This window comes from Adiantum capillus-veneris, chromosome 23 (assembly GCF_014529385.1).
Source record: "Adiantum capillus-veneris isolate H3 chromosome 23, ASM1452938v2, whole genome shotgun sequence".
Taxonomy (NCBI): Eukaryota; Viridiplantae; Streptophyta; class Polypodiopsida; order Polypodiales; family Pteridaceae; genus Adiantum; species Adiantum capillus-veneris.
Window position 1 is genome coordinate 100,826,304 of NC_140953.1, and position 144,179 is coordinate 100,970,482.

A 144,179-nucleotide genomic window follows, 5' to 3' on the forward strand; every position below is an offset into this window, starting at 1 on the left:
ATGCAATTTGTGGAATAGCATTCACCTTCTCCCCATAAGAATACCCATAATACATCCAAACTCTTCCTCTCTCAAGCACTCATCAAAAAATCATACGCACAAGACTTGCCTCTCAAACACACAAGAGAATCACTTACATCAAACTAACACACTTTGCATAGAGAGCTCATCTCCATCTATGCAATGCCGTGACACAAATAAAATCATCATGAGAGGTAGCCACATGCATATGTAATGAAGCAAAAGAGAGTTGAAGTGAGAAATTTCTTTTGACTAATTGAATAAGTGTGGAGAAACAAACCAATGGTAAATTGAGAATAGAACACTTACTTGATTTCTCGCACACCTTTTAAGGGGAGGACAGACGCTGGCTAACCATCACGAATTGCGACACTTGAAAGTTTTGAAGATGATTTCATGATCACTAACATAACCATAAGAGAGATCATGATGTATTTACAAGTTATTGAGGTGCTACAAATGATTTATTGGGTTGATGGAGTAAGAGATTGTAGAATGGAAAGAGTGGAGAATAGAGTTGCACTTCCTCCAAAGAGAAGGGTTAGGAGGGAGGATGTGAAAGAGGGAGAGTTGGGGTTTTCTCTACTATTGATCAAGAAACAACATGAAGTTGAAAATATAGGTGTGTGTCCTTGAGTCTCTCCAAGGGGGGCTATTTATAGTTGCGTAGGAGTGGGATTATGCTACACTTAATTAGAGTAAGTGATTAGACCTAATTAAGTGTCCTTTGACCACTCATTGAATATTGGACATAAAAGGGACTATTTATTCACCAAAAATATCATTTTAGACCGTGAAGGCTCCATAGGGGTGCATAATGTAGGTGGGCCCCACCATGAGGCCCTACGGGTGGCTCCTGCGGGGTATCTCAACTTGTCTGTCTTGGCATTTAGAAAGCATCTTTAGGTTGGTCCCATCACATGCAAGTGACATTGAACACTCATTGCTCTTCTAGAAGATGAGTAGGGGAAAAATAAGATTTCACCCTCTTGATTTACTTGATTTACAGTTCCCTTTTGCTGCGAATCTGACAGATTTACACTATTTTGACCATAACATTTTACCTGTAGCTCGGAATGACATGCTTCAAAAGGCAAAATTGACCTTCTCAACATGTTTGATATGAATTTGGACTATTCTTCATGCCCATGCACCAAGGAATTCGGTTTGGAAGGTCCACACTAAGCTAGGGAACCTTTTGCTTCCAAGTCTTCTTGTATGGGCCCTTTGCTTGTATGCATCCAAGGGGAATCATGCTTTTTCAAAAGGCTATGATGCTTAAACAAATAGAGGAGGGCCCAATATTACTTTCTTGTGAAAAGAATATACAATTGGAGTCTTTTTGAAAGGAGAGAAACTATATGTATATTCTTAAGAGATATTGGGCCACCTATGTAGGGGGCATAGAAGACTTGTAGAGAGGGACCATAATCTTTGGTAAAGACAAGTGGAGAGTTGATTTCCATGGGAATTTATCTATATGGGGTGGAAGATGGATATATTATTTTTCTACTACTAATTCACAAGAGGTAAGAAAGTTTGGGGGTATATAGTTGGTTATTGTATGCTTATTCTATTTACAAAGAAAAAAAGAAAAGGGTGGTATATAAATATATGACTAAGGTGACATTTTTGGGAAGAGTATAATGTATGTGTCGCCACAAAGGTTAAACGAAGAGGGGGAATTTACTCTCGATAACTTAATAGCGTAGAAAAATATATACACATATGAGGAAGAGGACGTTGAGTAGGCTAACAAATGTTGCAAAAAGATGGTTACCATTTTATGCCACTTATATTAGCCCTCCCCCAAGCCTAGAGATATTCATATCTTTAGGAGGACGGTGTTGCTTTTTTTTCTTCTTTTTTTTTGCCATTTTTCCTTTTCCACTTTTTTTTTTTCAATAGGAGGAGTGTCATGCACTCTTTTACTCCATTAGACCTGCTTTTCATTACCTCAATCCCATAAATCGGAGATGGGAGGGTTGCCTTGGGTATGTTCAGATTCCAAGGCTGGTTCTTCTTTGCACATCAAAGCTTTAAAAATAGGTGGATCATTTGCCAAGCCGAAGGGAGCCATGTCAATTTGGAGCTTAGACGATGTAGGCAGATGACTGCCTATCAACGGATTGATACGTTGAAAGTAGGGCTTTAATCTCCATCCATTGACTCTGGTCTTGTGGAGTTTTCCTGATAAATCTGCTAATCTGTAACTACCATTCCCAAACTTTGTTTTTATCATGAAAGGTCCCTCCCATCTTTGCAAAAACTTTTTGTCAAGTCGAGTATCAAGTCGGTTATCATAGAGAAGAACCAACATACCTTCCTTCAATCCTTTCCCCTTGAGCTTCTTGTTGATTTTATCCCTTTGGCTTGTCACTTTGGTGATGTAGGGATCAATGGACTCTTCTCTATCTAGCTCAAGTCGTTGGAGATCTAAGATCCTTTCATGTAGAACCTCTTTTGGTTTTTTTGCCACTCTTGCAAGAACGCGCAAGCTTGAGAGCTCTACCTCAATGGGGAGAAGTGCTTCCTGTCCATAACCTAGATGAAAAGGGGTGAATTGGGTAGATACCTTGAAAGATGTCCTATACGCCCAAAGAGCAGCCGTCAAATGGCGATCCCAATCATTAGGCCGGTCCACAACCTGCTTAGAAATGATCTTACATATCATTCCATTCACTTTTTCCACCAATCCATTGCATTGAGGATAGTAGGGTGTGGAATGCAGGTGTTTCACTTTTAACCTCGTCAAGAGATCATTCAGAAGGTCAGCCCTAAAACCCGAGCCTCGATCTGATAAGATTTCTAGGGGTGTTCCAAACCTACTACAAATATGATCAAAAATAAACTTTGATACCTCTTCAGCTGTGATTCGGGTTGTGCTTGTTGCTTCCGCCCATCGTGTCATGTAGTCAACACCCATGATGATGAAAACCTTCCCTGTAGAAGTACGAGGTAGGGGACCTATTGCATCCACACCCCACTTTTCAAAAGGGCCATAAGATATTATTGGGACTCGAGGCTCATATGTTAGTCGTCTATCCCCAGCAATTTGGCACGGCTTACATGCCTTACACCAATATTGGACATCACGATGTAAGATCGGCCAAATAAACCCTGCTTGTAAAATCTTCCTACTTGTAATATCTTGAGAAAAGTGACCACCACAGACATCATCATGACATGAAAGAAGAATTTTCTCTATCTCTTGCACACCTGGTACTCTCCTCAAGACCAAATCTTTCCCTTTGTGATATAAATTATCCCCGATCAACTGGTAAGGTGTGGCCTTCTTAACTAGTCTATGTCTTTGCACCTTGTCTAAGTGTTTGGGACACTCACCTGCTTGTAGAAAGAAGATAATCTCTTTTAGCTCCTCTTGACCTTGATATTTGGGTGCATATAGTTTCACACCTCCTACCGCCATTTGAATCTTTTCATTTGTGAGTAATTCTGCTTCCTTGTTATGAGTTCTCACAATGTGTTGTACCTGTGTTGCTTTAAAACCCTTCATCAAAGCTCTTACACTACTAAGCCACTCAAACAATGTATGATTCTTGCACCTCCAAGTCCCTTGGATTTGCCTGACCACTAGCAAAGAATCACCTTTTATAATAAGTCTTTGTATGCCTAATTCTTTGCATTCTTCTAACCCAAGGGTTAGAGCAGCATACTCAGCCTCATTGTTAGAGTGAACACTGGGTAGAGTGATACCTTTTCTAACCATTACCTCCTTTTGTGGGTTCAAAATGATGATTCCCCCTGCTGCTTTGTCTTGTTGGCGTTGATAAGCTCCGTCAAAGCATAAAGTGTGGGCATTATCAATCTCCTTTACTTTGAACTGTTTTGAGCCTTCCTCTCTTTGTAGTCGTGATCCTTCCCTTTCTCTCACTTTGTAGGTGAGAATGTCTGCAAGTCCTGCTCTTGTGCTATCTTCTACAAGGAAAGTGTATTCAAATTCTTGGAGTTCAAGCACCCACTTTGCTATTTTAGATGAGAGGCTCATGTGTTGTACTACATATGGTAGATTGTGCTCTAAGGTGAGAAAAACAAATGGCACAGGGAGAAGATACGATCGAAACTTCCTTACCGCAAACAAGATTGCAAAGACCACTTTCTCCATTTCAGTGTATCCCTTCTCGGCCGGAGTCATCACCTTGCTTGCAAAATAGATCGGCCTCATGTATGATGTTTTAGGATCTTTTTGCATCAAAACAACACCAATTGCTTCGAAACCTACACTTTGAGTGACATAGTAGGTCTCCTTTGGATCTGGTGGCATTAGGATTGGGAGAGAGCTAAGAATGCCCTTCACTTCCTCAAAACATTTTGCATGTTCCCTCCCCCATTCAAATGTAGATTGGCTTGCCAACCTATGCAAAGGGGCGATGGCTTCTGCTAGGAGATGGATGAAGCGAGACATGTACCTCACTTTGTGGTTGAAGGTCATTAGCTCCTTAGTTGTTGTTGGAGGAGATAATGACAAAAGGGCCTCTACTTTAGAGGGATCCACTTGAATTCCTTGTGAAGAAACCACATGGCCTAGCAAAACCACCTGAGATTCACCGATATGACACTTCTCTGGGTTGAGTTGTCCCCCAAATTGATGGAGCCTCTTAAGCCCCTCTTCAACCTTTTGGCAATGAAGTGATCTACAACTATAAATACAGAAATCATCCATAAAGACTCTTATAGATTTTCCAAAGAATGGCTGAAATACAAATATTGTGAATCTCATGAAGGTGCTAGGAGCATTGGTGAGCCCAAAAGGCATTACTCTGAATGCAAAACATCCCCACGGTGTGATGAAGGTGGTTTTTGGTTGGTCCTCTTCTGCTATTCTAATTTGAAAATATCTTGAATACCCATCACACACAGTGTAGCATTCGTGACCTGCTACTTCATTCAAAATTTAATCTTGGAAAGGGAGAGGGAAGTGGTCCCTCTTTGTCGCAGCGTTGAGGGGTTTGTAATCCACGCAGACCCTCCACTTACCATTCTTCTTGGGAGTGACTACAATAGGTGATACCCATTCGGAGTTGGATAGTGGATAGATGAAGCCAGCCTTCAAGAGTCGATTCACTTCTTGTAGGAGAGCCTTTTGTTGCACAGATCCTAGTTGCCTTAACTTTTGAGCCACAGGTTTGGTCCCTGGTTTCAATTCAATTCGATGCTCTATTACATCTACACCTCTTATTTGTGAGTAGTCAGTGATAAAAAAATTGGGATACCTCCTTAACATATTGATGTAGGACCTCTTCTCCTCACAAGTAAGATCTTTTGCAAGCATCTTCTCAAATCCTTCTTCAAGGTGGTGGCATCTTTCATCCCCTCGTGTGTGATTGTCTGTTGGCTTTTCTTCTACTGGAACATCTTGAGTGTTGGCGTTGAATACAATTCCCATTACCTCCAAAGAAGACTCCTCTTCACTGGTTGATGCACTGGTTGATGCTTCCTCATCACTTGAGTAAGGACTCTCCTCCTCGCTCTCTTCATCTGCCGTGGTTTCATAGTTGATATCTAGTTGCTTTCCTTCTCGCCAATCATACACCACCGGTTGACCCTTCTTAAGAATCAAACGACCACTTCCCCATTTTTTATCTGCATTCACAGCAATGAGCGAAGGCCTCCCTAGGATGATGGGATAGCCCTCCCCCTTAGCTGGCATGACATACATATCCACTCGTGCATCTATGTTACATACAGAGACTTTTACATTTTCAATGATCCCCAAACACTTCACACTTGAGTTGTTGGCTAGCCTAGCTTGACAATTAGAGGACTTTGTAATTTCAAGCCCTAACCTGTTCATTGATTTTTCCGTGATCACACACATTTGAGCTCCACCATCAACATATACATTAGACACCTTTTTACCCCTTATGTAAGCATCCACAATGGGTTCCACATCTTTTTGTAGCTTTGAGGCCACAACCTTAATGGAAAGATTTGCTTTCTTTTTTGGAATTCTTGTACTTACCAACTTTGGCCATTGCCTTCTTACTTTGGCTGATAGGTGTAGAAGTTGAGGCCATGAAATGTTTGGCTTTTGGGTTTGTAAATCCTCCAGGATGTTGTAGGGCTCTAGCTCCTTTCCCAATGGGAAGTCGTTGATACCAATTTCCCTTCGCCTTGATCTTTTCTTCCTTCTACTTTCAGCTTCTTCCATCTTTGACTTCTTCTTCTTGTCCCTTCTGGCTGAATTTGTTCCTTCACTTCTCATGTCTTCATCCTTATCATGTGCTCTTGTGTGTTTTTCTGCCGGCATAACATCAAAGTTTAGAGTATGCTCATCTATTATCTCTTCTAGCTTGATGATGTTGACTCCTCTTTCTTCCTCCTCATGTGGGACGGGAGGTATATTTGTTGGTGGTGGTGGTCGACGAAGGATTTGTGGGCCTTGAGCTAGTTCTTGCTGCACAGTGAGAGGAGGCGGTCTCAGGGGATATATGTCTCCCGGAAGTCGCCTTGGATGTGGACAATTGTACATGCCATGGCCCATTTCATTGCAATTCCAACATCGCAACTCTTGAGCTTGTCTTCGTTGATTGCGATTCCCTTCTCTTGGTTGTCGTTGTTGAGGTAGGCCTTGTACTAGATTCAGAGTGAGGTTCTCAAGCTGTTGAGTTAGCCTTTGTAAAACCTCTTGTTGAGAGTTAACTCCTATTTGTGAAGATTGTGCAAGAGGGGCCCTAATTGGTGCTTCCATGGTTTGTGAAGACTCCCTCTCACTCACTTCATTCAAACCCCTTGCTCTATGTGCTTGGAAGTGTAGTTTTCTAAACTTGATGATGGCTACCTCACGTGCTTCTTCGAAGGTGGATGGGAATTTTAGCTCTACTTTAGCCTTTAAAAGTGGATACAAGCCAACCATGGATCTCTCTTTTTTTAGAAAGTTAGGTGCACCACCATGATTTTCTAATGTAGCCTCCCACCTACCCCATAGATTAACAAAGGTTGCTTCATAAGAGGGATAGTCTTCAAGTGATACCTGCTTATGTCCAATAAGACATTTCCATAGTCCTTCAGAAGTATCACCTTGCCCGAACTTGGAGAGGAAGCTTGCTCGCAGTCTCTCCCAATTGGACTTGATTTGGGGTTGCAAGGTCTCATACCATGCTTTAGCTTCTGCTTTTAGAACCAACGGGAAGGCTCGTAGCTTTATTTCCTCTTCATCTCTCCCGGATATGAGATGTGCCATCTCCAAGTTGTCAAGAAACTCTTGCGCATCTTCCCCACTTCTTGCATAGAACGTGGGAAAAGAACTTGACATTTTGTTTAGACTTTTTGAAATCTTTTTTTTTAAAAGAAACTTTTCTCTTACGGGCCGCACAAGATTATTGACACTATAAATCTGATTACATTAAAATGAAGATGTACACATCCATTGTTAATTCGTACTTTATCATAGGTAGAATAAATGGATTAATTGAAGCATTGATTTCATTGAAGCGAGTGGATCCAAATATCCTCCTTATGATAGATTGAAACCTAAACTTAGTTGCAATAATTATATGAATGGATTGTCGAGCAATAGGCCTAAAAAGTTCATTGTTTTGATCGTGATTCATGTGCTACTCCTCGTTGTTGGTTTGAAGACCTCGTTCCTTCATATGGCCCTTGAGCACCCCTTCACCACTCCTTGTTCCTGCCTTTAAAACAAAATGAAAACGTGAACATTAAAAGAAGTTTCATAATTGATGATTGGAAGTATAATTGGATTGGGTGATGCCAGTATTTCTCTAAGTCTTTCTGCACCAAACATAAAAACAATGCGTTGCTGGAAAAAGACTTTTCTATCTATGTGAACATTTACTCTAATGTGTTGTGCAAAATGAAATGGATAGATGGGAACTCCATTGTTCATCACTAAAAAATTTGAAGGTAACTTGGAAATATGTTCCTCAGTGGGGGCACCACTTTATGAGGGCGAGCTTTTTGAAATGGGGCCTCTAAACCCAAACCAATGGGCCTACCCTCACAAAATGTTCGTAAAGAGGTACGCACACTACTTGGGGCACCACCTTCTTTTGGGAGTGGAGAAGGAAACCAATCAAAATAACACTTGCACTCACCCACTCAAGCAACACACTTTGAAAACCCCCTTACTCTATATACACTTTGGACACTTGAACACCATCAACGATTATGCAACCCAATGCCGTGCATCAAAATGAAATATGCAATTTGTGGAATAGCATTCACCTTCTCCCCATAAGAATACCCATAATACATCCAAACTCTTCCTCTCTCAAGCACTCATCAAAAAATCATGCGCACAAGACTTGCCTCTCAAACACACAAGAGAATCACTTACATCAAACTAACACACTTTGCATAGAGAGCTCATCTCCATCTATGCAATGCCGTGACACAAATAAAATCACCATGAGAGGTAGCCACATGCATATGTAATGAAGCAAAAGAGAGTTGGAGTGAGAAATTTCTTTTGACCAATTGAATAAGTGTGGAGAAACAAACCAATGGTAAATTGAGAATAGAACACTTACTTGATTTCTCGCACACCTTTTAAGGGGAGGACAGACACTGGCTAACCATCACGAATTGCGACACTTGGAAGTTTTGAAGATGATTTCATGATCATTAACATAACCATGAGAGAGATCATGATGTATTTACAAGTTATTGAGGTGCTACAAATGATTTATTGGGTTGATGGAGTAAGAGATTGTAGAATGGAAAGAGTGGAGAATAGAGTTGCACTTCCTCCAAAGAGAAGGGTTAGGAGGGAGGATGTGAAAGAGGGAGAGTTGGGGTTTTCTCTACTATTGATCAAGAAACAACATGAAGTTGAAAATATAGGTGTGTGTCCTTGAGTCTCTCCAAGGGGGGCTATTTATAGTTGCGTAGGAGTGGGATTATGCTACACTTAATTAGAGTAAGTGATTAGACCTAATTAAGTGTCCTTTGACCACTCATTGAATATTGGACATAAAAGGGACTATTTATTCACCAAAAATATCATTTTAGACCGTGAAGGCTCCATAGGGGTGCATAATGTAGGTGGGCCCCACCATGAGGCCCTACGGGTGGCTCCTGCGGGGTATCTCAACTTGTCTGTCTTGGCATTTAGAAAGCATCTTTAGGTTGGTCCCATCACATGCAAGTGACCTTGAACACTCATTGCTCTTCTACAAGATGATTAGGGGAAAAATAAGATTTCACCCTCTTGATTTACTTGATTTACAGTTCCCTTTTGCTGCGAATCTGACAGATTTACACTATTTTGACCATAACATTTTACCTGTAGCTCGGAATGACATGCTTCAAAAGGCAAAATTGACCTTCTCAACATGTTTAATATGAATTTGTACTATTCTTCACGCCCATGCACCAAGGAATTCGGTTTGGAAGGTCCACACTAGGCTAGGGAACCTTTTGCTTCCAAGTCTTCTTGTATGGGCCCTTTGCTTGTATGCATCCAAGGGGAATCATGCTTTTTCAAAAGGCTATGATGCTTAAACAAATAGAGGAGGGCCCAATATTATTTGCTTGTGAAAAGAATATACAATTGGAGTCTTTTTGAAAGGAGAGAAACTATATGTATATTCTTAAGAGATATTGGGCCACCTATGTAGGGGGCATAGAAGACTTGTAGAGAGGGACCATAATCTTTGGTAAAGACAAGTGGAGAGTTGATTTCCATGGGAATTTATCTATATGGGGTGGAAGATGGATATATTATTTTTCTACTACTAATTCACAAGAGGTAAGAAAGTTTGGGGGTATATAGTTGGTTATTGTATGCTTATTCTATTTACAAAGAAAAAAAGAAAAGGGTGGTATATAAATATATGACTAAGGTGACATTTTTGGGAAGAGTATAATGTATGTGTTGCCACAAAGGTTAAACTAAGAGGGGGAATTTACTCTCGATAACTTAATAGCGTAGAAAAATATATACACATATGAGGAAGAGGACGTTGAGTAGGCTGACAAATGTTGCAAAATGATGGTTACCATTTTATGCCACTCAGCATATAAAGACTGACAGCCAGATTTTACAGCAGAAAGCATAGCTGGAGACTGCCAAGTAATCCACTTAGCTCTAACAACACCTTTTGCTAGTCCATTTTGTGATAATAACAGATAAAGGGGATCAACCCTTCCAAAGGAAAATTTGTACAGGAAAAAACTTGCATGTTCTTCCTAATCAATATTGAATGTTACTAACAGAGAACCATCATTGACAAGGAATTGTAGAGTCTAAAGTTTTGTACAGATAGCCAGCAACAAAGTCCGGCAAGTCCAGACCAATCTAAAGTGCAAGCAATCAACCAATTGAAGAACTGAAATAGTCAAAGTAAGACACAACAGAGTGGACACAAAAGGTAAAAGGTTTGGATTTGTAGTGGTGTATTGACGGATTGATGTATTTGAGATCAGGAAGAAACCTTCAAAGGAACAAAAATACACCAGGAGATCATGTCAGCATCGTGTCTACGGAAGAGAGTGTGACCCAATCAAGGGTAGATCCACTAGCATCAATTATAGAGGACAGAAGTGGGATCGACACCTCTTCTAAGCAATCCTTTTATCTCATGGTGGACAGAAACACGATGATGAACCAGACAATCCAAGGAGAGGGAGGGAGCACCTCTAGAAACCCTCCTTGGACATTAAGGTTTACAACCTTTTACTTAGAAGGACCAAATACCCATGGGGCTTTGATCTATGCTGATGAAAGGGGACAAAAAAACATATGTATTGAGGAAAAACCAATAGAAGGAGTGGATGCCCTTTTGGCATACGATGATGGGGATAGATTTTGTGATGAGGAGGGAACACATTGCCTTATAGTTAAGGATCCGGAGAACTACAACAAGTATGGGGATAATGTGGTAAAAGGGAAGATGATTTTTGAAATCACCGAACTACCTCCTTTAATAGACATTCCTAATGCCACCCTAGTGTTTGACAAGAAGGTGACTAAAGTTGCGACTAGTCATGGAGCAGTAGGAATCTACGAATACCTGAATGGAAGAGTCAAGACATATTTTTGATGCCTAGCACCATTTACCTTTGAGCTAGGCATAGAAAAGACTCTGTACTTGTTCTCTTATGAATCAGGTGAAGGAAGCCTCATAATATATGTTGACAAATATGGACGTGAGTATAGGCCAATAAAAAAGGCAGCGGTAGCGAGATTGATAGTAGCCACTAGGGTAATCCCAACAAAACTCGCTACCACTCAAGGACTATACCCTACCCCCAGTAGATCTACTAATCCTTCAAAGAAATGAAGGATGAGATCAGAATCTCAGCCAGGCAAGCTGGAACGGTAGAAATACCAGCCTTTCCTTCATATATCAACACAAATCTAGAAACGCTACAATCATGGTTGTTGCAACCTACGATGACGTGAGAACAAGAGTTCTATAGAGGCAAAGCCCCTATTACAAATAGTTCATATGTAACTCCTATAGTCTCACCTATGCCCACGTACTCTTATTCTTATCCCAATGAAAGCAAGGGACCAACCACGATCCCAATCACAGCAGGATTTCCCTATCATGAGAAAATCAAGACAGAAACAGGGTTTGTAAGGGAACCACCAGTGGAAAGGTCATACGGGGGAATTGGGATGGGGGACATAGTTGATGGAAGGTTGAGGCATGAACCAGACCCTTCTGTTAGGAGAGAGGGACATGGAGATTCTACGGTTCGACTGGTAGAACAAAGACGTGTAAGACCATCTCAAGTCCAAAAATGGGTACGTAAGAGGTATTCAGGAGAAGGAGATCCTAGAGATCATGTGGCAACATTTTTGCGAGTGATCCGAGCACAGGAGGTTAGAGACTTTGATACACAATTTTCCGGATTTGGACTCACCTTAGAGGAAGACGTTGCCACATGGTTTGACTCTGTGGAAAGACAAGATTTTGGGACAATTCAAGAAGTCTTTGACGAGTTCGTGGAAGAATTCTCTCAAAGAGGGATAGCTCACAATGCTGTCTCTCAAATCCACAAGTTTAAACAGAAAGATGGAGAATCTGTTAGGAAGGCAGCCTTACGACTGAAATGATACGTGAAGTTATGTCCAATGGAAGAACTACCTACTCAATCTAGACTGATGTTGATATTTATCCAAGGATTGAGAAATGCAGATCTTCAAAAAGATTTTCATATGAAGAAAAGCCCTACTCTAAATGAGTTAACCAAAGAGGCTTTGTTACTTGTAGATAACTGAGAGGTCTACAGAGTTGGAGATCTAAGGGACAAAGATGATGATTCATCATCTCTCAACAAAGTGGATCAAAAATTGGTAGAATTGTACAACAAAATGAACCAGGAATAAACCAAGAGCGACTGATAGAGGAGGTGCTAAAGAGGATGAGCCCATTTGCCAAGCCACAGGCTAAACCTTTAAAGTGGTGCGCCATCGAAGAAAAATGGACAAATCATGTTACTGAGGAATGCTACTACAACAAAGGGTATGTGAAAGAATGATAGTATGTTTCCCAACCACAAGTAGCACCACCTCAAGCGCCACATGTACCTATATATACTACGGGAAATTTGCCAAGACCAGCTGGGGTTGAAATACCATAGCCAGTTTTAGGGCACCAACCACCACTCCTAGGAACCAGACCGATAGGGTGAGATACACGCCTGTTGTGGAAGAAACTGAGTAACAAGCCTTAGTGCCTGCCCGTGTTTATTATGAAGAAATGGTTGAAACAATGGCCGACCCAGCATACTACCCACCAGAAGAGCAGAGAACACCGGAACCATGGAGTATGATGGGCAACGTTGGACCACCAACCGCGGCACAGGCTGCAGGAGAGAGTAGATATAGTTTGGACGAAAGAACATTGTTGTTCATAGCCAATGGGGGATTTAATGGACCTAGACCAGCTTACCAACAGAGGGGTGCCCAAGGAGCTCCACGACAACCACAGGGACCTTGCTATAAATGTGGGGGTGACCATCTTATGAAGGATTGTCCTCATTCGGAAATTGTACGAGTGAATACGTATTGTCCAGATTGCAGTATCACTCATTTGATTGCCGATTGCCCAAAAAATCCAAATAAAACAGTGAAAGCAACCATAAACCTTTTAGCGGCTATCCCTTCAAGCAATGGTTCCGAGAATGAAACAATTATACCAATATAGGTCATCACAGGAGCTCAGGCTCAAAAAGAAACAGATGAACTTGGAAATGAAGAAACAGGAGGTAAAACACCTGGCAGCAAACAAAAAAGTCAACGAAACACGTGGAAAGATAGAAAAGCACGAGTAGAAGTTAGGAAATAACGAGAACAAAATGTCATAACAGAAGAGTTACAACGGACCAAAGACAGGTTAGAAAAACTTGAAACAAGAGCACTTCAAAAGCCAGAAACACCAACAGAGATTGAGATTGAGAAGAAATCGAAATCCAACCATGCGGGATTAGGCGGATCAATACTAGTGGAAAAGGCCCTTTACCATTGGCCCCGTGTCGAGATAGACCAGAAAGCACATGTCTATATTCTAACCCTTGTTCCCGTCTATTCTCCCACATTAAATGATCATTTTAATACTAGAAAAATGATTTGGGTTGGTTAGTTATTATATTTTATGACATAACCTCTCTCTTGAAATCATAGTCGTCCTCGACTATGAGGTAGAAGAGATAAATCCTTAGTCATTAGTCAATTTTTCTTAGTGGGTAGAGGATCCCTTTTTACCCTACGACATCTTTCCAAGATGGATGACTAATCCATTTGGTGCTTGGGAGACATAGTTTCCGCAAGCATGTCTACTCTTTAGTCCATTTCATTCTCCCAAAGTAGAGTGACAAGTTCTACTTGGTGTTTGAGAGACGTCGTTATCACAAACATGATTCTAAGCATGCATATTATTGAAATTTGTGCACAATAAAAAGAGAGAACTAGTCTTATAAGACAAAAACATTGGTCATTTAAAAGAAATTTGTACATTTGCTTACTCTAATGTAGCATTGTAAGCATTGACAAGGTTCATACTATCCTTAAGATGTATTCGTTGCATCCATCTAGCATCTTCAAAAGGATAACTTTTTAACTTAATAAGATACTGTCAAATAATCTTACCATGTCATAGTACCTTGTCTTCATGCCGAAGGATGGGTTTGGGTTGTAGCACCTCTTCTTGGTCTTCAACTTTGGGAGGGTCTTCAATAATTGGTTCACTTGGTGGCTCTCCTTTGTAGGACTTAAGTAGGCTCACATGAAAAGCATTGTGTATGAGCCAATGGTTGGGAAACTTGAGTTGATAAGCCATCTCATTGATATGCTTCAAGATTTTGAAAGGACCATAGTATCTTTTTGCTAGCTTAGCATAATACTTTTGATGGCCCGTAGGATTTTTGCCCGTCGTTTGTCTCAATCAAACTTTAGGAAACTTAAGTAAGACCCAATCATTTTCTTTGAACATTAAGGCCCTTCTGTGCTTGTTGGCAGCAGCTTTTTGCCTTTGTTGGGAGATGGATATAGCCTCCTTAATATTTTGACATTCTTGTAGGTCACGGCTATACTCGTCAGCAACGAAGATCTTCCCATGTATGTTGAGTAGAAATGGTCTTTTAGGTCTTCTCTCAATGATTTCAAAAGATGCTTTTCCCATAGAAATATGTACAGTATTATTGTAGGCATACTCTACAAGAGGTAAGTACTTTTTCCATTGTGAGCGTTGATCTACTTCGGTAACATAAGTCTTTAGTAGATCAAGTATCGTAAGATTGGCTATCTCACTTTGGCCATGTGATAGGGCGAAGAGAATAATCAATTTTGTTCCTAGATTTTTAAAGAGACCTTTCCAAAAATTACTGGTCATTCTAGGATCTCTATTTGACACGATGGATGTTGGCAATCCATGGTGTTTGAAAATCTGTGATATGAAGAGATTTGCCATTTCGTGTGCCTTAATAGTCTTTTTGACAAAGAATGAAGTGTGCTTGCTTGCTAAACCTGTCGACTATTGTCCATATTCCCCTATTCCCATGGATAGACTTGGGTAATCCAAAGATAAAATCCATGGATATACTCTCCCGTGGTGAATTTGGGATAAGCAATGTCTGGAGCAAACCAGGTTGCTTCCCTCTATCATACTTGGTCCTTTGGCATATCACACATTTTGAAACATACTCTTGTATGTCCACTTTCATGGTAGGCCAATAGAAATACGTCTCGCAGAGAGTAGGTTGTATGCTTCTATGCCCCGCGTAGGGAGGAGCATGAGATGCATACATGACTTTTGTAGACATGTAGTAGTGTTAGTGTGTATACGCGCTTCACCAGGGGCACTTTTCTCCCACTGGGTTTTTACCCTGGACATCTGGTGTGAAAGGACACCTTATCTCTTAGGGTCTCATATAAGCTTTGTAGCTATGAGTTTGTATATACTCTATTATTCTAATACAGAGAGATAGACTACAGAGATCTCGTACGCAAGCTCTGTGTCTTCTCCTTCTCCATCTTCTTCCTACTCTGAGTTCCTATCTTCCTTCTGTTTCCTGTTTCATCATCTTCAACAATTGGTATCAGAGCAAGGTGATTTCCAGAGCCTCTACTTGCGTTTTCACGTCCGCGCGCGCAATCGCAGTTTTCAGGCAGTTTTCGAAAAATTTGCTCGGGGGGGCATCCTCGACGTTCCGGGAGTATTCTCAGCAGGTGACCTGCGGTTTTACCCCCCTTTTGAAGCCGTTCGAGCCCTCATAATTTTGTTCTGAGCAACGTAGCATAAGTTACTTTTCGGAGGCGTTTAGATCAAGAGGGTGTGCTTTTTGACAGATTTTCTTCAGGTAAACAGTTCTTTTGGGAAGCAGCTTGTCTTAGCTTTGTGCTGAGATTTTGTGTAGAGTTTTGCTTGGATTGGAGAGGAGATTTGTGAATCTCTTGGAGGTTCTTTTGCTCTCTTGTGTGCATCCACAGTATGGCTCAATCTATGGAGAAAGAGATTTTTGGTGCGTTTACATCCGAAGACAAATTGGATGGTACCAACTATTCTCTTTGGTCTTTTATGGCCAAAAATGTTTTGGTTTGTAAAGGATTGTGGGATTATGTATCTGGAGATGAAGTTCGTCTAGGTAGCATTGCACCTGCCACGCCTGGTCGTGGTGCAGCTGTTGGTGCAGGACCCTCACAAGTCACTCCAGAGCAAAAGAGATGGGATACTAAAGATGCACAAGCTATGGCTGTGATTGCCTTAACCATAAAGAGGACAATCACACCACATATAAGATCTTGCAGAACTTCTGAGGATGCTTGGAACACTCTGCAAGCTATGTTTGGAGGAAGAAACGCTGCCAGAATAGAGTTTTTGAAGGAACAACTTGACAAAATACAGATGGACGAAGGTGACGATATCGTCGAGCATCTTACCAAAATCGGGGATCTTAAAGAGCAATTGCTTAGCATTGATGAAGTGATTCCAGAGAAGGACTTGGTTTCCAAAACACTCAATTCACTACCACCATCTTATTTGACTTTTCAGACTTCTTTGACTCTGTCTTTGCGAGCTAATCCTGAGCCTCTTCATTTTGAAGAGTTAGTGGCTTTGCTATTGTAGGAGGATCAATCACGTAAGAACAAGTCTTTACAGGTGGATGGTATGGATCATGCTCTTGTTGTACATAACAAAAACAAGGTAAAGAGTGTGCTCATCACTCCAAGTATGGTGCAGGACAGTCTTCAGAGAAGTCTAAAGGTGATTCCGACAAGTCCAAGAAGAAAGGTAAATGTCACTACTGCAAGAAACCTGGTCACTACATTAGTGAGTGTAAAAAGCAAATTGCTAAAGACAAGAAGAAAGAGTCAAGTTTGGTTCTTTCAGCTTCTGGTGATTCTTCTACAGCTAAAGAAGAGTCTGCAAACTTTGTGCAGGATTCTTATGCTTTCTTAGTATGTTCAGATTTTTCTGCTTACAGTGTTGACGAGACACAAATGATTTGGTACTTTGATAGTGGTGCATCCATGCATATTACTTCAAGGAAGGATTTGTTTTTTTCATTGGATGCAGCTCCAGCAGGAAAGAAGGTGACATGTGCAAATAATGCTTCTTATCCAATCAAAGGCGTTGGTAAGATTTTAATTACCATTTCAGATGGTTCAGATTTATGCTTGCCAGATGTCTTATATGTTCCAAGGATCAAGAAGAATTTGTTGTCTGTATCCTCTGTTGCAAAAAATGGTCTTCGGGTCATTTTGAGGATGACAGATGTGTTGTACAAGATCGAGAGAATGGTTATTCTCTTATCACTATAGGTACGCTGGAAAATGGACTATTTGTGCTAGATCGTTATGAAAAGCAGATTCAGGTATGTATTGCAGAAACAAAGACTCAGGCCATGCAGGATGCTGAGTTGTGGCATGCTAGATTTGGGCATGTTAGTTATGGCAGTTTGATGACTTTACAACGTCATAATATGGTGCATGATTTATCTTTAATGGAGATGCCACCAAGACATGTATGTGAAGGTTGCGTTCTTGGAAAGATGCACAGATTTGCATTTTCGCAGGATGGTTCAGTTAGAGGGACACGAAAGTTGCAGCTTGTACACAGTGATGTATGTGGTCCTATGAGGACGCCATCTTTGGGAAACAGCCTTTATTTTGTGACCTTCATTGATGACTTTTCCAGGTTTTGTTGGGTGTATCCACTCAAAGAAAAGTCAGATGTGTTTGCAATTTTTCAACATTATGTCGCCATGGTTGAAAATGAAACAAGTTGCAAAGTACAGACTCTTCGTACCGATCGAGGAGGTGAATTCATGTCAAGTGCATTTAAGGATTTTTTGGAAAAGAAAGGCATTAAACACCAATGCACTATGCCATACACACCACAACAGAATGGTGTTGCAGAAAGGAAGAACGGGTCGTTAATGGAGACGGCTAGATGTATGCTCAAGGCTAAGAGTTTGCCTCATAAGCTATGGATGGAGGCAGTTGCTTGTGCAGCACATGTTTTGAACAGGTGTCCTACTCGTGCCTTGAAGACCATTACTCCATATGAAGCTTGGTATGACAGAAAACCTTCAGTCAGTTATCTTCGTGTTTTTGGTTGTCTTGCTTATGCCCACATCTCTCAGCAGTTACGCGGGAAGCTTGATGATAAGGCAATCAAATGTATATTTGTGGGGTACATTAGTGGAAGTAAAGGTTATAGACTTTACAATCCTGCTACAAACAAGATTTTTGAAAGTCGTGATGTAATTTTTGCAGAAACTACTGCTCAACCTATGGTTGCTTTTGATGTACCTCATATGCAGACACATGATGTATTTGAAGGTTTGCTTCCTTCTTTTGTGGAGAATCAAGAATCACAACAGGTTGATAATCTTGATCAATCTTTTGATCAGCATGTGACACCTCATGATGTAGAGGAAATTGTGTGTGAAGAGCAAGAAGTTCTCAGGGAAGAAAGAACCTTGCCTAAATGGGTTCAAAAAACTTTGCAGGATAGCAAGTTGGATGCACCGTTGCCGCGAAAAAAACGTGCTGGTACTACTTTTGGCAGAGAGCAAGTAGATTTGGCTTGCTTTAGCACTCTTTGTGATGCAGATGAGCCTGATTCATTTGAACAAGATTTAGAGTGTGTTCAGTGGAAAGATGCTATGCAGCAAAAAATTGATTCTATTCATAAGAATCATACATGGGATCTAGTGGACTTGCCTACAGGTAAAAAGCCTATTAGTACAAAGTGGGTTTTTAAGGTAAAAAGGAAACAAGATGGTACTGTTGACAGGTACAAAGCAAGGCTTGTGGCAAAAGGCTATGCGCAACAGAAAGGCATAGATTATGATGAAACCTTTGCTCCTACTTCTCGTGCGTCCACAGTTAGATCACTAGTTGCAATTGCTGCTCATCATGCTTTTTTGAATGGTGATTTGCAAGAAGAAGTTTATGTAAGTCAACCAAGTGGTTTTGTTGTAAAAGGTCAAGAGCAAAAGGTATGTAGATTGCGTAAAGCTTTGTATGGTCTCAAACAGGCTCCAAGAGCATGGTATGAGAAGATACATACTTATTTGATTGGCCAGGGATTTCAGAATAGTCCAACAGAAAGTACTTTGTATGTCAAAAAGAGAGATGGAGTTCTCATTATGCTAACACTTTATGTGGATGATATGCTTCTTACAGGCAATACTGCAGATGAAATTGAAGCGTTTAAAGATGCTTTGAGAAAAACCTTTGAGATGTCTGATCTTGGTTTGCTACATTATTACTTGGGTATTCAGTTTGTGCAATCAGAGGATGGCATATACATGTTGCAGGCAAAATATTTGCTTTGGCCAAGTTTGGTATGCAAAATTGTAAACCAATCTCTACACCCATAGAAACTGGATCAAAGTTGAGCATGCTTGATGCTAGAGAACCTTTTGATGTACATACTTATGCAGTAGCGGTTGGTTGCTTGATATATTTGGCAGGCAACACTCGTCGAGACATTCAATTTGGGGTTTCACAAGCAAGCAGATTTATGCACAGCCCAGGTATGCATCATTGGCAGGCTGTGAAGCGCATACTTCGTTACCTTTCAGGTACCCCTAATCTTTCCATGTTCTTTCCAAGGGGGGATATGTATGGAAAGCACAGTTCTATGCAGCTTCTTGGTTACAGCGATTCAGATTGGGCTGGTGATTTTGACACACGACATTCCACAAGTGGGAATTGTTTTTTCTTGGGAAATGCATGTATATCTTGGCTAAGCAAGAAGCAACCCACAGTGGCTACATCAACTTGTGAAGCTGAGTACAGGGCAGCTTTCACGGCAACAGTTGATTGTGTATGGATACGCAGGTTATTGGCAGATCTTTGTGAGTGTCAACAGGCACCCACTACCATTTTCACTGACACTCAGAGTGCTATGGCAGTTGCAAGGAATCCAGTATTTCATGCAAGAACAAAGAACATAGAGGTTCACTACCACTATGTCAGGGAAAGGCTACATGCAGGGGAGATCACACTAACTTACTGTCCTACACAGGATAACATTGCAGATCTATTTACGAAGGCGTTATCACGAGAAAAGTTTGAAGCTTTCCGAAAATCTTTGGGCTTAATCTCATACACATGATGATATGCTACCTTGTACGGATTCACACTATCACTACAGGGGGGATTTGTAGACATGTAGTAGTGTTAGTGTGTATACGCGCTTCACCAGGGGCACTTTTCTCCCACTGGGTTTTTCCCCCTGGACACCTGGTGTGAAAGGACACCTTATCTCTTAGGGTCTCATATAAGCTTTGTAGCTCTGAGTTTGTATATACTCTATTATTCTAATACAGAGAGATAGACTACAGAGATCTCGTACGCAAGCTCTGTGTCTTCTCCTTCTCCATCTTCTTCCTACTCTGAGTTGCTATCTTCCTTCTGTTTCCTGTTTCATCATCTTCAACAACTTTCTCACGAACGGAGTGGGTCACACATAGCCTATTTCCGTGGAGAAGATAACCATCCTGCAAGGTGAATGGTTCCCCTTTCTTCTCCAAAGCAAGGGCTAACATTATATCTCTAAAGTCAGGGTCAGTAGCATCCTCATCTATCGTAGAAGATAGATCATTGTGAGTTGCTATAGACACCGCATTAACTTTTGGTCGTCGTGAAAGTGCATCGGCCACTTGATTGTGCTTACCAGCAATGTGAGCAATATGGAAATTAAATTGCGATAGAAAATTTTCCCACCTCATTTGTTTGTCGGAAAGCTTGGTCTATGTCATGAAGTACTTGAGACTTTGGTGGTCAGTTCGTAGAATAAATGGAGTCCCCAATAAATAGTGCTTCCATGTGTCTAGGACATGTAGAACAGCTAATAGATCTCTCTTATAAATGCCTAAGACACGCTCATCGATATTGAGCCTTTGGCTCTCATATGCTATGGAATGCTCTTCTCGAAGCAAGACTGCTCCAAGGCAATCACCACAAGCATCACATTGGACCTCAAATGTCTTTGAGAGATCCGTAAGCATGAGGACTGGTTGGGAGGCAAGCTTCTCTTTGAGCTTGTCAAAAGCATTTTACTCCTTAGTAGGACATAAATACTTAACGTTCTTCTTTGTTAAGTCATGTAATGGTCCTGCTATTTGAGAGAATTTTGCTATGAAGCGTCTATAGTATGCACACATACCAATAAAGCTTCTTAGCTCATGTAGATTCCTTGGATTAGGCCATGATTTTATTATCTCTAACTTCGATGGATCCATCCGAATACCATCTTGAGAGATAATATGACCTAAGTATTGAATCTCTTGGAGGAAAATTTCGCTTTTCTTTTGGTTGAGAAAAAGCTTGTTCTCCCTCAATGCTTGAAAAATCACTTGGAGATGTTGCTCATGTTCCTCCAAAGACTTGGAGTAGATGATGATTTTATCAAAGAACACTCCAATGAATTTGTGGTAGGATCTAAAGATTTTCTCCATTCAACAATTGAACGTGGCTGGTGCATTAGTCAAGCCAAAAGGCATGACTAGATATTCATAAAGGCCAAACGTTGTACAAAACGCGGTCTTTAGGAAATCTTCATCCACTATCCTTATTTGATGATAGCCACTTTTAAGGTCAATCCTATTGAAGTAGTAGAGCCTGGTAGCTTATCAAACAAATCTTCTACCCACCGAGGCATGGGGAAGTTGTTTTTGATAGTGATATGGTTTAGTGCTCGATAGTCCACACACATACGGTATGTACCATCTTTCTTTTGCACTAAAAGGACTAGAGAACAAAATGGAGAGGAGCTAGGCCTCACCATCCCTTTGTCTACCAATTCTTGTACTTGCCTCATGATCTCCTCTTGTTGAGCTTGAGAAACTCGATAAGGAGGCTTGTTAAGCGGTAAGCTTCTTGGTAGGAGCTCAATTCGATGGTCATCATCCCCTCGTTTTGGAGGTAAGTCCATAGGGAAATTAGACAAGTCTAACTCTTCTTGATTCCTACCATTTACATTCGATGAAACATTAGGACCTTTTAGGGACTCTTTGACAAAAATCATATGCGCAAAAACTGAGCTCTTCATTGATTTATGGAAAGCAGGTGAATTTACAAGTGGTATAGTACAACCAAACTCACTAGCATATATATGTTCTTTCCCCTGTAGGTGAAGTAAATTCTCCTTTTAGGGAACTTCATGTTGGCAGCCATGCGGTCAAAACCTTGGCGCCCCTAGGATAGCATCCTCATGTTGGAGAGGAGAGATGAAAAAGTCTTTTTTGTCGACATAGATTTGTACATGAAGCCTCAACTTCCCAATCAAGGGAGTAACGGAGGCTTGCTATCCCGTGAAAGCTGTGTCAATAGTTACAATATCTCCCATCTCAAAAGCTTGAATGCCCAACATGGTGGCCAACTCCGTTGATATGAAGTTATGAGTAGAGCCAGGGTCAAACAAGATGAAGGCATCATGCTCCCTTAACTTTCCCCAAGCATAGCAGAGAGGTGATCCTTTGCAATGAGCATCCTCTTTTGGAGCTTTGATGGTGGAAGCCCTAGAAGTCTCATTGCGAGCATTTTTCTTGGGGCAAGAACGATAGCCATGTCCTTGCTCCCCACACTTAAACACTTATGGTCCTTGCAAAAAGCTTCGAGCTCTTCAGGAGAGAGTTTGTTTTTGACTTCGTAAACTCCCTTCTCCTTGGACCGATTGTCATCGTTGTTGTTTTTGGAATTGCCTTAGGAAGAATTTTGGACATTGGTTTTCCCCTTTGCATCATTTTTGTCTTTATTTTCCATGGGCTTGACATTCCATCTAGCCCCTTGTTGGAAATTGATGTGTGAAGCAACCATGGTGTGATAGATTACTTCGGTGATAGAACCAAGCCGTTGAGAGTTGACGTATTCGGCCATCTCTTCAAGTAATCCCACACAGAATTGTTTCTTTTGCTTGGCGAAGTCTATCTTTTGGAAGTCAGTAGCCTTGAGATGTAAATGCCAAAACTTATCTATATATTTGTGGATAGACTCATGAGAGAAGCCTCAAACTATGCCATTCGGTAAGCACTTTGTCCTTTGCATCGCTTACAAGGAATTGCTTCATGATGGAACCTTGTAGAGTTTTCCATGTTTGGGAAGCTTTGTTGTTGCCATGAAGGCTAGCCCACCATTAACGAGCCGATTTCTGAAAGTGCATAGCTACATGGTGTAGCTTCAAGGACTTCGTGAAGCCCTCGTCTCCAAAGGCCGCATCAAATTGCTGGATGAAGGCCAATACTTTGTCGGTGGCACCAAAGGTGCCATCATACGTGAGAAAAGAGATACTATTTCCTCCCTCTTTGAACTTCTTGAGCTTTTGTGACCTTCGCCATGCAGGGTACGATTTGCGATGTCCTCCCCTCTTATATTCTCTAGGAAGAGAGCCATAGCTTTCATCAGAAGAGGATGAATGTGAAGAAGAAGGAGAAGAGGGTGACCTCTTTCTTGCCCTTTTCTTCCTTTGTTTCCTCTCATCCCTTTCACAGTGACGAGGAGAAGGACTGTGGTTTGAACGTATCCTCTTGGGAGGAGTTGGTGATCGTTTAGACCGCCATCTTTGTGGAGCCACATATTCTGAGGAACTTAACGTTTCATTGCTTTCTTGCTCTTTGGATTCCTCCTCTCCTACGGGAGAGAGTCTTCTTTTGGGGGTCTCAGCCCATAGCTTGCTACAAATAATTGACAAACATGGGGACATCATCATTACCACCTTCATGTGCAAAATCAAAGTTATCAATGTTCATTCTACTCTCTTGGTTATTGTCAACCATGTTAACAAAATTTGTTGATGCAGAATGGGCTTTTAGTGAAGAATGCACTTACAATCCTGTTGTCCAGGATGCATGCATGCCAGTTGCTGCAGATTCACATGTGTGGTATTTCGACAGTGGTGCTACAAAGCACATTACCTCTCATTGTGAATTGTTCACCACTCTCGAGTCTGTCCCTCATGGATATTCAGACACTTGTGCCAACAATGCCTCATTCGGTTCAGGGAGTTGGAAAGATTGTGCTTACTGCTGCAAATGGCAATTCTTTCACGCTTGTTGACACACTTTATGTAATTGGGATCAAGAAGAATCTTTTGTCTATATCTACACTTGCTAAACTTGGACTTGTAGTCAAATTTGTGGATAATAGATCCTCAGTTCATGATCTCAGTTTTGGTGATTAAATTGTTGCATCTGGCCTTTTTATGCCATGGTCTGTATAAGCTCACTTTGTATGATAAGTGTGGATAAAATTTTGCAAATGGAGTTACAAATTCAAGGACTGTTTTAGATGCAAAACTGTGACATGCACGTTTTAGGCATCTGAATTTTGCCAGTTTGCTGCGTTTGTAGAAATCTGATATGGTTGCTTCTTTGCCACCTCTTGAAGCGCTTGTCAAACATGTTTGTAAAGGCTTTATTTTGGGTAGAATGCAGTGTGCTAAGTTTCCAAAGGTCAGTTCGTGCTACATGCAAATTGCAACTTGTGCATAGTGATGTTTGTGGGCCTATGCAAACTCCGTCCTTGGGAAGTTACTTGTATTTCGTGACTTTCATTGATGACTACTCCAGGCATACATGGGTATATCCGTTGAAAGATAAGGCCGAAGTGTTCATGTGCTTCAAGCAATTTCTTGCTATGGCTGAAAATGTCTCGAAATGTACTATGGGCACCCTCCGTTCCGATCAAGGGGGGGAGTATATGTCTCATGAATTTAATGCATTTTTGGCTAGTCGTGGGATAAAACACCTATGTAAGGTGCCGTATATGCCTCAAAAAAATGGTATTGCTGAGAGGAAAAAGAGGTTTCTTACGAAAATGGCAAGATGTATGGTCAAGAGTCAAGCTTTACCACATTGGTTTTGGCTCGAGGCTGTCATGTGTGCCACTTATGTACTCAACAGGTGTCCTACGAAAGCATTGTAGCCTATGACTCCATATGTAGCATGGCATGATAGAAAGCCATCTATTGAGCACATACGTGTTTTTGGCTGTTTGGCTTATGGTTTAGTGCCACAAGTGCAGTGCAAAAAAATTGGATGATAAGGCTGTCAAATGTATTTTTGTTGGTTATAGTGTTGAAAGCAAAGGTTACAGGTTGTACCATCCGCAAACTAAGCGTATTTTGGTCTCACGTGATGTTGTGTTTGTGGAAAATTCTGTTTAGCCTTTGTTGACATGCACATGGACAGTAATGCAAGCTCACAGGACATTTATGACAGTTTGTTGCCTCTCTTTTAGTGGTGGAAGTACGAATGTAAATTCCAATGAGGCAAATGTACAGCCTATGGGGGTTTTTGAAATTGTTACAGATCAGCCTATTTTACTAATGCAGATGTACATGATGTACTTGATGAGGAAAGGGATGAAAATGAGCAGGCTAGAGGTACGCCAAAATGATTGGTGCGTACTTTGCATGACAATAAATTGGATGCACCTTTGTCTAGTCATACTTGTTCATGTTCTCGCCATGCCTCTTATGCATCAGATTGTTATGCTTTGGCTGTGTCTAGCTTACATGATGTTGAAGAACCTCTGTCTTTTAATGATGCACAAGATTCATAAAATTGGATGGCTACCATGCAATCAGAATATGATGCACTTATAGAAAATGACACATGGACTTTATGTGATTTGCCTCCTAGCAAAAAGGCCATTGGTACAAAGTGGGTTTACAAGTTGAAACGCAAGCCGGATGGTGAAGTTGATCGCCATAAGGCTCGACTTGTTGCAAAAGGCTATGCGTAGCAAAAATGCATAGATTATGAAGAAACTTTTGCTTCCACTTGCCATATGACTATTGTTCTTTTTCTATGTGCATTGTCATCTCATTTTGGTTGGGATGTACATCAATCCGATATTGTTACTACTTTCTTGAATGGTGACATTTTTTAGGAAGTCTATGTAACGCAGCCTCACGATTTTGTCAAGAAAGGACAAGAGGACAAAGCGTGCAGATGTAAGAAGGCTTTGTATGGGTTGAAGCAATCTCCTCGTGCTTGGTATGAGAAAGCTGACACTTATTTGGTCAAACGAGGCTTTCGAACAGTCCAAGAGAAAGCACAATGTATGTCAAGCGTGAGGGCGATGTGCTTCTCATTGCTGCTCTTTATGTGGATGATCTGTTGATCATTGGTCCCCATGAGGCACATACTGCTGAATTTAAGACTGATTTGAATGCTATACTTTCAAGATGAAAGATTTGGGGTTGTTGCATCATTATTTGGGCATACAGTTTAAGAGATGGTGGCATTGCCTTGTGTCAAAAATGTTACATAGAGACATTGCTATGTAAGTTTGGACTTGAGGATTGCAAACCTATTGCCACTCACATGGAAACAGGTTTGAAGTTGAGTCTACATGATGCTGGTGATCCTGCTAATGTCACTCTTTACCAAACTGTTGTTGGTTGCCTCATTTATGTATGCAACATGACACCGGATATTCAGTTTGCAATCTCACAGGTCATCAGATTTATGCATAGCCCAAGGTCTAAGCATTGGCTGGCTGTCAAGAGGATTTTCCACTACTTGAGTGGCACTTTACATCTTGGCTTGTTTTATCCCAAGGGGGGATCATTGCCTCCATACTTACATGATTTTTTAGACTCAGATTGGGCTGGTTGTTTTGACACACGATGCTTGGCAGTTCATGTATATCATGGTTGAGCAAGAAGCAACCTATTGTGGCCACTTCGAGTTGTGAGGCTGAGTACATGGCAATCTTCACATCTACGGTTGAGTGTGGATGGTTCAGACACCTTACGGCTGATTTGAGTGTTGGACAGGACACTGCCAACACTATCTACACTGATAGTCATAGCGCATTGGCAGTTGCAAGGAACCCAATTTTTCATGCTCGCACAAAGCACATTGAGGTGCATTACCACTATGTCAGGGAGAGGCTCTCAGCAAGAGAGATTAGCTTGGCTTATGTGCCAACATAGGAAAACTTTGCAGATCTTTTCACAAAGGCATTATCTCATGAGAAGTTCGAAGCTTTCCGCAAAGCTTTGGGCTTACTCCCCTTTGTGGACTGATCGTGCCCTCAGGGCATGGCACTTCCCTTTACTCATGTGCCAGCTCTTGTTCACCGCATCACTCCAGTGGGGGTTTGTTACCATGTACATGTGGTAGTGATGTGTGTGAACACACTTAGGACCGCCGGGGCATTTTTTCCCTCTTTATACGCCCATCACTCTAGGGCTATCTATCTTTCCATTGCACACTAAGTAATATACTCTCTGTTGTGTGCGTTGAGCTTCCTTCATCTTCTCCAATCCAAGCTGTGTGCATTTCCTTGCAACCCTAATTCCAACAAAAGTACTCTCTCTCTCTCTCTCTCTCTCTCTCTCTCTCTCTCTCACACACACACACACACACACACACACACACACACATTCAAAAGACAAGGAGGGATAAGATACTTCTATATTACTAAGCAAATCGCAAGGCCCAAAGGTATCACATAAAGCACGTGGCATCACATGGAAAACTAAAACTAGGAGGGATAAGACACTTCTATATTACTAAGCAAATCACAAGGCCCAAAGGTCTCACATAAAGCACGTGGCATCACATGGAAAACTAAAACTAGGAGTGTGTGTGAGTCGATATTCCTTTAGGGTTTGCTTTATGAAGGTTTTCCCAAGCATTAGAGAGAGTGAAGCAGAAGGAGAGGAGAATTTTGACCTTGTGGAAGAGAGAGAGAGAGAGAGAGAGAGAGAGAGAGAGAGAGAGAGAGAGAGAGAGTATTTTTCTTTGTTGCATTAACTACCTTCATCCTTCCATTCTCTTCTCAAAAAAACTTGGGTTTACCTCTCAATTTAAATTTGAAGGTGAGGACCCCTACAAAATTTAGTGCAAAAACTTTCATTTACTATTTCTCATATGTAGGTTTTCCAAGTTTTTGAAAAAAAGTTTTTTTGGAGACTGTTGTCATACTTTTGTTGGAATTAGGGTTGCAGGGAAATGCACACAGCTTGGATTGGAGAAGATGAAGGAAGCTCAACGCACACAATAGAGAGTATATTACTTAGTGTGCAATGGAAAGATAGATAGCCCTAGAGTGATGGGCGTATAAAGAGGGAAAAAATGCCCCGGCGGTCCTAAGTGTGTTCACACACATCACTACCACATGTATATGGTAACAAACCCCCGTTGGAGTGATGCGGTGAACAAGAGCTGGCACATGAGTAAAGGGAAGTGCCATGCCCTGAGGGCACGATCAGTCCACAAAGGGGAGTAAGCCCAAAGCTTTGCGGAAAGCTTCGAACTTCTCATGAGATAATGCCTTTGTGAAAAGATCTGCAAAGTTTTCCTATGTTGGCACATAAGCCAAGCTAATCTCTCTTGCTGAGAGCCTCTCCCTGACATAGTGGTAATGCACCTCAATGTGCTTTGTGCGAGCATGAAAAATTGGGTTCCTTGCAACTGCCAATGCGCTATGACTATCAGTGTAGATAGTGTTGGCAGTGTCCTGTCCAACACTCAAATCAGCCGTAAGGTGTCTGAGCCATCCACACTCAATCGTAGATGTGAAGATTGCCATGTACTCAGCCTCACAACTCGAAGTGGCCACAATAGGTTGCTTCTTGCTCAACCATGATATACATGAACTACCAAGCATCGTGTGTCAAAACAACCAGCCCAATTTGAGTCTAAAAAAGCATGCAAGTATGGAGGCAATGATCCCCCCTTGGGATAAAACAAGACAAGATGTAAAGTGCCACTCAAGTAGTGGAAAATCCTCTTGACAACCAGCCAATGCTTAGACCTTGGGCTATGCATAAATCTGATGACCTGTGAGACTGCAAACTGAATATCCGGCGTCGTGCTGCATACATAAATGAGGCAACCAACAACAGTTTGGTGAAGAGTGACATTAGTAGGATCACCAGCATCATGTAGACTCAACTTGAAACCTGTTTCCATGTGAGTGGCAATAGGTTTGCAATCCTCAAGTCCAAACTTACATAGCAATGTCTCTATGTAACATTTTTGACACAAGGCAATGCCACCATCTCTTAAATTGTATGCCCAAATAATGATGCAACAACCCCAAATCTTTCATCTTGAAAGTATAGCATTCAAATCAGTCTTAAATTCAGCAGTATGTGCCTCATTGGGACCAGTGATCAACATATCATCCACATAAAGAACAGCAATGAGAAGCACATCGCCCTCACGCTTGACATAAATTATGCTTTCTCTTGGACTGTTCAAAAGCCTCGTTTGACCAAATAAGTGTCAGCTTTCTCATACCAGGCACGAGGAGATTGCGTCAACCCATACAAAGCCTTCTTACATCTGCACACTTTGTCCTCTTGTCCTTTCTTGACAAAATTGTGAGGCTGCGTTACATAGACTTCCTAAAAAATGTCACCATTCAAGAAAGCAGTAACAATATCGGATTGATGTACATCCCAACCAAAATGAGATGCCAATGCACATAGAAAAAGAACAATAGTCATATGGCAAGTGGAAGCAAAAGTTTCTTCATAATCTATGCATTTTTGCTATGCATAGCCTTTTGCAACAAGTCGAGCCTTATGGCGATCAACTTCACCATCCGGCTTGCGTTTCAACTTGTAAACCCACTTTGTACGAATGGCCTTTTTGCCAGGAGGCAAATCACATAAAGTCCATGTGTCATTTTCTATAAGTGCATCATATTCTGATTGCACGGCAGCCATCCAATTTTCTGAATCTTGTGCTTCATTAAATGACAGAGGTTCCTCAACGTCATGTAAGCTAGACACAACCAAAGCATAACAATCTGATGCATAAGAGGCATGGCGAGAACATGAACGAGTATGACTAGACAAAGGTGCATCCAATTTACTGTCACACAAAGTACGCACCAGCCATTTTGGCGTACCTCTAGCCTGCTCATTTTCAGCCCTTTCCTCATCAAGTACATCATGTACATCTACATCAGTAATAGGCTGATTTGTAACAATTTCAAAAACCCCCATAGGCTGTACATTTGCCTCATTGGAATTTACATTCGTAATTCCACCACTAAAAAGAGGCAACAAAGTGTTATAAATGTCCTGTGAGCTTACATTACTGTCTCTAGTACATGTCAACAAAGGCTAAACAGAATTTTCCACAAACACAACATCATGTGAGACCAAAATACGCTTAGTTTGCGGATGGTACAACCTGTAACCTTTGCTTTCAGCACTATAACCAACAAAAATACATTTGACAGCCTTATCATCCAATTTTTTTGCGCTGCACTTGTGGCATTAAACCATAAGCCAAACAGCCAAAAACACGTATGTGCTCAATAGATGGCTTTCTATCATGCCATGCTGCATATGGAGTCATAGGCTACAATGCTTTCGTAGGACACCTGTTGAGTACATAAGTGGCACACATGACAGCCTCGAGCCAAAACCAATGTGGTAAAGCTTGACTCTTGACCATACATCTTGCCATTTCCGTAAGAGACCTGTTTTTCCTCTCAGCAATACCATTTTGTTGAGGCATATATGGCACCTTATATAGGTGTTTTATCCCACGACTAGCCAAAAATGCATTAAATTCATGAGACATATACTCCCCCCCTTGATCGGAACGGAGGGTGCCCATAGTACATTACAAGACATTTTCAGCCATAGCAAGAAATTGCTTGAAGCACATGAACACTTCGGCCTTATCTTTCAACGGATATACCCATGCATGCCTGGAGTAGTCATCAATGAAAGTCACGAAATACAAGTACCTTCCGAAGGACGGAGTTTGCATAGGCCCACAAACATCACTATGCACAAGTTGCAATTTGCATGTAGCACGAACTGACCCATCCTTTGGAAACTTAGCACACTGCATTTTACCCAAAATACAGCCTTTACAAACATGTTTGACAAGCGCTTCAAGAGGTGGCAAAGAAACAACCATATCAGATTTCTACAAACGCAGCAAACTAGCAAAATTCAGATGCCCAAAACGTGCATGTCACAGTTTTGCATCTGAAACAGTCCTTGAATTTGCAACTGCATTTGCAAAATTTTATCCACGCTTATCATACAAAGTGAGCTTATACAGACCATGGCACAAAAAGGCCAGATGCAACAATTTCATCACCAAAACTGAGATCATGAACTGGGGATCTATTATCCACAAATTTGACTACAAGTCCAAGTCTAGCAAGTGCAAATACAGACAAAAGATTCTTCTTGATCCCAGGTACATAAAGTGTGTCAACAAGCGTGAAAGAATTGCCATTTGCAGCAGTAAGCACAATCTTTCCAACTCCCTGAACCGAATGAGGCATTGTTGGCACAAGTGTCTGAATATCCATGAGGGACATACTCGAGAGTGGTGAACAATTCACAATGAGAGGTAATGTGCTTTGTAGCACCACCGTCAAAATACCACACATGTGAATCTGCAGCAACCGACATGCATGCATCATGGACAACAGGATTGTAAGTGCACTCTGCACTAAAAGCCCATTCTGCATCAACATCATCATCACAGTCTCCTTTCACAGAAGACTCAACAATGGCTGCATTTGTAGTGGAACCAACATTTGAAGTGGAACCACCCTCTTTCTTCTTAGCCTCTTTGGCCTTCAACTTAGGACACTACTTGATCAAGTGATCATTAGCTTTACAAAAATGGCAACGCATCTTCTTTTTGCCCTTATCACCAGAATTTGTATACGAATTGCTGCCAGCAGAAGCATTAGGAACATGTGATTTTCCACTCGCAGAAGAACCATAAGAAGTGGCTACATTGTTGTTACCACCCTTTCTTTGAGCAGCAATAAAAGTGTGTTCAATTGCACGCTGTCTAGTCCCGTTCTTTATGGAAAGTGACTCTTGCAATAGCAATGTGCATAATGCATTAAACTTGACAACTTCAGGATTTCCTTGGGTCATAAGTCTCCAAGTACTAGCAGAAGTCCAGTAAGAATCTGGTAAGGCATCAAGAACAGTCTGCACAAGGGAGTTTTCTGAAATGACTTCACCTGCAGAAATAAGTTGCTCATTGATATCCTTGACACTAGCAAGGAAAGTTTTCATATCATCGTCCTCATGCATAATCTTCGACTCCAGCTCTTTACGCAGCAATGTAATTTTTGCCTCATTGTGGCATGCATAAAGACCAGCTAGAATATCCCAAGCCTGTTTTGCAGATTTCACTCGAATGTGAGGAGTAATGGTGCGCTTCACAGACAGTGCAATCAATGCATGAGCCTGCCCATCCTTTACATCCCAACGAGCTTGTTCTGCTGTAGGCAAAACAACTCTAATAGCAGCAATCCTTGCAGCAAGACCTACAACATCCTCAACATCACCTACATCCTCAGAACAACTAGGACGTACATCAATGCCCTGAACAATATTCCAGACACCCTTTGACACAAGAACATGTTGCATCATGTAAGCCCACATAGGGTAATTGTCCCCATCCAATCTGTCCTCGGTAGCAAACATCTTGAACACATCTGTGTTGTTGTCAGCCATGGAAAATGCCTACACCGAATGTGAAAACTACCCGAAATGAGGAGAAACTGAGTGAAACCAACACATGCTATATAACACAACCCGCAGTAGATTGTATGGGACCTATTATGCAATAATTGGCACTAACAAAAATTTTGCACAAATGACAAAATTGCCTTTGCAGACCTGACTGTAGTGGAAACGGAGGTCGAAATGGGCCCGAATAAGAAATCTGAGTAGACTAAGCTCTACTAGCTTTCCCAAAAATTTTGTCAACCTCTGAACGCTCGCCAAAGCTCACTGAAATTAGAGAAAGTGAGCAAGCATGTGATGGACCTGATGGCGACTAAGCCCAGGAGGACGCAACCTGCTCTGATACCAATTGTTGGAATTAGGGTTGCAGGGAAACACATACAGCTTGGAGAAGATGAAGGAAGGTCAAGGCACACAACAGAGAGTATATTACTTAGTGTGCAATGGAAAGATAGATAGCCCTAGAGTAATGGGCGTATATACAATGCACGGGGGAAAAAACCTCCTAAAGAGGGAAAAAATGCCCCAACGGTCCTAAGTGTGCGACGGTCCTAAGTGTGTTCACACACATCACTACCATATGTATATGGTAACAACTTTTAGGGGATGGAGGTGAGGGTTGACTACTTAAGGATTCATTGAGAAGTTGAACATCTGTCGAAAAGAAGTTCACCTAGTGGTAAATGTGAGGGCTTTAAGTGCAACCACTATGGTTCAACCCTTGAGACATGAGAGCGTGGGTGAGTGGGCGGCTTGGAATGGCTAAAAAAACAAGTGATAAAATCACAAGGCCTGCCCTTGAGAATAGTATAGGAAGGTTTAGACCACCATTACAATCTTGAACAAGAGATGAAATCACTAGGCTTGCACATAGATGGCCATCCATGATAAACTAAGTATGCACCTCCAATCACCAATGGGATGTTATTGATAAAATACCTTGGAAAGATATCATGACAAAAGTTATTCAACAAAAAAAAAAAGAAACTGAAGGGTTCAAAAGGGGGAGGGAGGGACTTGACACTAATTACAAAAAATAATAAAATTGATTATCCATTTTCTCTCTCTATTTCAACTTAGACCTTTCTCTCATTGCAATTTAGGATTCTTCGAGGGAAAGCAATGGTTTGCCTTCTCTCTCTCTCTCTCTCTCTCTCTCTCTCTCTCACACACACACACACACACACACACACACACACACACACACACACACACACACACACGCTCAGGCGCACAAAAGAGTCTCCAACTATCCGTACCTTGTTGCCTTCCTCTATGCAACTCGTACCATCCACCTTGTGTTGACATGTGTTCTCACATTGCATCGTAGTGGAAGGCATGTAATCTACGAGGCTTCAAGGGTGAGTGCAATTAATATTTAGAGGTGAGGTCCTTGTATTGAGGGTAGGAGGGATTGTTAATGCAAACTGAGCTTTCAATCTCTCTCTCTCTCTCTCTCTCTCTCTCCGCGCCCCCCTCTTTGAGTCTCTTGCTCTACCTCTCTCTCTCTCTCTGGAGATTTTTCACCTTTTGCATATATATAAATATATATAGGCTAGAAAGTAGACCTACGTCCCATATACCGATTGGCTACACCTACTTGATTTGGCAAGCAATGAGGGTGACATTGAACTGCCCAATTGTTGCTTCATACTGAATAAGTGACGCTCAACGTGCCTCCCCTCAGCCTATATTTTCCCGCTATCTCCCCTTTGTCTTCGTAGGTCGTAAGAATCAGAGAGAGCTCTTCCCTTCTCCAATTTGCTCGTGTCCCTTTCGCTACTGTAGCCTCAAAGCGGGAAAAGAGGCAATTCCTTTTACAAGTAGTCAAGGTTAAGATATTGGTAGCTTCAAACATTAGCTTGTTTTAAGAAATAAAGAGAAAATAGGTGGCTAACTCCTTTCTCCCTCTCGTTGCCTGCACTTGGATCCACGTCACATTGTGCAGAACGTCCAATCCCTCATTGGATGCGTGCTCATGAATAGACTCATTTGCTCGGCCCTGCCAATTGCCTCAACAACGCTGGGGACTGCCCATACACCCCGCCTCATACAAGTCCCCCTCTTCTCGGACTGTTCTTGCAGCCGCACCAAGCTCTACCCATTCACAACTACAACTACTTTGTGCTTTGCCTAATGTGTACTCCAGGCCCATGCCCTAGGCCTTGGCCGTGCTGCTCTAGTCATTGTGTGTCTATTGCCTGCACCAAAGTTGAGCTCTTAGTCTTCCTCTTTACCCCACCTAGAATTGAATAACATGTTATAAATGTCTTACCATGAGAAGAATGGCCCTTATATTGGCATTGGTGATTTGAAGCTCCTTATGTTTGGTATCAACAAAAGCTTGTAAAGGAGGTCAAGAAAGTCATTGATTGGGGCATTCCATGTGCATGCCACGCCTTTAGTCGATCATCTCTTGAAAGGTACCGTCTTCGCTCGGCACCCTATCTGCTTGCTAAGCTTCGTCAAGCCCAACAAATCAGCCTGAGTGAGCCAAGGGATGAAATCACCTGGATTAAATGCAGTAAGAACGGAATGATGAAGATCTGCTCCACCCTTGGCAAGAGCATCCAAGCGCTTGCCGAGCACCATCCATGACATAACATTGTTAAAGTTCATTTGAGTGGTACACAACACCAAAATGGGCAATCTTGCGGCATCATAGATGGAATGTATCATGCTGGCAAACTCTTCTGTCCGAATGTATTGAAAGTAGTCCAAACTCTTCTTGCTGAAGAGATTGGTGCCGTAGATCTAGTGCATGAGTTGCCAACAAGGGCCGAGCAAGGAGAAGGTGATGTCGGGCAACCGAAGTAGTTGCGAGGGATGGTGAGAAAGGGAGGTCGCCGGCGAGGATCTTGTCATGGGTGTGGAGGCTCTCCTTGGAAACATCAGGAGAGGAGGCAACAATGGCGGGCAAGGAGCCAAGGCGGAGAGAGAGAGAGAGAGAGAGAGAGAGAGAGAGAGAGAGAGAGATTCTAACATTATCAGAACAATAGAGAGAGATCTCCTAGACTAGCTAGAGAGAGAGAGAGTCCTCTTATCCTACAATATTCTAAACATCGAGGCTACCATTCATTCTTTGAGTGGAGAATCTCCACCAAAATCTTCCACACATCCCTTCCCAATCACGCTGTGTGTTTTATTTGAGCTATCACCCAATCCTATCAGCTAAAGACACATTATCTTGCCTACAGAGTCTTTGTAATGAGCATCTTCTATTTCTTTCAGCCAACGAAAAACCTGCATTTAAAAAAAATTAACCTTCCATTTTTCATGAGCAAAAAGGGGAGACATCACTAACCCCTTACCCCTCAAAAAAAGATCTTGAACACCTAAGGTACAAGATAAGCTACAACTGTGCTAAAACCCCTTCTAATTCCACGTACATGCCTTGCATGACATGGCCGCTGCAAGTTTTGCCAAGCACAGGCACACAGAAAGTGAGCACCTGACGTGGTAAGGCAAGTTTTAGCCTTGTCGCGTATGAATCACGGCGATGGCCGTCGCTGTGTTTCACCTCGTAGCGCGCTCTCAAAGGTTTTCCTTCGCGCATTTACGTCTCCTTTCTGGGAGGCTGCATTTTGCAGGTATTATGGATTCCTTCCTCTTGTATTTGGTTGTTCCATTGTGCGGTTGCTTGGCCGAAATTAGTGTAGAAGTGCTATTCCGGCATTTGTAAGATATGTTATCTCTCTCGTTGGTTAAGACTTCTTGTTGTCAAGTATTGTGGTCAATACAACAGGCACCTTTTAGTAGTTGGTCTGTGCATCGATTTGAAGTAAAGGTGCTTCAAAGAGGTGTGGATCAAGCCAGGTGAATAAGCAGCTCTAGAGTCTAGGATAAACACAGACATTTCTCTAGCTGCAATATTGTTTTTCCTGCATTTATGCACGGATTCAAGGCGACACCTTTTTCCCTTCTAAACTTTCATTGGTTGAACAAGCTGGTTTGGAGTCTTCTGTTCAGAAAGAATGTGATCAGATTTATGGAAAAATTTCTGTTGCTCTTGCTGAAAGCAGCAGTAACTCTGAGCACCTGCTTGTGAATGTACTGGATTACAAGCTACTTCAAGTGGGATATTTGTGTTCTTTGCAGCTGCCTTGAAAGGCCTTTGATGACCTTTTTTTATACGGTAATCTGCATGGAGCTGAAGGTTTGGGATAACATGGTACTTTATTTTTAGTTCTTATGCGTTGGAGCTACCCAATCTTGTTTGTTGTACGTGTTTTTAGCACGTGCCTCTAATGCTTTTTGGACTCTGAAGGCTCGATTTAATAAGCTTTTGAAGGCATTTATGCCTTACCCTTGAGGTTGTAAATTTCAAAGCTGGATCCTGCTGATAAACTACCATTAAAAACAGTCCTGAATTACTAGAAGTCAGTACTGAAGTGAGTGAGCTGTCTAGTGTTGCAAGTCACTTGTGTTCCATGTGAAGTACCAGAAAAAGAGGTTGATCACACCTTATTTTGAGGGGTGCAGAACGCTGGCAATGGAACATGTATCAGAGGAACCAACATTGTTTATTTTGCTTTCGCAAGCTGTGCATCTGAGGATTGTAGGATTAAACACCTGCTCCCTGGGCCCCTAGGTGAATAGACTCTGTAGATGAGTAAGTTGAAGGTGCTTGACAGGGCAAGTTGCACAGGGATCCTAGTTGATTTGATCAAGATTTTTTCTGCATTTTCTAAAGCAACAATGTCAAAGGAGGCATACTGCTTCTTCTTTCATAAGTGACAATGTTATAATGCTCCTTATTTCATGTATCCATTGCCTCCTCAAGATGCGTGACTTTGTTGAGGATTAACTTTGTGTTTCACTGGCTTGACTGGTTGTACAGACATAAAAACTTCATGATTAGGTGGAGAACTGTGCTTGTGTTAAAGTTTTCTATGGAAGTCCTGTGAAAAAGCTTCTTTTTTTTCTCAGTGAAACCATAGGGATTGGTTTAGATAAGTTGTACTGTAGACTGGGTGCAATATGTTTTCTTAAAGGTGATAAGTGTGTTTCAGACTCTCTTGTAGCAGCGAGTAGCTGAAGATTTTCCTTTGTTCTCATGGTGTTGCAGAACCTTGGCGGCCTTACAGAAGTAAATTTGGAAAGGGAGAAGCATTTCATGGTTATACTCCTGTCACATCGTACCATGAATTCAAAATGTGAGTACAAATCATGATACAAAACTGAAAGTTAGATAGGCCACATGATGAGGTGCTAGATCATGGCTGCCACAGCCTATGATGAGCGTATATATAGAAAGGATTATGGCGCACGAAGGTTTGCGATGTTATCTTTATTGATACATGTTCTTCTTGTCCTGTAGAAACATATTATGTGTAATGTCTTTCAATATACAGAAATTTTTATTGTGCTCTGCATATTTTGTTGTCGCTTTGGGTCAGTGTTGTTCTTGTGCTCAGAGAGTTTTTAGAAGGAGTGCAAGCAATTAATTGGTAGGATAAAGAGATGTGAGAGTGTTTAAGCATTTGATTGTTTCTGCCAGATTATCACCTTTCGTTAGAACCTTTACTCAGAATGTCCACACACAGCATGCTGAACTTATCGAAACCCCTACAAAATTCTTCACTTTTCGTCCCTTTCTGGTGATGTATAGAGCCGCATACATCATGGCAGAAGTGATCATGTTGAGTGCTTGGCACTTCCTTCTGAAGGATACACACAAGCGTGCCGAAAGGGTATGACAAAAAAGCTATATGATTTGTAGAGTTTTGGTAAGTCAAATGGCACAAGCTCTCTTTCTTATTTCTGCAAGCCTGTTTTGATGGCAGTTGCGTCGATGTTTAATTCGATTGGGGCCATTCTATATCAAGGTAATTGATCAGTTTGTGATTTATATGTAACTTTTGCTCAGTCTTCTGGTCAGAAAATGCAGCAATCATTTGCATAAACATATCAACTTCCACCCTTCTTCTTTTAAACAACTTTTACAGATTTTTGACCTGGATGTGAATCAGAGGCATTATATATAGTAGCTGTTTCCATTGATTAGGTGAAACGTTATCCTCCCAAATTCATAGTTCTCTTGTTTGTGACAAATGTTGGCAAGTTCAGAGTCTCTTGACTTCAATTCACACCAAGCCTCATTTCCTTGGTGTGGGAGGCGAGTCTACTAGTTGGTGAACCGTGTGCTCATTTGAGGGCTCTTATCTAGAGATTATTTTTCGGCCCTTTAAAGCAGTGAGACAATCAACCAGTTAGATTTCAATTGATGCTCTCTGAGGGCTTCATGGCCCCATTTGTCCGTTATTTTTTCTCAAATAGGGTATTCTCTAATCACCACACTTGTTCTTGAATCCCTCTGGTTGCTCTCTCTATATTGGTGGTTTAGGGCACTCACTGTTATAGGTAGGAGCTTGAACAACTTGAGTGAAAGTTCTATGGTGGCTGTTCCATTTTAGTCATTAGTCATTACAATATGGAAGTGGTCACCAAGCGCACCTCGTGTGGTACGAGAGCTTGACCAGCAAAGGAACGAGGTGTGATGCTTGGGCGAATGCTCTCAAGTAAGACCAAGTTAAATTTTATTTAGAGTCTTTTAGGATTGAATTGAATGGACTAAAGCCTCAATCCATGGGTAGAATATACTCGATTTGCCAAAGAGAGGTTGGAAGGTGACACAATACATCCTTGACAAGGATGTTGGGGTCGAGTCATGCACATCAACTTGTCTTCAATTTCTCTCTCTTCAGGTTTCTGGGAGTCATGTTCTCCACCGGGGAGACACAAAAAAATAACAAATTGTAACAATATCAGTCTTTGTAAATAACTAATTTATTTACCAAAAATAATTATTTACTTAGTTGTGTGTGCATCGGAATAAAACTCGTAGTTCTAGGGTCTTAGGTGTGCCCAAATGCGGGCTGGAACACCTCAGGGAAACGCTAGCAAAAAATTACCTTGAAGGCTTGCCTTCATAAGGAGTAGACAATAGCCTCAAGTTTTAGGCTCAAAAAAATTACGCGCGTCAGTGCGAGCATAGGAATGAGATGGGGTCCTTAGAACATTGATCGTAAGGCCTTCGTTAATTATTAATAAGGCCTTGGGATAAGCAAGTTAAATTAATCTTAATTATTTGTGCTTGCGCAAATGGCCGGACATGTGTGAACAGGCAATGCGGGAGCAGTGGCGATGCGGTACTGCTTTGGAAACCTTTAATGTTCTCATGGGTAGAATTACTGTTAGCATTTGTGAGTTAGTTGCACATTTATTTAAGTGACTTGTACACTTTTAAAACTTAAAAGATAGAATGGTTTTCAAATTTTAAAGTATGCGTGCCAAGTGGCACGCATACTCATGCAAGCTCTCTCTCTCAACTCCCTCATCTCCTAGCACCCCCTCTTCCTCCAATCTTTATAAGAGCAGTGCCTCCCTCTCTTGGGAGGTTGGCAGTGCTCCTACTCCCCCTAGTGTGAGTATGCTCTACGCGATGGAGCTCTCCAGTAGAGCTTGAGAGCAGCCCCTTATGACATACGTGGTAGCTTTGAGCTCCCATTGTCTAGAGCAAGGGCTCTCATAGCCATAGCCACTTTCTTGAGAAGTTTCATCGCGAGAAGTTGCAGCAAACGCTCTCTTTCTAGAGCGTAGTGGCTGTAAATTCTCTGTTTTCAGCCCTTAATCATCTCAAATAGGGGGGATTTCAGCGAAGCACCCATAGAATCTCAGTCTTCTCTATTTAGCCTACTCCTATACAAAGTTTGGTGCAATTCCATTACGAAAAAGGCCTCCGTTTCGGCATTGGAACGTGCACAGGTAAGAATTTCAGGTTATGTGCAGAAAATTACAGCAAGCGTATGTGTGCGTTATGCGTGTTTCTTCCTTGTGTTCATTGCAGGTGTCACGAGACCGGGCATTGCGTGCCAACGGAAAGAACAGACTGAAGGACTTTTAGCACTTCAATAACAACTAACTGAGAGAGAGAGAGAGAGAGAGAGAGAGAGAGAGAGAGAGCGACACAGAGTGGCGGAGTTCCACGCGCATTGGCCCCAAACCTTGGCTTCCCTTTCGGTATTTCTTTATATTGCTTGAACTCTATACATCACTGGTACTCCATCATCTTCACCTCATGCGGAGCATGCCAGAGAATGAGCCCTTGGCTCATATTTAAAGGCTCTTGGCCTATGAAAAGCAGTTTGCATGAAAAGCTATATACTCAAAAGCATTTGGTCCAAAAGCAGATGCCCAAAAGTTGCCAGCGCAAAAGCAAAAATTTGTACAGGTTTGCCACGTCAGCAATCAACGTAAAACACGAAAATCCGTACAAATCTGCCACGTTAGTATGTCAGCATAAAACTTGGAAATCCATACAACTCTGCCAGTGCAAAATTCGAAAATACGTACAATTCTGTCGGCACAAAATCTGGAACTCCGTATTGCTGCCACATCATCAACTTGCCACGCAATTGAATGTGTGTGTGTGTGGGGTTGCTTTTAATGTCTTTGGGTCACTTGGGTCCCATAAGTTGGCGAGATATACAGGAAGCTATGCACCAGGAGCCAGGACGGCCACTAGATGAACTCACTCAGATACTGATAGACGCTCCATGATGCAGCATCAGAAGCATACCCCCACAACAAGCCTACACGGAGACGATCTAGAAAAATGCCCCAGAACAGTTGGTATGATGAGGAGTATAGAGAGATGATGATCAAGTTACAGAGAGAAGTGCTCATGGGTATTACCACACATAGACAACCATGGATTATCTTTCGCCGCCTAGTGCGACGAAAGAAAAGGGCTTATTTATCCCAGCTAGAGCAAGATCTACATCACTTATTTATAAGTCAGGACTCGGGTGAAGCATGGAGGCTATTCCACGAACATTCACCACCACCAGCGGTCACCTTGATTGAGACATGCCCGGAGACATGTTCTTTCTTTACTGCCGAGAGGGTAAGGAAAGCTATTGACAGGATGAAGACAAGGAGAGCACATGATCATGATGCTCTGGTAGCAGAGCACTTCATCCATGCCAGAGATATGCTTGCAGAGCTCCTTGCTATGATGTTTAATCGAGCCATGTATGAAGGCGACATGTTCTTTCTTTACTGCCCGGAGGTAAGGAAAGCTATTGACAGGATGAAGACAAGGAGAGCACATGATCATGATGGTTTGGTAGCAGAGCACTTCATCCATGCTAGAGATATGCTTGCAGAGCTCTTGGCTATGATGTTTAATCGAGCCATGTATGAAGGCTTCCCCGAGACTTGGAATATGTCCACGATTGTGCCTATTTTCAAGTCAGGAGATCCCATGATTCCCGGGAATTATCGCACCATCATGGTTGGTCACACAGTAGCTAGGCTGTATGCATCCATTCTTGAACAGGAGCTGAGTAGATGGGCAGAGCGAGAGGGCATAAGAGCACTAGGACAAGCCGGTTTCAGGAGAGGTTTCTCCACTTTTGACCAGATTCTGACACTCAGAGCTATTATTGAGGAGGGTAGACACCATGGCAAGAGGATCTATTGTAGCTTTGTGGATTTCCGCAAAGCTTTTGACACAGTGCCGAGAGCCAGACTTATACGCAGATTACAAGACATGGGTGTGCCTACAGAGCTGATTTGGGGGATTCTGGCTCTATACAGGACAGTGATGGGGCGGGTACGCACCACTGAGGGAATGTTTGACATGGTTTTCTCCACTATTGGAGTAAAGCAGGGATGCCCCCTATCCCCGACTCTTTTGGGTGTATGTGGATGAGTTTTCGGACTATGTAGAGCGTCAGGGGGACAAGGGGGCTCAGCTAGCAGGGACATGGATTCTGCTGTTACTATATGTTGATGATATTGTGTTGATTTTTGACTCTCCAGAGGGGATGCAACGTCATTTGGATGCTCTGCATACATTTGCTCGTGACAATGGATTGTCAGTCAATTTGGGGAAAACCAAGCTTATAGTGTTCAACACCACACCACAGTGGGTCAGGAGGTCGGCACCCACATTTATGTATGGCCAGGAGACTGTGGAGTACAGAGATGCATATACTTATCTTGGGGTAGTCTTCGGTGGACCGGTGTTTTCACTAAGGAGAGCATCAGAGACTAGACTGACGAGAGCATATGCAGCTTTGGGAGGACTGGAGAGGATGGGTTTGCAGGTTCAGTTTCAGGAACCGCGAACAAAGCTTTGGCTCTTTGACACTCTAGTGACTCCAGCTATGCTCTATGGAGTTCAGGACCCTTGGTAGACCACCATGGGAGATCTGGCAACACAGATGGATGGAGATGTACGGAAAGGCCTCTAGTCTCTATGATTGCTCGGATGATTCGGGCTAAGGCCTCAGTACCACATGAGATTATCCGAGCCGAGCTAGCCCCCCCCCCCCCTCCTCGTGGTGGAGGCATTGACGAGATCAGTTTCCTTTATGCACGGTCTATGGAATCTCCCCAGGGAGAGATACACTCCGCTTGTCCTCGAGTCATCTCGACAACTAGCTCTACAAGGCGATACAGCATGTTGGTATGGACAGATGACAACATGATTTCAGTCGCATGGTCTCAACATGGATAGATTACCTCCGCTTCAATACTTCCTGGATGCACCCTCCCTATCTCTCACACGAACAGAGATCACCAGACTCATACGTCAGGAGCTGATTCAGCTAAAGACAAGGAGCATATGGATACAGCCGACACAGGAGTTAGGCACGAAGATGGCTTTCTACAGAGAGCATCTTCTCCAACTCACGGAGGACGGCTTGTGACTAGGCCTGCATACATGGACACACTTATCTCATGGGATAAGATGCGCTATTGGACAGATACGCACATCCTCACATCGGCTCCAAATCGAGACTGGCCAATTTCGAGGGGTGCCGGCAGGAGCTAGGATATGGCACCTATATAACTTAGAGCCAGAGACAAAGCTGCACTACACGTCACTGCCCGGCATACTATGAGATACGCGGCCGCTTCCACTGCCTGTTCAGAGAAGGGTTAGGAACTTTTTCTAGAGTCATGAGATACAAGGATCAGAGGTGTCTCGGATTGTTCCTGCTAGAGCTGCGCAGATATAGGGAGAGCTTGCCGAGGACATCAAAGGAAAGACAGTCTCAGAGACGAATCACACATTTCTTTACACCAGCCAGAGGAGAGCCAACGGAGCAGTCATTACAGCAGATCTCAGAGCCTACTCATACTAGAGGTACACTGCCTGTAATGTGCAGCGGAATGAATGTTGTATTTTCTCAAGATTAGTGATCTTTTATTGGTTGGACTGTTTCGGGGCTGAAATGGACTGTTTTACTGCTGTCTTAAGGGCTGAAAATGATGGCTTTGTCGGGGTTCCTGCTGAAGGTGAAAACGCTGATGTGCTTGCACCATAAGGCTGCGTTTTAGGCTGATTTGTACCTGTTGGAAAAACGCTGCAAAAACGCTGAAGGGGCTGATGTCTTGCTGCGTTTTGAGGCTGAAATCGCTGAAGAATTGCAAGGGGAGCTAGCGTTAGCAAAAGCTTGGTGCTGCTGCTGGTAAAGGGTGGAAATGCCAGGCAAGTGGGGACATGGATGGCGATGGGGCTGATTCTGGGAAAAACGCCAAGAAGGGTGAGAGGTATGGCGATGGTAATGCTTGAAAAACGCTAGGGGGTGCTGAGGTGGGGGTACTGCTGAGAAGTTGCTTGTTGAGCGGGAAGCTCCTGCTGCCTCTTCTGCCTAACTTGGGTTTGCTTATATATTAACTTAGCAAAATTGCCCTACCTACTTTTGTTGGAAAGTCACTTAAAAATAATAAGTGAAAATAACCAAAATAGGAAAATAGGCTAAATGCATTAGAAAATTCCCGTGACTGAAGCTATAATGGATTCTGATGGGAATTCCGATGATCATGCTGTGTGCAACCGGAGGATATGCATCTATGCTAAGTGATTGGGCATGCACGGTCTACAATAGACTCACAAAAGTGCTAGATCACTGCTAATCTAGACTTGACTGAACTGACTGAACCTTGCTGTGGTGTAGCTTGTCCACGGACACATAGGGTTGGGATGTGTCACGTGACATCCCCTCCTTTTCAAAGTGAGGTACTGTTATGGCGTCGAGGGAGATCGCCAACAGCATCCGGAATTCTGGAAGGACTCCTCGCCGGCCCACTCTGATGTGTGGGTCGTGCGGTACTTGAACTTCATAAAGGTCTGCAACGCTTGCTTCTTTGGGCCGTGCCGAAAGCGACACAAAGTCTTCTGTGGCTCCTTCCTTGCTTCAACTTCGTCTAGAGTCCTGCTTCTTTCGTCTTCAAGAATCTCCATGGCTAAAAATTCCTGAAACCATCTCCAACACAAAACCATGAACATACCCATTCCATGTAAAGTGAAGGAAAAAAATCTTGTCTTCTCTAAAGACCGTGTATGCAATGTAGATGAACATGGAGACGGAGTGACAACCCATTCATCAAAAACATGCAAACAATGCGGTCGAATCTTTTTTGTATGATTGAAATCAATCAATTGTGGAAAATCCCCATGGAAATGCCCATGCTTGGTGCTCATACTATCATGTGCTCTTTCGGAAACTGTGTCATGCCAAGGAAGAGACATGGAATGTGACTACTTGACATACAAACTTTTCAGCTTTTCATGAACAATCCGCATACATTCGTGCTCATCCATGAGAGAAACGTGCTCAACATACAATATGTCATGCCTAGGAAAAGGGATCACATAACGATGTTGACTAAAATACAGGAAACCTTCACGAATGAAACACTCGAACAATGCGTGCGTATCAATCATGCGAACACATAATACTTCCTGTGATGGTTCTTTGGACCAAGGCTCGAGAGCCAAGATCGATTCGTCTTGAATGATCGAATCGTCCTGTGGGGGTTCTTTGGACCTCGACTCGAAAGCCAAGATTGGATCTTCGTGAGTGATCGAATCTACAACGAGGTTAGCTTCGCTAGGAAAAGCATCCACTAACACATCATCCTTGTGAACAATCACATCATCTTCATGCAATTCATCATGCTTGTCTTTTTCATGCAAATCATCATGCGAATCATTATCCTTCAAATCATCATGCTTCTCATAATCATGCAAGTTCTATGTGTCATGCTGTGGAGAAAAAGAGACTGAGAGAGTCTCCTTATCTCGAATCCTTTCAATCTTGTCCTGCATATTAGCAATGAGAGATGGAGAATGAACAATGTCCACTCCATGAAAGACAGTAGGAGAATCATTGTCGGCATGGAGAGTTATAGTGTTAGCCGCAAATTTTATGAGAGCATCATAATCACGAAACCATCGAATGCCCAAAATCATATCACATCCTGAGAGAGGAGAAACAACAAATCTTCTAGTGAAGGCAGTCTGTTGAATTGCAAACAATACATCAAGGCACTCCTCCGTGATGAGAGCGTCCATACCAGGACGAAAGCCAGAGACTCGATAGGAGATCTCGGACTAACTTTGAGGCGGGCTCTCTCAACAAGAGAGGAACTGATCACATCATGCATACTACCTGGGTCAAACAATATGACAAAATGGTGCCCCGACGTACGACCATAACATTTAATGAGAGAATCATCAATGGGAGGGTCGTGAGAAACTTTGGGCACACCCGTGTTATCATTCATTGCATTGACAGATATAGTGGTTGCTGTGGGTTCTTTAGATTCATTCGATTCAAGCTTAGGACATGTTCTTTTTATGTGACCCTTAATGTGACAATGAAAACAACGACCTTCCTTAGAATAAGTGCTTTGTTCTTTCGAAGTGATGTATCCTCCTACAATTCCTCGTGCTACCTTTTCATATGGAGTAAGCTTAGGTTTAGCAGTTGTGTTAGCCTTACCCTTAGATTCATTGGAAGAATTCTTTGATGAGATACTGTTAGTAGATTGGTTAGAAGAGTTATCATTCTTACCATTCTTATCGTTCTTACCGTTCTGAGGGTTCTGAGAAGTCTGCGAGGTACTTGTGGAAGTCTTGTTCTCCTTAGGCTTTCCCTTGTTGTGCTTCATCTCCTGTGCGAGAGCAATCGCTACCGCCTTGTTGAGATCGATTGCAACCGGAGGATATGCATCTATATGCTAAGTGACTGGGCATGCACGGTCTATGAATAGACTCACAAAAGTGCCAGATCACTGCTAATCTAGACTTGACTGAATTGACTAAACCCTGCTGTGGTGTAGCTTGTCCACGGACACATAGGGTTGGGATGTGTCACGTGACACTGCTTGGAATTGGAGCTGATCTCTTGAGACAGCTAATTCCAGTGTTGAAGGATTTCAGCTACTAGTGTGGAAAGATTTTAAACAGTAGACTAGACAGAAATCAGAGACTAGACTGAATTGTGGATATTGAAATAAGAGTCAGACTTGTAGACTGGAATAAAGTTCAGATTCAGATTCAGATTTAGATTTAGAAGACTGTTGAGAAGTAAGTATCACTGAAATATATACCATGATTGAGATTACAACGAATATGATTACAGAGAAAAAGTATAGCCAATAATATTGCCACTGATGCTCAAATGCAATTATAGCCCAAAGCGCTAATACAAGTGATTACAATTGCCAACCCGATATCAATGTAATGGGCCCTATTTATATACTTAGGTTTTATTGTAGTAATTACTCTAGTAATTACTAAGTGATTCGCTGCCCATCTTCTAAGAACACGTTTCCACATGGTGACTATCCAGCCGTCTACATCCTTCCCTTCTTTCTTGAATTTTGACAAGATTCCAAAATTTTTGAAAAATTCTCTTGTTTGATTCTGATGTGGGATTGAAAAATCCATTGTCTGGTTTTGATGTATTGTCAGAGTCTGACATTGAGAAGATGGTGAAGGATGCAGAGCTCTAGAAAGATCATAGATTGCGAGAGGCAGTTGAAAAGGCCAAGGTGGAGCTGTCACCTCTCCCTGCCTGCTGAGAAGAAAAGTCGCCTCTGAATTCTGAGATAGAACTACCTAGTATCCTTCCATTGGACCGTCTTCCTTTTGCCTTTGCTCTTTGACCGGGTTGGTGCCTGAGAAGTTCCAGCATCAGCATTCTCCTTCTGAATCAGTCGGTAAATGCCCTCCTGCTCAAGCTGATCCCGCCGGTCTGTGGTCATCTCTACCTCATAAGGTGTGAGAGAATGATAGGTTTTGGTGTCAAGATCATAGAGTGTACGCCTGCCCTTGCTCAGTCTGGTTCTGGCCAGTTTATGACAATGCGAAGCAGTATGGATCCATCCTTCTAGAAGAGGCTGATTTGTTTTGACGCGAGCTTCGAAAAGAATCTCAGCCATCTCCCTGTACTACAGTGCCAGACCCGGCTTTGCTGCAATGTCTTTCTCAGGCAGTTTGGAAGATTCGACCGTGAGTTGTAGTAACTGATTAGTAATCCTAGTCAATCCTTTGACCTGAATCTTTCACTGGCCCATACACAGCTGAATCCTGTGTAGCTCTTCCTTCATTGCTTGGATGTCATTGATTTGAAGAGCATCATTGAGCAATGTCTGCCAAGTCTTCCATTCCATAGTTGATCGCTCATACCAATCCCGAAGCTCATCAGTTATTTTGAAATATGTGAGTCGATCAAGTGGTTCTTGATGTTGAGGATACAGCGCTGGAAAGAATCTTGGCAACTTAGTTTCTCTTGCTGGAACAACATACAAGAGAATTGGAGAATCAGACACAAATTCAGGACTGCCTGGTTTTCTTGTTGCATCATCTTCCTAGTAATTCTTACTAGCTTGAATAGAGTTCGGAGAGCAGTTGCCTGTGCTCCCACTGACATTCGTGTTTGAGGTCCTCTGCTAGTGGCTGTCTGGTCCTCCAGGATGGCTTTCTCTCTGGTCCAAAACACCTCTGGCAGTTTGCAGTTGTACCAAAACATCCTTAAGTTGGACCCTAACGTCCTTCATACAGCGGTAAGTTGGTTTGTTACCCAACAAAAGTTCCAGTTCTAGAGCTAAAGGCTGACAATCTGCAGTAGACTGTCTTTGCTAGTGCGGGTTTACCACTTTCTCATCAGCATTGAGTATCCATTCCGGAACTCGTTCCAACAGCTGAACTGTACTGGGATGCGCAGGTAGTCTACAAGCTTCTTTATCATGGAAAGCAGCAGATTTTCAATGTTCTATCATTTCCCTGGCTCCCACATATAGTCTTTGGAACCTTTCTAAATCAGTCCAGAGAGCATCATCCTCCAGATACTGTCTGGTGATGGAGGCGTGTTGATGTCTCAGTTGCTTATTCAAGGTAATGAGCTGCAGTGAATGCTGAAGATCATTCACTAGTCCTTCATCCTGAACCGTCATTTTCCCTTTAGCCTCTCTGCTGTGATGGGACTGATCCGTGGGCTGATTCTCAGTGTTACTGGGCTGTTGCTCTTCAGTCTGCTGATGACCCGACTGGTGCTCTGTTTCCTGTCCTTCCTGCTGTCCCTCAGTCTGGTCTGGTTGGTCTGGTTGTGACTAGCCGCCTTCATCTGGCCCTGTCCCACCAGTACCAGGTCCTGGGGGTGGAGATGGTGGTGGGGCATCATCATCATCCTTTGTATGTCCAGCCTCTTCATCATCCTCCTCCTGATCAGCTTCATCTTCTTCATCTTCTCCTTTCTCATCCGGGGAAGTCTGTTGCTCAATATAATCCATTATGGCTTGGTTCATCAGAGCATTATTGAACTCACCCATCTTGTCCTGCAAATCACTCTGCAAACTTTCCATTAAGGACTTTAAATTTTCTAAGTCAAAAACAGCATTGCTTGCGGGGTTTAAAATTTCAGACAAGCTATTGTAGATGTATCTGTCAGTCAGCGAACGCTTCAGAGCTGTGTGGTGTATTAGCAACTTCCTGAATTCTGCCCGCTTCATTCTAAGCCCCGTTTCAGCTCGCTCGGCAGCTCTCAGTGCCTCATTCCTTTGACTCTTCATGATCATAATTTCAGACTCAGCCTTGGCTAGCTTTTTGTTCAACAACTTCTGATCTCTTTCTGATTGAGCTTCCAATACCCTGTGTTGTATGTTCTGCATTTCTTGGGCTTTCTGGAGTGTTGCAATCTGATGCTGTGCTTCTGCCAAGTCAGCCTTGAGCTTATTGATCTCGTCTTCTGATCCAGCAGCCTCCACCAATTGTCCCCTACAGCTGACAATGGTATTCCAAGAAGACTGTATCAGTACTGAACATCTGTCTTTGACCGTGGTTGGATCAGAATCGACAGGTTCATATATTGCCACAGGAGCCACATAGGGTAGAGTCGCATAATCCGTTTTGGTGAGCAAGAGATGCCCTCTCAATTACTGAGTTTGCATTTGCTGCAACTTATCCTTTTTAACCACTTGCAGAGGGTTTCCAGAAGTGGCAGGAACTGTTTCAGACAACGTTGAGGTCGTTGGACCTTTCCCTTTATCCAGTTGATTCTTGCCTTTGTCTCCTGATTGGTCTGGTACCTTCACCTCAGTGACTGGCTTTACCTGATCTTTCCCAGATCGAGTAGCAACTGTATGTTTGACAACTGACTGATTAGGTACAGTTTTCTCAGTGCTTGCCGCCTTAACTTGGCTTTCGATTTGCTTCAAGAATTCACTGCTTTTTGTCAGTGTGATTCTTGGTTTCTTTGAACTGCCAGCTTCCTCTGCAGTGGCTTTCCTTTTCAGGTCATTGGAAATCGTTTGACTGTCCGTTTCCTCGTCGTCTGAGGACAGTTCAATTTCTTTGGTTCAGAAATGGGCTGCTCACTCCATGCCTGCTTTACCTGCTCATTAACATCTGCAGCAGTAGCCCAATACAGAAATTGCCAAACATACCATGCCTTGAAAACAGTTTGAGATTTCAATTTGGCAGTCTGTTGGAGTACATTATGCGAGAGTATTTGACACAGGTTGATATGGACTTGTGGCTCCAGTATCTTGGCCAACATCATAGCAAATAATTTCTCGGACACATACGTTGGGTTATTCTTAAGACTGACTGCTTCGGCGACAAACCTGTAAGCAGCGGAGGCTTCGAGTTCTGCTACTGGAACTCCTTGAGCACTTGCCTTGCGCTTCTTTCTAGCTGTTTCGTCCTCCTTTAGAGCAGTACTTATTTGCTGTGCAGTTGCCACAGACGGTTTGGGCTCATTAGGCATCCGAAATGCAAATGCAATGGCTTTTGGTGTCACTGACACCTTCCTATTATTTATCACAGCACTGTTAGTTTCAGCATCAAAGGGATCAAGAACTTGCTTAATAATATCTGCCTGAAAAGCAATCCTTGTGGCTTGCAACACAACTCGCAAATCCCAGAGTTGTAGCAAAGTCATTGCATGATCAGTAAAGACATATCTTTGGATTTTACTGTATGAAAGAACAGGAAGGCTTGCCTTTGCCTCATCAACTATAGCCTGGGTTTCTTCAAGAGTTTCCTGCATCTTCTATGAGCGTCTCCTTCTACCCATACACTGTGAGGTCGACGACGATGAAACAGGCGAAGGCGAAGAGGACTTACTTGTGTTAAAGCCGTTTCCTGGTGTCGTTGGTAAGGCTGTCTGACAGTGAACTGTCTCGTCAGAGGTCGAAGTTTGCGGTTGTAGTGAAGAAACCTCGGAGCTCGGCGATGGCGAATGGTTGACAGGAAAAAAGCGTCGCACAGGAGATTTATGAGAAAAAATGCTAACTCTCCTGACTGTTATACGTGTTCGCGCCATAAAAGCTCCACCACTCGCCGCTCCTAGACTTGTGTGCGCCGTTGCTGTCGTGGCAAACATGCATTGGACAAGACTGCAACCCATCCTTGTAATAATTATCACTGGCTCTGAACTGATTCCCACTCTGGCTGGATCATACTGGTACTGGTTCCTAAATCAGCATGATCTGATTCTTCCGGTACTGGTTCTGAAGCTGGAACTGGTTGCACATGGAAAAGACCAAAAATATCTGATTCTGGTATCTCTTGATCAACAACCTCCAGTTCCTTAGTGACTTCTTCTAACCCAGTTTCTCTGGTCTCTGAATAATAAAGTTTGATCTTTGCTCCATTATATACTCCCGGCAACATCAGTCCAGATAAGTCTTTTAATCTGATTGTGCCATTGGGGAAGACCCAATCAACCTCAAAAGGGCGTGCCCAGGCAATCTTCAAATTCGGCTTCTTTGGACCCAATTTAGACTGATATAGAAGCACTAAGTCTCCTTTTTGGAATTCTCGGACTTTAATTCGGCGATCATGCCAGTGCTTCCTTCTTTGTTGAACAATTTCCTGTTCCAATATAGCTCTTTGCTTGAGTTCATCTAACTGCATCAATTCATCCAGTCTTTTCTTAAGATTATGGTTGAAGTCCAGTCCATACTTTACAGCCATTCTCAGACTGGGAATTACAAACTCCATAGGAACCACAGCTTCAGTACCATACACCATTCTGAATGGTGTCATTCGAGTAGTTACCTTATAAGCTGTCCTATAAGCCCATAGAGCAGTTTGAAGCTTCAAATCCCATTGGTCTGGTTTCTTTTGCACCATCTTAGTGAAAATAGTCTTAATTGTCTTATTGCTACTTTCAGCCTGTCCATTGCATCTGGGATAGTAAGGAGTAGATTTCCGATGCTTGACTGAAAGCATATCCAATAGGATTTCCATAGTGTCATTGATGAAATGTGTCCCTTGATCGGTCACAATTTTCACTGGACATCCATATCGGGGCAGACAATATTCTCAAACAGAAACCTTGCAGTTGACTTGGCTGTGTTGTCAGGAAGAGCTTTAGCTTCAACCCACTTGGTAACATAACATGTAGCCATCACAATGTACTTATTCTTCCCGGGGGTCACCTTTTTAAAAGGTCCCATAAAATCCAGTCCCCATTTCATGAATACTCCCAATGGTTGTATTGGCATTAAGGGAGTCATGTTTGCAGCTGTTGGTCGGCCCATTCTTTGGCATATGTCACAAGTTTTACAAAAGCTTCTGACATCAGCAATCATTGTTTGCCACCACAGACCTGCTTGCAGAATCTTCTTGTAGGTCACTTCGTTGGAAAAGTGTCCACCAGACTCTGCATTATGCGCTTCTAAGATAACTTGCATTCTTCCCTCCATAGGGACACATCTCCGAAGTATACCATCCACACCCAATCGATAAAGTACTCCCCCAATGATGGTAAATTTCAAGCTTTTTATGATCAGAGTTTTCTTCTGATTCTGTTTCCAATCCTCTGGAAAGGCACCTTGGGAAAGGAATTGATAAATATCATACCATTCAGGATCCACTGATTCTTCTGCTTCTAACTGAAATAAATCAGCATCCACTGGTTCATCGCTCAGAGGTGATTTTGAATATTCTCTTGCACTTCTGGAAAGATAGTCAGCTCCACAGTGGTTTCGACCAGGCTTATGGAAAATTCTGAATTCAAATTCCATAAGGAACATCATCCATCTTATCAGCCTGCCTTGAATAATAACTTTGTTAATCAGAAACAGAAGAGCTTGATGATCCACATAAAAATGGAATAACTTCCCCAATAAGTAATGCCTGAACTTCGTAGCGCTAAAAACCATTCCGAGGGCTTCTCTTTCAGTAGTCGTATAGCCTTGTTCAGCCTGACTGAATCTCTGACTAGCAAAATAGATTGGATAGTCTGCTCTGCCATCTGGCTGAGCTAATATTGCCCCCATTGCCAATCCTGAAGCATCTACGTGTGCATGAAAAATAATATCCCAATTCGGCTGCCTGAGGACTGGTTTACTGGTAATGGCTTTTTTCAAATTTTGAAACTCTCCTCACACTCAGCTGTCCAATTGAACTTACTGGTCTTCTTTGTAAGCTCATATAGTGGTACTGCTTGAGAAGCAAACTTGTGTACAAATCTTCTATAGAAATTCACATACCCCAAGAAAGAACTCAACTCAGAAGCAGTTCTAGGTGCTTTAGCTTGTTGGACACATTGTATTTTGTCATTGGCCATTTCTATTCCATTGCGGGAAACCACATGTCCCAGTAGCTGTCCCTTCCAAACCAGAAATACTGATTTAAATGGATTCAAGCAAATCCTTTTCTCCTGACAGCGTTTAAAAACCATCTCTAAGAATAGAAGGTGCTGTTCCTCAGCTGAATAGACAGTGAAGTCATCCATGAAAATGGCGAGGAACCGATGAAGAAATTTATTAAACATCTCCATCATACACTGCTGAAAAGTAGTTGGTGCATTGCACAGGCCAAAAGGCATCACAAGATACATGAATGCTCCCCACTTAGTGATGAAAGTGGTCTTGGTCCTATCTTCAAGAGCAATCTGTAACTGGTTATAGCGGCTATAACCATCCATGAAGCTATACATCTCATATCCTGCGATCTCATCAAGCAACATATCAGTAAAAGGTAAGGGAAATGGATCCTTAATGGTCTGAGCATTTAGTTTCCTATAGTCGACACAAACCCTTAATTTCCCATTCTTCTTAAGAACGATGACTATTGGAAATAACCAATCACTACTTGCTACTTCCGTAATGAACCCAGCCTTGAGAAGATTATCAATCTCCTCCTTGACTTTCTTTGCATAGTTGGGGTTCATCCGGTATCTTTGCAATCTGACTGGCCTAGCTTCCGGTTCAGTGGTATTCGGTGCTGACAGACTTCAGGATCTACTCCCTTCAAATCTGTATGTTCCCAGGCAAATACATCTTTATAGTTCTGGAACATTTTCCTTGCCTTTTCCTTCATTGGCGGTTTGAGGTGCTTGTTGACTTTGATCATTTTGGGATTTTCCTCTGATCTCAGGTTCCACTCCTCTACTTCCTGATCATCTGGAAGCAACCAATTTGGTCCTCCTCCTTTTCGTTTGGTCGAGTCTTCAGCGTAGTCCCAAGAAGGTCCATTCATCTCTGAATCATTATTCTGATTCAATGGATACTCTTCAGAACATACTGATTCTTCTATTTTACCAGTATCAGCTGGTTCCTCTATTCTTCCAGTTAGCTGAACGGTTCTTTCCCCTGTATTGATTTCAGTAAACTGATCAGGGAATTGTCTCTTCTGCTTGTCAGCTTGTTCTTTGTTTAGTAGGACTGCATTCAAATCAATTTCTGCCAAAGGAAAGATGTTCATAGCTGCTAGCATTCGCTCAATTTTCTTAGCTCGGTATTTTTGACACAACTCCTTCGGCCTCAGTTCCTTTTTCCAGCTCCTGGTGTTGTTGGTCTGGATTTTGATTCTGCCACTGGCCCCTTCTATGGTTAAAGTCTGGTTTGCGTGGTCATGAACAACATGTGTTGTTCTTAACCATGGGCGGCCTAATAGCATTCCATATGCTCCCTATACATCCAAGACTAGGAAACTAGTTTTGAATTTCTCCCTCCCAACTCTTATCTGCATGTTTTCAATCATGCCTGTCGCTTGTACGACTCGATGATCTGCCATTCTTACTTTGAATGGTGCTGGTTTCATGTTAGTGATACCCATTCTTTGCTGAAGATGGGCTCCCATTATGTTGACTCCTGTTCCTCCATCTAGTATGACGCTTGAGAGAGGTTCCCACTGCTTCCTGACCTTGTAATCTACCTGAATAAGTGGAACTTCATCATCCCGGACAACCGTCAGGTCCACTGTTCTGGCCTTTGTCCTAGTCTTCCTGCGTTGTCTGATAAAGTTGGCCACCTCAGGTAAGGTCTTTCTTATATTCTCCAGCTCTACAGTTAGCTTCTGGATTCTATCACAAATTTTCACCTGAATTTCCTCTCGCTCTTGGTCAGACTGATTGTAAGAGCTTGAAGAACTAGTGTCTTCACACTGTCATTCTTCTTTATCAGTACTACTCTTTCCTTCCACTCCCATTTCATCAGCTAGTCCATGTACTACAGCCAGCATGGTCTCTGTCATGGCCGGTACTGATTGATCTTTATCAGTCGATTGGGCTGGTATCTTCTGAATGACCCTAGCCTCGGAACTTTTTGGCTGCTCTGGCAGCTTCTTAGCTAAATCCTCTGTGATTTTAGTAGCTAGTTTCCGTTGCTCTTGCCACTCATCTACCACCTTTTCTTTACCTTTGGCCTTCCAAACTTTCCTTTGTTGGGCCCACTTGCTGCTGTTAGGATTAGCTGGTACTTCTGAAACGTCTTGAATTTCTTCAATGATCACTCCCTTGCTCCTGGTAACTACTCTGACTACTTTGACTGGGACTGGCTCTGGTGCCTTAGCCTCAGTAGCAGTCGTTACTGGTGCATCTGGACATTGGGCTGCAAAATGACCATACTTCCCACAGGTGTAGCAATTCATGCTCCTGGTCTGGAAGTTGCCTCTTCCTCTTCCTCTGCCCATTCCTTGTTGGTATCTGCCACGTCCTTGACCAGTACCACTGGTACCTGGTCCCTCTTCTTGGGCTACTTTGATTGGCTCTGCCTTTACTGGTTCAGTGTAGGCAACCACTGATAGATCCTTTCCTTTCTTAAAATGGTGAATTCTGATGCCACAATTATTCCATAGGTGACCAAAGGCCTTGCAATAGGTACATTGTGGGCATTCCGTGGAGATGTGGTCCTTGGATTTACATCTTGAACACCAAGTCTCCATCTTCCGGACCGGCTGTCTTGTGTGGCTAATCTTTGCAATCTGCCTAGCCATTTCTTCAATTTTCTTGGTCCATGATCTTTTCTTAGATTTTTCCTTTGTCCATTCATTCGAGCTGCTCTCGGAGCTGTTGGACGTTGCACTGGAATCAGAAGTTTCAGTAGCCGAACTACTGCTACTGGTCCTTCGCTTCTTGTGGCTCTTTTCTTTCTTAGCCTGCTGTTCCAGGTTTAATGCTCACTGGACCAAATCATTGAATTTCTTTGTAGGGGCTGGTACTTCTTGTTCTCTCAGCTTTTTGCTTCTGAATCCATTCAGAAACCATGCCCTCAATCTCTTCTCAGACGGTGATTCTTGCAACTGCCTGGTGAGTTCTTTGATCTTCTCGACATAGATGCGGACTGACAAATTCTTCTGTTTGATCTGATCCAATTCACAGAGAATATCCTCATCTCCTCGATTGTCGGAATATTCCAATCTGAAGGCCTTAAGTAATTTATTATATGATCTCAACTGGCATGCAGGGTAATGGTAATACCATTTCCTTGCTGCTTCCTTCAAGGTTTGTGGAAAGTATTCCCCCCAATCATCTTCATCAATGTTTTTTAGTTCAGCATACTGCTCGAAAGCTTGTATGTGAACATTAGGATCATCCTTTTTCCCTCCTTTGAATATGGGAAAGGAAATCTTCAGGGAAGCGGTGTAATCATTTCGATTACTGTTGATCCCGCCAGTTCTCTTCTTGGCTGCAGAATGACGCTTGGGAGCTTTCTTGCAATTGTCAGTGTCAGCATCCCAATCAATCTCTGTCTCTGTCTCAGTATCAGTATCTTCTCTGTTTTGTCTGCTAGAAGTACGGTGACTTCCCTTTCTGCCTTTGATATGCTCATCTTTCTGGCGAGACTGAGAAGTCTTGGAACTCTTTGCCTTTCGTGCCTCCGGTTCTACCTGTCTGCGTCGAGAATGACTGGAGTGCTGTGAGTCCTGCGCCTCATCAGCCTGACTATGCTCCTCCTGAGCCTCAGTGTCAGTCATTTTCTGTTGCTTGGGGTCAGACTCTCTTCCTGACTCCTCAGGAATGGGGTCCACACGATTGGTAGATTTCCGGCCACGATTGGATTTTGGTGCCATTGCTGAAAGCTTCAACTGGGAGAAGAGTCTTTCAGTCAACGAGCTTCAGCTCGAGCCACCGTGATCGCCAAAATGGAATTGGAGCTGATCTCTTGAGACAGCTAATTCCAGTGTTGAAGGATTTCAGCTACTAGTGTGGAAAGATTTCAAACAGCAGACTAGACAGAAATCAGAGACTAGACTGAATTGTGGATACTGAAATAAGAGTCAGACTTGTAGACTGGAATAAAGTTCAGATTCAGATTCAGATTCAGAAGACTGTTGAGAAGTAAGTATCACTGAAATATATACCATGATTGAGATTACAGCGAATATGATTACAGAGAAAAAGTATAGCCAATAATATTGCCACTGATGCTCAGATGCAATTATAGCCCAAAGCGCTAATACAAGTGATTACAATTGCCAACCCGATATCAATGTAATGGGCTCTATTTATATACTTCGGGTTTACTGTAGTAATTACTCTAGTAATTACTAAGTGATTCGTTGCCAATCTTCTAAGAACACGTTCCCACATGGTAACTATCCAGCCGTCTACACTGCTTGATCGAGCCACGGAGCTTGGCAGACCGAGACGTCCATGACCTGGGGGGGTCTCCCACTACTGACGAAGTGAAACCGGCCTGTTCAATCCAAAAAGGGCGGTAGACTTTACTTCAAACCTTGATTTAGCTTTCACCCATTATTAGTCGTCTATTATACCTGCGCTATAGTGACACAAGAGAGGGGAATGGGATACAGATGCTAGAATGCACCTGTATGAGAAGACCGACACCAGATTGGCCCCTAACTTAGGCGCCCCTTTCGGTATTTCTTTATTGTTCAAAAGAGGGAATAAACGCTGTGGTTCCCTACAAGCTGCCCCGCACAAACTCGGCTGAATTTCCACTGTTCCAGCCCGATTTCGGCAGCATAACTGTACTAGAACCCTTCACAGTCAGTATTCCCACGCATTGACTGACTTTCCCGACGCATACGGGCACTTTACAAAACCTGGCGAGAATCTGCAGCACGCTGAATTCTCTGTTTTCAGCCCTGAAAATGCGCCAGATCACTTGTACAGCGGTCCCCTTGCGCCCCGAACCTCCTGGGGGTATTAGGGTCCGTTTAGGGCCAAAACCCTAAACCTGCAAAAATACACAGCAGGCTGTAATTTACTGTTTCGGGCTCCGTTTCGCATGCCGGTCGCATCCGTAGCAAGTCCTCGAGCTCCCGCACCTGTAGGGCTACTTGCCCTTTGAATCGGACGAGATTTCTGGCGTGAAACCTCTCCGAATTCACCTGTACCTGCGGGGGATTAGCCGCTAGCTAATCCAGTACCTGTGCAAGAGGCTCTTGCCTCGGCAATCGCGCATGAACCCACACAACTGTACATTGGTCAAATGAAGAGCCCACTAGAGGGGCATAACATACTGCCAAAGGGGAGAGAGAGGGCAGTGCGTAGCGTGCAGGGCATCACTCCTGGCACCGCACTGTGCATAAGAGGGAAAGCAAGCACTCCATAGCTCTTAACCTGTGACAGAGACTTGCAAAATGAGCCTCCCAGCTATAAATCACGTTTTTGCCTTCTCTATAAGTAGTAAACTGGCCTCAGAGTGCCAAGTGTCACTCATTTGTGCATTTTCCCGCTTTAGACCCTCGGGTCTAAAAATATCTCACCTGCATCCTCTGTTGACTTGGCCACAGAGTAACAAAATGATCCCCATGTCAAACTGCACGTAATGACGCGAAGACATTTTCAGGTCCCAAAATAGCAGTTCCCTAAATTTTAGGAGATGCTGCCATTGTATCTTTCTAGGTCATCCGACCCTCTTTGTACACTGCGGCCACATCCAGAACTGAAATGTAGCCTCTGTAGCAAAGGATTCCACTTTGGCTAGTCAATGACCCCACTTGGCTAACCATAGTCCTTGTCCAACCTTAGTGCTCTCTTGCCCTCAGGCCTGGACTCCCTCTGGACAGTTCCACACTAGCTATGCAATGCAGGGCAGTTAGATTTCCCGAGGGGTGTTTCCAAAAAGTGAAAGTAAATAGATAATAAGAAAGAAATCAACAAAAAGGATAGATAGTAGTCACACGTTGGTGACATACCCCCCTCTTGAAATCTCAAACGTCCTCGTTTGCATCTATGTCGTACATGCTTACTGTCAACACTGATGTATTCAACACCTGTCGACACATATACGACACATACATGCTCACTGTCAACCTTGGTGTATTCAACACCTCGTCGACTCATGTATTGCCTGCGTGTGAACCCTGTCCCAATGACATAGTGGTAGCTTCGCACTGTGCCATTGCTTTGAGTCACTAACTTTCCAATGACAAAATGGTAGCTGCACATTTTGCCACTGTCTTATAGTACACGTTGGATCCCGTAACACTTTCGAGCATACCTAAACCGACAGCTTAAGAATGCAGTTACACATGTACTCTTCAATAGAAGCAATCATTGTATCCTTGACAAACTGACAAGAAATACTCACTTCTATAGCACTAACCAAACTTTTGGACATTCCATAAGAGCAATTGCCAAACTGACAATCTGTACAGCTCTAACATTTATGTAACAGGTATTTGATTTGAGCTCACTTTAAATACCATGTACATCATTTGTTTCAGAAGCCATTGTCACACTGACAATCCATGTAGCTTTGAAACTCAAGGGGTCAAGGTAGGTTGCAAATCGAAGGCTTCCAGGTAAAGTGATAACAGAATTGGTGACTCTGCAAGTTCACCTTCTTCCATCCACTTAGCATCCATCGGTGGATAGTTTCTGAACTTTACCAAGTAACGCCTAGCAACCTTGCCTTTCACTTTCCTTTCTTTGTGTGCCAAAATCTGTTCAGGGACCAAGATCTCGTCAAGTTCCTCGACTTCCGGCTGATCTTCAACTGACATATCTTCTGGCACATCACCCACATAGGGTCTGAGAAGACTCACATGAAACGCATTGTGAATCTTCCAACTGTCAGGCAATTTCAGCCTATATGCAACATCACTGATTATGTTGCATACTTGAAAAGGCCCATAGTAACGCATGCTGAGCTTTGGAAACAGTCTTTCCTTGCCCTTCATCTTCTTTAACCTTGCCTTTTCAAAGCGTAAAAGCACCCAATCACCAAGTGAATATACCACTTCACGACGGTGACAATCAGCTGCTTTCTTTTGCTTTGCCTGAGTCCTTTCTAAGGCCACTTTGACCTTCTTGTACATTTCATCCATGTCCTGAACATACTTATCTGCTTCAAATATCTTGTCCTTTGTATGCAGTATGGGAGGAACTTTCTTGCCACCTTCAACTATCTCAAAGGGTGCCTGGCCAGTTGATGAATGCACTGTATTATTGTATGCATACTCCACCAATGGCAAATATTGCTCCCATTTTCCTTTATGCTCTGACACATAGCACTTCAGCAGATCTAGGACAGTAGAATTTGCCTCTTCTGACTGCCCATCTGTTTGAGGATGAAATGACGAAGAGAATTTGAGCGTGGTGCCCATATTCTCAAACAAGCCTCTCCAACACAAACTTGTCATGCGTGGATCACGATCGCTAACAATCGACTGTGGCATGCCATGATACTTGAAAATATTGCTCATAAACAAGCGTGCCATCTGATCTGGCTTTATCTTCTTCCTGACAGGAATAAAATGAGCCTGTTTGCTGAATCTGCAAATAATGGTCCAAATACCATCGTTTCCTGTCTGCGTTCTCGGAAGATCAAAGATAAAATCCATAGCAATACTTTCCCATGGTTTATCTGGAATAGGTAGTGGTTGCAATAACCCTGGTGCCTTTTGCCTGTCAAACTTGACCTTTTGGCATATTAGGCATTCTCGCACAAAGGCATCCACATCTCTTCTCAATGTAGGCCAGTAGAAGAATGTCTCAACCGCTTTAACTGTAGCATCGATACCACGATGCCCTGCATACGGTGGGACATGACTCTCTTCCATAACTTTGCGTCGCAATGGCTTTGTGACACACAATCTGCCATGCATCATCATGAACCCGTCTTTAAGAAGATAGTGTTCATGACGTTGTCCATCCATTAGTTGCTCGAAGACCCTTGCAAAATCTTCATCATTTGCATACTGTTCTCTCATATCATCAAGTTCATGATGATAAGGAATCGACACAGCTGAAATTTGTGGCTTCCTTGACAAGGCATCAGCCACAACGTTCTTCTTGCCTTCCACATGCACAATCTGAAAATGAAACATGGACAAAATATTTGCCCATCGCATATGCTTCTCAGATAACTTTGTTTGTGTCAAGAAGTATCGCAAGGTCTGATGATCTGTTTGGACAACGAAATCTGCACCTAGCAGATAGTGTTTCCAACTTAAGAGCGCATGAATCACAGCCAGTAACTCTTTCTCATAGACCTCCATGGTCATCTCTGGCCCTTGCAAAATTCTGCTCTCATAGGCTACTACCCTGCCATCTTGCATTAGCACTGCACCAATGCTACTACCACAGGCGTCACACTGGACAACAAATGACTTCCTAAGATCTGGCAACACAATGACTGGATCTAAAGTCATCTTTTCCTTTAAGAGATTAAAAGCTAAAATCTCTTTCTGTGTCCATCTAAAGGTGACTGCCTTCTTTTGAAGAGCATGTAAAGGTGAAGCAATCTCAGCGAAATTTCGGATAAACCGTCTGTAATAGGAGCATAGTCCCAAAAAGCTTCGGACATCATGCACCGTCTTCAAATTTGGCCATGACTTGATCGCTTCAACTTTTGCAGGATCCATTCTGACACCATCCTTTGAGACAATGTGTCCCAGAAAGTGAATCTCTTCCAGAAAAAACTCACTTTTCTTTGCATTGATGAGCAACCTATGACTGCGTAGCTCTTTGAACACAATGGCCAAGTGATGCCTATGCTCCTCTTCATTCTTTGAGTAGACTATCATGTCATCAAAGAATATACCAACAAACTACTGGTGTGGACGGAAAATTCTGTCCATCATCCTATTGAACGTAGCAGGAGCATTTGTGAGACCAAAGGGCATCACTAAAAATTCGTAAAGGCCAAACGTTGTTCTAAAAGCAGTCTTGTGCACATCCTCTGATCTAATGCGGATCTGATGGTACCCACTCTTTAGATCTATCCTGCTAAGCATAGCTGCTCCTTCTAATTTGTCCATAACATCATCAATTCTAGGTATAGGAAACCTATTCTTGATGGTATTCTTGTTCAGTACACAGTAGTCGATGCACATACGCCATGAGCCATCCTTTTTCTGCACCAACAACACTGGAGAACAGAATGGAGATGAACTGGGCTGAATCAGCCCCTTTTCTAACAGCTCCTGTACTTGGCCCATTATCTCTTTCTGCTGAGCCGCACTAACCCTGTACGGAGGCTTATTTAGTGGGCTATTGCCTGGCACCAAATCTATCGCATGGTCCTCGGGTCTCTCTGGCGGTAATTGAGACGGTAATGAATCGGAAAAACAGTCACTATACTGTTGTAAAAACATTGACCTTTCTTTATCTAGCACAGATAAATTTGATTCATCACAATCTGACACTTCACGTGCAAAAACCAAGTACGCAGAAAGATGCTTTTTCATTACAGAAGTAATAGCAGAAGCTGATACAATAGGAATAGACTCCCCTTTAAGCTTTACATCCAGAATGTGAGTCTTTCCCCTGCTCAATACAGTGATCTTTTTGTTGTATGCATCCATGATTCCCTGTACACGAAACAACCAAGGAATACCTAACAACACATCACATCCGTCCAGTGGCATGATGTAAAATTCTTCAGCATCTACATAGGACTGGATATGTAGACGCAACTTTCCAATGATGGGTGTCACAACCTCTGTATGGCCAGGACATGCCAAACCTGCCTCTGCTGTATACCCCATCTCTTCAGGTCTGATTCCCAACTTTGAAGCCAATCCTGGGGAAATGAAGTTGGCTTTGGCACCTGGATCAAAGAAGATAAGCACTGTTTGATCCCTGACCTTTCCCCATGCTCTGCAAAGCTCACTTGCATCTGAATTTGGCTTGTCGCCCACCATATCTGGCACTAGACCAGCCATGGGCTTCTTTCCTTTCTTGTCTTCCTTGTCATCAGAATCAGCTGGCCTTTTCTTTGTAGGACAATTGTAAGCAATGTGGCCAGGCTGCTCACATAAAAGCATTTGTTCTCTGTCCTCAGGACCTTCTTTTGCTCTTCTGACTTGTGAGGAAAACGTCTTTTCCATTTCTTCGCTGGTCCTTTTTCTGATTCAGCCGTAGTTTTATCTTTCCCTGCGTTGGCTGACTCCTGAGTCCCTTTAGGAGCCTCATTGGGAACGTACTTCTTGGCTGAATTTTTCTTGCCTGATCCTGCCTTGACGCCAGTGTTGAATTCACAATCTTCTCCCTTGAGCAAACCATCGCAAGTGTTTGCTACCTCGATGAGCTGCGTCAAAGTAGTGACTTTTGTCTTCGTGCAGTATTTTCTCAATCCTTTAGGTAGGCCACAACAGTATTTTTCAATCTGTTCTGTCAATGGCACAAACCTATAGGAAGTTACTGGAAGTAGAGCTTTCCAAAACTTCCGATTGTAATCATCCAGATTTCTGCAAGTAGCAGCATTTAGCTGGTGCCATTCTGTCATGACATCTGCTTCAAAGTCATCAGATAACCATGCTGCTGCAAAAATCTGCTTGAAGTAAATCCATGTGGAAGGAGCTTGCCCTTGAAGCAATAAAGTTGTCCACCATTGTCCCGCATTCCCTATCAAGAAAGTGGCTGCCTTGCGGACATTTGAAGCCTCTGTAAAGTTTCCCCTTGCATAGGACTTGTCAAACTGCTGGAGGAATGAGAGAGCCTTCTTCCTGTCATCAAACCCTGTAAAGGTCGTGAATGTCACACCTTTGCCACCTTCTTTGTACGGAGTTGGCCTCTCCAGCGGCGTTAAATTGTCATATGGAAGTGACTGGAACATGGGAACACTATTAGGGTTCATCTGTGTTCCTTGGCCGCTATTAACTTGACCTGGAAATGCCATATTTGGCTGCTGATTTGTAATTCCAGCCATACCAAAATTTGCCTGTGGCATCCCAAATTGGCCCTGAGTGCTCTGAAATCCTGGTTGCATACCCATGACACTGTACATGGGGTTAGGCATCATCGTTTGAGCACCCCCAAACACTGTTCCTGGCGTGTAAAACTGATTTCCAGGTGCATGACCAGCCATGCTCTGGAATACGGATCCACCTCCAAAATAGCCAGGGTGTACTTAAGGTGGTGGGAAGACTTGTTGCATAGCCTGTAGGTTGCTTCCCTGCCCATTAGAACCAGCTATAGGCTGCTGAAAGGTGGCGGGCTGAACTGGTACAGCTTGAAAGACTGGCATCTCAGCCACCTGTTCTTGCACCTTAGGGATAGGTTGTGGAGACTGCATGTTCTCCGTCAAGTGTACAGGTGTTTCCATTGACTGTGCGGTATGAATCACCTGTGCTCGAGCCTTAACAGGCTTTTGAATATGATCCAGTGACCCAACTTGCTGAGACGGAACAAGAGGTTGCAGAAAGGCTAAAAACCTCGGATTCTGCACTACTTGTGTAAACATAGCCACAACAATAGCCAACTGGGTCCTGAATATATCGTCATCTGTCTGTGGTGGTCTTGAGGACTCACCCACTTCATGTGTTTGTTGACCCTGTGAAGAGGAAACCTCTTCAGTCACATCATCTGGTCTGTCAGCCATAATTGCAATTCCCTGTGTCTGGTCTATGATCCCCTGTGTCTTCAAGCCCAAAACTGACCAAGGCTCACTTCTATGGGAAAAAGTGATTTAGTCCCGTCGATGGAACCATGAAACCGGCCTGTTCAATCCAAAAAGGGCGGTAGACTTTACTTCAAACCTTGATTTAGCTTTCACCCATTATTAGTCGTCTATTATACCTGCGCTATAGTGACACAAGAGAGGGGAATGGGATACAGATGCTAGAATGCACCTGTATGAGAAGACCGACACCAGATTGGCCCCTAACTTAGGCGCCCCTTTCGGTATTTCTTTATTGTTCAAAAGAGGGAATAAACGCTGTGGTTCCCTACAAGCTGCCCCGCACAAACTCGGCTGAATTTCCACTGTTCCAGCCCGATTTCGGCAGCATAACTGTACTAGAACCCTTCACAGTCAGTATTCCCACGCATTGACTGACTTTCCCGACGCATACGGGCACTTTACAAAACCTGGCGAGAATCTGCAGCACGCTGAATTCTCTGTTTTCAGCCCTGAAAATGCGCCAGATCACTTGTACAGCGGTCCCCTTGCGCCCCGAACCTCCTGGGGGTATTAGGGTCCGTTTAGGGCCAAAACCCTAAACCTGCAAAAATACACAGCAGGCTGTAATTTACTGTTTCGGGCTCCGTTTCGCATGCCGGTCGCATCCGTAGCAAGTCCTCGAGCTCCCGCACCTGTAGGGCTACTTGCCCTTTGAATCGGACGAGATTTCTGGCGTGAAACCTCTCCGAATTCACCTGTACCTGCGGGGGATTAGCCGCTAGCTAATCCAGTACCTGTGCAAGAGGCTCTTGCCTCGGCAATCGCGCATGAACCCACACAACTGTACATTGGTCAAATGAAGAGCCCACTAGAGGGGCATAACATACTGCCAAAGGGGAGAGAGAGGGCAGTGCGTAGCGTGCAGGGCATCACTCCTGGCACCGCACTGTGCATAAGAGGGAAAGCAAGCACTCCATAGCTCTTAACCTGTGACAGAGACTTGCAAAATGAGCCTCCCAGCTATAAATCACGTTTTTGCCTTCTCTATAAGTAGTAAACTGGCCTCAGAGTGCCAAGTGTCACTCATTTGTGCATTTTCCCGCTTTAGACCCTCGGGTCTAAAAATATCTCACCTGCATCCTCTGTTGACTTGGCCACAGAGTAACAAAATGATCCCTATGTCAAACTGCACGTAATGACGCGAAGACATTTTCAGGTCCCAAAATAGCAGTTCCCTAAATTTTAGGAGATGCTGCCATTGTATCTTTCTAGGTCATCCGACCCTCTTTGTACACTGCGGCCACATCCAGAACTGAAATGTAGCCTCTGTAGCAAAGGATTCCACTTTGGCTAGTCAATGACCCCACTTGGCTAACCATAGTCCTTGTCCAACCTTAGTGCTCTCTTGCCCTCAGGCCTGGACTCCCTCTGGACAGTTCCACACTAGCTATGCAATGCAGGGCAGTTAGATTTCCCGAGGGGTGTTTCCAAAAAGTGAAAGTAAATAGATAATAAGAAAGAAATCAACAAAAAGGATAGATAGTAGTCACACGTTGGTGACACGAAGGCTGCAACAGAAGATACAAATCACTCTAGCTCAATATGCAAGACGCCTAACCAGAGTACTGACCATGGAGGAGGTCGATGAGATGCGACAACAATCGATAAGAGATTTCATATGAACCCACAAAACAACCCCCCCTCACCCTATTTCCTTTCTCCTTAGTGTTTTAGTGCTAGTTCTTTGTAACTTTCTAATTTCCGTACTCAGACATGGTATCAGATTCACCAATTGTAACTTGTTGGTCTCATAGGTCATTTTGGCCTTTTGCAGATGTTTATATAACATTTCATTTCTCTCTCTCTCTCTCTCTCTCTCTCTCTCTCTCTCTCTCTCGTTTCTGCATCGCCCAAAACCCTAACCCTTTCTTCTATGTGTCTCCCCCTGGGCGAGGGCGGCCTTGTGGGGGGGCGTTACTGCACCAGCACCGCCCACGCCCAAGCAAGGCTCAAACTTCGCTGCCCGCTCACGTCTTGCTACAGTGTCGACATCTGCTACAGTGTTGTCATCTGCTACATTGTCGCTCTCTGCTTCAATCTGTGGTGTCGCACCAGCTTCGACTGTCCTAACATCGTCGACTGTGCCCAGTTTCATCACTGCCCAGCCCGAGCTTCGCTTTCGACTGTCCCAGCAGCACCGACTATTGCCTCCCTGGTAACTACCCAGCCCGACTGTGCCTCGTTTCGATTGGTCACTGTTTAATCAAACCTCTTTAGCCCGAGTGCCTCGCCTTTCAACTGCTGCTTAATCGAATCTCTGTACATCGACCTCAACCCCGAGCCTAAGCCTCTGTAGTCTTTGTACACACGCTGGGTTTTGGATCAATTTGGAACCTAGTCAAAGGGTTGTCTCACCCCGCATTGCTCGTCCTCGACACAGGTTCGGCCTCTGTTTAGCGAGCTAACGAGCCACGCCGATAGGCCGGCCCAGTTTTTCGAGAAGGGTTTTGCCCTATCAAGAAGGGTTTTGCCTTGCGACATTGGAAGGTCGACCTTTCCGACCTTAGCAGCTCAGCATTCATGACCACTCGGGCCTCGTCCCGAGGTAAGCTCAGTTTTGCCGGAGTCATGGCAACACCTCCAAAGGTAGACAACATCACCCGCCTTCAAATCGAAGTCGAAAGCCTTCGTAAGGAGAATGACGAGTTGAAACACAAGCTCTCAGATTTCGAAGCCTGGCTTGCCACAATAGAGAATCTCAAGGAGGAGGAGTTGAAGCAAATGGAAATCAAATTCACAAAGGCCAAAGAAGAAGTAGAGACGACCGTCACAAAGGAGGTCAAAACTCAAGTACAAGAGGTAATCTCCCGCAGGGTCGAGGACCGTGTGACGTCCACGCTGCGTGAACGACAACGACAGGAGGATATCGCCCTCAATGTTCGCATTGGTGGGCTTCCAAGCGATTGGAGAGGGGAGGGGAACCTCAAGTTTCACGAGTCATTTGCCCGCATCCAATCCGCAATCCCCATGGTACAATGTGATCCAGCAACAATTACTTCTCTTGCACACCAGCCTTGCACCAATCATGCAATCTACACTTTCAAAACCAAGGTTGACCGAATCAAATTTCTTGAGCAATCAAAGCTTCTCAAGGACACCAAATTGTGGTTTGTAGAAGATCTTACACCCGCTCAACTCAAGCAAAAGAAGGCAGAACTACAAAAGATGCGAGAAGCGCGTACAGCAGGGAAATGGGCAGTCTACCGAGGAGGTAAAGCTATTATTCAGGAGTTTCGAACTCCCAAACCGGTTCCCTCCTCACCCCCTTCTACATAGATTTTGTTCATCTTCATCTTGTCTTATCTTTTTTGGACCCTCAATCCTTAACTGAGATGTATCCCACAATCCCCCCACGTTTGTAATGTTTTGTCTTTGGTCCCATAGGTCATATCTGACCTCCGTGGACGATAATACATCTATCTCTCTCTCTCTCTCTCTCTCTCTCAGTTAGAAACACAAGAAAGAATTATGGACTGGCTTTTGCCCCGTTCGTGTGCTTGTAAAGATTCTCCCTTAGTAATAAAGATATTCGCTTTATGGGGGGGGGGACCAGTCGATCTTCTGGTCCCCAATGATTTGTCAAGCTTTTCTCTCACTTCTCAGCTCTCTGTAGTATATGAATTTAATTTAAATGTTAGTTTATGCTTCCGTCTTTTGTGATAGTGGTATCATATCTCTTTCTTAAGAGATTGACGACTCTCTGCAAACTGCAGAATAGAAGGACGTGAGACACCCATGTTGAAATCGGGGTTCTATCGGAGTAGACTATGCTAAACTAAATGCTTCAAGGTAAAGTTTCAAAATCTGAGGAGTATTTGCTAGGGCCTCCTCCTCCATCCACTTCGCATCCAATGCAGGATAGTTCTTGAACTTAACCAAGAACCTTCTAATCACTTTACCCTTAATCTTTCTATCCTTTTGTGCCCATATTTGTTTTGGAACGAGTATCTCCTCGCTTTCCTCCACTTCGGGTCGCTCATTTGGCTCCCATCATCGGGCACATCGCCTTTAAAAGGCTTCAATAGACTCACATGAAAAGCATTGTGAATCTATCAAGTATCGGGCAGCTTCAATCTAAAGGAGACATCGTTTATCTTTTCTTTTATTTGGAAAGGGTCATAGTACCTCATGCTAAGCTTTCGGAAAAGCCGCTCCTTTCCCTTTTTCTTTCTTAGGCGTGCCTTCTCAAAACGTAAGAGCACCCAATCGTCTTCCTTTGATTTCAAATCGCGACGGTGTCGATCTGCTGCCTTCTTGTGTCGTTCCTGAGATTTCGCTAAAACCTCCCAAACCTTGGCAAATGCAGTGTCCAAGTCCCTCGTGTACTGGTCGGCTTCAAAAATCTTATCTTTCGTGCTAAGGAAGGGTGGAACCTTCGGAGCACCTTCAATGTTCTCAAATGGCGCCTTTCCCGTCGAAGAGTGGATCATGTTATTATGGGTAAATTTCACCAAGGGCAAATTTTTTTCCCATTGAGTCTTTTGATGTGAAATGTAAAACTTCAATAAATCCAGTACGACTGAATTTGCAATCTCAGATTGCCCATCTGTCTACGGGTGGAAAGATGACGAGAACTGCAACCGTGTGCCAATGTTCTCCCAAATAGCCTTCCAAAACATAGTTAATCAGGGATCTTTGTCAGAGACTATTGTCTCAGGCATGCCATGTAATTTGAAAATCTGTGCAATGAACAGTCTCGCTAAATCATCCGGCTCGACGGTTTTCTTCACTAGAATGAAGTGAGCTTGCTTGCTAAATCTGTCCACTGAAACAAACTTGGAGACCCCAAGTCTAGATTCTACCGTGACAGAGCAAAGATTCACTTCAAAACAATATACAAAAGATGACACGGCCGAGTGTAGTTCCGTGCCAAGAGGTATTGGCCCCAAAGACTGGCGCCTCTTTCGGTATTTCTTTTTATATTAATCTGTGTGCAAAGTACAAGGGAGTGTGCGGGGACTCACACTCTTTGCATCGAGCTGCTCTCAGTAATGAGGCCCCAACAAACTTATTTATTGTTACAAGGGTGCCCAAAAGCAAAGTCCCAAAATAACTCAAAAGCTTCTAACTCAAAAGCATTACTCCAAAATCAACCAACGTAAAAGCAGCCAACGCAAATTACGGGCGTCCGTACACTGCCATGTAAGCATGTCAACGGAGATACGTACGGCCTGCCACGTGTCATCCTATCAATGCGTTTTTCGGTGAGATGTACGATGTGTTTTTCAGTTGCTACCACCACATCAGCAGGGGCTGTGAGTATGTATCCGGGGGCACTGCCACGTCACCACTTGTGACACCATGTCTCCACTTTGGGTCCACAACTGTCTGCAACAGTGGATCCCTCACCTTGCAGAGTCTCTGCAACACCAAATACATATATGCAAACCTGGTCTTGGAGGGCCGCAACATATCAAGGGTATTGTGGCTACCAAAGATGGCTAAAGCGTGATGCTTCTTTCGGAAGAATGTGGTCATCCTATTAGCCTCTAAGGGCAGAAAGGTTGACATGGACATGCAGTATGGACATACGACGTGGTTGCTGACGTGGACAGGTAGTATGGACTTGCCACGTGACACATCCAACCCTATGTGTCCGTGGACAAGCTACAGCATGATTAGGGTTCAGTTAGTCCAGTCAGTCTAGATTTAGAAGTGATCTGGGACTTTTGTGAGTCTATTCGTAGACTGTGCATGCCCAATCACTTAGCATAGATGCATATCCTCTGGTTGCACACAGCATGATCATCAGTATTCCCATCAGAATCCATTAGAATCAGTTAGGGGGTTTTTTCAGTGCATTTAGTCTATTTTCCCTTTTTTTGACATTTCACTTATTAATTTAAGTGACTTCCCAACAAAAGTAGGTAGGGCAATTTTGCTAAGTTTGTATATAAGCAAACCCAAATTAGCACTCAATGGCAGAAGAGGCAGCAGGAGCTTCCCGCTCAACAAGCATCTTCTCAGCAAGAACCCGCAGTACCCCCCCAAGCTTGGCGATTTCCCCCTCCAAGCCCTAGCGTTTTCAGTTTTCCCCCATCGTCCATAGCCTCTGGCGTTTTCACATTGCAGTGTCGCCGCAGTTCCAGATTGGCCAGCGTTTTCACTAACGCTACGAGATCAGCGTAGCGTTTTCTATTCTCAGCCATTCTGCCAGCGTTTTCATTTTCAGCCGGAATTGAAGCATTGGCAGCAGCGTTTTCAGCAGTCAAGACAGTAGCAGATTTAGTCCCCAGACATTGCAGAAGATCCCCATTTGCAGCCTTCAAAAACGCAGCCAAAACAGCGTTTCAGCAGATAGAAGACCGCAGATTTCAGTCCTAAAGTCGTCGTCGTCATCCCCATCGTCGTCACTGACATAGTCCCAAGTTGCATCAGTCCATTGCATCGTGATTGTACCACTTTGTGCAATCAATAAGTAGACCACTCTCGGCGACGAGAGTGGGGCCTTCGGAGGAGGGTTTTACAACGTCTTTGGTGTCGTATCTCTCCTCTCTCTTTATCTCTCAGTCTCATACACTTGCACGCATAGTGTCCATTCACTTTGTTTGTGATCATAGCACTTTCCATTAAGAACGGAAGGCTCTCCCTTCCATAAGAACTAAAAGGAACCTTGAGCACAGTTCGGAGCACTCATCTTGAGCAAAGCGCAACAATCATTCCGCTGCACCTAACATTGGTATCAGAGCTTTGGCAGTGTTCTGTATCACTCAAGGAAAGAACCACAAGAATCACAAGAATTTTTTTGCTTGTTGATATCGCACAAACCCAAGTTCGCTTGGGCGTGTCGATTCCTAATCGTGTTTTTTGAAGAGTGACAGGAATCCCAAGAAAGAAGGGCTTGTCCAGCCTCCCCTTGTCTCTTTTCACTCATTGAGAGCGGACCGTGCTCTTAGCGGCCGGCCAATCGACGTGAGGTGGGAAAAAGCAACCTTGGTGTGAGCGCAAGGCCGCCAAGGGGTGTGCCCGCGGAAAAGAGTAGAACTCGGGTGAAGAGAAGATCCTTCTCAAACGCGATTTGCAAGCGAAAGAAAACCTCATGAACCTCAAGAACCTCAAGATCCTCAAGAACCCAAGACCCTCAAGAACCAAGTTCCTCGTGAACTTAAGAACCAAAGATCATAGTGCATGGTTACACCCGAAGCGGAATGGATACTTCGCATACAGGTAATGAGCATGAGAGAGGCGGCGAAGATTTTTTCCCACCAGGAGATTTTTTCGACCCTCCCCCTTCGCCATCTACGCCACGAGTTGTACTAATTCCTATGGAGATGATGGTCAAGTCAATGATGGACTTGATGCTGGCACAACAAGAACGAAATGAAAGAAATGCAATACAACAACAAGAAGCGAATCGAGTTGCGTTGGCACAACAAGAAACCAATCGCCTTGCTTTCGAACGCGAGCGCGATGATAGAAATGAACGAAAAGCAGAAAGGGAGGCCGAGCGTGCGGCTCAAAGAGCTACGTACTCAAGAATTGCTTCGACAAGTGCTAGCCGCGAAGACCGAACCACCCAAAGATCGTGGGAGTTCCTCAAGTGGTGCAAGCCTCGATGCGGATTCCAACCATCCAGTCATAGAGAAGTCGACTTTCAGTAAGTATGACGGTAAGATGGATGCTACAGTTATTCATTCTTGGTTGAATCAATTTAATGCTTATTTTGCGACAATGAAGAAGATAGGAAATAGCAAAGTTTTGACGGCAGCTATGTACCTTGCCGGTGATGCCATCAATTGGTGCCATGCATGGCAAGAGGCACAGCTAGCCGCGCACCTAGAGGAAGCCGACGAATTCACGCCCCTCTCTTTTAGTTGGGCTGATTTCCAAGACAAGCTCAAGGCGCGGTTTATGCCACCTCAGTACCTTTCACGATTGAAGGACGATTGGCACGCTCTCAAGCAAAATGGTATGCCGGTTATGTCTTTTTCTAATCGTGTTTTGCAGCTAGGTACCCAATTACGCAAGTCAGATGATGAACGCAAAGAGGCATTCCTTTTTGGATTGGACGAGTATATCAAGTACGATGTGGAGGTGCTCGATCCAATCGATCTCAACAAGGCGGTAGCGATTGCTCTTGCACAGGAGATGAAGCACAACAAGGGAAAGCCTAAGGAGAACAAGACTTCCACAAGTACCTCGCAGACTTCTCAGAACCCTCAGAACGGTAGGAACGGTAAGAATGGTAACTCTTCTAACCAATCTTCCAACAGTCTCTAAAAAAAGAATTCTTCCAATGAATCTAAGGGTAAGGCTAACACAATTGCTAAACCTAAGCTTACTCCAGATGAAAAGGTAGCACAAGGAATTGTAAGAGGATACATCACGTCGGAAGAGCAAAGCAGTTATTCTAAGGAAGGTCGTTGTTTTCATTGTCACATTAAGGGTCACATAAAAAGAACACGTCCTCAGCTTGAATCGAATGAATCTAAAGAATCCACAGAATCCACTTCCTCTGTCAATGCAATTAATGATAACACGAGTGTGCCCCAAGCTTCTCATGACCCTCCCATTGATGATTCTCTCATTAAATGTTATGGTCGCATGTCAGGGTAGCGTTTTGTCATATTGTTTGAACCAGGTAGCATGCATGATGTGATTAGTCCCTCTCTTGTTGAGAGAGCCCGCCTTGAAGTTAGTCCGAGATCTCCTATGGAGGTCTATGGCTTTCTTCCCGGTATGGACGCTCTCATCATGGAGGAATGCCTTGATGTGTTGTTTGCAACTCAAAAAGCTGCCTTCACTAGACGATTTGTTGTTTCTCCTCTCTCACGATGTGATATGAACGTGACACATCAAACCCTATGTGTCCGTGGACAAGCTACAGCATGATTAGGGTTTAGTTAGTCGAGTCAGTCTAGATTTAGAAGTGATTTGGCACTTTTGTGAGTCTATTCGTAGACCGTGCATGCACAGTCACTTAGCATAGATGCATATCCTCTGGTTGCACACAACATGATCATCAGTATTCCCATCAGAATCCATTAGAATCAGTTAGGGGATTTCTCCAGTGCATTTAGCCTATTTTCCCTATTTTTGACATTTTTCACTTATTAATTTAAGTGACTTCCCAGTAAAAGTAGGTAGGGCAATTTTGCTAAGTTTGTATATAAGCAAACCCAAGTTAGCACTCAATGGCAGAAGAGGCAGCAGGAGCTTCCCACTCAACAGGCATTTTCTCAGCAAGAACCTGCAGTACCCCCCCAAGCTTGGCGATTTTCCTCTCCAAGCCCTAGCGTTTTCAGTTTTCCCCCATCGCCCACAGCCTTTGGCGTTTTCAGCATTGCAGTGTCGCCGTAGTCCCAGATTGGCCAGCGTTTTCACTAACGCTACGAGATCAGCCTGGCGTTTTCTATTCTTAGCCATTCTGCCAGCGTTTTCATTTTCAGCCTGAATTGAAGCATTGGCAGCAGCGTTTTCAGCCAAGACAGTAGCAGATTTAGCCCCCAGACATTGCAGAAGATCCCCATTTTCAGCCTTCAAAAACGCAGCCAAAACAGTGTTTCAGCAGATAGAGGACCGCAGATTTCAGTCCTAAAGTCGTCGTCGTCATCCCCATCGTCGTCACCGACATAGTCCCAAGTTGCATTAGTCCATTGCATCGTCATTGTACCACTTTGTGCAATCAATAAATAGACCACTCTCGCCGACGAGAGTGGGGCCTTCGGAGGAGGGTTTTACGTCTCTGGTGTCGTATCTCTCTTCTCTCTCTATATCTCAGTCTCATACACTTGCACGCACAATGTCCATTCACTTTGTTTGTGATCATAGCACTTTCCATTAAGAACGGAAGGCTCTCCCTTCCATAAGAACTAAAAGGAACCTTGAGCACAGTTCGGAGCACTCATCTTGAGCAAAACGCAAACCATCATTCCGTTGCACCTAACAAGACTGCCATGGTGATCATAGTCCAATGGCGTATCACTCGCATTGGGCCTCCAAGGGAACGAACCTAAAGAAGGACACCATAACACGTCGAGAAAGCTTTGGTTATAGTCGTCCATGGTTTCTGTGGCAAGCATTTTCAAGTTGCCCCACTGTGCCAAAATCTCAACTTGAACGAGAGAAGTCATATAAGTGCATGCAAAGACTGTCTTGAAAGCTTGCCAGGTCCTTGGAGCATGCGGTTGTGTCACGATTGAACTCCACCACTGCATCGCATTATCTTTAAGAAATCCCGCTGCTCGAGAAATCTTGGATTCTTTTGTATAGTTTCCCAAAACATAGATGTTGTCGAATTGCATAGGAACTGCAATGCTTTCTTCCGATCTTTAACCCTGAAAAAAGTGAAAAATTTGATTGTCGTGCCGCCATCCTTAAAATCTTTTAGTTGGTTAGGCGCGTATCCTGGGTGTGGATAATAAGGGTATCCATATGGGCTCCAACCATTGTAGTCTAGTGGCCGTGGTGGTGGGGGAGGTGGGGGCAACGGCGATGGCAAATGCGGTTGCACAAGATCAGGGTCAGATGGCTGCACCGTATTCATGAAGACTCCCTCGATGGGAATAGACGGTTGGGAAGGCTGTCGGTTGGAAGCTCTCATACTTTTTGGTGCGGGAGGAGGAGGTACCACCTGGGGCATCAGAGGGGGTAACATGTAATTCAAAAACTGTTGAGAACTTTGCAGCATCGGAAGAGTCGGTTGAGGATGCCGCGAAAGAATGTCGTGAAGCTCGTCGAGGAGAAATTGCAAGTATTTTGCTGAATCCATGAATGCCAAGTCTTGGGTTCTTTATGGCTTATGCCCTGTAAGACAGAGCGGTGAAGACAGGAGCGCGCCCGATGCATGATGAAGTAAGGGTGGGAGTGGCTAATAAGTCTCGTGTCGGGACACAAAGATTCTTCAAATAAAATTCCAGTAGACTTTGGAAGCGCCGGTTTGCTCGTCTATTCTTTGGTGGGACCGGTATGCTTCAGAAAAGCACACGCTTGAAGCTTTGATACCACTGTCACGAGATGGGCATCGTGTGCCAAAGGAAAAGAACAGACTGAATAGACTTTTAGCACTTCAAATAACAAAAGAACTGAAAGAGAGAGATCAAATGCGACATGGAGTGGCAGAGTTCCACCCCAAAGAGTACTGGCCCCAAACCTTGACACCCCTTTCAGTATTTCTTACAATGTTGGTACTCACGCTCTGCAGCTTCATCTAGAAGAGTGCCAGAGAATGAGCCCCTTGCACATATTTAAATGCCCTTGGCCTTGAAAAGCAGTTACATGAAAAGCATTCAAACTCAAAAGCATCTGTTGTCCAAAAGCTGCTAGCCCGCAAAACGCGGAAACCCGTACAGGTTGCCACGTGGCAATTGTCAACGCAAATCGCAAAAATTTGCCGTGTCAACAGGTCAGCGCAAATTGCGGGAATCCGTACTCTGCCATGTCATCAGCTGGTTACGCTTTTGTGTGTGTGTGTCTCTGTGTGTTTGTGTTGGCTTTACTCTAATGCCTTTAGTCACTTGGACCCCATCGGACGAGGTCCCATAAGTTGGTGGGAACTCTTTTTAAAAAATAGGCCACTCGGCAAGACTTTGCAAGTTGGTATAACTTCTTTTGCTGCTTCTAGGGTTTAGGCCACTCGGCAAGACTTTGCAAGTTGGTATAACTTCTTTTGCTGCTTCTAGGGTTTAGGCCACTCGGCAAGACTTTGCAAGTTGGCTGCGTTCTTCAGTGGCTTGACACGTCAACAATTTGTGACAGTGTGTTAGCATCAGTTTTTAACTCACTGTTTTTTATCAAATTTTTGAATACGTTTACATTATTTTTTTAAAAGTGACCGGGTCGGCAATCCACTTAAAACAAAGGGGCAAAATAAGGAGGCGTCCCCTTCGTGGCTGAAAACAGCGCGATCTCTCTCTCCTCTCTCTAAAAAGTTGATGCCAGCCATTGTCTCTCTCTCTCTCTCTCTCTCTCTCTCTCTCTCTCTCTCCTCTCTATTTCAGTACCTTGCACTCCTTTTGTTGCAAGGAGTTAGCCGGCTATTCTTGCCGCCCTTCAGAGCCTATAAAAGTAGTCCTAGCGCCCTCTCTTAGGCCAGTTTTACCAGCGCTACCTGAAGGAGACAATACCGCCGGGAAGTCGGCGTACGGTGATTGCTTTTCCGTACTTGGAGGGAAAAGTGAAGCTTGTGAATATGCTCTACGAGTCATTTTTGTGTTTGTGCTTTTTGCAAGTATCCATCGTGGAGGAGGAGCAAGGAGGGATTCCAAAAACTGAATCCGAAACGGTCTGTGGAGCTTACCGCGAGTGTAACAGGGAACGGGCAGAAATGTCAAGTGTAGCCAAATTGAAATGGTGAAGATCTAGGTTTTGTACTTCCACAAATCTTTACTTCTTTCCGTGCGCAAATGATTGCTTTAGCAAGAATGATGGTTCCTTTTACTTTCCCTGAAGAGAGGGAATGAGAGAGAGAGAGGTAGAGATGTGTAGAGGGAGATAGAGAGGGAGAGGAGAGGAGAATGACAGCCGATGGGGTCCCAACCAACCCAATGGTGTATTTGAATGGTGTATATTGCCGTGGTAACTCCTCAAGACGAGGCACCTTCGGGGCTGATTTGATGCACCTTTGGTTCCTTCTTGACGTGGGATTGTGGATGGCCTCGAAGGGGTAGATCTGGGGTTGAATTGCTCTCTTGATGTGAGGGAAATGAAGGGCTAACACTGGCGGCAAAAACACAGATCTGGCATGCAAAACGCAGCAAATCTATGGTGTAAAGCATGGCTGAAAACACAGATCTCGACGATGCCAATGATGGCTAGCAATGGGAGCACTCGATGACGGCGAGGGAATTGCCCAGGGGAGGCTCAATGGGCTGCTGAAGTACCGGACCACAATGGAAAGTTTGCGAGAGCAGATCCGGAGCCGTTTTCCCACGATGGCAAGGGCTGAAATCTGAAAACGGTGGCTGGCTGCTGAAATCTGCAAGCGCTAGGTCTGATCTGCAGATGATCTGAGACTTGCAAAACGCTAGCTGATCTGATGCTCTACAAAAACGCTGACTCTGATCTTCTCTTTTGGCTAGCACTCTCCCAACTGATGTCAAACGCTAGCTGATGGTGCCCCTGTATAGGCCCAATTTACTGGTTATAAACTAAGGTTGAGGTAGGGATGTCCACCAAACCAACAAATTAAATCATCAAATGATTTTATAAGCTTTTGACCAGGGCTAAGTTTCGGGTGAAACTATCACACGTGTGTTGATGTGGGAATCTGATCAACACAGGGAATGGCTTGTCGGATTCTTCTAACCTAAAACTATATGCACGTCACCCACCGTAGTGTATAACATATGTGAAAACGTGTGTACAAACCATTTATGCAAGAGGGTTCCAAAACTGGAAAACCTAATCTAATTGAGTCGTCCGGACATGCAGGTTGTGCGAACAAGCTCACAAAATTGTCGGTACTAATTCTCCTAGGATTCTAGACACTTGTATCTAGGAAAAAGGGAAAAATTGGCTGTAGAAGTTGATGAAGTTTGGACCTTCATCGCGAGCATCCGCGCTGGATCAGCCATAGCAGCCAGTGTTTTCAGTTTTCAGCCCTTTCCCTCGCCGGAAGAGCCACGGATCTGCTAATGTTAGTCCCTCTGCTGCAGCCTGGCGCTTTTGGCAGCACATCGAGCCTTTCTTCCGGCCATTCCCTTGCTGCATCGAGTGCTCACATGGCTGTCCATCATTTGCTCCATCATCAGCTGCGTTTTCAGCCCTGATTTCCGCGATAGATCTGTTGCGTTTTGCATGCCAGATCTGCGTTTTTGCAGCCTGCTTTCAGCCCTTGGTTCCTCTCACCTCGGGAGCCAAATCAGCCCCAGATCTACCCCTTGGTGGCCATCCACAATCCCACATTGAGAAGGATCCAAAGGTGCATCAAATAAGCCTCGGAGGTGCCTCGTGTTGAGGGATTACCGTGGCGATAGTCATCATTCAAGTCAATAGAGTCTGCGCTTGAGGTATGCATGTGTGTACATTCCTTTTGCGCAATTAAAAGCAAATACCACATCGGCATCGGGGTGGGGGCCCTTGAGGGTTGGTTGGGACCCCATTGGGTGTCATTCTCCTCTTCTCTCTCTTTCTCTTTCCCTCTACACATCTCTACCGCACTCTCTCATTCCCTCTCTCTAGGGAAAAGTAAAAGGAACCATCATTCAAGTTAAAAGGATCATGTAAGGTGCAGCGGAAGTGAATGTTGAACGTTGCTCAAGATGAGTGCTCCGAACTGTGCTCAAGGTTCCTTTTTCTTAGGGAAGGGAGAGCCTTCCGTGCTTTAATGAGAGAGTGCAGTGATCACAAACAAAGTGAATAGGCACTGTGCGTGAAGGTGCTGAGACTAAGAGATAGAGAGAGAAGAGAATACGACACCAGGGATGTTGTAAAACCCTCCTCCAAGGGCCCCACTCTTGATGGCGAGAGTGGTCTAATATTGATTGCACAATCTGGTACAAGATGCTGATGCAATGAGTCCAAGTGGTGCTATGTCGAAAACTGTATGCTGTGAGGACGACGGTGATGATGATGACGATGCTATCTGCTGCTGTGACCTTGTATTCTTTCTTGCTTGGAATCACTGGATTGTTGCTGATGCAAAAACGCTAATCTTTGCTGAATTTCTGCTGCTTCAAAACGCCACCTGCTGCTCTCTTAAGCGCTGAATTACTGCTGCAAAAACGCTGCCCTGATGGTGCTGAAGTACTGCTGAAAAACGCTATGCTGCCGGCTGCAAGGCTGGTGCAGAAAACGTTGGGACAGCAGATCTTGACGCTGAAATTCCTGAGTCTTGCAAGGCTAATGAATGGGGCTGCTGGCGAGGAAAGGTGGTTGTTGAGAAACGCCAAGGCAGGGCTGAAATCGCTGGAGTCCTTTGTTGAAAACACTAGGCTGAGGGGGTCCTTGTTCTTGCTGAGAGTGGGAGAGAGAAGCTTGTTGCAATAAATTGCTTGATGCCCTTTCTCCTCCTCTGCCAGATAGTGCTAGTGCTAGTGCTAGGTTGCTTATATATTTGATTAGCAAAATTGCCCTACCTAGTTCCCAAAATAAGTGAAAAATGTCAAAAATAGGGAAAATAGGTTTAATGCACTGGAAAATTCCCCTGATGGATTCTGATGGTAATGCTGATGATCATGCTGTGTGCAACCGGAGAATATGCATCTAATCTAAGTGCTTGGACATGCACAATCTGCGAACAGACTCACATAAGTGCCAGACCACTTCCTATCCTAGACTGACTTGACTGAACTGAACCCTGGTCATGCTGTAGCTTGTCCACGGACACATAGGGTTGGATGTGTCATGTGACATCCCCTCCTTTTCAAAGTGAGGTACTGGTACCAAACTGTATGGCGTCAAGGGAGATCGCCAACAATATCCGGAATCCTGAAAAGGACTCTTCGCCGGCCCACTCTGATGTGTGGGTCGTGCGATTCTTGAACTTCATAAAGGTCTGCAAAGCTTGCTTCTTTGGGCTGCGCCGAAAGCGACACAAAGTCATCTGTGGCTCCTTCAATGCTTCAACTTCGTCTTTAGTCATGCGTCTACCTTCTTCAAGAATCTCTGAGGTTGAAAATTCGTGAAACCACTTCCAACACAAAAACATGAACATACCCATTCCATGTAAAGTGACTGGAAAAGCTCGTCTTCTCTAAAAACTGTGCATGCAATGTAGATGAACATAGAGACGGAGTGCCAAATTGTTCATCAAACACATGCAAACAATGGGATCGAAACGTGTCTTTTTGATCTAAATCAATCAATTGTGGCAAATCATAATGGAAATGCCGATGCTTGATGCTCAATGCTTCTTGTGCTCTTTTTGATACTGTGTCATGCCAAGGAAGAGACATGGAGTGTAAATTCCTTGAATGCAAACATTTCATCTTTTCATGAATCATCCGCATACAATTGTGCTCATTCATGAGTGAATCGTGCTCAGCGTACAATATGTCATGCCGATGAATAGGGATCACATAAGGACGGTGACTAAAATACAGGAAACAATCACGAATGAAACACTCGAACAATGCGTGCTGACTAATCATTCGAACACATAGTACTTCGTGTGAGGGTTCTTTGGACCTAGGCTCGAGAGCCAAGATTGGTTCTTCCTGTTTGATAGAATCTTCCTGTGGGGGTTCTGTGGACCTCGACTCGAGAGCCAATATCGGTTCTTCGTGATTTATCGAATCTGCAACGAGGTTAGCTTCGCTAGAAAAAGTATCAACTAATACGTTATCCTTGTGAACAATCACGTCTTGATCATACAAATCATCATGCTCGTGAGAAATCATGTCACAAAGTGATGACATGGCTACCGACAACAAAAACCCTAATTTCTGCAAGAAACCCTAAATTCATGCAAACCCTAATTTTTGGAAGCCCTAACCCTAATTTTCTGGCTGAAACCCTAAAGTGGCTGAAATTGCCACATGGCCAGCGTACAGATTTCCGAAAATCACGGAACTTGCTTTTTCTCCTTCCTAGCGACGCAATTTGGAAGCTTTTGCTACGCAAGAGGAATTGGGGAGAGGGGGAGAGAGAATTTGCTTTATTTTTGCTCTCTCTTGAGAGAGAGAGAAATTGCTTTTGACCTGGAAGCTTTTGGGGCTCTGTTTTTGGGCATCCCTTGTAACCTTTAAGTAAACGGTTTAGGGCTCACTCTGGAGAGCATCTGGACGTAGAGTATGAGAGTGAACCCTAACCGCTCTTTGTACTTTGACATTGATTTAATACATAAAGAAATATCGAAAGGCGCGCTAGTTTTTGGGGCCAATATCTCTAGGCACGGAACTCCGCCGGGCCAGTGCAAATCTATTGTGATTTGTGAATTGTTTTGAAGTGGTTATTTGGTGCTGTCGCAAGTGATTCTTGACTTGGTGTGTCCAAGTAAGTTACAGTGGTATCAGAGCACGGCCGATTTCTCTTCTACGGGAAATCCGATTCCCTATTTTTTTTTTTCCACGGCACCTATGGCTTCACACAAGGATCAGTCGACTCCCTTTGCATCTGGAGATGCGGACAGGGATCACAACGAAGATTCCGGCAGAGAGTATGGCTCGCCTCGGCCTACTCAGGCGGAGCTACGAGAGATGGAGCGTCGTCAATTGATCGGCGATGCAACAAAGATGATGCTCAATTTTGCGAAGGACCCAAAATTTGCAAAATATATGAGCGAGACTTCTTTTCAGGAAGTGCATGAGCAGTGGCAGAAAACCAGTACACCACCCCCGAAACCCGCTCTCAAGAAACCTTCTGCTCACAAGAAATATTCAGAGAAGGAATTACAAGAGGTGGTTGATGCACGGATTACTCAGCTTTTTGACGCGCAAAAGGAAGCCAAAAAGCAGAAGAAAAGCACCGACTTTTCGGGATATTTGGGTCATTAGTCGACATTTGACAAAGCAAAGAAAAAGAAGAAGCGTGTTCACTTTGAAGGAGTACCCAGTTCTTCTTCTTCTTTTTCTTCTGATAGTTCTTCTAGCTCTTCAGATTCGAGCGAAGAAGACAGAAAAGGTAAAAAGCGAAGCAAGAAACAACGCTTCAAAAAGGGCAAGAAAAAGGCAAAGAAGGCTAAATCTCGCCCAGAGACTGACAGTTCTACTGAGGACTCGTCTACAGACAGCTCAGATTCCGATGACGGAAACTTTTATGCGAACTTTTATAAAGCCAACCAATATGACTTTCTCGAAGATAAAAGCAAGAAAGTACGAGAGTTTAAGGAAGGTGGCTACTCGATCAAATTTGATACTTTTTCAGGATACTCAGATGCTTCGAAGGCTTTGTCTTTTATACAGCAGTTTGACATCGCTTTCGCGGGAGGACGCTACTCAGAGCACTCCAAGATTTCGAAGAGCTGCCTCTTACTTTAAGGCGAATGCTCGCACTTGGTGGTCCACGCTTTGTTTAAACAAGACTGCGCCAGTTAAATGGCTGAAATTTAAGAAGCTTTTTATTTCTTCTTGGTTGACGCAAGAGTATGAACGAGATATACGAGCTGCTCCGATCCATCTTCGGATGACCAAGAAAGATACAATCAATGCGTATCGTGAAAGATCTTGGAGCTCTTTTCTACCCGCCTCTTCATTCAAGCAGATCTCGTTCAGAGAACAAATTGAGCGGTTTACCGTGGGTCTACCTACAGAGATCCAAGATCACTGCTTGGAGCAAAAGTCAGCTTCTATTCAAGAGTTGATGAGTCATGCGAAGCGGGGTTTTGCCATTCTCTCTGGCAGTCTGACCTACCCCACAGATGAGGCCATGACACAACGAGCCAAACAGACTTCTGGGAATGAAAGTAGAAAGAAAAAGAGCAAACCAGAGAAAAAGGATGCACGACTCAAGCTTACTCCTCAGTAGCGAGCTCGATTCATCAAGGAGGGGAAGTGCTTTGGATGCGGGGAACATGGACATATTTCGCGAAGTGCCCTAAAAAGGCACAGAAAGAACATAATAATAAGGACGACGACATGCCTTAGAGTTTTAGAGCAGGTGAGGAACGTGGACGAAAAGGCAAGATGAAAACAAGACTGGTTCCAGATTGTGTGGGTACCGATCCCGACACCATGGACGAGAGTACAGAACTTTGCCGAGCTTGGGGCAAAGTGAAAGATCAACTTCTTTGATGGAGGAGCCAAGGCCAACTTCATTTCACCGGAATTGGTGGCGCGGCTTGAGATCACTCCCGATCGGATGGGACTACTTGCGGAGGCAGTCCTAGCGGCACCCGGCAGGGAGTGTAACAGACTTGGACACTCCAAGTCAAGAATCGACCGCGACAGCACCAAATAACCACTTCAAAACAATTCACAGATCACAATAGATTTGCACTGGCCTGGCGGAGTTCCGTGCCTAGAGATATTGGCCCCAAAGACTGGCGCCCCTTTCGGTATTTCTTTTTGTATTAATCAATCATCAGACTCTGCGTCCAGATGCCCTGAGAAGTGAGGCCCTCACCACTAATTTAAAGGTTACAAGGGATGCCCAAAAGCAGAGCCCCAAAAGATTCAAATCAAAAGCAATTGCTCTCTCTCTCTCTCACAGAGAGTCAAAACATGAAAGCAAAAGCATTCTCTCTCTCTTTCTCATTTAAGTAGAGAAAAAGCGAAATTTGCGTCGCTCATCATTTTCCAAATTTTTTTTTTCAGCCTCCGCGATTTCCGAAAATTAGGGTTTTTGGCAGAAATTAGGGTTTTTGTTGTCCGCCACGTCATCACTTTGTGACAGGGAGGCAGGGACGTAACCATTACACCTGTCATTGGCAAGCTTCGGTTGCATTGTCAGGGGTATTTGGGGGATGAGGACTTCTTCATAATGCCTTTGGAGGGTTGTGACGTTCTCTTAGGGATTCCCTGGTACCACAAGAACAACGTCGTGGTCGATTACTGGGCGAGAAAAGCGACTTTGACTACAGAGAAGGGCCGAACCATTGTACTTGATATTAAACTGAAGGGCGAGTGTGTTCCTATTGTACCGGCTTCGGCCATTTCAAAATTAATGAAATCCATTCTGTTTGTTTACTCGATCTTTTTGAAAGAATTGAGCGATAAGGATAGGACAAATATGTCTAAACTTGATAAAGAACGCCAAGATTTTCTCCTCTCACGTCGATTGCTTCTCAGAGAGCCTACCAAGCGAGTTACCACCTGCTCGTCCTGAAGATCATACTATTGATCTGATACCTGGAAGCACACCACCGAACCGGCCACCTTACCGTGTGAGCCGAGCACAGAATGAAGAGATTATGAACCAAGTGAAAGACCTCTTGGAAAAGGGTCTTGTCCAGCCTAGTACTTCATCGTATTGCTCTCCAGTATTGTTGGTTTTGAAGAAAGACGGATCTTGGAGAATGTGCATCGATTATAGAGCTCTCAACAAAATCACCATCAAGAATAAATTTCCGAATCCTAGGATCGATGATATACTCGACAGGTTACAGGGATCCTCGTGCTTTAGTAGGATTGACATGAAGTGTGGATATCATCAGATCTGAATCGCGCCGGGAGACGTCTACAAGACAGCCTTTCGGACTACTTTTGGGTTATTTGAGATTTTGGTGATGCCTTTTGGCTTAACTGATGCTTCTGCGACATTTAACCGGATGATGAACATGATTTTTCGAGAGTACAGGCTATTTGTTGGCACTTTCTTTGACGACATCATTGTTTTCTCCAAGATTGAGGCTAAACACAGAGATCATCTGCTTCAGGTCTTTCAGGCATTACGAGATCACAAGTTAGTGATTAATGCAAAGAAAAGTGAATTTTTCCTACCAGAGATACACTTTTTGGGACACCTTGTCTCAACAACAGGAGTGCAAATGGATCCGGCCAAGATAGAGACTATTAGTGATTGGCCCGATTTGAAGAATGTCCATGAAGTTAGAAGCTTCTTGGGATTGTGTTCGTACTACAAGCGGTTCATACGAAAGTTTGCAGAGGCTGCTTCCCCTTTGCATATCTTGACACAGAAAGGAGTCCCTTTCTCGTGGGGATCCACAGAGGTGACTGCCTTTCAGACATTGAAAGAGAAATTGACTACGGGACCAGTTTTGAGTTTGCCGGACTTGCAGAAGGCATTTGAAGTATATTGTGATGCTTATGGTCGTAGTCTGGGTGTGGTCTTAATGCAAGAAGGCCATGTCATTGCTTACGAGAGCCGATTGTTCTATAGGCCGGAGATGACAACACAAATTTATGAGAAAGAGATTTTGGCGGTTATCCATGCTCTTACTCAGTGGCGGCATTACCTACACGGAGCGGATTTTACTGTCTTTACAGACCATCAGAGTTTGTGCTACTTCTTGTCACAGAAGTAGCACAAACTACTACTTGTCACAGATGCTCTTACTCAGAGGCGGCATTACCTACACGGAGCGGATTTTACTGTCTTTACAGACCATCAGAGTTTGTGCTACTTCTTGTCACAGAAGCAGCTTTCGGAAAAGCAGATGCGGTGGGTGAACATCTTGTCATAGTTTCACTTCCAGATTGTCCATGTGTTGGGACAAAAGAATGTGGTGGCAGATGCTTTGTCTCGGAAGCCGTTGGTTCTGGCTATTTCCGCGATACATCATAGGAGCTTCGAGGATATGGTCGACCAGTATGCCACGAATACAGATTTTGCGGGAATTTTCACACGTATACGGGATGGGGAGACAGTAGCAGGATACTCTATTCGGGAAGGCTACTTGATGAGAAAAACCATGTTGTGCGTTACACAGCCGTTGAGGGAAAAGGTTATGACTGAATGTCACTGTCCACCTTTTATGGGTCACCACGGCATTGCTACCACCGTGAAGGGGGTAGAGAGATACTTCTTTTGGCCGAGACTCAAAAAGGATTTGGAAGAGTTTGTGCGCAGTTGCTTAGTATGCCAGAAGGTCAAGTTTGACAGGCATAAGGCACAAGGATTGTTACAGCCTTTACCCATACCCACCCGCCCCTGGGAAAGTATTGCAATGGATTTCAGTTTTGATCTCCCAAGAACACAGAGTGGTCACGATGGTATCTGGAAAGTTATTGACAGATTTAGCAAACAAGCTCATCTCATTCCAGTGAAGAAAACAGTCAAGCCGGATCACTTAGCGAGACTGTTTGTGGCCCAGATCTTCAGATTACATGGTATGCCTGAGACGATTGTCTCCGACAGAGACCCCAGGTTTACGAGTTTGTTTTGGAAGGCAATTTGGGAGAACATTGGCATGCGGTTGCAGTTCTCGTCATCGTTCCACCCGCAGACTGATGTCTCTTTGAGCTTCAGGGATACTGAAAGCTGATAGTATTCTGTTGTATGACTTTAATGAAATGGAATTCCTGATTATGATATTGATTTGTTCTTGACTTCTTTTAAGTGCAGGAACTGATAGACGAAATGATTGCAGCATTTTGGTCTGATTGATCTCGAATAGACATGGTTGCAATAGGGGTTAGTCAATCGGACATCGATGAGGTCCCGATTGGACCTAGATGGATTGCTAGCGACATTGCCGATAAATCATGGTCTAAGATCCGAATGAATGTTGAATGCCATGTGATGTCGTATGATGTGATTGTCGATTTGGTACATGTGCTAGATGTGTGTTCCTAGTACGTAGGTACTAACAGTCAGTGTCTGTTAAGACGGTTTATGGCTTTTGTCAATTTTGCAGGCGTAATCGCGGTCGATTACAATGCTTTCAAGAGGGGGTATGTCACAAAGTGATGACGTGGCTACCGATAGCAGAAACCCTAATTTCTGCCAGAAACCCTAAAATTCCTGCAAACCCTAATTTCTGCCAAAAACCCTAATCTGCAGAAACCCTAATTTCTGGAAACCCTAACACTAATTTTCTGGCTGAAACCCTAAAGCGGCTGAAACTGCCACGTGGCTAGCGTACGGATTTCCGGAAATCTTAGAACTTGCTTTTTCTCCTTTCTAGCGACGTAATTTGGATCCTTTTGCTACGCAAGAGGAATTGGAGAGGGAGAGAGAGAATTTGCTTTATTTTTCTTCTCTTGAGAGAGAGAGAGAAATTGCTTTTGACCTGGAAGCTTTTGGGGCTCTGTTTTTGGGCATCCCTTGTAATCTTTAAGTAAACGGTTTAGGGCTCACTCTGGAGAGCATCTGGACACAGAGTGTGAGAGTGAAACCCTAACAGCTCTCTTGTACTTTGATGATTGATTAATACATAAAGAAATACCGAAAGGGGCGCCAGTCTTTGGGGCCAATATCTCTAGGCACGGAACTCCGTCGGGCCAGTGCAAATCTATTGTGATCTGTGAATTGTATTGAAGTGGTTATTTGGTGCTGTCGCGATTGATTCTTGACCTGGAGTGTCCAAGTCTGGTACAAATCACATCGTGATCATCATGCAAATCATCATGCTTATCCTTATCATGCAAATCCTGTGTGTCATGCTTTGGAGAAGAAGAGACGGAGAGAGTCTCCTTCTCCTGAATCCTTTCAATCTTCGAGTGCACAATAGAAATGAGAGATGGAGAATGAACAACTTGCTCTTCACAAATGACAAGGAGAGAGTCACTTTTGGCATTGAAAGTGAACGTATTATCCGACCAATCAATGAGAGGGTTATGCTCACGAAACCATCTAATGCCCAAAATCATATCACATCTTGAGAGGAGAGACTAAAAATTTTCTACGAAAAGCAGCTTGTTGAACTGTAAACAACACATCAAGGCACTCTTTCGTGATGAGAGAGTCCATACCGAGAGCGAAGCCAGAGACCCCAAGCATTTTGCTTGAGACCGCGCCAATCGTCCTTCAATCGTGCAAGATATTGAGGTGGCATAAACCGTGCCTTGAGCTTGTCTTGGAAATTGGCCCAATTGAAGGAAAGGGGCGTGAATTCGTTGGCTTCCTCTAGATGCGCGGCTAACTGTGCCTCTTGCCATGCATGGTACCAATTGATGGCATCACCGGCAAGGTACATAGCTGCCGTCAAAACCTTGCTATTTCCTGTCTTCTTAGTTGTCGCAAAATAAGCATTAAATTGATGCAACCAAGAATGAATAACCGTAGCATCCATCTTACCATCATACTTACTGAACTGGATCTTCTCTGTGATTGGGTTGGAGGAGTCCGAATCTCGGCTTGCGCCACTTGACGAACTACCAACATCTTTGGTTGGCTCGGACTTCGAGGCGAGAACCTGTCGAACCAATTCTTGCGTGCGTAGTTCTCATTGTGCCTCATGATCGGCTTCCAAGGCCGCTCGTCTTTCTTCGGCCGCCAAGCGCGCATCATCGCGCTCACGCTCCAAAGCTGCCTTTCTTTCTTCTTTTCTTTCTTTTCGTTCCTTGTCCGCCAAGTGCGCTTGTTCACGCTCGCGAATCATCCGTTCTCGGAGGTTGCCTGTCGTTCTTGGCGCTTGCGCTCCAAGGTAACACGCTGCGCTTCTTGTTGAGCCATCGCAATGCGAGTCGCTTCTTGTTGTGCCATTGCAACGCGATTCGCTTCTGGTTGTTGTGCCATCATGTCCATCATCGTCTTGACCAAAGCCTCCATAGGATTTGGTGCAATCCCTGGCGTAGATGGCAAAGGAAGAGGGTCAGGAAAACCTCCATGGTGAGGAAATTCTTCTTGATCTTTGGTTCTTAAGTTCACGAGGAACTTCGGTTCTTGGGGGTCTTGAGTCTTGAGGTTCTTGGGTCTTGGGGTTCTTGAGGTTCTTGAGGGTCTTCTTTCGCTTGCAATCTGTGTTAGAGAAGGATCTTCTCTTCACCCGAGTTTTGCTCTTTTCCGCGGGCGCACACCTTGGCGGACTTGCGCTCACACCAAGGTTGCTTTTTCCCACCTTACGTCGATTGGCCGGCCGCTAAGTGCACGGTCCGCTCTCAATGAGTGAAAAGAGGCACAAGGGGAGGCTGGACAAGCCCTTCTTTCTTGGGATTCCTGTCACTCTTCAAAAGACGATTAGGAATCGACACGCCCAAGAGGACTTGAGTTACGTGCGATTGCAACAAGCAAAAAAAAATTTGTGGTTCTTGTGGTTCTTTCCTTGAGTGATATAGAACACTGCCAAAGCTCTGATACCAATGTAAGGTGCAGCGGAAGTGAATCTTGAACTTTGCTCAAGATGAGTGCTCCGAACTGTGCTCAAGGTTCCTTTTTCTTAGGGAAGGGAGAGCCTTCCGTGCTTTAATGAGAGAGTGCAGTGATCACAAACAAAGTGAATAGGCGCTGTGCGTGAAGGTGCTGAGACTAAGAGATAGAGAGAGAAGAGAATACGACACCAGGGATGTTGTAAAACCCTCCTCCAAGGGCCCCACTCTCTATGGCGAGAGTGGTCTACTATTGATTGCACAATCTGGTACAAGATGCTGATGCAATGAGTCTAAGTGGTGCTACGTCGAAGACTGTATGCTGCGAGGACGAAAGCGACGACGACGACGACGCTATCTGCTAGTGTGACCTTGTATGCTAAAAAACGCTATCTTTCTTGCTTGGAATCGTTGGATTGCTGTTGATGCAAAAACGTTGAGGGGGCCCTTGTTCTTGCTGAGAGTGGGAGAGAGAAGCCTGTTGCAATAAATTGCCTGATGCCCTTTCTCCTCCTTTGCTAGATAGTGGTAGTGCTAGGTTGCTTATATATTTCATTAGCAAAATTGCCCTACCTAGTTTCCAACAAAAGTCACTTAATAAATAAGTGAAAAATGTCAAAAATAGGAAAAATAGGTTAAATGGATGATGATGCTGTGTGCAACTGGAGGATATGCATCTAATCTAAGTGCTTGGACATGCACGGTCTGCGAACAGACTCACAAAAGTGCCAGATCACTTCCTATCCTAGACTGACTTGATTGAATTGAACCTTGGTCATGTTGTAACTTGTCCACGGACACATAGGGTTGGATGTGTCATGTGAGAGATCACTAACGCAAGGAAAGGAAGTAAAGGATTTGTGGAAGTGTAAATCCTTGATCTTCACCATTTCAATTCTGCTGCACTTGACATTGTTATCAGAGCTTTGAAGATTTTTCTCTCTAGTGTTTGAGTGTGTGTTGTAGCGTCTTGCCTAAGGACGCTTCTCTCACTCAGGGAACTGCAATTTGTAGAGTGTAAATCCTAGATCTTCACCATTTCAATTCCGCTGCACCTAACATTGTTATCAGAGGATGCTTCTTTCACTCAAGGAATTGCAGGACGTGCGCGCGTAGGACCGTGCTCCTTGACCGTAGGAAATGCAAACACTGTATACCGAGGGTTACAATTATGGTGCGCTTGCGAGAGGGTTGTTGACTTGGTGTGCACGCTTGACCACCTCGATATAAAGAAATCCTAGCTTGGATATTTGTAGTCATCACTTCTTCGACATGACAGACCGGGGGTCACAATTATGGTGCGCCTCCGAGAGGGTTGTTGACTTGGTGTGCATGCTTGACCACCTCGTCATAAAGAAACCCTAGCATGGATATTTGCAATAATAACTTCTTTGACATGATAGATCGCATCATTGAAGACATGCATTGGAAACATAAAGATGTTGATTGCGAGTATCAGGATATGTTAGCAGCCTATGACGACAAAAGAAGGCGCCATCCAGATTAGCCTATTAGCTTTGGAGTCTTTGCATTGTTTGCACAACCATCTCTCCCATCTGCTTGGAGAATTTCATCATTTCAGAAGAGGCATTGCATCGTCATTGATCTGTACACATCTTTGGCAACACATTGGGTCCACACCATCTACATCTTCTTAGCAATCGATAACCATCAATCCGGAGCTGAAGGGTTTCAATCCGAGACAACCACCGTGGGAGTTCGCAGGCATTGTGAGCCTACATTCGCAGCCACATCGGTTGCAAAGACGAGGATTCATCTAGAGAGTCTATCATACGACAATCTAGTCGAAGCTCCAAGAGGAGCCTCTATCTTTGAGGAGTTACTTGGCGGTTTCATGAGACATCATACAAAGGACTTGCCATGGTTCGTGGGCATTCCAAAGGATATATCTATCTTCATCTCCCATTCAGTGTTCCTCTCGTCAATCTTCCCGCATAGGGGCAGCGTAGGCTGGCCGGTAACCTTCGTGGACATTGGTGTTTGCATATCCAGCCATTCGCTCTACAAACATTCATCTGGTTTGCAGTTTTGTTCACACCCTCTATTGCAGCTTGGAGCTTTTGGCAGCGCATCAAGCCTCTCTCCCGACCATTCCCTCGTAGCATCGAGTGCTCACATCGTTGTCCATCATCTGCTCCATCATCGGCTGCGTTTTCAGGCCTGATTCCGCGATAGATCTGTTGCATTTTGCGTGCCAGATTTGCGTTTTTGCAGCCAGCTTTCAGCCCTTGATTCCTCTCACATCGGGAGCCAAATCAGCCCCAGATCTACCCCTTGGTGGCCATCCGCAATTTCACATTGAGAAGGATTCAAAGGTGCATCAAATCAGCCCCGGAGGTGCCTCATCTTGAGGAGTTACCCCGGCGACAGTCATCATTCGAGTCAGCACTTGAGGTATTGCATGTGTGTACATTCCATTTATGCAATCAAAAGCAAATACCACACTGGCAACAGTGTGGGGGCCCTTGACAGGGTTGGTTGGGACCCCATCGGGTGTCATTCTCCTCCTCTCTCTCTCTCTCCCTCCTCTACACATCTCTACCGCACTCTCTCATTCCCTCTCTTGAGGAAAAAGTAGAAGGAACCATCATTCAAGCTAAAAGGAATCACTAACGCAAGGAAAGGAAGTAAAGGATTTGTGGAAGCGTAAATCCTAGATCTTCATCATTTCAATTTTATTGCACCTGACATGTCTCTAGCTCTTTCCCTCATAAAGAGAGCGTTCATTCACGTGAGGGCCCTTTTGGTACTTATTGTATATTATTCAATCACAGAGTACAACTGCCGGAGGGTCCACTTTGCAATTTGCTAGCAAGCTGATCTACAAAAGTGGCTCACTTATAAGGCCCCTTGGGTGAAAGGAACATGTCAGAAAAGCTGGGGCTAGGCCCAAAAGCCATTTAAAACATCGACCCCAAAATTTGCTTTTTCATGTGTAGGGGAATGCCACATCAGCAGCCCTAGAATTTAGCCGTGTCTTATGCTGGCTGCCATACAGCATGCCATGCCATCATTGTCAATGTGCCACGTCATTACTTGCATCATATTTTCTCTGTCATTTGCTTGGACATACACGTCCTGTATTGCCGACGGGTAAAACTGCTACATCATCACTTGTGACAAGCCATAAACGACACTTTTCTTGAAAATCGAATCTGGGCGCTGTCACAAACTGGTGACATGGCTGTTGGCTGCCTAGTACACACACCCTCTCTTGCAGGAACCCTCCCTTTGCTGGAATGATGACGTGGCTGCACCGTACGGACAGGCCCGCGACTTGCGGCGCATATCACGGAATTCCGTACAGCTGACGTGGCAGCTTTTTGCGTGGACAATTTTACAGCAACTTTGGATCAGCTTTTGGCTACGCAAATTGGCCTGCTTTTGAGAGAGAGAGAGAGAGAGAGAGAGAGAGAGAGAGAGAGAGAGAGAGAGAGAGAGAGAGCTCTTTTGCTTTATTTTTAAAAGCTTTGATTTACCAGCTTTTGGGGCTCTGCTTTTAGCATCCCTTGTAAACCTATTTATTAGTGGCTTGGGCTCTCTCTTCGCAGAGCATCTGGACGCAGAGTAGGAGAGTGAGTCCCGACCACTCACTTGTACTTTGAGCTGCAGATTAATACAAAAAGAAATACCGAAAGGGACGCCAGTCTTTGGGGCCAATATCTCTAGGCACGGAACTCCGCTGGGGGCCAATGTCGAATCAATTGTGAACTATGAACAGTTTCGAAGTGAATTCTTGTGGTGTCTCGGTAGAATCTTGACTTGGAGTGTCCAAATCTGTTATAGTGGTATCAGAGCGTGGCCGATTTCTCTCATGTCGGGAAATGTGATCCTATTTACGCGGCACTTATGGCTTCAGACAGAGATCAGTCGACTTCCTCTGCATCCGATGATGCAGGAAGAGATCACGACGAAGATGCATGCGAGGAGTACAACCCGTCTCGGCCTACTTATGCGAAGCTTGAAGAGATGGGGCGTCGACGATTGATCAACAATGCAACAAAGATGATGCTAAATTTTGCGAAGGACCCGAAATTTGCAAAATTTATGAGCCAGACCTCCTTCGAGGAGGTGCATTCACAATCGGTAGATCATAGAACCACCATCAAACCGGCATTGAAGAAACCTCCTACTCAAGGATGTATACAAAACAAGAATTAGAAGAGGTGGTGGATACACGAATTTCTCAGCTTTTTGACGCGCAAAACAAAGCTAAAAAGTATGACAAAAAGCAGAAGAAAGGTGTCGACTTCGCGGGTTATTTGGGTCGTCAGTCTACATTTGCATCGGCAAGAAAGCAGAAGAAGCGTGTTCGATTTGAAGGAGTACATAGTTCTTCTTCTTCTTCTTCTTCGAGTTCTTCTAGCTCCTATGACTTGAGCGAAGAAGACAAAAGGGCAAAAAGCAAAGCTTTGGAAAAGGCAAAGAAGCCTAAATCTCGCCCAGTTCTTAACAGTTCTATAGAGGACTCGTCTTCGAATAGTTCGGACTCTGACGACAACAACTTTATGCAAAGAAGAAGAATTTTTATAAAGCCAACCAGTATGACCTTCTCGAAGATAAAAGCAAGAAAGTTCGAGAGTTTAAGGAAGGTGGACAGTCAATTAAATTTGACAAATTTTCTGGTTATAGAGGTGCTTCGAAGGCTTTGTCTTTCATACAACAGTTTGACATAGCTTTCTCTGGAGGGCGTTACTCAGAGCACTTGGAGGGCTGCTTCTTACTTCAAGGGAAATGCTCAAACTTGGTGGCCCACGCTTCTATTGAACAAGACAACGCCGGTTAAATGACTGAAATTTAAAAGGCTTTTTATTTCTTCTTGGCTAACTTGAAAGTATGAACGTGACATACGAACTTCTTGGAACCATCTTCGAATGACCAAGAAGGATACATTGGACGCATATTGCGAGAGATTCTGGAGCTCTTTTCTACCCGCCTCTTCATTTAAGAAGATCTCGTTCAGAGAACAGATTGAGCGGTTTATCTTGGGTCTTCCTACAGAGATCCGAGATCACTGCTTAGAGCAAAAGTCACCTTCCATATAGGAACTGATAAGTCATGCGAACGGGGTTTTGCCATTCACTCAAGTAGTTTGACCTACCCCACAAATGAAATCATGACGCAGGACCGAACAGACTTCGAAAAATGGAAGTAGAAAGAGGAAGAGCAACCTAGAAAAGAAAGAAAAGGATGCACACCGAAACTCACTCCTCAAGAGAGATCTCTTTACATCAAAGACGGGAAGTGCTTTGGATGCGGGGAAATGGGGCACATCTTTGCGAAGTGCCTTAAAAAGGCACCGAAAGAACATAATGACAAGGATGAAGACAGGCCTAAAGGTTCGAGAGTAGTTGAGGAGCGTGGACGAAAAGGCAAGATGAAAACAAGACTGGTTCCAGATTGCGTGGGTACTGATCCAAGCACGATGGACGAGAGTACATAACTTTGCCGAGCATGGGGCAAAGTGAAAGACCAAGAAGCCCTGATCTTCTTTGTTAGAGGAGCCAAAGCCAACTTCATTACACCTGAATTGGCGGCGCGGCCCGAGATCACACCCGATTGGATGGGACCACTAGCAGAGGCAGTTCTACCGGCACTCGGCAGGGACGTAGCCATTACACTTGTCATTGGCAAACTTCGGTTACATTGGTATTTGGGGCATGAGGACTTCTATATAATGCCTTGGAAGGTTGTGATATCCTCTTGGGAATTTCCTGGTACCACAAGAACAACGTCGTGGTCGACTATCGGGCGAGAAAAGCGACTTTGGTCACAGAGAAGGGCATAACCATTGTACTGGATGTAAAACTTAAGGGCGAGTTTGTCCCTATTGTAGCGGCTTCGGCTATTTAAAAATTAATGAAATCCAGTCTGTTTGTTTACTCGATCTTCTCGAGAGAGATGAATGATGAGGATAGGACGAATATGTCTGACCTTGATAAAGAATGCCAAGTTTTTCTCCACACTCATGCCGATTGCTTTTCGGAGGGTATGCCAGGCGAGTTACCACCTGCTCGTCTTGAGGATCATACCATTGATCTGATACCTGGAAGCACACCACCGAACCGGCCACCTTATCGTGTGCGCCAAGCCCGGAACGAAAAAATCATAAATCAAGCGAAAGACCTCTTGGAAAAGGGTCTTGTCCAGCCTAGTACTTCTGCGTACTGCTCTCTTGTGTAGTTGGTTTTGAAGAAAGACGGATCTTGGAGAATGTGCATCGATTATAGAGCTCTCAACAAAATCACCATCAAGAACAGATTTCCGATTCCTAGAATCGATGATATACTTGACCGACTACTACAGGGATCCTCGTGCTTTAGCAGGATCGACTTGAAGAGTGGATATTGTTAGATCCGAATCGCGCCGGGAGATGTCTACAAGACAGCTTTTTGGACGACTTTTGGGTTATTTGAGTTTTTGGTGATGCCTTTTTTTCTAACCAATGCTCCTGCGACATTTAACCGGATGATGGACAGGATTTTTCGAGAGTACAGACTATGTGTTGACACTTTCTTCGACGACATCATTGTTTTCTCCAAGGATGAGGCAGAGCATAGAGAACATTTGCTTCAGGTCTTTCAGGCATTACGAGATCACAGTTGGTGATTATGCGAAGAAAAATGAAATTTTCCTACCAGAGATACACTTTTTGGGACACATTGTCTTGGCAGCAGGAGTGCAGATGGACCCGGCCAAGATAGAGACTACTTGATTTGAAGAATGTCCATGAAGTTCGAAGCGTCTTGGGATTGTGTTCGCACTACAGGTGGTTCATTAGAAAATTTGCAGAGGTTGCTTCCCCTTTGCATATCTTGACGCAGAAAGGAGTCCCTTTCTTGTGGGGACCCACAGAGGTGACTACCTTTCAGACATTGAAAGAGAAATTGACTATAGGACCAGTTTTGACTTTGTCGAACTTGCAAAAGTCATTTGAAGTATATTGTGATGCTTGTGGTCGTAGTCTGAGTGCGGTCTTAATGCAAGAAGGCCATGTCATTGCCTACGAGAGCCGATTGTTCTCAAGGCTAGAATTGACAGCACAGATTTATGAGAAAGAGCTTTTTGCGGTTATCCATGATCTTACTCAGTGGCGACATTACCTACTCGGAGCGGATTTTACTGTCTTCACAGACCATCAGAGTTTACGCTACTTCTTGTCACAGAAGCAGCTATCGCAAAAGCATATGCGGTGGGCGAACATCTTGTTACAGTTTCACTTCCAGATTGTCCATGTGCAGGGACATAAGAATTTGGTGGCAGATGCTTTGTCTTTGAAGCCGTTGGTTCTTGCTATTTCCGCGATACGTCATAGGAGCTTCGAGGATATGGTCGATCAATATGCAACAGATACAGATTTTGCAGACATTTTCACACGGATACGGGATGGGGACACAGTAGTGGGATATTCCATTCGGGATGGCTACTTGATGAGGAAATCTGAAAACCATGTTGTGCGTTACACAGCCGTTGAGGGAAAAGGTTATGACCGAATTCCACTGTCCACGTTTTACGGGTCACCGCGGCATTGCTACCACCTTGAAAGGGGTAAAGAGATACTTCTTTTGGTCGAGACTCAAGAAGGACGTGGACGAGTTTGTGCGCAGTTTCTTGGTATGCCAGAAGGTCAAGTTTGATAGGTATAAAGCACAGGGATGGTTACAGCCTTCGCCCATACCCACCCGCCCCTGGGAAAGTATTGCAATGGATTTCATTTTTGATCTCCCGAGAACACAGAGTGGTCTCGATGGTATCACGATTGTTATTGCCTAATTTAGCAAGCAAGCCCATTTCATTCTAGTGAAGAAAACAGTCAAGCCGGATCACTTAGCGAGACTGTTTGTGGCCCAGATCTTCAGATTACATGGCATGCCCGAGACGATTGTCTCCGACAGGGATCCTAGATTCACGAGTTTGTTTTGGAAGGCTATTTGGGAGAACATTGGCACACGGTTGCTGTTCTCGTCATCTTTCCACCCTCAGACTGACGAACAATCTGAGATTGCTAATTCAGTGGTACTAGATTTATTGAAGCTTACATCTCGGATTAGAAGACTCAATGGGAAAAGTATTTACCTTTGGTGGAATTTTACCTACAACAACACGATACACTCTTCGACGAGGAAGGCGCCATTTGAGATTATTGAAGGTGCTACGAAGGTTCCACCCATCCTAAGCACGAAAGATAAGACTTTTGAAGCCGATGAGTACACGCGCGACTTAGACACGGCTTTTGCCAAGGTCCGCGAGGCTTTGCATAAATCTTAGGAAAGACAGAAAAAGGCAGCAGATCGCCATCGACGCGATTTGAAATTGAAGGAGAACGATTGGGTGCTCTTACGTTTTGAGAAGGCACGCCTGAGAAAGAAAAAGGGAAAGGAGAGTCTCTTTCCAAAGCTTAGTATGGGATACTACGGACCTTTCCAGGTCTCCGAAAAGATAAACGATGTCTCCTTCCGACTGAAGCTGCCCGACACTTGGAGGATTCACAATGCTTCTCATGTGAGTCTCCTGAAGCCTTTTAAAGGTGATGTGCTTGATGAGGGGGAGCTTGATGAGCAACCCGAAGTGGAAGAAAACGAGGAGATTCTTGTTCCAGAACAGATATTGGCACATAAGGACAAAAAGATTAAGGGTAAAGTGAGAAGGCGGTTCTTGATTAAATTCAAGAACTATCCTGCATTGGATGCGAAGTGGATGGAGGAGGAAGACCTAGGAGATACTCCTTAGATTGTGAAACTTTACCTTGAAGCTTTTGGTTTAGCATAGTCTATTCCAAATGGAACCTCGAATTTAGATTGGCCGGATATATGGTGCAGTGGGTATGCACTAGAGAGGAGTTACTCCGCTCCTTTGTCAACAGATGCCTCGATTGTTGATACCAGAGTCATTGATGTCTCTTTGAGCTTCAAGGATACTGAGAGGTGATAGTATTCTGCTGTATGACTTTATGAAATGGAATTCCCGATAATATGATACTGATTTGTTCTTGACTTGTTTAAGTGCAGGAACTGATAGACGAAATGACTGTAGCATTTTGGTTTGAATGATCTCATAGACATGGTTGCAATAGGGATTAGTCAATCTGGCATCTTTGAGGTCCTGATGGGATCTAGATCCGATTGCTAATTGCATTGCTGATAAATTATGGTATGAGATCCGAATGAATGTTGACGTGATTTGTCATGTGATGTCCTTTGATGTCTAGTGATGTCTTGTGATGTTGTGTGATATGATTGTCGATTGGTACATGTGCTAGATGTGTGTTAGTGTCTGCTAAGACAGTTTATGGCTTCTGTCTGTTTTGCAGGCGTAATCGAGGGCAATTACAATGCTTTCACGAGGGGGGTATGTCACAAACTGGTGATGTGGCTGCTGGCTGCCCATCACACACACACACACACTCTCTCTTGCAGGAACCCCCCCTCCGCTGGAATGATGACGTGGCTGCACCGTACGGGCAGGCCCGTGATTCGCGGCGCATATCACGGAATTCCGTAAAGTTGACGTGGCAGCTTTTTGCGTGGACAGTTTTACAGCAGCTTTGGATCAGCTTTTGGCTATGCAAGAGAATCAGAGAGAGAGAGAGAGAGAGAGAGAGAGAGAGAGAGAGAGAGAGAGAGAGAGAGAGAGAGAGAGAGAGAGAGAGAGAGAGAGAGACCCCACGTGATAGGCTATTTTGGCATCCGCTGGGGATTATATTGTACTCAGTAATATACAGCCTTGACTTTTTCGAAAAAAAGAGAGAGAGAGAGAGAGAGAGAGAGAGAGAGAGAGAGAGAGAGAGAGAGAGAGAGAGAGAGAGAGAGAGAGAGAGAGAGAGAGAGAGAGAGAGAGAGAGAGAGAGAAATGAAATGAAATGTTATATTAACGTCTTCAAAAGGCCAGAATGACCTATGAGACCAAACTGATACAAAAGTGGTGAATCTGTTACAATGTCTGGGTACCTTAGTACTAAAGTACTAAGTGTGAAAAGTGTGAAAGTGTGAAAAAACTAAATACAAAGTATTAAATAAACTTCTTAGGAGCATTCTGGTGTCTGGCTAGAATGCTTCTAATCCTTTGTTGTAGTCTCCTCCGGTGAAGTGTGCTTTTGCATCTCGGTCGTGGTCGTCTCGATTTCCTAAGCTCAATCGCCCTGTCAATGAGGGTGCCTTTGGTATGAATGTGGGCACTCCTTTGTGCTGGCTGCTGGCCTCTTGCTTCTCCTTCCACTTATGCTTCTCTCGATCCGAAGAAATCTGTGATCTGCCTCTGAGGCTGTAGTGCTCTTTGCCTTCTTATTAGATTATCCCTGTGCCGATGTAGTTCCAGTAGGTACAAGCCTAAGCATCTTTGATCTTGGTATTGCATGACTCTATCTAGAGGTCCAAAGCCTTCTTTAAATAGGCAATGGAAACGCCCACGTATCTCATAATATACGATGCAATGGCATATGTAGTGTAATTCTGTCTCCGGCTCCATTCCGCATAACTTGCAAATTCTGCTCTCAGGTGGGATTCCCCTAAATCTGCCAAATTCAATTTCCAGCTGGTGTGAGGATGTACGAATCTGACCAATAGCACATCTCAAACCATGAGACAGGTGGGTATCCATGTAGCTCGGGCGAATCACAAATCCATCTTCAGATAGCTAGCTGTAGGAAGTTTTCTTTGTAGTCGGCCATCTTCGTGCCCAATTCTTGTGTAGGGTCTATCCATGTCCTCTTAGTATCCAACTGTATAAGATCCTGACGGATAATTTTATTAATCTCCGTTCGTGTAATTGCCAGTGAGGAGCCTCAAGAGAGTATTGGAAGAGGGGTAATCTTTCCATACTGAACCCGTGTCTCTGAAACCACGAGGACAGTTGCGCATACGAGCATGATGTATCCCCTTTCATTGCTAATTGTCGAGAGGATTCGAGGGCCAGTCTAGTATATCGGCAATTATTTGTATCCCACAAACCATGTATAAAGGACACTGATCTGGTGAGAGCTTCAATTTCTGTCGGAGGGGCAGCTAGTTCCGCTCGGGTAATCGAGTGTGGTACGGAGGCCTTGGCTCTAATCATTGGGAAATTATAGATACCAAATGTCTCTCCATTGACTTCCAATTATCTTGATCCACATATGGTCCCCAAATCTGGACCCCATAAAGCATAGCCGAAGCCACCACAGTATCAAAGAGCCAAGTTTTGTTCGTGGTTCCTGAAACTGCACTTGTGAACACATCCTCTCCAACCCTCCCAAGGCCGTAGAGGCTCTAGACAATCTAGTATCCGCTGCTTTCTTAAGAGTAAACTTCGGTCCTGCAAATACCACACCAAGGTATGTGTATGCATCTGTGTACTCTACTGTATCGTGGCCATATGCAAATGTAGGGTGCCGATCTCCTAACCCACTGCGGTGTGGTGTTAAACACCATAACTTTGGTTTTACCCAAGTTTACCGACAGTCCACTGTCCTCCGCGAATTTATGTAATGCATCTAGCTGCCTCTGCATTCCATCTGGTGATTCTGCTATCAATACAATATCATCTGCATACAACAACAAAGGGATCCATGATCCTACAAGTTGAGCACCTTTGTCACCCTCTCTATCAATGTAATCTGATACCTCATCTATGTACATACCAAATAAAGTAGGGGACAGTGGGCATCCGTGCTTTACTCCAATGGTGGAATGAACAATGTCGGAATCCCCTTCTGGAGTACGTACATAACCAGTTATTGACCCGTATAAGGCCATGATCCCCCAAATAATCTCTTTGAAGTTTGGGGACCCCTAACTCTTGCATCCTGTGCATCAATCTGGCCCTTGGTACTGTATCAAAAGCTTTCCGAAAATCCACAAAGCAACAATACATCCTTCTCCCGCTTGCTCTTCCTTCCTCAATAATGGCTCTGAGCGTAAGAATATGATCTAAAGTGGAATAACCCCTCCTGAATCCAGCTTGTCTTGTTGCCCTTATGCCCTCATTCTCTGCCCATCTACTCAATTTTTGTTCAAGAATGGATGCGTACAGTCGGGTCAATGTGTGACCTAGCATAATGGTACGGTAGTTCCCAAGTATCATAGGATCCCCTGACTTGAAAATAGGCACGATAGTAGATAATTTCCAAGATTCAGGTAATCCTTCACACAGACCCGATTAAACAGACGAGCAAGGAATTTTGAAAGTAGATCCCTGGCATGGATCAGATGTTCTGCTACTAAACCATCATGATCATATGCTCTTCTTGTCTTCATCTTATCAATGGCTTTTTCCACCATTTCTGTAGTAAAGAAAGTACTAGTAGCAAGGCATGGATCTAGCGGATTTGGTAATGGTGGTTGTCCAGATACCATATATAATGATGTTACATATTGACCCCAAATCTCAGGAGAAGTAATCGTCGGAGGCGGTGAGTGCTCGTGAAATAAACGCCAGGCCTCATGTGAGTCCTAACTCAAGAAGAGCTGATATAAGTCTTTCTCCAGTGTGGCTAAAAATGCCCTTTTCTTGCGATGTACTATACGCCGAAGAGCAATCCGAGACTGCTTATATGTGATGATCCCAAGTGTAAGCTCTTTCTGGACCTGGGTTCTCGTCTCTCTGCATTCCTCGTCATACCAACTGTTTTGAGGCATGTTCCCAGATCCTCTCTTCTGATCAGGTTGAGTATGTGGGTATGCCTCTTGTGCTGCTCCATGTAGTATCTCTGTTTACTGAGAAATAATCTCCTCTACAGTATATACTGGCTCGGCTGCCCACATCCTATTATAGATCTTTTCCACATAGATTGAATCAGTCTTTGGCGTGAAAGTATATCTTGTGTGTGTCTTCTTCCTTTGTACTTGAGAGGCATTGTATTGGAAGGAGATTGATAAGCATGATCCACTGCAATCCCAACCGGTCTGGGTCCCACCTTAAAGTCCTCGATTCTAGAAATAAAGCTTGGTGAAGTCATGACATAATCCACTGTACTGGCCCCATGCCTGTGCGGGAAGCATGTGAATCCCCCAGATAAAGGGAAATTCTCTAGACCATTAAGTATGGCCAAACCATGTATAGTTGCCTTCTCCACGAGATGTCTCCCATATTCAGTGCGTTCTTTATCCTGTGAGTTTCTAGTAAGCCCCCCTCTGTGATAAATCCACTTCTCTGAGCATTTCCTCAGAAGTATCATAGAATACTGCTTGAGAGTTGGCCGTTCTGGCATTAAAGTCTCCTAAGAGAACGATGTCTCCATCTCTAGAGAACTCCCATATGTCATTATTCAATATGGAGAAAGGGGACTATCCTTTAGGTGAGGAGTAGACTGATGTACTTGGGGGGAAGTAGCATATAGCGATATATAGAAATCTACCTGTCTCGGCTCTCATTCTCACCCACATATACCTTGCTTGCTCATCTTTCCTGATAATCTGTAGTAGTGGTTTCAGCTCCTCTTTAAATAAGACTGCTACTCCTCCTGAACCCCGGCTACCCCGTAGAGATCTCTTGTTTGGTCGACGAGTTGTTTCTCATAAATAACCCTTCACATGTGGCATAAGCTGTCCCGGTATCTGGTGTGTCTCTGAGTAGAAAACTATGTCTCTGTCCCTAAAGCTGTCTTCAAAGGCACCTACATCTAGCCTATATGATCCATTACAATTCCACGCCGCTATCCGGAATGTCGCCCCATAGGTCTCGCACCGTCATGATGAGCGCTTTTCCAAAACCACTACTTTCCCTCATCTATAAAAGGCGATTTTTCCCTTTTCTCTTGCTGCCCTGATCTCTAGCATCAACTCTTGCATGTGTGCCACTTGTGCCAATGTAACGTCATCTCCCAGGAAAATACCGGTTTGCTTAAGAGTTGGCCTCTTCTTTAGAAATTCTTTCCTTATTTCTATATCCGGGAAGCGGAGGATAAGTGCCCTATCCTTTACGTTTCCCTTCTCATCGATTCCTTTCTTGCCCACTCTCCATGCACTTGTGTGAGTAGGCTCTGTGATGCCCATGTGTTATAGCAGTTCCTTCACTTCTTCATCTACATTCTCTTTGTCTTTGACTCCTGTGACCCGCACATGCAGAGCCCGATTCTTCCTTTTCTGCTCTTCCTCAATGGTCATATTAATAATGGTGGAGGTAGGTGTGGTCTCGGGCATCTGGGCCTTCCCTTTCTTGGCATCCTCAATCCATATCTCTGCTTCATCAACCTTTTCTTGTGTCTTAAAAAGACGTTCCGCCCATGAAGATGCCGTTTTCGATTTCTGTTCATCTCCTTCCCGTAGAGCTTTCATCTGATCCTTCATGTCCTCGAGCTCCTTCAACACCGAAGGTTGGTCGTCTCCCTTCTTAGTTGCAAATTTGCAAGCCGCAAGTTCTCCTTTTAGCTCCTCGATTATTGCATCTTTTTCCCCCATGTGCTTTTCCATATTTGTTCTCCATGCTTCAAAACTTGCTACTGCCTCATCGAGTTTCTTTTGCATAACGCATTCTGTTACATTTACTTCGGCCTTGATTAGGTTTCGTAATTCCGTTTTCAAGATCTGAATTTCCTCATTCTGTATCTCCCGGATCTCTCTCCTTAGTTCTCTCATCATGTCTCCATACATGGAGTTCCTGTAGCTCTGAGCGCTCGCGTGCATTTCCTTCCTGATGTCATCCCTCATATAGTTTAGCTATGATTTGAGCATCACCTGGACCTTCTCCATCATTAGCTCATCATGTATCCTGGAGGTTTTCCCAACTCGTAAGGATCCTAGTGATAGTACAGTATCTCTGTTTCTCCATTTAAATGTAGCTGTTGTTTTTTTTGGGGTGGTGTAGCTATCTACACCCGGCCCTTCCCCTTTGGTAGGCGGATCCATCGAACCCGAGCCACAAATGTGGCGACCCCTGCTACCTATGGAATCTTCGGCGAAGGCAGCGCCTGTCTGCAGAGAGAGAGAGAGAGAGAGAGAGAGAGAGAGAGAGAGAGAGAGAGAGAGAGAGAGAGAGAGAGAGAGAGAGAGAGAGAGAGAGAGAGAGAGAGAGAGAGAGAGAGAGAGCTTTCTCGATCTGTTCGTCAGGGATGTCCTTTAGCAGCCTATCTGTATCTTTTTGTGGGAGAGACTATGTCTGACTTTCTTCGTGCTCAGAGTCATGCATTTCGGGGATTGACCATGCCACTACCTACAGCTCCAGACCTTATAATTAAGAGTTTGCTGATGACACTATGCTCATGTTGCGCTATTTGCTATCCGCTCTTGATGCAATGCGGAAGGCCCTACAGGTTTTTTGCATTGCCAATGGTGCACGCATTAACTGGCATAAATCCTTTGGGTTATTGGTTGGCAGTGATGACATACCTACTTGGGGGGCAGCTAATGGTTTCACATGGCTACAGCCTGGTCAGACATGCTGATACCTAGGCTTCCAGGTTGGATTTGATGTTTCCTCACAGCAGCAGTTTGCACCCGTACTACAGTCTATTCGCAGGAAGCTATGCCATTGGTCTTCACGTCATCTGTCGTTGGCTGGCCGTGCATTGGTCGCCAACCAAGTCATTCTGGCTATAGTATGGTATACGGCTTCTTGTTGGATGTTACATTCTGGTGTGATAGCTCAGCTCCGCCGACTAGTAAGGAACTTTTTATGAAGTGACACAGACGGGACTATTGATACTCGTGCTAGAGTTCGTTGGTCCACGATCATTCGTCCTAGATCAGAGGGAGGCCTTGGCATCATTGATCCAAAGTTACAGAGCCGTGCACTTCTTACCAAGCTTATTGTTCGGGGTCTTTTTCCTGGCCAAGAACCTTGGAAGATGCTTCTTCAGGCTGCTCTTTGCACAATGACTCCACGACTCGGCACTAGAGACGGTCATACTTGGCATTCAGGGTATCGTTTTCTCTTTACGGATGCTCCTTTGTCTACTTCCACCCTCTCACCTTTTCTACGATCGCTCCTTCAGATTTGGGTTTCCATGAGACGGACTATCTTACGCTCACCTCCCTCATGTCGTGAGGAGATTGAGCGCCAGCCTCTCATTTGGAATGCTACAGTTCTTGATTCTTCGGTTCATCCACCTCGTCAGCTTGGAGAGAGGACTCGCATTGATTGGGCTGCTTGGGATTCTGGCTGTGCAGTCTCTATGCGGTTGTTTTATGAGACACGTATGTTGGATGTAGATTTTTTGACAGAACATTATGACATTGGTCGCGGGGTGCCAAACAGATTGCTTGAGATTGATTCTGCCGTTCCTTCACAATGGGATGCAGTCATGCGCGGCACGCTTCAGATGCCTCCTCATTGTGGCTGGGAAGGCCTCTTTGACCACAGCACTCTCTTATTAGTTCGTTTGGACTCCATGCTATTCACAGTTGATACTGACAATTCTCAAGGGATTCATGCTCGATTGACATACTCGGCCACTTCTCCGCTACTTATCTCCTCCGGTGCCCGATGGGAGGCCATACGAGTAGTTGGCTCACGTGGGAAGCGTCGTTGTGTTGCTCCCCGTTTTGCTTCCGTTGATGCTGCACTTTGGAGGCTTTGGGTGTGGGAGGGCCGTGCCCTATCGCAGCTTTATTGGGACCCAGGAGAGTGGCATTGGCCTCACTCAGATCCCACAGGGGCACCCGTATCTTTCTTTGAGTACACTGTCCGGATTGGAAGATTAGCATTGATGAGACAGCAACCTCAACAGCCCACTCGAATGCGTTTCTGGTTACATTCAGGCCTCTCTCATGCCTATCTGCAGCAGTTTTGGTCCGCGATCTGGGATTTACATGTTGCTCGTCGTATTTCCTTTTTCATGTGGATGATTGCTCATGCGGGACTACCAGTTGGGACTTGGCTAGTTACTATGGGTCATGATCCGTTATGTACTCGCTGCCCTTTGCGTTAACTTGAGTCACCTGCTCATTGTCTTTGGTCATGGTCAGCTTCCCATATAGTGTGGCTTGCAGTTTGCTCTCTACTCAGCAGATCAGGTGTTCAACATGGATTTCTTACTTGGGGATCTGTCTCATGGTTGATGTCGATGCCCGGCCCGCATCTTTTCTACGAGGGCTCAGCCACAGATCCAGCCTTCATGCTTACCTCCACTGGTTATCGACGAGGGACTTTGGCTATGATACCACAGATTGCTTGGCAGGGAGATACGCAGACACGTGATGCAGTTTTCTCAGTCATCACTAGTATTACACTATGGAATATTTGGAGAGCTCGTTGTCTTCACATTCTCAGTGCGCCTCCACAGTTGCTTCAGGATATCCTCACTGCCATTTGGCTAGACACCATTCACACCCTGATTTGGCAGTGGGATTCCTCCTCCGGTACATCTAGAGCAGCCGAGGCTCGTCGATTTGCCTTTCTTCGACGTTGGGCACGATCCCCACTCTTCTTCACATTGACAGGTGGTCAGATTACTTGGCATTATGCCCCTCCTCAGTGGTTTCTCCTTCATTCCTCACACCGACCACCATGAGATTGTTCTAGTCGAGTAGTCACTATAGTGGCTCTCCTTCTTTCATTCAGCTTGTACACCCCGCGTGATAGGCTATTTTGGCATCCGTTGGGATTATTCTGTACTCAGTAATATACAGCCCTGACTTTTTTCAAAAAAAAAGAGAGAGAGAGAGAATGAGCGAAGCTTCCTGTCCGAAATCTTTCAGTGCGAGGTGGACGACGGGGGGGGGGGGGGGGGGGGGGGGGGGGGACTGCTCGTTGCCCTAAGAGCCCACGCTCTGCTGTCCTGGTGCCCTGAGACTTGTGCACGCTGCTGTTGCGTACTCGTGCTGAGGCTGAGGCCTACGCGAGCAGGCCTACGCGCTGGTGTTGAGGCTCATTCTACGCGAGCAGGCCTACGCGTAGCAAACCAGAGAGAGCAGGCCTACGTGTAGCAAACCAGCGAGCAGGCCAGAGAGAGAGAGAGAGAGAGAGAGAGAGAGAGAGAGAGAGAGAGAGAGAGAGAGCTCTTTTGCTTTATTTTTAAAAGCTTTGATTTACCAGCTTTTGGGGCTCTGCTTTTAGCATCCCTTGCAAACCTATTTATTAGTGGCTTGGGCTCTCACTTCGCAGAGCATCTGGACGCAGAGTCTGAGAGTGAGTCCCGACCACTCACTTGTACTTTGAGTTGCAGATTAATACAAAAAGAAATACCGAAAGGGGCGCCAGTCTTTGGGGCCAATATCTCTAGGCACGGAACTCCGCCGGGCCAGTGTTGAATCAATTGTGAATTGTGAACTGTTTCGAAGTGAATTCTTGTGGTGGCGCGGTAGAATCTTGACTTGGAGTGTCCAAGTCTGTTACAGCGCTTCCTAAATTCATCGAGGTATGTTGTCATGACGATTGAAAGGAAGAAAGTGCCATGAGAGGACAAATTAAAATAGAAGAGGAAAGAGAAGAGAACACAGAGGAGCAATTTCAGTTGGAATATAAGAGGTTAATTCAGAACATAGTTTGATATTAATGATAATTAATATCGATGTGTGGGTAGTTAGTTGCCTAATTTAGCTAAGTAATTGAGATTATTAGAAAGCTACCTTGCTCCTTTTTAGGAACATCCTGCATGGATGTCTGCTTGTTTTGCTTGGGTGATTAGCTCAGGAATCTGATGTTATGCTCAAGAGGAATATGATTTAAAGGCAGGGAGGAATAATTTTTATTGTGACTTGTGTAGCTTGGCCAGGCCCTAAGTACCCGTCCAGATGTTCTACCGAATGCCTATTGTCAGGAACTGGCGAAACTGCAGGTAGATTTGATTTCCACATGTCATGCATGCCTCTCTCTTTCTTGCATCTGCACCATGGGGACTGTTGCATTAAATGTCTGAACAAAGTTTGTGTCTTCTAGGATATCTTCGGAGTATTGAATTGAACATGACATGCAACTGCTGTGGATTCTTCAAGGATCAAATTCCTCCATTCCGGACCTCGACCGCCTTGAAAGTCATAGAGTCTGAGCTGGGATCTCCTGCAAGAAAGCTGTTTGCAAATATAAGTGAAGAGCCAGTGGCTGCTGCATCTCTCGGGCAGGTTTATAAAGGTGCAATAATCTTCACTCCAAGTTTTCAGCCAACTTTTTCTGTGGTAGTGGAGGCTGTCTTTCTGAAATGTGTTTACACTTTTATGCGGCAGCTAGTTTGGTTTCTGGAGAGCGTGTTGCTGTCAAAGTTCAAAGACCAGGCATGCAAGCAAGATTAGTGCTAGATTCTTATTTATTACATATTATTGGTGGTCCACTTCAACGTTACTTAGGAGCACGAGGTGATATCTTGGATGCTGTCAATGAAATGGTTAGTGTTTATGTATTCAACATGAATGTACCTGTACATAATACCTTTATAGGCATATAGTTATGGACGGTTGGTGGTGCAAAATTGCAGGTTCACCACATGTTTGATGAAATCAATTATATTAAGGAGGGCCAAAATGCTGAACGGTTTGCAGTACTGTATGGTGGACTTACCAGAGGTTCTACGGTTTTTTCTCCCTACTCTAGCTAATCAAGATAGTTTACTTTTTATCCTCAGGGAAGTCTGGCATTGTCCTCAGGATACAGTGAACCTACCAGTCTGGATAACAAAGCAAGCGATACTAGGGAGAGATGGAGAGCAAGGACAGAATTAAAGTTTGATGAGGGCAGGGACTTAGTGAAAGTGCCAAAGATCTATTGGAATCTCTCAAGCAAAGGTGTCCTCACCATGGAGTGGATAGACGGTATTAAGTTGACTAATCTACAGGGGCTACATAAGATGAATTTTGATATACAGAAACTTGTTGATCAAGTAATTATCCTGCACACCATTTGTTATTTCTTTGTTTGTATGCATAAACTTTTTCTGCCTTTTCTCTCTTATCACAAGCGTGTGTTGCAATGTATGAACTGTCGTCTCGTCTTTGTAGGGAGTTTTTTCCTCATTGAGGCAACTTCTGGAGGAAGGCTTTTTTCATGCAGACCCACACCCGGGCAACCTTGTAGTAACGAAAGAAGGCATGCTTGCATACTTTGACTTTGGAATGATGGGAGATTTTCCCAGAGCAGATCGGATTGGTCTAATTCGAACGGTGAGTTTCTGACTACCACTCGCTTTTCTACAGGCTAACGTGCCTTGTTTGGTTAGCCATGTTGCTTTTAAATTGCAAACATTAAATTTCTTATTTATTGTACTGGCTTGTAAGTTGGGACAGAGTGTAAGAATATTGTGTTGGCAGAAAGTTTTAAGTAATGGATGGAAGGCAAAAATAGGAAAACTGTGGGAACATTCCTTGAGGAGACTCAGTTCTTCAAATGAAACCATGCATTAAGAGGGATTCACATAGTTTGTTTGATTTTGGCCGTTTATATGAGGTGATTAGGACTTTGAGAAGTCTGCTCCAGCTACTGGATGTGCTGTGAAAGGTTGATGTGGAGTTAGGGACGTTTTGGGCTAAATCTTGAATTGATAGTTTGAGCTTGGAGTATCTTCCCCAGGCTATCTGAAAATTTTATTTTTGGCCATCTCAATAGACTATATACCATTGCAGATTCCATTATCTTCTAACTTCTTTGTCTGTGGTATTGCAGCTTGTTCACTTCGTGAATAGGGACTCTCTGGGGCTTGCAAATGACTTTTCAATTCTTGGTTTTGTTCCAAAAGGAGCCGATCTTGATGAGATTGCAGTCGAATTACGTGCTTCTTTTGGCGATGAATCATCGAAGGCACAGTTGGACTTTCAGGTAGCAAGTTTTTTTATAGAGTTTAATGGTTTCTAGTGGTGAATCTATCGCCTGAAACCAAGTGACAAAAGATAGGTGCTTTCTGTGAATCCATATGGAATATTCTTATTCAAAGCTTTTTGGCTCTTGTCATGAGTTTAGGGAATCATGAGCCAACTTTCAAACGTAATGTACAAGTACAATTTCCGGCTCCCTCCCCAATATGCGTTAGTAATCAGAGCATTGGGGTCTCTAGAAGGAACGGCTACCCTTTTAGATCCAGATTTTAAAGTGGTGGCCAGTGCATATCCTTTCATAATTGGCAGACTTCTTGCTGATCCAGATCCTGATATGAGGAAAATTTTGCGAGAACTGCTCATTCGAAACAATGGATCCATTCGTTGGCATCGGCTTGAACGCTTGGCAAGTAGTTTCCTTTCTTTGAGTATTTCATGCCATTTGTAGTGATAAGTTGTCATTATAATGATTTGTGCTGAATAGACAAAATCTACCACAGCCTTCTGTATCGACAATATGGATTAAGGCTCAGGCAGCAGGAAGAAATTCGCTCTCACATTCAAGTGTTTACTTCTAATCAACTACAGTTTTGACTGCTGATGACATTATTCAAGGCTTTATTCTGTGAAGTTTTTATTTTCAGTCTCTTTTTCTAGTCTGGTTTTAGGTGCACTGAGTTAGCACTCTGGAACTTCTGCTATGCCATTTGAGTCGTGTGTAATTATTGTGTGATTTGCAATAGTGCTGTAATGCTTTAGCTCCTAAATAGATTATTGCCTGGTAAAGGGTGTGCCCTGGTAAGAAAGTTCAAAGCCATGAGAGAGCTCATTAAAGAAATTATTTATGTTGTTATCTGGTTGGATTATTGCTGTCAGTCTGTTCTAGGCTTACTAGTGTGGTTCACCTGGCTCATCAGGTTATCGCGATCGCGGAACAAAGCTCAACATCAGGATCATCGAAGGACTTGGATAGAGAAAAACTTTGGAGTGAACAGGATGGTCTAAACAAGAATAGAACAGGGTCACGGGATGTCTTTGACACTAGAACTGTTGTGTCAGCCACATCAGATTTGCTGGAGTACATAATGTCAGAAGAAGGCTACAGAGTCAGGGTTTTACTAATCCAAGATATAGTCAAGGCATTCGATGCATTTCTTGATGAGGCTCTCTGGACGTACGTTGATTCTCACGCTCCAGCAAGGAGTGGGTATGAAGAATTAAAGTTAAAGCATGGTAATCAGGACATGAATGGACGACAAACTACATCAGGCAGAAAGATAAATTCAGATGGAGGACCCGGCAGCTCTGAAGGGGTAAAGTACCTCTTAAATCAGCTCATTGTGGAATCATTTTAAGAGCGACTCTTTTTTTTTAGTGTTACTGTTTGAAGGAAATTTTCGAGTATCCACTTAGCTCCTTTTTCTTCACTCTGGCTTTGAAAAAGTTCCAATTTGATCAACCAAATCATCAATTATTGTTGTGATGCGCAAGGAGCTAGAGTTTTTCATTTAGAGCCCAAAGGTTTCCTCTTTAAGTGCAGGTGTACATCACAGAAGCTTTTTATCTTTTCTTTGACCCTCAGCTTAGTTTCAAAGGTCAGTTCTTCAAGCCTTATGAAGGTTAGTAAGTTCAAAGGAGAGCAAAGGATAGCAAAGATGCTATTTAATACCGGGTGTGCATCATAATATTACGTTACCCTCATGCATACAACACGTGGACCTCTTTGCAAAATTAAGTTTTAGGTCAATTAAAGTATCTTAATGACAGGCAAGAACATTCTTTCTGTTTAGTAATATCTGTCAACTTCAATGCAGGCAAAGGATTTTAGCTCAAGGATTTCCATTGCGGCTAATGCATTCAAAAGAGCTGTGAATTCGTCACCAGAACTCTGGATCACTATGCTATTTAGTTTTGCCACCAGATCAGAGACGCAGGTTTTCATTTGGAACATAATATACTCCTTGATTAAATGCGGCAAATTGAAGGGTTCTGAGGGCATCTGGTTACTGCTGTCAAGAATGCTTCACGACGTTTATGATACTTCGAAAGCTGGCTGGCCCTGAGCTCTGTTGGCAAGTGTAGTTGGATGGACTACGAAGTGCTCAAATATCAGTGGAAAGCTTCTAAGGGAAGCTGGTTACTGCTGGTTACAAATATCAGTTAGTGCCATGGGAAAGGCTCTGAGGGCATCTGGTTCCATGGGGGGTGGGAAGCTCCGGAAGTTGACTGGCCCTCACCTCTATTTGTATTGCAGTCTCATCAACTATGGAGTGTACAGATTCAGTTGCCTCTAAACAAAAGAAAGGATACGTGATTAGAAGTCCCTCACAGAGTTTCGTCCAGAGGGAAACGGGAGAGCAGCATTGTTGTAGCGATACCATTTCAATGGGTGTGACCTCTTACAGAATGAAGAAGGCACCCCTCAAATGTATAAGTTTCCATGGTTTTTACAAGCCAGTAAGTTGTACAGTGAGCTTCTGTGTCAGTCATTTTGCCATTGAATTATCTATCAGAAAAAAATTCAGAATGTTTGGTTCAGCATACCTGTAGGACTGGAAAGACCAGAGGAATTAGCATGCTCATAAAAGCGACTCCAGCTATAATAGCGGAACATTTTTTGACTTGACAATATCTTGGAGAGCGCCACCCAAAATATGTAGGCCCTAGGGATGGCAGGCTTTTCTTTCAAAAAGGCAATGTCTGTGTAAGCGCTAAATGTTCTTCATACTGTTGAATGTATTGTGTTTCTGAGGTTTTCTAGCCACCATTTCTTTTAATGGAAAGCTGTATCCAGATTCTACATATAGCGTTCTGTGTATTGATTATACGACTTGTCAAAGTCCAGGGTTGGGGGGCGAGCTCTCTGAGCCTTCCTGCTGCTGTCCATTAAATTGTGGAATGTTGCTGTTGAGCTCTGGATGCATGACAACTCAGCAGCACCATAATTTGCAACCTGCAGAACCAATCTTTGGTCCCCAACTCAGCAGCCGTAATTTGCAACCTGCAGAACCAATCATTGGCCCCAAACTCAGCCGCCGTAATCTGCCGTAATTTCCACGATATCATCTGCAGCACGTCAGTATGAACAGTTTAGACTCGACCATGTTGGTGGATTGGTGCAGTGCGTCCCAACTGTATTGTCTGGTGGGCTGCAATGCATGATGTGTCAGCAATCCCCTAGACTTTGACGGCCGGGAATGGTACACATACCATTTTTGGGGAGTGTTTGATTTAGTTCAAACGCTCTAGACCAAAGAGTGGTGCATTGACCATTTCCATAAGCAGCGCTCCCGGCCTCCGTTGGTCGCCCCGATTAGTGGAATGGTTAGTGCACGACCATTCCCAACAACATAATAATTTTGTTACCAGATTCTTTCTATGACGTCCATTGTGCCTTGCACCTTGACAAACAACTACATGACGTTTTGCGCTTTTGCAATCTTGAAGGGCTTTAACATGCTCGAGTTTGTAAATGGAGAGAAATCTATGACACCTTTACAATGGTTGGTTGTACAACCGAACTGGTTCGCTCGTAACCATTGGCCAAGGTGGAGAAATTCATCTCTATGGTGAAGAAAATTAGTTGTCCCTTTAGACGAGTTAAGATCGGAAAAGTTTGTCTATATCGTATGTGGATGAATGGGGATGATTGGAAGAATTTTTTTTGCATTAATGTCCATCGTGTTTTACATCTTGACAATATATGACCTTGTGCTTTCATATAGCAATCTTTAAGGTTATTTACATGCTCAAGAATTCGGAGATCAAGGATTCTTGTTGCCCAAGTAAAATAAAGGAAAAATTACCAAAATACCCCTCTTTGTGGAAATTCTCAAAATACCCTTTAGATTTCAAAAATTCCCAAAATACCTCCGGTGAAATTTATTCTCTCCAAAGATTAAAAAATTTGTAGCTTTTCATAAGTAGACTCATTACTTATCAATATACGACGCTAAATCCAGAATTTGAGTTGATTATGTAGGCTTTGGAGATGAATTGCTTCATTATCTTTAAACATAATTGCCTTCTTTTGTGAGATAATTTGTGACAAATTACATGCTAAGCACGCAAAAACGGATCTCAATTGTCAAAAAGAAATAAAGATTTAAAGCATTTACAAGGTATTTTGGGAAATTTTGAAATTTGAGGGGTATTTTGGAAATTTTCTCTAAAAGAAATATATATTGTAACATATTTTTGAAAACGATGTTGTGGTGGTTTTGTTCTTAAGGGACTTGACATTGCCTCATAGCAAAGAGGTAAGACCTTATTCCCTACACACACTAGTCACTACACACACCATGGGCAAGAAAAATCTTGATAAATACACTAGAGTAGGACTCCACCTTGGCAAACTAAGTTGAGAGTTATTCTGATTCTCTTTTTTGAAAAAAATTTGAAAAAAAATTGTGGACACTCTGCGAATCCATTCTCCAAGTGTGCATATGGGCCATTTACAACTTGTTCGAATTAAGTTGCATGAAGGCACATGCAAGGCTTGGAGAAGGAGAAGCTCAAGGGTACACGATAGAAAGTTGTATTACTTGGAATGCAAGTATAAAGGTGAGCTAGCCCTAGATTAGGCACATGTACCATGCACATGGAAGAAACCTCCTACATAGGGAAACGAGTGTTATGTGTTAGCAGGGCAAATTGTTCAAAGTCCATACACTGACACCACACATGAATATCTTGACAATAATCCATTTAAATCTTTTACTTTGTTACAGAAGACATTCATAGTATTTAGGGATATTGCAATAGCTGACTGTACTTACACAAATAACTAGGAAGAACAACAAAGACATTCACAATATTTAGGGATACTACAGTTTGGTGCCTTTACAAAAGCACGAACAATTCTTGAAGGGCTACCATCCGAAAAATCATCACTCGAAATGCTTTGGGTGTCAAAAATGACAAAGAGTCGAATGTACTTACATGAATAACTAGGAAGAACAACAAAGACAAGAGATAATATATTGAAGCCAAGCTTTAGTGCCATCATCTGTTCATGGTAGTCACATGCAGTTAAGCTACTTATACACGAGCTGTCCATGCACGGATCCTATCACACTTGAACATGTCTTCCCAACACATCCTTAACCTCCGGCACATCCAAATCGATGTGGCGATTTGGAGCTTCATTTTCCTTGAGGACTTCCTCATAATGTTTCTGCAGTGCTATGTAATCTTCATTGGCCTCGTCCTGAGAAAATATATGAAAAAGTTTATTGACCAAGTTGAAAACTTCCTTTTCACTTGAACCCAAATTTTCTCCTCTTCCTGCATAATTTCTCTCTTCATAACCTCCACATTATTACTTGAGAGAGAGAACAGATCTTAAGACACATCTCTCACTCTTCTCTTCAAGGACCTGCATGCTAAGTAAAATGCTATTGTTAGATTGCGGTCTTGCATGATCTTCAATCAAAAGAGCCATTTGTTCCTATAATGCCTTGAACCATATTTGCTCTCTCCAATCTACGAAAACTCTTCTCTCACATGCGCAATTGGTTTTTATAAAACATGCAGAAGTATTAACATCATTACGATCAAACCTTAAAGATTGGATTGACTCATTCACAAAAACGTCCCTTAGATTGCAAGCAAACACCAGGTTCCCTTTAAACATGAGATGTTGCTCATTTTAAGGGCAAGAGATGAAGAAATCCTATCACTTTCTTTGCACCACACTCATTGATCTTGCACATATGGCTTTGATACATCGACTAAGCTAACTACAGAAAAAATTTTTATTTTCTCGAGAAACCCTGCACACATAGCCTCTCTACAAACTATGCTAAATTAATTTGTAGATATAGGTTACAAATTGAGAGTGCATCCTCCTCGTGCGGTGGGTCATCCGAGGAGGAGGTTCCCAGATTGTTGCTAGGAACCTACGTGTTCTCTCCATTTTGCCCAGTACATGTGGTGCATCAATTAGGTGGCCACGATGATGCCGATGCATGGCCTTTTCCCGATGGTATGTGACCCTTTCTCGACCCTATTTCATAGCTAATATTTGGAAAGGATAATCATCTCCCCCTGTGGGCCCTCTGGTGTTTTGAAAAAAAAAAGAGCTCTATCTTGATACACATTGTGATATCCCAAGATTGGCCGGTCCATGTAGGTACCTATTGAATGGAAGGTGTCTTTGACATGCCATCCATGAGGCCAATCACAAGTTTGTACTTTTATAGGTGCCTAGTGACAGCCACCTGAAACTCTCAAGTATTTAGGGGTCTTCCACCTTGACATGTCAAGAAGAAACATTTTGCTCTTCAATCTCTCTTGCAAGTTGTTGTCCCCCCCCCCCCCCCCCCCCCCCCCCCCCCCCAACACACACACACACACACACACAAAACCCATCACCACCACCACATTTAAAAAAAGGCTATAATCCCCTAGGCCACATATTTTGTATCCCGCGTCTTGTCATCTCCTCATGTGCCTTGACCAAATGAGTAGTACAAGCCTTGCAAGAACAAAACACCAACAAACTATGGACTCTCCCCTCTATGATGACTCACACTAGGAGTATAAATTCAATCTCATCCGGCCTTTTTGTCTTTTGTCAACACTAACTAGAATTTTCTTTCCTAGCCTACATTAACAGATCCAATCACCATGTGGAATGTTTGGAATTAGGGTTGCAGAGAAACACACACAGCTTGGAGAAGACGAAGGAAGCTCAAGGCACACAATAGAGAGTGTGTTACTTAGTGTGCAATGGAAAGATTGATAGCCCTAGAGTGATGGGCGTATATACAATGCACGGGGGAAAAAACCTCCTAAAGAGGAAAAAAATGCCCCGACGGTCCTAGTGTGTTCACACACATCACTACCACATGTATATGGTAACAAATCCCCCCTGGAGTGATGCGGTGAACGAGAGTTGGCACATGAGTAAAGGAAAGTGCCATGCCCTGAGGACAGGATCAGTCCACAAAGGGGAGTAAGCCCAAAGCTTTGCGGAAAGCTTCAAGCTTCTCACGAGACAATGCCTTTGTGAAAAGATCTGCAAGGTTGTCCTGTGTTGGCACATAAGCCAAGCTGATCTCTCCTGCTGAGAGCCTCTCCCTGACATAGTGGTAATGCACCTCAATGTGCTTTGTGCGAGCATGAAAAACTGGGTTCCTTGCAACTGCCAATGCGCTCTGACTGTCAGTGTAGATAGTGTTGGCAGTGTACTGTCCAACACCCAAATCAGCCAAAGGCGTCTGAGACATACACACTCAACCGTAGCTGTGAAGACTGCTCTATACTCAGCCTCACAACTCGAAGTGACCACAGTAGGTTGCTTCTTGCTCAACCATGATATACATGAACTGCCAAGCATGAAACAAAAACCACTTGTGGACACTCGCGTGTCAAAACAACCAGCCAAATCTGAGTCCGAAAAAGCATGTAAGTCTGGCGGCAATGATCCCCCCTTGGGATAAAACAAGCCAAGATGTAAAGTGCCACTAAGGTAGCGGAAAATCCTCTTGACAGCTTGCCAATGCTTAGACCTTGGGCTATGCATAAATTTGCTGACCTGTGAGACTGCAAACTGAATATCCGGCCTCGTGTTGCATACATAAATGAGGCAGGCAACATCAGTTTGATAAAGAGTGACTTCAGCAGGATCGCCAGCATCATGTAGACTCAACTTCAAACCTGTTTCCATGGGAGTGGCAATAGGTTCGCAGTCCTCAAGTCCAAACTTACATAGCAATGTCTCTATGTAACTTTTTTGACACAAGGCAATACCACCATCACAATGCTTAAACTGTATACCCAAGTAATGATGCAACTGTCCCAAATCTTTCATCTTGAAAGTAGCATTCAAATCAGCCTTAAATTCAACAATATGTCTCTCATTTGGTCCAGTGATCAGCAAATCATCAACATAAAGAACCATAATGAGAAATACATCATCCTCACGGATAACATACAATGTGCTTTCTGTTGGAATGTTACGAAAGCCTCGTTTAACCAAATGAGTGTCAGGTTTCTCATACCAAGCACGAGGAGATTGCTTCAACCCATACAAATCCTTCTTACATCTGCACACTTTGTCCTCTTGTCCTTTTATGACAAAACCGCGAGGCTGCGTTCATAAACTTCCTCAAATATGTCACCATTCAAGAAAGCAGTAACAATGTCTCATTGATGTACATCCAAACCAAAATGAGCTGCCAATGCACATAGAAAACGCACAATAGTCATACGACAAGTGGGAGCAAAAGTATCTTCATAATCTAAGCCTTTTTGTTGTGCATAACCCTTTGCAACAAGTCGAGCCTTATGGCGATCGATCTCACCATCCGGTTTGCGTTTCAACTTGTAAACCCACTTCGTGACAATGGCCTTTTTGCCAGGAGGCAAATCACATAAAGTCCATGTGTCATTTTCTATAAGTGCATCATATTCTGATTTCATGGCAGCCATCCAATTTTTTGAATTCTGTGCTTCATCAAAAGACAGAGGCTCCTCAACATCATGTAAACTAGACACAGGCAAAGCATAACAATCTGATGCATAAGATGCATGGCGAGCGCCAGAACGAGTACGACTAGACAAAGGCGCATCCAATTTACTATCACGCATGTACATTTGCATCAGTAATAGGCTGATCTAAAACATTTTTAGAAACCCCCATAGGCTGTACATTTGCCTCATTGGAACTTACATTCGTATTTCCACCACTGAAAAGAGGCAACAAAGTGTCATAAATGTCGTGTGAGCTTACATTACTGTCTCTAGTACATGACAGAAAGGGCTGGACAAAATCTTCCACAAACACTACATCCCGAGAAACCAGAATATGTTTTGTTTGCGGATGATACAACCTGTAACCTTTGCTTTCAGCACTATAACCAACAAAAATACATTTGACAGCCTTATCATCCAATTTTCTACGCTGCACTTGTGCACCAAAGTATATGCCAAACAACCAAAAACAGCATGTGCTCAATAGAAGGCTTTCTATCATGCCATGCTTCATATGGAGTAATAGACTGCAAATCTTTCGTAGGACACCTGTTTAGTACATAAGTGGCACACATAATGGCCTCAAGACAAAAAGAATGCGGTAAAGCTTGACTTTTGACCATCATGCCATTTCCGTTAGTGACCTATTTTTCCTCTGAGCAACACCATTTTACTTAAGTGTATAAGGCACTGTACATTGGTGTTTTATCCCACTACTAGCCAGAAATGCATTAAATTCATGAGACATATACTCCCCCCCTCGATTGGAACGGAGGGTGCCCATAGTACATTTCGAGACATTTTCAGCCATAGCCAGAAATTGTTTGAAGCACATGAAAACTTCGGACTTCGCTTTAAGCGGAAATACCCATGCATGCCTGGAGTAGTCATCAATGAAAGTCACGAAGTACAGGTAATTGCCCAAGGACGGAGTTTGCATGGGCCCACAAACATCACTATGCACAAGCTGCAACCTGCATGTGGCCCAAACTGAACCATCCTTTGGAAATTTCGAACGCTACATCTTATCCAAAATACAGCCTTCACAAACATGTTTGACAGGTGCTTCAAGAGGCGGCAAAGAAGCAACCATATCAGATTTCTGCAAACGCAACAAACTGGCAAAATTCAGATGACCAAAACGTGCATGCCAAAGTTTTGCACCTGAAATAGCTCTTGAATCTGCGACAGCATTTGCAAAATTTTGTCCACACTTGTCATACAAAGTGAGCTTATACAGCCCACGGAACAAAAGCCTAGATGCAACAATTTCATCACCAAAACTGAGATCATGAACTGTACATCTGTCATCCACAAATTTGACTACAAGTCCAAGTCTAGCAAGTGCGGATACAGACAAGAGATTCTTCTTGATCCTAGGTACATAAAGTGCATCAACAAGTGTGAAGGAACTGCCATTAGCAACAGTGAGCACAATCTTTCCAACTCCCTGAACTGGATAAGAGGCGTTGTTGGCACAAGTGACTGAATTCCCATGAGGGACAGACTCGAGAGAGGTAAACAATTCACGATGTGAGGTAATGTGCTTTGTAGTACCACTGTCGAAATACCACACATGTGAATCTGTAGCAACTGACAATCATGCATCATGGACAACAGGATTGTAAGTGCACTCTGCGCTAAAAGCCCATTCTGCATCAACATCAGCAACACAGTCTCCTTTCATAGAAGACTCAACAATGGCTGCATTTGTAGTGGACCAGCATTTGCAGTGGAACCACCCTCTTTCTTCTTAGCCTCTTTCGCCTTCAACTTAGGACATGACTTGATCAAGTGATCATTGGCTTTGCAATAATGGCAACGCATCTTCTTTTTGCCCTTATAACCAGAATTGCCAGATGAAGTGCTGCCAGCAAAAGCATTAGGAACAGAATTTTTGCCACTTGCAGCAGAACCATAAGAAGTGGCTGCATTACTGTTACCACCCTTTCTTTGAGAAGCAATAAAAGCCTGTTCAACTGCACGCTGCCTAGTCCCGTTTTTTCTAGAAAGTGACTCTTGCAACAGCAATGTGCATAATGCATCAAACTTGACAACTTTAGGATTTCCTTGGGTCATCAGTCTCCAAGTACTAGCGAAAGTCTGGTAGGAATCTGGTAACGCATCAAGAACAGTTTGCACAAGGGAACTGTCTAAAATGACTTCACCTGCAGAAATAAGTTGCTCATTGATATCGTTGACACTAGCAAGGAAAGTGTCCATATCATCTTCCTCATGCATAATCTTCGACTCCATCTCTTTACGCAGCAAAGCAATTTTAGCCTCATTGCGGCTTGCATAAAGACCCGCTAGAATATCCCAAGCCTGTTTTGCAGATTTTACTGAACGGATGTGAGGAACAATGGTGCGCTTCACAGACAACGCAATCGATGCATGAGCCTGCGCATCCTTAACATCCGAACGAGCTTGTTCTGCCGTAGGCAAAACAACTCTAACAACGGCAATCCTTGCAGCAAGACCTGCAACATCCTCAACATCACCTACATCCTCAGAACAACCAGGACGTACATCAATGCCCTGCACAATGTTCCAGACACCCTTTGACACAAGAACATGTTGCATCATATAAGCCCACATAGGGTAGTTGTCCCCATCCAACCGGTCCTCAGCAACAAACATCTTGAACACATCTGTGTTGTTGTTGTCAGCCATGGTAAATGATGCACCTGATGTGAAAACTGCCCAAAAATAGGAGAAACGGAGCGGGAACAACCTGTGCTATATAGCACAAACCATAGAAGACTATAAGGCACCTGTTATGCAAAAAATGGTACTGACAGAAATTCTGCACAAAATGACGAAATAGCCTGTGCAGTACTGCCTGTAGTGGAAACGAAGGCCAAAATGAGCCATAATCAAAATTCTGAGCAGACCGAGCTCTTCGAGCTCGCCCAAAATATTTGTGAACCTACGAACGCTTGCCAAAGCTCACTGAAATTGGAGAAAGTGAGCAGGCGTGTACAGGAGCAGCTGGCGACTAAGCCCGGGAGGACGTGACCTGCTCTGATACCAATTGTTGGAATTAGGATTGCAGAGAGACACACACAGCTTGGAGAAGACGAAGGAAGCTCAAGGCACACAATTAGAGAGTGTGTTACTTAGTGTGCAATGGAAAGATTGATAGTCCTAGAGTGATGGGCGTATATACAATGCACGGGGGGAAAAACCTCCTAAAGAGGGAAAAAATGCCCCGGCGGTCCTAGTGTGTTCACACACATCACTACCACATGTATATGGTAACATGGAATGCTTTATTTTTGAGGCATCTTAGATTTCTACATGTGCTTACATCTAGAGGTCAACAATCTACATCTTCAGGCATGCATGCATACATCAGTTTAGAGCCCAAAGCCAAGCAAAAATCCTTTTCAATGGCACATGATTACACCTGGCTAGCAAAGTCCAGATTAGGGCCAAAATGGGCAAAAAGGAACTAGGGAAGATGGTTTTTTGGGGTATTGCTCAAGACTTTGTCAATCACAAAACCACTATATCCAATACATCTCTTATTCAAAGAATACTAGTATGTCTACGTAAAACAGAAATAAAGGAGCTAGGGAATATGGTTTGCTGGGGTATTGTTAATGATTTGTCAGCCACAAAACTAATATATCCAATACATTTATTATCTAAAGAATACACTATTTCTAAATTAAGTAGAAATAAAATAACTTTGAAAAATTACTCACACAATTAAATAAGCATTTATAGGTTCTTAAAGAAACACCCATTGGATTGAGAGGAAGAGTAAAATAAATGAAACATAATCACAATTTAAGAGAGGGTTTTGGACAAATGAAAGAAATAGTAAAACTAGTGAAAGGTCATGTAATCAAGCTTTTAGACCTTAACATATCTAATGCTCAAGAAGAGTAAGATTTATAAATGAGATAATGAATAGATTTGACATGTTAAGACTTCTCAATTTACTAGGAAACCAAAATCTAAATTAATTTGTTCTTTCAAATTTTTTGAATTATATGAAAGAGGTATGTGATACAATTGGAGAGAGCAAATAAAGAGCCATCTCAAATATTTAGTTTCAAGTTTTAAAGTATTTTAAAATTAAAGAATGTGGGTTTCTTATGCCTTACAACTCTAGCAAAAGTAAGAATTTTATTGAATGAACAAATGAAAATTTTTTTTACTGAATATTACCACATTCAAGAAGTGGCTTTTCTCATAGACAAATATTCTAAATGTTATAGAGAGCCAAATGCAAGTGAAATTCCTCCATTCTGATTTTGTTGGTGTCTTCACGATTGTATGGCCCTTGAGTGTGACCTTAAAAGCCTTGAAAAACATGTTTAATAAATCTGGAGGTGCCAATATAAAATACCCTTGTCTCTATCGTACGGTAAGCATGGAAACAAGAGGGTGATTTGATGAAAGTGAAGTTGAGAAAACACCCTCTAAACATACCCTTAATTTATCAATTTATCTTTTTTCTTTAATGATTTGGGAGCCCATTCTTCCAATACAAGGTAGAATGTGTAGATAATTAGATTGCATGTAGAGATTAGAAATCTACACAAGCGACTTTGATTAAAATTGGATTATGCACACTCAATAAATGCAACTAGTTTTGTAGATGAATGCATATAAAAATGTGAAGCTTTGCTATTACAGATTGGGCTCTATGTTGGATAGGTGCATTTGAAGAAAGATCCAAATATTTCCAAAGGAATAGGGGATGTTCTCCAAGATGTGTGAACGGGAGGAGCAAAAACTAAGAAACTTCTAAGCAATCATGATAGTAAACAAGTACATGCAATGTAGAATTGGTGGAAGGAACCGTGCCTTATAACTACAAGTATAAAGAGTACTCCAAATTTAGCCAACAAAAGAATGGAAGTATGGAAGAGGCTTGATCAACGTTTGAAGATCCTAAGACAAGAACCACATCAACAAGAAGGCAATAAAGCTTTTGATATCATCAATTACAGATGCTTAAGGAGAGAAAGATGTCACTTATCACTTAGTAAGACTTAAAAAGTAGTAGTCAATGTTGCACTCCACATCTTGAACTCTTCAACTAACAATTTTTGAATTTTTGGAACATATTCTCTACTTGCATGGTCCTTATTTTAAAAAAAGGGCCGCTTGCTACATGGAATACATAAGGAATGGAGAAATCACATTACCAAGCACATACATTATTTTACAAATGTACAAGAAAGGAGGTAGATAAACAAAGAGTGATGCTCTTAAAGAATTATTAAGCTGGTTTTACAAAAGACAACCTTAAAGGATGAAGATAGTAAGAGATTCACAAACACATGTTTCAAATAGCCAGACATGTTTCATAGAGGAATCCTAAAATCTACTAACATTGTCCATACATAAGTTTTAACTTCTCTAAGAGCAATTTTCTTAAAGAATTCTTTAAAAGAAATGCTCTTAATGAATGCATTAAAAGAAATGCTCTTAAAGAATTATTAACTTGATTTTACAAAAGACAACTTCAAAGGATGAAGATAGTAACAGATCCACAAACACATGCTTCGAATAGAATAGCCAGACATGTTTCATAGAGGAATTCTAAAATCTACTAATATGGTCTATGGATAATTGTGCATGGAAAGCATAGAATACATATTTGCCAAGCTTGGTCAAATAGTGCATGAGGGATTCCCCCTCCTTTCTGGATGTGCCTTAAATTTCCTTTGACCTTGACCCTTCTATTCGTCCAAGAAAGTTATCTTTATCAAGAAGCTCAATCTCCAAGAAAATACACAAATCTATGGGTATCCAATAAATTGAGGCTTTCAATGGAAAGAATGATGAAATGAGGCAAATTTACCTTTTGCAATTCCTCATCTTCAAGAAACTCATGAGGATACAACCATGTGTGCCTTATGTAATAGGGATAAAAAAGAATCTTTTGTATGTATTCACACTTGGAAGACTTGGTCTTGCTGTCAAATTTGTGGATGATAGATGTACAGTTCATGATCTCAAATTTGGTGATGAAATAGTCGCGTTTGGAATTTTGTATCGGGGGCTTATGTATAAGCTCACCTTGTATGACAAGAGTGGGCATAATTTTGCAAATGCAATCATGAATACAAAGGCTATTTCAGATGCAAAACTTTGGCATGCACGTTCTAGGAATCTGAATTTTGCCAACTTTGCTGCGTTTATAGAAATCTTATATGGTTTCTTCTTTGCTGCCTCTTGAAGAACGTTCTAAGAATGTTTGTGAAGGCTGTATCTTGGGTAAGATGTAGCGTTTGAAACTTCCAAAGGATGGTTCAATAAGGGCTACATGCAGGTTGCAACTTGTGCATACTGATATTTGTGGGCCTATGCAAACTCAATCCTTAGGCGATTACGTATACTTCATGACCTTCAATGATGATTACTCCAAACTTGCATGGGTGTATCTCCTTAAAGCTGTCCGAAGTGTTCATGTGCTTCAAGAAATTTGTGTCTATGACTGAAAATGTCTCTAAATGTACGATGGGCACCCTCCATTTAGATCGGGGGGGTGTATATGTCTCATGAGTTTAATGCATTTTTGGTTAATCATGGAATAAAACACCAATGTACAGTGCCTCATACACCTTAGCAAAATGCTGTTGCTGAAAGAAAAAAGAGGTTGCTGACGGAGAGGAATTCCAAAGACCGAGCAAGATTTGTTGACGAACAAAAAAAGGAGCAAAACCAACCATTAAAAGAGGACAACATACAAGCATTGTCAGATCTTTGTACATTTTGGGAATAGTTACTTTCACATGAGAATGCTTGAAGCTAAAAAAAACAAGAAAACTTACTTATTAAATTTCTCTACATCTAGAGGAAACTCCACATAGAGAAGAAAAACCAGATATTCTTATAGATATATAGAAATATAAGAAACTCCACATATATAAGAAAAACCAAATATTTTTATAGGTGTTCACATTCCATATCTCTCTCTCTCTCTCTCTCTCTCTCACTCACTCACACACACACACACACACACACACACACACACACACACACACACACACACACACACACACACACACACACACACACACACACACACACACACACACACACACACACACACACACAAGAATTGAGTATCACCAATGATCAGCTACACACACTCTTGATATATTTCTTTTGGTCCCATATGTCATAGGTGATCTTTCAATATGATAAAGGAATATATATATATACATATATATATATCTCCACACCTCTCTCTCTCTCTCTCTCTCTCTCTCTCTCTCTCTCTCTCTCTCTCTCCACACACACACACACACACACACACACACACACACACACACACACACACACACACACACACACACACACACACACACACACACACCCACACCAACATATTTTTCTTTATAGCATAATTTTTGACATTGAGGGTAATCTGTACACTTTTTTGATAGATCATTGTGATACATGTAAACATGGATATGATGGGAAGATTCTTATATCATTCAAGTGTTTGTTTAGGACTCATTGTTGCATTGGGTACTCAAACACTACTTTCTTGCTAGTCAGCTTGTTTTTTTAATTTTGTGAAGAGGGAAAACTTGCTTCAAGAATTAACAAATGAAGTATTAAACACATTGAGCAAAGAGTAGATGTAAAAAAGCTCCTTTAAGTTGGTCCTATTTGACAAGATTTCAACCAGATTGTCAATAGTTCAAGTTACATGTTCAAAATCCTATAGACAAGATTTCAACCCAATTGTCAATACCTCAAGTTACATGTTCAAAATCGAACAAGAGTTGACAACTTGAGCAATTGTGACTCAAAGGTCTCTCTTAGTTCTTGACAAAAAGCATAAAAAATAATCCAAGTTAGGCTCCATAGTTCATAGCCACCATAAAAAAACCCCGTTAAATCTTTCCAAATTCCAGCATGTAATTAGTTTTGTTCCTTTTCTTTGGTAATTGGATGTAAATACACCCGCATGATAAGTGAAATTGAAAAAACACCCTCTAAACATACCCTTAATTTATCGGATTATCTTTTTTCTCTAATGATTTGAGAACCCATTCTTCCAATACAAGTTAGAATGTGCAGATATGTAGATTGCATATAGAGATTTGAAATCTAGACAAGCCTTTTTGATTAAAATTGGATTATGCACACTCAGTACATGCAACCAGTTTTGTAGATGAATGCATATAAAAATGTGAAGCTTGATATTACAGATTGGCCTCCATGGTGGATAGGTGCATTTGAAGAAAGATCCAAATCTTTCAAAAGGAATAGGGGATGTTCTCCAAGATGTGTCAATGGGAGGAGCAAAAGCCAAAAAACTTCTAAGCAACCATGATAGTAAACAAGTACATGCAATGTCGAATTGATGGAAGGAACCGTTCCTTACAACTACAAGTATAAAGAGTACTCCAAATGTAGCAAACAAAAGAATGGAAGTATGGAAGAGGCTTGATCAACGTTTGAAGATCCTAAGACAATAAGTAAGTAGAACCACACCAACAAGAAGGCAATAAATGTTTTGATATCGTCAATTGCAGATGCTTGGGGAGAGAGAGATGTCACTTATTACTTGGTAAGACTTTGAAAAGTAGTATTAGTTAATGTTGTCCTCCACATCTTGAACTCTTCAACTAACATTTTGGTACATATTCTCTACTTGCATGGTCCTTATTTTTAAAGAAAGAACCACTTGCTACACGGAATACATAAGGAATGGAGAAAAAATTTACCAAGCACGTACGTTATTTTACAAATGTACAAGGAAGGAGGTAGATAAACAAAGAGTGATGCTCTTAAAGAATTATTAAGCCGATTTTACAAAAGACAACCTTAAAGTATGAAGATAGTAAGAGATCCACAAACACATGTTTCAAATAGCCAGACATGTTTCATAGATGAATCCTAAAATCTACTAATATTGTCTATACATAAGTATTTAACTCACTTAAAGAATCCTTTAAAAGCAGTGCTCTTAACGAATGCTTTAAAAGAAATGCTCTTAAATAATTATTAACTTGATTTTACAAAAGACAACTTCAAAGGATGAAGATAGTAAGAGATTCACAAACACATGCTTCGAATAGCTTGACATTTTTCATAGAGGAATTCTAAAATCTACTAATATTGTCCATACATAGTTGTAACTTCCAAAGAACAGAAGACAATGTAGAGATTTTTCTTTGCTGCAAGAGAACATCAGATCATGTCTCTTCACATTACTTTCATGTCTCCTTCATACCTAAGGAATTTTGTTATGTTATACCCACCCCAAGGAGCTTGACATTTTTCTCTTTGGTTGCAATCACATAGCTAAAATAACAAAGGAAGTATCTTGATTGAGAGGCATTGAATATAACAACATAACCAAACAATATAAGGGTAACTGCTCTCTTTACAAGAAAAACCTTATTGGAATTCATTTGGAGTAGATTGAATCCCATGTGTCTCAAGAGAACCCTAAGAGCAAAAAGTAGCAATTCATGGTCTATGGATAATTGTGCATGGAAAGCATAGAATACATATTTGTCAAGCTTGGTCAAGTAGTGCATGAGGGCTCCCCCCTCCTTTCTGGATGTGCTTTAAATTGCCTTTGACCTTGACCCTTCTACTTGTCTAAGAAAGTTATCTTTATCAAGAAGCTCAATCTCCAAGAATATAAACAGATCTATGAGTATCCAATAAATTGAGGCTTTCAATGGAATGAATGATCAAATGAGACAGTTTACCTTTTGCAATTCCTCATCTTCAGGAAACTCATGGGAATACAATCACTTGTGCCTTATGTAGTAGGGGTAAAAAAGAATCTTTTGTATGTATTCACACTTGCAAGACTTGGTCTTGTTGTCAAATTTGTGGATGATAGATGTACAATTCATGATCTCAGTTTTGGTGATGAAATAATCACGTTTGGAATTTTGTATCAGGGGTTGATGTATAAGCTCACCTTGTATGACAAGAGTGGGCAAAATTTTGCAAATGCAATTACGATTACGAAGGCTATTTCAGATGCAAAACTTTGGCATGCATGTTTTAGGAATCTGAATTTTGCTAAGTTTACTGCATTTACAAAAATCTTATATGGTTTCTTCTTTGCTACCTCTTGAAGCACCTTCTAAGCATGTTTGTGAAGGCTGTATCTTGGGTAAGATGTAGCGGTTGAAGTTTCCAAAGGATGGTTCAATAAGGGCTACATGCAGGTTGCAACTTGTGCATAGTGATGTTTGTGGGCCTATGCAAACTCCATCCTTAGGCGATTACGTATACTTCATGACCTTCATTGATGATTACTCAAAACTTGCATGGGTGTATCTGCTTAAAGCTAAGTGGGAAGTGTTCATGTGCTTCAAAAAATTTATTGGTATGAAAATGTAAATGTACTATGGGCACCCTCCGTTTAGATCGAGGGGGGGTGTATATGTCTCATGAGTTTAATACATTTTGTGGTTAATCGTGGGATAAAACACCAATGTACAATGCCTTATACACCTCAGCAAAATGGCGTTGCTGAAAGAAAAAAGTAGGTTGTTGACGGAGAGGAATTCCAGAAATCAAGCAAGATTTGTCGAGCGAACCAAAAAAGGGAAAAAAACCAATCAATAAAAAAGGACAATATACAAAACATTGACAGATCTTTGTACATTTTGGGAATATTTACTTTCACATGAGAATTCTTGAAGCTAGAAAAACATGAAAACTTGCTTATTAAATTTTTCTACATCTATAAGAAAAACCAAATATTCTTATAGATGTACACATTCCACCTCTCTCTCTCTCTCTCTCTCTCTCTCTCTCACACACACACACACACACACACACACACACACACAAAAGAATCGAGTATCACTAATGATCAGCTATACACACCCTTGATATATTTCTTTTGGTCCCATATGTCATAGGTGATCTTTCAAGGAATATATATATATATATATATATATATATATCACACACACACACACTCATCAATATATTTTTCCTATAGCATAATTTTTGACATTGAGAGTAATGTGTGCACCTTATTGATAGATCATGGTGATATATGTAAACATGGCTATGATGGGAAGATTCTTATATCATTTAAATGTTTGTTGAGGACTCATTGTTGCATTGGGTACTCAAACACTACTTTCTTGCTAGTCAGCTTGTTTTTTTAATTTTGTGAAAAGGGAAAACTTGCTTCAAGAATTAACAAATGAAGTATCAAACACATTGAGCAAACAACACACCACCATAACAAAGTTTTCATCCAAGAGAGATGGATGCTTGGGAGTAATGATGAAAAGGAAAGGGAATGAGATCAAGTGAGAGAGAGAGAGAGAGAGAGTGTGTGAGGGAGGGGGTATAGCGGCTTAGTACTTAGGCATCACAAAAGGATGGCGAATCCGCACACCCTTCACACATACACAAGCTCACTCCAAAACACAAGACTAGGTGGCGATTCCGCACACCTCACATGGGCAAAACATTGCAAGAAAACATACTCACAAAACCTCAAGCTTTATTTAGAGAATTAGGCGATGAAATGGGGAGCATAGGGTAGGGGAATGAGAAGGGAGAGAGTGGTAGAGCACATGGCGGATAGGTGGGAGTTGATGGCGAAGACTCGCACGAGGATTATGGCCATCATCCTTCATTTAGTTGCCCTTCATCTTCCATAGCCAAGGGTGTAGAGGTCATGCTCAAGACAAGCATGGTGATTGCGGTGATGGTGATGGTGTGGGTGTGTGCATTAGGCACACATAGTGCATAGTGTGTTCTTTGGTGATGTTGTGTGTGTTTAGTGTGATGGTGACCCCTCTTTATATAGGGGAGGAGGGGGGAGAAATTCTAGAATTTAGAAATGAAGAAATCATTATCTACATAGGCCATGTGACTGTGGGCCCCACTTGTCTGGCTGTGTGTATATGTGCCAGAACAGCAGTCTCATGAGAGAGAGACTAAGAGAGAGAGATGGGTCGATGAAAAAAAGTGAGAGGTGACATGGAGAATAAAGTAATTACAAGAGGGGAGAGAGGGGAGTGTGTTCAGAGGTGAATCTGTGTGCAGATGTGTCTGAACACAAGAAAATCGGGTAACCACCGGGTGGAGATGGGTATGTGGGCACTTTTTTCAGTGAAATTGAGTGTGTGTGAGTGTGGGGGAGGTTATTTAGCTACAAGACAAGAGACATGGCGCCCTTTAGAGAGAGGGGGGGGTATTGGGTCATGGGATATGATAGGAGAGAGAAAGAGGGGGTGGGGTATACTATTTTGGAAGATAGGGTAAGTTGCATGTGAGTTAGGGTGCATTATTGGTGAGTTAGAATGCATTATTGGTGAGAGGTGGGGTAGCTTGAGGGGAGAGAGAAAGGAGAAAGGACAAGGGGAAGAGAGAGGGGGTTGACCTTTTGAGTGGAGGAGAGGAAAAGGGACACACGGCGGGGCAACAGTGAAGAAAAAGGAGGCAAGGTGGGGATGGGCTGCCCCGCAGGCATGAGGTGGCCTATTTTACCTGTCTCATATATTTACATAATCATACTTTATTTTTTTTTTACTTTTTCCAATGTCTTTTATCACTCCCTCCCTAAGAGGGGGTTTTCATGGGGTGGGGACGAGAGAAGAGGGGTATGGGAGCTTGGCTTGTGAAAAGCCCCCATCATTAGCCCTCCCCTTTTGGCTAGAGGCATTCATGTCTCTAGCTCATCTGTTTGATCATTATCGTCGGAGGTGGCGGCTGATGGTGTGCCCTCATCTGGAATGTCAATAGGTGGAGCCTGGTCAAATCGAAGAAAATAAGGTTTAAGTCGCCAACCATTTACCCTGGTTTTATGAAGTTTTCCATTAGCCTCCATAAGTTGGTAGCTTCCATTGGCATACTTTTTCCTGACGATGAAAGGACCTTCCCATCGGAGTAGGAGTTTCTTATCCTTGCGCGTGTCGAAGCGATTGTCGTAGCGGAGCACCAACATTCCTGTATTCAATTCTTTTTTTTGGGAATGCTCGTTAAAGCTAAGCCGTCTATGCTCTGCTTGTGCTGCATAATAATTTATTGCTTCTTCTCTGTCCAGCTGTAGTCTTTCCAAGTTGATGATGTGATCTCTCAAATGCATGTTGGGCTGTTGAAGCTGGCTTGCCATTACTCTGAGACTTTGTAGTTGCACTTCAATGGGCAAGATTGCTTCCTTACCAAATACTAGATGATACGGTGTGAATCCCAAGGATGTACGAAATGAAGTTCGGTAGGCCCATAAAGCTGGTAGTAGATACTTATCCCAGTCTCCAGGATGATTGTTTACCTGCTTGGTAATAATTTTAGAAACCATTCCATTTACCTTTTCAACTAGGCCATTACATTGAGGGTAATATGGTGAAGAGTGCCTCCTTGTAATGCCCAGTTTCTGCATTAATTCTCCTACCAAGTCTGCTCTGAAACCTGGCCCTCTATCAGAGATGATCTCTAAAGGTGTGCCAAACCTACAGCATATGTGCTCGTAGATAAATTTAGCTACCTCTACTGCTGTGATTCTAGTGGTGGCTGTAGCCTCTGCCCATCTAGTCATGTAGTCGACCCCCATGATAATGTAGAATTTTCCTGAGTTGGCCCTAGGTAATGGCCCAATGGCATCGATACCCCATTTTTCAAATGGGCCATATGAGAGAATAGGTGTCTGTGGTTCAGGCATAAGTGACCTAGTGCCGGCCTTTTGACACAACTTACATGTTTTGCACCAGTGGTGTACATCACGGTTGAGGCTAGGCCATATGAAGCCTGCCTGCAAAATTTTCCTACTTGTTATGTCTAGGGCAAAGTGACCACCACAAACCCCGTCATGACAGCTAGCAATTCCCGTGATTTCCTGAGAGAGAGGGACCTTCCTGAGTATTTGGTCCTTACCCTTACAGTACAAACCGTCATTGATGAGTCGATACCTTGTGGCCTTCCGCGTCAGCCATTGCTTCTGTCCCTTTGTTAAATCTGATGGGCATTCCCCTGTTTCCAAAAAATGCATGATGTCAGGCAAGGCATCACTTCCTTGAAATAGAGGGAGCTTTAGTTTTATTGCTCCAACCACCACTTCCTGTAGTCTTTCACTTGCTAGGGCATCTACTTCTTGGTTTTGAGCCCTTGGGATATGGTGTATTTGAACTTCTTCAAACTTACCCAACAAGGTTTTTACACCACTTAAGTGAGTCCTTAAACTAGGATTCTTGCATGTCCATGCTCCATTTACTTGCCTTACCAGAAGTAGAGCATCCCCAAATACATTAAGGCGTTGTACACCTTGTGAGACGCACAATTGTAGACCCTTGGTTAGTGTTGCATACTCAGCTTCATTGTTAGAATGTGAATCTAACAATTGGCCCAACGAAAATACCTTTGTCCCTTTGTCATCAAAGACCACTATGCCTGCAGCTGCTTTGTCGGACGCTCGCTTATAGGCTCCATCAAAGTAGAGAGAGTATGCTCCTTCTACCATCGGTGGTACTGGAGGTAATCGGACTTCTCCTTCCTTAGATTGCTTCTCCTTCCCTTCAAAGACTTGGTAGGTCATGAGTCCCCCCAAACTTGCCCTTGTCGTGCTTTCTACCTGTACCGTGTAGTCAAACTCTTGCAGACGAACGAGCCATTTAGTAATTCTAGCAGACACATCCATGTGTTGTACAACATAGGGAAATATTTCATCCGTGGTTAGAATCACAAATTGCTTAGGCAGCAAATATGACCTAAACTTTGTAGTTGCAAATCTAAGAGCTAGGACTAAGTGTTCCACATCGGTGAAACCTTTCTCTCCTGCTCTCATCATTCGACTAGAGAAGTAGATTGGCCTCATGAAAGATGTCGTCGTATCCTTTTGGAGTAGCACAGCCCCCAATGAGTCATCACCAACACTTGAGGTGACATAGAATTTTTCATCCCACTTAGGTGGTGAGATAGTTGGCAGAGTGGCTAAGACCTCCTTTACCTTGTTGTAGTGATGTTCGCTTTCCTCGTCCCAAGTGAAAGTTGATCTTTGAGTGAGTTGTTGCAGTGGTAGAACAAGTTGTGATAGTAGATGTATGAATCTACTTAAGTACCTCACCTTCTGTAGAAAAGAGACCAGTTGATGTGCGGTCGTTGGTGAAGGTAGGGCTATGAGTGCGGACACCTGACTTGGGTCGGCGTTGATACCTCTTGCTGAAATTTCATGGCCTAGTAGAATGACTTTACTCTCCCCAATGTGACATTTATCCACATTTAATTGCCCACCTAAGCTCTGCAACCTGGCCAAACCTTCAGTTACCTTTTCTAAATGTGAAATACGAGAGCTATATATACAAAAATCATCAATGAACACTCTTATGGATGTTCCAAAGAACGGTTGAAAAACATATGTGACATATCTTTGGAATGTGGCAGGTGCATTTGTGAGACCAAATGGCATAACCCTGTATGCAAAACAACCCCATGGCGTGATAAAAGTGGTTTTTAGCTGATCTTCCAAGGCTATGCGTATTTGAAAGTATCCAGAATAACCATCACAGACGGTATAGCATTCAAAACCCGCTACTTCATTCAGAATTTCATCCAAGAAAGGGAGAGGAAAGTGGTCTCTCTTTGTAGCTGCATTTAGTGGTTTGTAGTCAACACAGACCCTCCACTTACCATTCTTTTTAGGCGTCACCACTACGGGTGACACCCATTCTGAGTTTTCTACAGGATAGATGAATCCCGCCTCCAGCAGTTTCCTTACCTCGGCCAAGAGTGCCTTTTCTTGTATGACCCCCAATCGTTGTAGCTTTTGCACAACTGGTTTTACCCCTTCCTTCAGCTTAATATGATGTTCCACCACTGTAATGCCTGTGATTCTTTCATAGTTGTCAATGAACAGGTTAGGAAATCCCATCAACATTTGCAAAAAACTATCTTTCTCCTCAAGTGTTAATTCCGTAGACAACATCCCCTTCAACCTACTTCCTCCTAGGCCAGGTGATTTGCTCTCCTCTTCATTGGGTTGCCCTTTTGGTGATGGATCACCAGTTGTGCTTACCCTTTGTGGATCCTTCATAATGATACCCATCACATCAATGGAACTGTCACTTTCGTCGGTGGATGTGGTCTCCTCCTCAGAAATGGAAGATTCGCTAGTGGTTTCATCTGCCAATGTTTCCAGATTCATTTGCTTCTGCTTGCCAATCCTCATGTCGTAGTAGATTGTCTCCCCTTTCTTACCGGTCATGCGTAGAAGGCCAGTACCCTAGTCCTGTTTTGCCTTCATGGCCATCAACCATGGCCTTCCCAAAATTAGTGGATAGCCCTCCCCCTTAGTAGGCATTACAAAAACATCTAACTCTACCTCAGTGTTGAAAGATTTTATTTTCATGGCACTTACCACACCCACACACTTTACTTTTGCGTTGTTTGCCATCTTTGCCTTGCATGGAGAAGGCCTGTCAACCTCGAGCCCTAATCGAAGCATCATAGCTTCGCTCATTACACAGATTTGTGCACCTCCATCAATGTAGGTGTTTCCAACCCTCTTTCCTTTTATGTTTACATCGACAATTGGAAGGATGTTATCCATGTTGCATCCCGAAATTGCTCCGGCTATCTTTGTTTTGGAGCGTCTTGTACTTACCATTTTAGACCATTATCGCCTTACTTTTGGTGCAAGATGTAGCAGCTGTGGCCATGTAATCTTCGGTCCTTGCTCTGCCACATCCAATGTTAGATCATAGGGCTTAGAACTTTCCCCTAGCTGGAAGTTAGTGATGCCCAATTTCCGTCGTGGCCTGGATGGCCTCTTGCTAGTTTCTCCTCTCATGCTTCTCTCATCATCTGATTGTGTAGCTTTCTCCCTCCTAGCTCTTTTCACAGTCATGGCTTCAAGTGGTTCTAAAAAGGTTACCTTCTCCTTACCCTTGTCCCTCTCCTTTGCTCTGGGTGAATCCACTACTACGGCTTTTCCTTTCTCTTCTAGCCTTATGATGTTTACAGGGCGATCAGGTGGTGGGGCTGGTGGAAGAGGTGGGATGGATGCTTCTAGTGGTGTCTGGGGTGGACGTAGAATTTGTGTTGGTGGGGGTGGTGCTCGGGGTGGGGGTGTTCTTTCTCTAGGGGGTGACAATTGGTTCCTCCTACCTCCTCTATTATAGTTTTGTCGTGGTTTGGGACAGTAGTACATACCGTGACCGTCTTCTCCGCAGTTGTAGCAATGATACTCCCTGTTTTGTCGTCGTGCTCTTCCAGGGTCTTGATCTCTTTCTTGACTCCTCCCTTGCTGTATTAAGTGGACAGACAAATTCTGCAGTTGGTCAGTAATATGGGCCAACATATCTTGTTGGTCATCTCTTACCCCAAGAGCCGGTGGTGGTGGTATGGTGGTTAACGTAGTTGTTGGTCGACGCGATGTTCCTGCTTCTGTTGACTCGGTTTCTTTGGATTTTATTCGTAGCTTCTTGTCCTTAAGGCGAGCAATCTCAACGGCTAACTCGTACGTAGCCGGGAATCTACCTTTCACCTTCTCCTTGAGAAGCGGCCATAAGCCATGCGTGAACCGATCTTTTTTTAGAAAATCGGGTGCGGCTTCCCCCCTTGCCAGTGACTCAACCCACCGTTCCCACAAATCCACAAATTTGGACTCATAGGTGGCATATTCTAAAAGACCCTCCTGCTTCAAGTCTCTCAACTTGTCCCACAACTTTTCTGAAGTGGTACCTCCCTCAAAGCGCCTCTTAAAAGAGGTTTTTAAGGGTTCCCAGTCATCCTTGGTTGCTTGTGGAAGTGCATTGTACCATGATCTAGCTTCTAGCTTCATGAGATGCTTAAAGATTCTAACCCGGGATTCATCCGTATCTTTGTTGCTCACTACACATGCTACTTCAAAGTCATCTAGGAAGTCTGTTACCAAATCCTCCCCCTTCTTTCCTTTAAATGTTGGAAATGCTACACTTGCCATGATTACTGAGAGAGAGCTAGAAAGACACACTGACTAACTTGCAAAAGTTTTTTCTTCTTTACAAAGAGACGTGTATACCCTCTTATACTAGGACATAGATTAAAACTTCAAACGGTACATTGCCTTGTACCAAAGGTAAGACAAATGGTTGATCTGATGCCAGAACCTCAAAAAATCGCTCCCCACCCAGCATGGTGTCAATGACGTGCTGGTAGTGAGCCTTCAAATCTAGTATTACCTTGATTGAGCGTACACGTGTTGGTATGTGTGATCTGTCTTGAGGTAGGTTGTACTGATTCACGTGAAGCTTAGAGGTGCTTAGTCACTGTCCAAGCTTGTGGGAGAGGGTGGTGTTCTTTCCTGAAACAAACTCAGTAGATCCCTAGTTTCTCTAGTGACAGTGTGAGCCAATGATTCCGTTATCTGTGCTGCAGCATCAGGTGCGACTTGAAAACTGACTGTGATAATTACCTCGGTGACTTGAGTTACCCGATTCTCAAAGTAGAATAGTGTTGATTCTCTATTGTGTAGAGCTCCTTCCATTTTGTTGTTGTGGGTTGGTTGTAGGTTGCGGACATGGTTTCGACCTTCTCCTTCTTCTTCTTGGCACTTGGCCTATGTATATCCACTGGGTTTGGCGTGTTGGTTGACTCTCCCACTGCAAATCGATTACCGTTACGCCTGGCACTCGAGCTTCGATGGAGATGCGGAGTTCGTCTAGTTGTGCTTGGAGCTCTTTTTCTTCTGTCGTTTAATTAGCAAATCCTGCTAGCCATTCATCCATTCACAATAGTTTAAGGGTTTCAGTCTTGTAAACTGAAGGGTTTCATGAAAAGATCCTCCATGGGGGCACCAAATGACGGGAGCAAAGCGAACCCCGAACCCCGATGGCCTCTAAAACACCGAGGACCGAATGGCGCGCCTCGAGCCTGTCATGGTAAAGCAAACAGGGGGCACCACCTAGCTTCAGCGGCTAGGACGCAAACAACACACCACCATAACAAAGTTTTCATCCAAGAGAGATGGATGCTTGGGAGTAATGATGAAAAGGAAAGGGAATGAGATCAAGTGAGAGAGAGAGAGAGAGAGAGAGAGAGAGAGAGAGAGAGAGAGTGAGGGAGGGGGTATAGCGGCTTAGTACTTAGGCACCACAAAAGGATGGCGAATCCGCACACCCTTCACACATACACAAGCTCACTCCAAAACACAAGACTAGGTGGCGATTCCGCACACCTCACATGGGCAAAACATTGCAAGAAAACATACTCACAAAACCTCAAGCTTTATTTAGAGAATTAGGCGATGAAATGGGGAGCATAGGGTAGGGGAATGAGAAGGGAGAGAGTGGTAGAGCACATGGCGGATAGGTGGGAGTTGATGGCGAAAACTCGCACGAGGATTATGGCCATCATCCTTCATTTAGTTGCCCTTCATCTTCCATAGCCAAGGGTGTAGAGGTCATGCTCAAGACAAGCATGGTGATTGCGGTGATGGTGATGGTGTGGGTGTGTGCATTAGGTACACACAATGCATAGTGTGTTCTTTGGTGATGTTGTGTGTGTTTAGTGTGATGGTGACCCCTCTTTATATAGGGGAGGAGGGGGGAGAAATTCTAGAATTTAGAAATGAAGAAATCATTATCTACATAGGCCATGTGACTGTGGGCCCCACTTGTCTGGCTGTGTGTATATGTGTCAGAACAGCAGTCTCATGAGAGAGAGACTAAGAGAGAGAGATGGGTTGATGAAAAAAAGTGAGAGGTGACATGGAGAATAAAGTAATTACAAGAGGGGAGAGAGGGGAGTGTGTTCAGAGGTGAATCTGTGTGCAGATGTGTGTGAACACAAGAAAATCGGGTAACCACCGGGTGGAGATGGGTCTGTGGGCACCTTTTTCAGTGAAACTGAGTGTGTGTGAGTGTGGGGGAGGTTATTTAGCTACAAGACAAGAGACATGGCGCCCTTTAGAGAGAGGGGGAGGGTATTTGGGTCATGGGATATGATAGGAGAGAGAAAGAGGGAGTGGGGTATACTATTTTGGAAGATAGGGTAAGTTGCATGTGAGTTAGGGTGCATTATTGGTGAGTTAGAATGCATTATTGGTGAGAGGTGGGGTAGCTTGAGGGGAGAGAGAAAGGAGAAAGGACAAGGGGAAGAGAGAGGGGGTTGACCTTTTGAGTGGAGGAGAGGAAAAGGGACACACGGCGGGGCAACAATGAAGAAAAAGGAGGCAAGGTGGGGATGGGCTGCCCCGCAGGCATGAGGTGGCCTATTTTACCTTTCTCATATATTTACATAATCATACTTTATTTTTTTCTTACTTTTTCCAATGTCTTTTATCACTCCCTCCCTAAGAGGGGGTTTTCATGGGGTGGGGACGAGAGAAGAGGAGTATGGGAGCTTGGCTTGTGAAAAGCCCCCATCACTATTAGACAAGATTTCAACCAGATTGTCAATAGTTCAAGTTACATGTTCAAAATCCTACAGAAAATATTTCAACCCAATTGTCAATACCTCAAGCTACATGTTCAAAATTGAACAAGAGTTGACAACTTGAGCAATTGTGAATCAAAGGTCGCTCTTATTTCTTGACAAAAAGCATAAAAAATAATCCAAGTTAGGCTCCATAGTTCATAGCCACCATAAAAAAACCCCGTTAAATCTTTCCAAATCCCAACATGTAATTAGTTTTGTTCCTTTCCTTTGGGAATTGGATGTAAATACACCCGCATGATTCTTGAGTCAACTAGACAAAAGCGTACTCACTTTCATACCACATCTTTAAGTGCTCTCTCTCTCTCTCTCTCTCTCTCTCTCTATCTCTCTCTCTCTCTCTCACTCACACACACACACACACACACACACACACACACACACACACACACACACACACACACACACACACACACACACACACACACACAACTCAAAGGTGAACCATGTTAGGTTTAATGGCCATGTGGCTGACCGCCCATCACTAACTGCTACTAATCCTAAGTGTACAGCTATACACTTGTGTGAGCCACTAACACTAAGTACAATCTGTATTGTGCCTTAATGCATAAGGTAGAGAAGAAGAAAGGGGACACACATCTGTGTTGGTTCTCCCCCTCCAACCTGTGTGTGTGTGTGTGTGTGGCTATGGTGGTGTATGTGTGTGCGATTCATCTTCCTCTTCCGTTGTGGTTCCGGCTCCTCTCCTTCATCTAGTATCATAGCTGTTTCATTCCCGTAATTGATTCTACGTGCGTGCACACTTTTAAGAGTTGAAACAGGGTTCTGACTTAGTCACCGGCAAATTCAGCATTCCAAGAGTGAATCCTTCAGGCGTCCTAGGGTTCTACCCCCCCTTTCGGAGCCATTCGTTCCATCAAAAACCTCATTCGAGCTACAATTCGGGAGGTGAAATTTTCAGCCCTCTCTTGGTAGTTTGTGCTGCCTGCAGAGCTTCCATAGCCATTATACCATTGTCGTAGTCCCCTCCATCTACGAGAGCCCACGGCTCATTTGGGAGTGTGTAGCCTCTTTGGGAGTGGTCTCATACACACACACATAGTGGGAGTTTGACGGCATTGTCTTCTTCGACTATAGGTACAAATAGAGGTATAGGTACATGTACATAGAGAAGCTTGGTTAGCTTTCTCTGTGCTACTCGGCCTTGATCTCGGCTTCAACTACAACATCTGCATCAACTCACAGGCTACAGGTCTGAGTGATTGCGATATTCTGGTTCGAGTGGGAGTAGTCTTTTTAAAATGCGTACATGCATATGTTGACACTTTTGATAGTGTTTGAGCTCTTTTGAGAGCGGTTTCATTCTCCACAGGGATATTTCTTAGCATGCACATGATTTTGGCGCCTGTTTGAGCGTCATGACAGACTTGTATGTCTTTGTGGATACTACCATCGTACGCTTTTGTGGAGCCATCTTTTGGATAGTATGGTAGTCCCGACCATTTTTGAGACTTGGTCTGGATGATAGACATTTCTGAGACTTGGCTATACGTTTTTCTGCATAACCTACGTTGTTGAGGGTCGATAGCATGAGGTTTTCAATGAGCTGGGGTATTCTCAAATGTGGAGATAATTTCGGTGATACAGGTTTTTGGAGAATCCCTTACGAGGCCTCGCCATAGGACATGTATAGAGTGGTATAGGTGCTTTTGACGTCGAGTTGGCGGTCTATGGTCAATTTGACAGTTTATGCATCTCAGTTGTCTTTATACAGTGTGCTTTTGAGAGGCATTGCCCTCTTTTATGCTTTGTGAGTGACATACTTGGTCATTTTGTCTCGTATTTTGGTCGACATAGTCCCAAATACAAAGGAGGCTCTACCGAAATTTTTCTAGAATCTTTTGGTAGTTTTGTCACCATGTCTACTAGCAAAGACCGTGACATTTATGACATAAAGAAGTTTGATGGCACTAATTTTCAGCTTTGGAAGAACCAAATGCTTGATATGCTTGTACAAAAGAAGCAAAATTTTTCTATTCCCTATGCGGCTAGAACTGAAGATATGCACATGACTCAGTTTCAGTGGGAGGAGCTTGATGAGCTATGCAGGTCTATAGTTAGACTACACCTTGGTGAGTCGGTGTACTTTTGAGTATTAGAATGCGAGACTGCTCATGCTTTATGGCAGAAATTATGCGACACTTACGAAAAGGATACGGCTAGCAATAAGGTTTTCATATGTGAAAACTTTTCAACCTTCGTATGAAGGAGTTAGCTAGTGTTGCCAGCCATATCAATGATTTTGATTCTCTTTTTGCCCAGATTCGTGCACAACGCATGACCATTGATGATGAGATGAAAGCAATCTTTTTGCTTTGTTTGTTGCCACCTCTTGGGATATCTTTTGCACAGCTGCTAGTAACTCTGCTTCTAATGGTATGCTAAAGTATGATGATGTTACTACTGCACTTTTGTCAAAGGAGATGTGTCAAAAGACCATGACTAGCTCGCATCATGGAGAAGCTCATTATGTGCAAAGGGATGATAAGCAACGTAAGGGCCGTTCTTCGCAACGTGAGTCCAAGAAAGAGGGCAATAGAGATGCATCAAAGGGTAGATCAAAATCTTGTGGTTACCGCAATGTTCAATGCCATTATTGTGATAAGTTTGGTCACATAAAGAAGGATTGTTATGCTTGGAAGCGTGACAGAGAGAAGGGCAAAGGTAAAGGCAAAGATCATGATGATAAAAAGGAGAAACCAAAGAGTTTGGTTAAGATTGAAGAACTGAACATAGTTCAGGATGACAGTGATGCGCAAGACATTAATATGTTGACTGAAAGTAATGATGTCTTTTATGATGCACATGAAACTCTATCTTTACAGAGTTCTATGCCAGTTGAACTCCTTGTTAGTGGTGAAGTATCCCATACATGGATTCTTGATTTGGGTGCTTCGTTGCATGTCACACCTCAAAGTCAATGGTTTACTACATACAAAGAAACCATTGGCTCTGTTACACTTGGTGACAGTTACCTTTGTGACATTGTTGGCGTAGGTGTTATTGTTATGGTTATGGCAAATGGAATGAAGTCTATCATCCATAATGTGCGTCATGTTCTAGCCTTGACACGCAATCTGATTTTGGTTGGACGTCTCGATGACTTGGGTTAGAAAGTCACTTTTCATCAGCAGTCTTGGCGTGTTGCGAAGGGTCATCTTATTATAACCCATGGTTCTAGAGTTGGTTCACTTTATCCTCTTTATGTATTTGATAATAACAATGTACGTTCTATAACCGAGCTTCCAACCGTTGCTTTGTGGCATAGCCGGTTAGGACATATGTCAAAGAAGGGAATGGAGACACTCTCTCGTTTGGGCTACTTACTATCTTTGTCATTTTTTGTTTTTCCTTTTTGTGAGTACTATCAATATGAAAAGCAAACATGGACACATCGTGCAAACTCTTTTGATAAAGAAAGAAAACCCTTAGAGCTTGTGCACAATGATTTATGTGGACCTATGCCTTCTAAATCCCATGGTGGTGCGTCCTATTATGTTACATTCATTGACGATGCAACACAACATGTTTGGGTCTACGACATGAAGTCTAAAGATGAGACCTTTTCTTGCTTCAAGAAGTTCTTATCTAGTGTTTAAACTCAGTATGCATATAAGTTAAAAGCTTTGTGCTCAAACAATGGTGGAGAATATGTCTCCAAAGAGTTTACAGACTTCTGTTCAAGTAGGGGAATTAAGAGTGAGTTTACAGCTCCTTATACTCGTGCACAAAATGGTGTTGTGGAACGAATGAATATGACCATCCAAGAGCGGATTATGTCTATGCTATCACAAGCTAATTCACCACAAGCATTTTGGGCTGAAGCATTATACACAACCGTGTACTTGATCAATAGATCACCACATGCTTCATTACAGTTTTGTGTACCTTTGGAGTTATGGTCAGGACATAAATTGTCTTATGAAAAACTCCACACATATGGCTGTGAAGCTTATGCACATGTACCCAAGGAGTTGTGTGCTAAGCTAGATCCTAAGTCCAGGAAATTCATCTTCATTGGCTATGGTGTAGATGGTCAATTTGGCTATCGTTTATGGGATCCAAAAAGTTGATGAGTGATTCGTAGCAGTGATGTTGTCTTTAATGAGACTGAGATGCATAGACAGCCAGTGAAAGAGGTTGAATTTTGGAAAGTGACATTTGCGATGTATCACCTCCTGTCTAAACAGCCATTAGGAAAGAAATGGACTCATTTTCGGGCCTTTCAACTCTAGTGAGAGAATGCTCCTTAGCCAATAGGAAGAAGGCTAACGTTACGTTGAAAAAACATTTTTTCTCATTTTGAAAATGTCCATGAAAACCATTTTGGTGAAATTGTCCCTATCATCAGAAAAATAAGGCGCTTGATAATGACATTTGGCACAAGCGCCGAACGCCTTTTTATGACCCGTTGTTGCTATCATATAAAGTGAAGTACTTGTACTTGTGCATCTCACCTTTTTATGAAGTACTCACGATTTAAATTCAAACAGATTGTACTTGATAGTGATTGATAGGTACTATTTAAGACTATGAAGGAGTCAGAACCAAGCAAATAGAGGCGTTTGAGGGGTCTTTGGGACCTCTATTCGCTTGGTTCTGACCTTAAGAGGCCCTAGGATTAAGATATAGCACTTTTTAAGCCCACAGATACATCTGGAATGTCCAAAAACCATATGATAGCTCTTTAAAACACTGAAATCTGACGTCTCTAGCTCAAGATATAACATTTTTAAGCCTAGGGCCTCATGAGGTCAATACCAAGCGAATAGAGGCCCTTGAGATCCCTCAAGGGCCTCTATTCGCTTGGTATTGACCTCATGAGGCCCTAGGCTTAAAAATGTTATATCTTGAGCTAAAAATGCTATATTTTTAAGCTTAGGGCCTCATGAGGTCAATACCAAACGAATAGAGGCCCTTGAGGGATCTCAAGGGCCTCTATTCGCTTGGTACTGACCTCATGAGGCCCTAGGCTTTAAAATGTTATATCTTGAGCTAGAGACGTCAGATTTCTGTGTCTTAAAGAGCTATCCTATGGTTTTTGGACGTCCCGGATGCATCCGTGGGCTTAAAAAGTGCTATATCTTAATCTTAGGGCCTCATAAGGTCGGAACCAAGCGAATAGAGGTCCCAGAGACCCCTCAAGCGCCTCTATTTGCTTGGTTCTGACTCCTTCATAGTCTTAAATAGTACCTATCAATCACTATCAAGTATAA

General features: G+C 43.3%; 1 protein-coding gene across 2 annotated transcripts; it reads left to right on the forward strand.

The window, feature by feature from the left end:
- Positions 1-35,823: 35,823 nt before the first annotated feature.
- Positions 35,824-112,881, forward strand: LOC147428242 (Protein kinase superfamily protein). 2 transcript variants are annotated; one of them, XM_086496658.1, is made up of 14 exons: positions 35,824-36,049; positions 37,528-37,615; positions 37,960-38,152; positions 38,246-38,287; positions 108,045-108,116; positions 108,274-108,409; positions 108,502-108,659; positions 108,750-108,837; positions 108,919-109,151; positions 109,270-109,431; positions 109,931-110,083; positions 110,225-110,485; positions 110,997-111,392; positions 111,894-112,881. In XM_086496658.1, the coding sequence occupies exons 1-14, from the start codon at positions 35,959-35,961 to the stop codon at positions 112,140-112,142; spliced, it is 2,322 nt and encodes a 773-aa protein (XP_086352784.1). In that variant the 5' UTR covers positions 35,824-35,958; the 3' UTR covers positions 112,143-112,881. The 2 variants fall into 2 exon arrangements, with proteins under 2 accessions (XP_086352784.1, XP_086352785.1); XM_086496659.1 differs by lacking the exons at positions 35,824-36,049; positions 37,528-37,615 and having other exon boundaries at positions 38,012-38,152; positions 108,218-108,409.
- Positions 112,882-144,179: the final 31,298 nt, after the last annotated feature.

Coding starts and splice junctions, on each gene's coding strand:
- LOC147428242 (XM_086496658.1), top strand. CDS start 35,959: ATGGCCGTCGCTGTGTTTCACCTCGTAGCGCGCTCTCAAAGGTTTTCC. Junction 108,410..108,501: donor TCTCGGGCAGGTTTATAAAG/GTGCAATAATCT, acceptor TTTATGCGGCAG/CTAGTTTGGTTTCTGGAGAG. Junction 111,393..111,893: donor GACCCGGCAGCTCTGAAGGG/GTAAAGTACCTC, acceptor ACTTCAATGCAG/GCAAAGGATTTTAGCTCAAG.